General features: G+C 44.3%; 4 protein-coding genes across 15 annotated transcripts; 2 read left to right on the top strand and 2 right to left on the bottom strand.

Moving 5' to 3' along the window:
• Window positions 1-2034: 2034 nt before the first annotated feature.
• Window positions 2035-25138, bottom strand: Txnl4a (thioredoxin like 4A). 6 transcript variants are annotated; one of them, XM_004662628.2, is made up of 4 exons: window positions 25007-25132; window positions 19132-19319; window positions 3794-3897; window positions 2035-2386 (listed from the first exon to the last, which is right to left on the bottom strand). In XM_004662628.2, the coding sequence occupies exons 2-4, from the start codon at window positions 19282-19284 to the stop codon at window positions 2215-2217; spliced, it is 429 nt and encodes a 142-aa protein (XP_004662685.1). In that variant the 5' UTR covers window positions 19285-19319; window positions 25007-25132; the 3' UTR covers window positions 2035-2214. The 6 variants fall into 6 exon arrangements, with proteins under 6 accessions (XP_004662685.1, XP_044999412.1, XP_044999409.1 ...); XM_045143477.1 differs by lacking the exon at window positions 19132-19319 and adding an exon at window positions 14479-14547 and having other exon boundaries at window positions 25007-25073; XM_045143474.1 differs by lacking the exon at window positions 25007-25132 and adding an exon at window positions 19559-19659.
• On the bottom strand, window positions 11730-12948 carry LOC105944337 (N-alpha-acetyltransferase 11-like). The gene has a single exon (XM_012949676.2). It carries the CDS (start codon window positions 12946-12948, stop codon window positions 12316-12318), a length of 633 nt encoding a protein of 210 aa, XP_012805130.1. The 3' UTR covers window positions 11730-12315.
• Window positions 25139-25426: 288 nt separating the features above from the next.
• Rbfa (ribosome binding factor A) lies at window positions 25427-48854 on the top strand. The gene is made up of 6 exons (XM_004662589.2): window positions 25427-25608; window positions 31133-31352; window positions 32634-32746; window positions 40815-40899; window positions 47317-47390; window positions 48282-48854. Exons 1-6 carry the CDS (start codon window positions 25442-25444, stop codon window positions 48676-48678), a joined length of 1056 nt encoding a protein of 351 aa, XP_004662646.2. The 5' UTR covers window positions 25427-25441; the 3' UTR covers window positions 48679-48854.
• Window positions 48855-83750: 34896 nt separating this feature from the next.
• Window positions 83751-115869, top strand: Adnp2 (ADNP homeobox 2). 7 transcript variants are annotated; one of them, XM_045143352.1, is made up of 5 exons: window positions 83751-83813; window positions 93294-93414; window positions 101292-101345; window positions 103926-104015; window positions 111184-115869. In XM_045143352.1, the coding sequence occupies exons 2-5, from the start codon at window positions 93307-93309 to the stop codon at window positions 114475-114477; spliced, it is 3546 nt and encodes a 1181-aa protein (XP_044999287.1). In that variant the 5' UTR covers window positions 83751-83813; window positions 93294-93306; the 3' UTR covers window positions 114478-115869. The 7 variants fall into 7 exon arrangements, with proteins under 7 accessions (XP_044999287.1, XP_044999289.1, XP_044999288.1 ...); XM_045143353.1 differs by lacking the exon at window positions 83751-83813 and adding an exon at window positions 100257-100350 and having other exon boundaries at window positions 93326-93414; XM_045143356.1 differs by lacking the exon at window positions 83751-83813 and adding an exon at window positions 101448-101591 and having other exon boundaries at window positions 93334-93414.
• Window positions 115870-142737: the final 26868 nt, after the last annotated feature.

Raw genomic sequence — 142737 nt, 5'->3', positions numbered from 1 at the left:
CCTACCTGGGGAAAAAAAAAAAAATTAAGCCAGTCTGTTAGGCTTGCCTCAAAATAAATAAAGTTATTGGGTGTGAACCAAGAAATCACAACTTCTCTGTTACAGACTGTTTACATCCTACGCCTCTCCTCCAATTTGTACCCTAAACCCAGTATGGCTGTGTATGGAAAGGAGGCTTCAAAACAAATAATTAACCCAGGTGTGTTGGCACACACCTTTAATCCCAGCACTTGGGAGGCCAAAATAGGAGAGGATCCTCGTGAGTTTACCTTACCTCGTGAGGCCACCCTGAGACTACATAGTGAATTTGAGGTCAGTCTGGGTTAGAGTGAGACCCTACCTCAAAATAAATAAATAAATAAAAGAAAAGAAATAATTAAGGTTAAATAAGTCATTAGTTCCCTGTGTCATTAGGACACAGTGGGAGGGCTGCCCTCTGCAAGCTAGAGAGCCCTGATGCTAACCTTTCTTGACCTTGTACTTCTAGAACTGTGAGAAAATGTTTAAGCCACTCAGTATGGCTGTCCAAACAAGACTAATAACATGCAACACATTTATAACAGACATACAATAAACCCATGGATGTGGAAAGTAAATTGTTTGCTAATCTTTTTCTCCTAACAGCAGAAAAAGCTATTATCAATAATGTGTAACTTTCATTTCATACAATCCTCCCAATAATAGTATATACAGTTCCATGACTTTACATAGCAGGTTATGCAGCCATGATAATCAGTTTTGGAACACATTATCTCAGAGAAATCCTGTACCCCAGTTGCTAATACCTCCTTACTATCTTCCCCCCACCAGTCCTAAGCAACCACTGATCTACTTTGTTGGCATGGACTTGCCCATTCTACACATTTCATCCACTCATCTGGTGGACGTGTGGGTTTCTACATTTTGGCTGTTGTGAATGGTGCTGTGTACAAGTTTGTGTGGACATGTATGTGTTCAATCTTCTAGCACATACAACTAGGAGTAACATGGTTGTAACATACCACACATTAAGCTTTTTGAGTACCCTCCTGCCTATTTTCCAAAGTGGCTGTGTCATTTCACATTCCCATCAGCAGTGTATGGAGACTCCAGATTCCCCCCAATTCTCACAACACTTGTTATAGAACCTGAGTTTACGAGACTGGCTGCTGGGTGGGTGAGAATGGGCGGAATCTCACTGTGGTTGATTCCATGTCCTTCATGAGCGGAAATGGTATCTCTGCATGGTTTTTAAATTTTTCATTTTTATTTTATTTATCTGAGAAAGAGAGAGAGAAAGAAAGAGGGAGGGGGAAGAGAGAGATTATGGGACACCAGGGCCTTCAGCCACCACAAACAAAAGTGCCACCTTGTGCACCTGACTTACATGGGTCCTGGGTAATTGAACCTGGGTCGTTTGGCTTAGCAGGCAAGTGCCTTGACCACTAAGTCATCTCTCCCAGCCCCTCTCTGCATGTTTGTTTTCTGGCCATTTTCCCTTCTTTGGAGAAATGTCAGGAGTATAATATTAAGTGTCTATTGTATGCCAAATGCATGGCACCAGAAGACAGCTTGTAAAGACAGCAGCAAGGGTTAGGGTAAACTATGCGTAAATCAAAAATTGCCAGGCTGCCAGCGGCCTCCAGAGCCGAGAGGCCAGACACCTACACCTTAGGGTCTCACCTCCTGCCTACTGTGAAACGACAAATCCCTCTGTTGACGCCACCTAGTGTGTGGTACTTTGCTCAGTAACCTTCAGCTTCTGACCCTTTTTCCTCCACCTTTCAAGTGCTAGCGCTGCAGGCATGTGCAAACAGGCCTGACTTACTGGATGCAGTGCTGGGGATCAAACCCAGGGCTTCGTTGAAGCCTGGCAAGCACTCTACCAACTGAGCGAGATCCCCAGCCCACAGGATTACCATATTGTTGTTTTATTTCTTTGACACAGGGTATCTATCCCTTTAGCCCAGGCTAACCTGGGACTCAAGAGATTTTCCTACCTCAGCCTCCCGACCGTGCCTGGTAACAGCGGGTTTCTTAACAACCAATCGCCACTGTTCTTTCACCACACATTTATTTGCTTCAACTAGTTAAGGCCCCGTGACCCATCTCAAGGGCGCTCTAGCCCTGGAGCCCCACACTGATGCATATCCTTCCCAAAGGCTGTGAAGAGCTGAGTACTTCCACGTTGACAGTGGCTCCCAGGGTCCTCTGCACAGTCTGCAGGGGTCGTGCTCAGTATCTGTACTTTGTGGAGTAGTCCTTGGGAGACACTACCAGGCCCCGGCCTTTGCGGGCACCTCGGTACACAGTCTCTATGATGTCAACCATCTCCTGCTTGTCTTCCATGGCCCAGTTGATCTTATTGTTGTTGCCAGTGCCCAAGTCAATCATGATATGCTTGTTCCTGGAAGAGGAAAAGGCACGGATGCTCACATAAAGAATCCCACAAACGGGCTGGAGAGATGGCTTAGTGGTTAAGCACTTGCCTGTGAAGTCTAAGGACCCCGGTTCGAGGCTCGGTTCCCCAGGTCCCACGTTAGCCAGATGCACAAGGGGGCGCACGCGTCTGGAGTTCGTTTGCAGTGGCTGGAAGCCCTGGCGCGCCCATTCTCTCTCTCTCTCTCTCTGCCTCTTTCTCTCTCTGTCACTCTCAAATAAATAAAAATGAACAAAAAAAAATTAAAAAAAAAAAAAAAAAAAGAATCCCACAAACGTGCCCTGTTCTTCCTGCTGCCACCACTCCTGTTAACATCTCTGAAGGACACAGTTAGAAGAGACCACAAATTCAACGCAGTGGCAGTATTCCCCATGGGCAAATATGCTACACTGTGAAGGACAGAGGGCAGTTTTGTTACTTGGAAAGACAAATAAATGGTTTTCCAGAGGAATATACTAATTTTCCTAAAAAAAAAAAAAAAAAGCAATGTTTAAGTTTTCCATATTCCCTTAGACTCCTGTCACTGATTTTACTAACACTCAGCTGTGCTCTGAGAATGGCACTCTTGCACTGCTGTGATTTCTTAAGACATTTATTTTTTCAAGAAAAGGTGTGGGTTTTTTTCTCCCTAGGAATCCTTTTTAAAAATATTTTTGGTGGGGAGGGAGGGAATTACCATGGGATATATTTTATAATCATGGAAAATGTTAATAAAAATTAAAAAAAAATATTTTTTATTTTTATTTATTTATTTGACAGAGACAGAGAGAGAAGTAGACAGAGAATGGGCACTCCAGGGCCTCCAGCCACTGCAAACAAATTACTGAAGCATGCACCACAATGTGTACCTATCTTATGTGGTTCTGAGGAATCAAACCTAGATCCTTTAGGCTTCGCAGGCAAAAGCCTTAACTACCACTAAACCATCTATCCAGTCCTCCTCTTTTTTTTTTTTATTTTTGGTTTTTTTGAGGTAGGGTCTCACAATAGCCCAGACTGACCTAGAATTAACTATGTAGTCTCAGGGTGGCCTTGAACTCACAGCAATCCTGCCTCCCAAGTGCTGGGATGAAAGGTGCATGCCACCACACCGGGTCAATAGGTTATATTTGAAGGCACCTTAAATGTCAGTAAGGATACCCTTCATTTAACCATATTTCACCTATGTTTCTAGGTAGTATTTCACTTGTGAGTGAATGGCAAAACTAGAACGGCTACTTTGAAAATAACTTATAAGATTCACATTGAGTGCTTTGGGACACAAACTACCTTGTGGTAAGACTGCACGGATGCCTCCCTTCTGAATCACCTATCGCATTTACAGTGTCCAAGCCAACAGCATTCCATGTAAGTAACAATTTAAAGGTAACATACCTGAAGAAAAACATGACAGTACACGGGTCGTATAACTCATACATTTTGTTGAAGTCAGGCACTTCTGTAATATCCACAAGATAAATAACTGCAAAATTTTTAACCTAAAAGGAGATTAAAAAAAAACAACAACAAAGTAAAAAATCAATCTTGCTTCATTCCTTAGGAGCAAAGTAATACAAGAACTGTGTAACTGGAAAGCTGTTTCAAACCAGCTACCTAACATTTCCCACAGAACTAACAGGAAAAATGCTATGCTGCCAGGGTCCTAGCCAGTGGCTACTTACAACTTTCTCCAACATTTCTCTCTCTCTTTTTTGGGGGTGGGGGAGTTTCAAGGTGGGTCTTGCTCTAGCAGAGGATGACCTGGAAGTCACTATTCAGGGTGGCCTTGAACACACAGCAGCCCTCCTACCTCTGCCTCCTGAGCGCTGGGATTAAAAGGCATGTGTCATCATAACCAGGCTCTTCTCCAGCATTTCTGACACATTTAGTAACTAGCTAAGCTTGCCTCAAGCAACAAGTAGTAAACTCCTACAAAAAAACACCCACAAACATAACGTTCATGTTGATCTACCAATGAGTCCACGAACTGTGACAAGTATGATTTAACAAATGCTCAAAAGTATGCTTGTTGAATTCAACCTTCCGTTTTCTCCCCAACCGCAAACATTAATAGCTTGTACCCTGATAATGTGCAGATTTTCTGTACTTTTTAAAATGTGTACACATATGTGTGACACACACAGAGCCACAGCACGCATGTAGAGGTCAAAGGACAACCATAAATGCTCGTTCTCTCCTTCCACTTTTTTTTTTTTTTTTTTTTGAGTTAAGGTCTCACCCTAGCCCAGACTGACCTGGAATTCACTCTGTAGTCTCAGGGTGGCCTCTAACACACAGCTCCTAAGCTCAGCCTCTCAAGTGCTGAGATGAAGGCATATGTCACCACACCCAGCTCCCACCTTCTTTTTGAGACAGGGTCTCTTTGTTTTACCACTGCGTGTGTCCCAGTCTAGCTAGCCCGTAAGCTTCCAGGTACCCGTGGCTCTGCCACTCATTCACACAGGTACACTGGGACCAGAGACAGATGTGCCACTTTGCATCAGGCTTTACGTGGTTGATGGGCCATCTCCCCAGTCCTGAGATTATCTATAGTGTTTTGAAAAATTTATTTGCACATGTGTGTGTACATGCAAGGAGAGGATGGGTGTACCAGAGTCTCTTGTCACTGCAAATGAATGCCAGACACAAGGACCACTTTTTGTGTATGGCTTAACATGGATACTGGGGAAATGAATTCAGGCCAACAGGCTTTGCAAGCTCAGTGCCTTTAACAACTGAGCCATCTTCCCAGACTGATTTTAATTCTTGTTAAACATGAAATTCTTTCTTTTAAATATTTATTAGAGACAAAGAGAATGGGCATGCCAGGGAATCTAGCCACTGCAAACGAACTCCAGATGCATATGCCACCTTGTACATCTGGCTTACGTGGGACCTGGAGAATCAAACCTGGGTCCTTGAGGCTTCGCAAGCAAGTGCCTTAACTGCTAAGCCATCTCTCTAGCCCATACTTTTTATTTGACAGAAAGAGGGAGATAAAATGGGAGCAGCAGAGCCTCTAGCCACTGCAAACAATCTTTGGACCTTGTTCATTTGGCTTATGGGGGTACTGGAAAATCAAACCTAGGACTTCAGGGTTCACAGGAAAGTGCCTTAACTGCTAAGCCATTTCTCTAGGTTCTGATTTTAATTTTTAACTTCAAACTCATCAGTTTAGAGAAAAAAAAAAAAAAAAAAACAGGAAAATTTAAAGGCATTTATCCCAGCACTTGGTAGGAAGAGGCAGGATCACTGTGTGTTCGAGGCCAGCCTAAGCCTACAGAGTGAATTCTGGGACAGCCCGGGCTAAAACCAGATCCTACCTCAAAAAGAGGGGGGGCTGGAGAGACAGCTTAGTGGTTAAGGTACTTACCTGTGAAACCTATGAACTCAAGTTTGACCCCCCAGTACCTTTAAGTTAGATGCGTAAGGTGGAACATACATCTGGTGTTCATTTGCAGTGGCTAGAGGTCCTGGCATGCCCATTCTATCTGCCTCTCAAGTAAATACATAAATAAATAAAATTACCTTTAATCCCAGTCAGCAACTGTTAATATTTTTGCTATATTCTGTTCCATCTTTTTCTGTGTGTGTGCATGCGCACATGCATGCAGGTACATGTGAACCTGTGTGTGGAGTCCAAAGGACAGCCTTAGGTACAGACCACCTTTTCTGATCTCTCTCTGGCCTGGAACTCATCAATTATGCTAGAATGGTTGTCTGGTGAGCCCAAAGCTCACCTGTCTCTACCTTCCCAACTCTGGGATTACTAGTTAGTATACCACCACAGCCTATTTGTATGTGGTTCTGGGGATGGAACTCAGGTTATCATGCTTGCACAAGTTCTTCCCCTGCTCCTTTCTGGATATAAACTTGACACTTTCTCAAAAAGTGATCATAAAAAAAAAGATCACATTTCCAGGTGCGGTAATACACACCTTTGAACCCAGAACCCAGGAGGCATTGGTAGGGTGATAGCTGTGAGTCCAAGGCCAGTCTAGGACTACAGAGTGAATTCTAGAACAGCCTGGGTTAAAGTGAGAACCTACTTCGAAAAACCAAAATAAGTGGTCATACTGAATTTTATATCCTACGGATCCTACTATATGAGCATTCTCATGTAAATTTCAAGATAGGGTTTGTTTTTTTCTTTCAAATTATTTTTATTTATTTATTTATTTGAAAGAGAGAGGGAGAGTCAGATAGAGAGAATAGGTGCACCAGGACCTCCAGCCACTGCAAACGAACTCTAGACACTTGTGCCACCAGAGGTAGGATCGCTGGGAGCTCAAAGCATTGTAAATTCCCAGTCAGCCTGAGTAGAGTGAGACTCTATCTCAAAAAACCAAATGAGGCCGGGCGTGGTGGCGCACGCCTTTAATCCCAGCACTCGGGAGGCAGAGGTAGGATTGCCATGAGTTCAAGGCCACCCTGAGATGACAGAGTTAATTCCAGGTCAGCCTGGACCAGAATGAGACCCTACCTCGAAAAACCAAAAAAAAAAAAACAAAAAAAAAAACAAATGAGGGCTGGAGAAATGGCTTAGCAGTTAAGGCACTTGCCTGCGAAGCTTAAGGACACTGGTTTGATTCCTAGGACCCACATAAGCCAGATGTACAAGGGGGAGCATGCATCTGGAGCTCGTTAGCAGTGGCTGAAGGCCCTGGCACGTCCATTCTCTCTCTAATAAATAAAATATTACAAACACAAAACATATGAGCTGGGTGTGGTGGTACATGTCTTTAATCCCAGCACTTGGGAGGCAGAGGTGGGAGGATCACAAGTTCGAGGCCACCCTGAGACTACATAGTGACTTCCAGGTCAACCTGAGCTACAGTGAGACCCTACTTCAAAAAAAGAGAGTGAGCAAGTCACTGACTGGCTCAAGGTCACACGACAGTATATATCCAAGTCGGATTTTTCCACATTCTTTCCTAAGATCTCTGAGGTACCAATATTGCTGTGATTTTTATTCACTTTCCTAAACTGAAGCCTAAAGAAGTTAATCCTGAATAAAACCAGGGTTTCTTTGAATCCCTTGTTTTGGGTTGAGACAATATACAGAAGACTGGCTTCAAATTTGCTCTGTAGTCCAAGCTGACCTCAAAGCTTTGATCCTTCTACCCTTAGCCTCCTGAGTGCTGGGATTACAGGTATAGACTACTCACTCAGATAAGGACCCCTCGGGGTTTTTTTGTTTTTCCAGGTAGCATCTTGCCTTAACCCAGAGCTGACCTGGAAGTCACTATGTAGTCTCAGGCTGGCCTTGAAATCATAGGGATCCTCCTACCTCAGCCTCTTAGCACCGGGATTAAAGGAATGTGCCACCATGCCCAGCTGGTTTGTTCTTTTTGCAGCACTGTGGGGACTGAAGCCAGGGCCTCACACATGCTAAGCACGCATACTACCACCGTATAGCCCCAGCTTTGTTCATATTTTTTGAGGCAAAGTCTAATTGTTCAGATTGGCCTTGAACTTACTCTAACTCAAGCAGACCTGAATCTGTGATCCTCCTACCTCAGTCTTCCAAGTAGCTGGGATTACAGGCATGCACCACCAGATGCAGTTCTTAATATGACTAATACCCTAAGAACCCATGCAGAGCACTTGCTTAGCATGTGAAAGGACCTCAGTTTGATCCCCAGTACCACAAAACAACTTATTCTACCCCTCTCCCCTCAAACACACACTGAAACCCAATTTATAAACTTCACTATAATTTACAGGTGAATCACATGTCTGAGATCAGATTTAAATGCTGCAGCACAAAAATAGGTGTAAGACTGAAGGGATGGTTTAGCAGTTAAGGCACTTGCCTGCAAAGCCAAAAGACCTAGGTTTGATTCCCCAGGACCCATGTAAGCCAGATGCACAAGGTGGCACGTGTCTGGAGTTCATTTGCAGTGGCTAAAGGCACTGGCGTGCTCGTTTTCTCTATATATATATATATCTGCCTTTCTCTCAAATAAATAATAAAAATAGGTTTAGAGAACACAATACTGGCAAATATAAAAGTTGGATGACGTAACAGTTCAGTGCACTCTACCGGTGGGAATATTGTAAAAGAAAAAACTTACATCATGGCACATAACAAACGTGTACATCACCCCTACATGTCACAGAGCATAACGTCTGTATTCCTGTGTACACGCTATGCATCATAGTGTAAAATGTGTGCCTCACCATCTATGTATCCGTAACACCATGCCACCAGTCAAACCGCACGCTGTCCACTTGGCAGACCCCATGCTCAGTGAACATGCATTTCTGAAAATGGTTTCCCATAGTGCTCATGTTGAAAATGTGTTGACCAGGTCACCAGGAGAGTTTTCAAAGTAAACTAATATTCTAGGTTTTCTTGGGGGGAGGGCGCAAGGGGCAAGATTCACTCTAGTGCAGGCTGACCTGAAACTCATTCTGTAATTCCAAGCTAGCCTTGAACTCACAGTGATCCTCCTACCTCTGCCTCCCAAGTACTAAGATTAAAGGCATGCTCCACCAGGAAAAAGGCATGCTCCACCAGGCCAGGCTTCTAGTTTACTTAAAAGTAAGATAGGGGCTGGAGAGATTGCTTAGTGGTTAAGCGCTTGCCTATGAAGCTGAAGGACCCAGGTTCGAGGCTCTCTTCCCCAGGACCCACATTAGCCAGATGCACAAAGGGGCGCATGCATCTGGAGTTCGTTCGCAGTGGCTGGAGGCCCTGGAGCACCCATTCTCTCTCTGCCTCTTTCTCTGTCACTATCAAAAAACAAAAATAAAAGTAAAGATAGGGTAGGACGTGGTGGTGCACACCTTTAATCCCAGCACTCAGAGGCAGAGGTAGGAGGATCACCAGGAATTTGAGGCCAGCCTGAGACTCCATAGTGAATTCAAGGGTTGGAGATGGTTTAGCAGTTAAGGCACTTGCCTGTGAAGCCTAAGGAGTCCCAGTTAGACTCTCTAGTACCCATGTAAGCCAGATGCACAGTGGTGCATGCATCTGGAGTTCATTTGCAGTGGCTGGAGGCTCTGTCATGACCATTCTCTATCTGCCTCTCAAATAAAAAAATAATAAAGGGCTGGAGAGAGGGCTTTTCAGCTAAGGCACTTTGCAAAGCCCAAGAACCCATGTTCAATTCCCCAGTATCCATGTAAGCCAGATGCACAACTTGGCACGTGTCCGGAGTTCATTTGCAATGGCTGGAGGCCCTGGTGCACCCATTCTCTATCTGCCTCTCTCTCACACACAGACAAATAAATTAAAAGATTAAAAATAAATAGGGCTGGAAGGATGGCTTAGTGGCTAAGGTGTTTGCCTGTGAAGCCAAAGGACCCAGGTTAGATTCTCCAGGTCTCATGTAAGCCAGATGCACAAGGGGGTAAATGCATCTGGAGTTCCTTTGCAGTGGCTAGAGGCACTGGCGTGCCCATTCTCTCTGCATCTGTCTCCCCTTTCTCTCTCTCTGCAAATAAATGAAATAATTTTTAAAAATAAATAAATAATATAGGGATGGAGAGATGGCATGGTAAAGCACTTGCCTATGAAACCTAAAGACCCAGGACCCACATAAGCCATATGCACAAGGTGGCACATGCATTTGGAGTTCATCTGCAATGGTTGGAGGCCCTGGCATGACAATTCTCTCTCTCTCCTCCTCATAAAATAAATAAATAAAGATGGTGGGTTGAACCGGGCATGGTAGCACATGCCTGCCTTTAATCCCAGCACTTGGGAAGCAGAGGTAGGGGGATCACCATGAGTTCAAGGCCACCCTGGGACTCCATAGTGAATTCCAGGTCATCCTGGGCTATAGCAAGACCCTACCTCAAAAAAATAAACACCGGGCATCATGACTCATGCCTTTAATCCCAGCACTCGGGAAGCAGAGGTAGGGGGATCACCATGAGTTCAAGGCCACTCTGAGACTCCATAGTGAATTCCAGGTCAGCCTAGGCTAGAGTGAGACCCTACCTCGCCAAAAATAAATAAATAAATAAATAAATAAATAAAAAATCCCCCTCCAAAAAAAAGTAGGATTGCTGTGAGTTGCAGACCATGCTGAGACTATACAGTGAACTCCATGTCAGCCTGGGCCAGAGTGAAACTCTACCTCAAAAAAGAAAAAAAAAAAAAAAAAAGCTACAGAAGTTGAGACCACAGAATGGTCACAAGATTGGGAGAGTGGAGGCCATACTGCATTTTATCTTCAGTGCCTAGCTCAGAAACAAACACACACAATGTGTACAAAAAATTTTTAATTTGGAAGCTGGGCATGGTGGTGCACAGCTTTAATCCCAGCACTCGGAAGGCAGAGATAGGAGGATTGCCATGAGTTCAAGGGCACCCTGAGACTACATAGTGAATTCCAGGTCAGCCTGAGCTACAGTGAGACCCTACCTCAAAAAAACAAAATAAATAAATAAATTTGGAAGCATTTAGTAACTAGAGAAAACAACTGTTTGAACATCCAGTATGAAATAAGAAAGGGCTTGTGAGAGATGGAAAGAGACAACCTGAGCAGCTAATGGAGAGCAAGCAATTCCCAAGGTCCTGCAGGGCACTGAGATGACAGGGCATTCACACAACCAAGATCCACAACTTGTTGGTATAACATAATCTGCCAAGTTTTAAGGATCTACTGCACCATAATGTCACTAAGCAGAGATACTCTCTTCTATTGCTTCACATGCATTACAACAAAGATAATATCAACATTATTGAAAACCCAAGAAATAACTCCTCAGTGCCGGACATGGTGGCTCACGCCTTTAATCCCAGCACTAGAGAAGCAGAGGTAGGAGGATCACCATGAGTTGGAGGCCAGCCAGGAACTACAGTGAATTCCAGGTCAGCCTGGGCTAGAGACGCTACCTCAAGGGGGAAAAAAAAGCCACATTAACTACCAATCCAGTACAAGTCCAAAATGCCTGTCAAGAGTCAAGGGGAATTACTTAGGATTTAACCAACGAGTTCCAAGTTTCTCCAGTCCTAAATGCAAATAGAAACTAAAAACTCATATTCTCTCAAAATGGAAGATCTCACTTGTTTAAGGATAAATATTCCAACTTAATGATTCCAAAAACTTTTCACACTTAATGCGAGTTTTGAGCAAAACTTTTTAAGAAGGCCTGTTTCTCAGTTTACAGTGAATCAGGAAACTGTAGGTCCTCTGGAAGCCAGCCGTAACTGACGCCACAGTGCCTTTCTCTTCCTCTCTGTATTAGCTGCACCACCGCCCCTCAATCACAAGACCCTGAAGTTTCACAAAAGAATAATTTGTCATCTCCACTGAGGTGAACTACAGGCAAAACATATAGCAATAGGTACCTATGGAACAAGTAAAACAGCAAATGCATTTATCTTTTTATTATAGATCAATTTAACTACTGTATGTCTTTTTTCTTAAAATCTATATATTTTGCACATATAGTATATTTTTATCACCTTCTATGTGGAAAGGGAAAAATACCTCCAGAAGAAAGAACAACACAGGACACAGGGAGTTTTCAGAAAGAAAAGAAAAAAACAAGAAACAAGGAAGGGGACATGATCATCCTGATGAAAAACTCAGATAAAGGCAAAACCTGAAAGATGGGGAGCTTTAAGAGCTGTCCCTGCTTTCTGTTTGGCATTCTAGGAGACCCCTGCGGGACAACCACTGTCCAAAGTCAGACATGTGCCAACAGAACACAGTGGTATCATGGGATGAGGAGGCCAAGGAAGGTTCTCTCACGGCAGTCCTCAAGATTCCTTGGCTCATGCCCAGCAAGCTGTGTCCAGGCATTCCTTCATGACCACAGTAGGCTCTGTCAAAGTGGGTGCCGAGTCCAAAATGAGAAGCAATTCAGGTCACTGTGAGAAGACTTCAGAGCCGAGAGATGCTGTAGAGAAGACCGCAGTGCCTGAGCAACAGTGACCTGTGACGCTCAAGCAGGCTCTAGGAGGTGAAGTCCAAGTCTTCCGAGCTGTCCTGGGCATCGGCACCATCTTTGCCGTCACCCCCACGATCACTGCCAGCTAGGCTCTCCTGAGTCTCCTGGTTGTCCCTGGAACCCAGAACCACGTATTTGCCCTTCTTCAGCACCTGCTGCCGTCTCAGCTCATCCGCCATCTGGGAGAGATCCCGCTTCATGGCATACGCATCTTCCCCGTCTGCATAGTACTTGGGTTCCACTTCATGGACCTGGAAGTTGAGGGTATTAGAATAGAGGTGCAACGCTGCTCGGTTGCTCTTCCTGACATGCAGGGACACATATTTGGCGCTAAAGTTCTCAATCATGGCCCGTGAGGCCTGGTCCATCAGCTTCTGGGCCAAACCAAGGCGCCGGTGTGAGCGTTTCACAGCCAGGGAGGTGATATGTCCATGCGGGACATCATCAGGATCCTCCTCCATTTTGGCCAGGACATAGCCCACGATCTTGCCGTCCTCGTCCTCAGCTATGTAGGAGAGCTGGGGCCACGAGAGGCCGTGGTAGAAATAGTACTTCATCTGGTAGTTCTCAGGGAGGCAGAGGAGGTTGCAGTGCTGCATGTTCATCAGGTCTTCGGGCCGAGCACTGCGGATGTTCATGGCGGTGGCGGGAGGGAAGCCTGTCAGACTGCAGAGAACCAGAGAGGATGCCACGGAGCACAAGCCACACCAACACACCAACGTTTGCCTCGAGGAATTGACACAAATGTGCATTTCAAAACTCAAGAAATATAGTAGTGCCATCAAAAATGTATCTCTGGACAGTGTGGACTTAACAGATAATCTTGATTATATAACCTTAATATTACAACATAGTCTTTATTTCACTGTTCTAAGTTCTCAGGGCTTGGCAGTAGCTTACTTGGGAGGTTAGGTGAGAAAATGCTAGCACCCCTCTCCCACCAGCAGCTAACTCCTGAGGCTTCTTGGGTTCTTTCTAGAATAGCACTCGGCTGCCTTATACTTCCACATGGGATAACATACAGATATGGCAGCAGTTCCTCCTGAATATTCAATCCAGCTCAATTTTCAGGTACTAAACTGTAAGTTTTATACAAAGCTGAAGCTAAAGTAGATGTCCACTGCTTCTTTTCCAATTTAAAATGTTCATTTAAAAAGTATAAAATGGAAAAAAAACGCATTGCTTTGTATCTGCCAAGTATATTTATTTTATAGGAGTTATATAAGGTTAAGAACCATGAGGCACTATCTTATGTGTGTTCCTGACAAGCAATGAGACTGGACCAGGAAAACCTTTACTTTGCTCTCTAGAACACTCATCTATTGCTCTTATATGACCTCGAGAAACCTTTTTTCCACTAACCTGCTTATCCTACAACAGCTTTATCATCCTTCTTTCACTGACAAGTGACGCGGCCTGGGGACGAGCTGGAGGGGAAGGACAGTGTCTGGCGAAGGCTGGACGTTCCACCCATGCTAGTGCCAGCCCCTCACTCTGGCAATCACAGGGCCTTTGAGAGCCCGGGTGAAGGGCCGGGTGAGCAACAGAAGCACTCTCCTCATCCAGCTGAGGGCTGAGCTCACGGTTCAGCTGGGCAATCTTCAGGCAATGCATAAGACAGACTCCCTAATGTTAAAAGTTCCATGGAGAGCCGGGTGTGGTGGTGCACACCTTTACTCCCGGCACTTGGGAGGCAGAGGTAGGAGAACCACTGTGAGTTCCAGGCCACCCTGAAACTACATAGTGAATTTCAGGTTAGCCTGGGCTAGAGTGAAACCCTACCTTGAAAAACAAAACAAAACAAAAAGTTCCATGGACATATGTGCCTTGTAGATGATTCTATTTGGATACACTACTGTGTGTCAATGTATCTCGGAAGATAATTTTCCTGCACAATGAATAAAGAGCTCAAAGACACCTGAAATAGTCTCCTTCCAAAACTGCATGAAATCAGCTGACACACAGAGACCTTACTTAGTAGGCTCTGCACAGCTACAAAATCGGCAAGCTTATCTGTCTTCAGACTTCCTTCATTAAGTACTCAGCCTAAAACTAATCCAGCGTGTGGTGGGGGTGGCACTGCAGGAGTAGGGTGACGGCTGACACAAGATACTCCAGGAAAAACAGCTCATCCAAGTCCAGCCTGAGTATGTGGAACTTTTACTCACTTTAAAACAGCTGGGATATCCAAACAGGGCTCATAACAGATGAGGAAGATCTCCCACTATCTTCCATTTCTGTGGAGGGAGATTTAAATAGTTATACTGTTCTTTATACTAAAACCTTAAATTTCAAAAATTCTGTTGAACTTCTCCCCCAAAAATCTTCCAGAATTAGGAATTCATATTTTATCATTATACTAAGAAAATAAAACATTTTAACAGCCTTTTAATGCACTTTAAGTCTGTGTTTTTAATAACTATACTAAAATAGAGCACTAAATATATATATCAAAGGGAGGCTGGGTATACAACTCAGGGCACTTGCCTATCATACCAGTACTGTAAAAAAAAAAAATTACAGGGGTTAAGTAAAGTGGTAGGGGGCTTGTATACTATGTACAAAGCCCTAGTTTGACCCTTACCGTTACACACACACTCACACAGTTTATTAAGAATGTAATATAAAGCCAGGCATGGTGGCACACACCTTTAATCCCAGCACTCGGGAGGCAGAGGTGAGAGGATCACTGTGAGTTTGAGGCCACTCTGAGATATACATAGTGAATTCCAGGTCAGTCTGAGCTAGAGTGAGACCCTACCTCAAAACAAAACAAAAAAACATAATCCAGGGGCTACAGAGATAGTTTAGCAGTTAAAAGTGTTTGCCTACAAAGCCAAAGGATCCCGGTTTAATTCTCCAATACCCACGTAAGCTAGATACACAAGGAGCACATATATCTGGAGTTCATTTGCAGAGGAGGGAGGCCCTGGCATGCCCATTCTCTCTCATAAATTAATTAAATATTTTTAAAATAAAATGTAACCCAAATTTTTGGGCAAAACAACAAGTAGCTAAAAGATCAAGAAAATAATGCAGAGAGTTGATCTACACCTGACACGACAGAATGAGGAAAGAAAACAAGCTTGCCAAAATCCCTAAGCAATTACAGAAACACACATGGAACCTGTGTCCTTGGTATGAGCCGCCTGCTGAGGGAAGAGCCATAACCTCACATGTAGCCACTCGAATAGAGATAACAGAGGACCTAGCCACCATCTGTATCCCAGAACTTATATTCCAAATCGACTCAGGCTTAATATAGGGGCTCCTTGTTTTTCATGATGCTTCACTGAATCTCCGCAGTTTATGCCCTGGATGATCCCTAAAACTACCTCACTTGTTGCCTCCAGCCCTTGGTTGGCAAGATCCCAACACAGGCAAGTGCTGCCCCCACCCAGGTCCTCATTTACTGGAGCCTAAGAGGAGGCTGATGATGCACGGCTACTCCAGTGAGGAGTTCCCAAATTCCTGGCACAGCTTCTTTTAAAAAGCCTGTCCAAGCCTCACCCCAGACCAAGAGCACAATCCTCAAGACCTATTTCTTTCTTAGCCAGGTGTAATGGCCGCACCTTTAATCCGAGCACACAGGAGGCAGAGTAGGAGGATCGCTGCGAGTTTGAGGCCACCCTGAGATATGCATAGTGAATTCCAGGTCAGTCTGAGCCAGAGTGAGACCCTACTTCAAAAAACAAAACAAAACAAAAACTTATATTTATTTATTATTAGAAAGAGGCAGATAGAGAGAATGGGCACACCAGGGTCTCCAGCCATTGCAAACAAAATCTAGATGCATGTGCCACCTTGTGCATCTGGCTTACATGGGTACTGGGGAATCAAACCTGTGTCCTTAGGCTTTGCAGGCAAGTGCCATGACCACTAAGCCATCACTCCAGCCCAAGACCTATTCAAAACCTTATTTTCAAGAAATACCTTGGAGGACTGGAATTATCAGTAATGTTCAGCACTGCCCCTCTCCTAAATAAGACAGCAAATATTAATCAATGACAGGTTAGACAAGTGCTTCTCTTTCCTCCCTCCTTCCCAACCTCCTCTCTCCCTTCCTTTTCTGAGGTAGGGTCTCACTGTAGCCCAGGCTGACCTTGAATTCACTATATAGCCTCAGACTGGCCTTGACCTCATGGTGATTTTCCTACCTCTCCCTACCCAGTGCTGGCATTAAAGTTGTGGCCACCATGCCCAGCCTGTGTTTCCTTTTCTACATATAAATATATCCTTATGCCATACTCAAAAGATATTCTTGGCAGCCAGGAGTAGACACACCTTTAATTCCAGCACTTCGGATTCAGAGGTAGGAGGATCGCTGTTGAGTTTAAGCCAACCTGAGACACATAGCAAATTCCAAGTCAGCCTGGGCTAGAGGAAGAACCTACCTCAAAAAAATTTTTTCTTCCTTTCGGCCTAGGACTTAGCACTTGCCTAACATGCTAAAGCCTCCTCTTTTCATTTGAAGTACAGTAATGAATAGCTTATTGGAGAGACATTTGAAAGAAAAAGACTTTAACCCAACATTCATTAGCATCTGAGAGAAAAAAAAACAGCTTCAGTGTTTCTGTCACCTGTGGGATATTAATATGAAATACTTTATAAATTCTATCTTTGCCTTTGCCTCATAGTTAACTGCAGAAACCCAAAAAGTCAAAGGGTATTTACAAAACAGCAAGACCCCAAAGGAAGGAGAGGAGTGCTTTACAATACTATCTTCCAGACACAAAGGGACCGTGGTACCCATGACCTCACAGTAGCTGATGCTACCTATGTAATAAGGTAGTGGAAAAGAAGCTGAAAGCTGGACTGATAGACGAAGTCACTATTAAGAGTTAACTGCTGAGGAGCTGAACTTATCTCTGTCAGTAGCTGAACGAATCCCAAAGAGAACTGTCTAGGGGGAACCCAGAGGGACGATAAGAGGGAAGGATAGTTTAGACTAAAATAGAGTAAAACAGCTCATGGTTAGGGTGACCCAACTACATGATCCATATGCATGTTGATTCATAGGTATGTTTTGAATCATACAGACTGCACAAGCTAACTGTCGTGTCCTGCTTCTGTAAACAGCTGCCAGCTTGCTTGTCCCCCACCCCCAAGACTATGAACACTATAAAATGAAAGTAAAATCTCAGTTTAACACTGAAGTTATTTTGGGGCGCAATCCCAACTTTGGTTCCTGGGAAATAAACTCCTCTGCTTTCACTCATGCTGGTGTTGTAGTGATCTTTGCAGAAAAGTTCTGCAAAAATAGGAGAGGGTAAAATGATGAGACCAGACAGAAGAGACCAGTTGGAAAAAATATACTCGGTGGAGGGAAGACTCAGGAGTGGGAAAAGAAGAGTGGTGTAAGATGGCATGTCTAGAAGTATGGAGATTGTAAATAAAAAGCTTTAAAAAGTGTGTGGGGGGGGGCCACTGGAGAGAGAGCTCAGAAGTTAAGGCACTTGTCTGCAAAGCTTAATGGCCTGGGTTCAATTCCCAACAGTCACATAAAGCCAGATGCACAGAAGGGCATATGCACCTGGAGTCCATATGCAGCGGCTAGAGGCCCTGGCACCCACTCTCTGACTCTTTATCTCTCTCTCTGCTTCCAGGTAACTTTAAAACTCCTGGGGCTGGAGAGATGGCTTAGCGGTTAAGCGCTTGCCTGTGAAGCCTAAGGACCCCAGTTCGAGGCTCCGTTCCCCAGGACCCACGTTAGCCAGATGCACATGGAGGCGCATGCGTCCGGAGTTCGTCTGCAGTGGCTGGAGGCCCTGGCGCGTCCATTCTCTCTCTCTCTCTCTCTCTCTCGCTCTCAAATAAATAAATAAAAATGATTTAAATATCTAAAAAAAATTTTAACTCCTGGTCATACAACAGTGTCCTACAATTGCACTTCTATTGTCAGGAGATAAATGCCACAGCACATCCAGTACAGTAACATGGAAAATTAGTAAATTATCCCTAACAAAACATGATTCTACATTCTCCTAACATTTGCTGCACTGGAATCCTGAAAACCTACAAATCAAATGACTTACAAAGTGCATGGAATTACATGCCAGTAATCCCAGCACTTAAAGAGGTCGAGGCAGGTGCGTGAAAGCTTCAAGGCCAGTCTTTCCCACAACCCAAAGGGAAAAACATATACTATGGCATTAAACCCGAAGTTTTGCTTCGTAATTACAACAAATAAACAAGGTACCAAGAAAAGGAATCAAGCTATTAAAAATAAGCTATTTTAAGTCAGCTCCAACAATCCCAACAGTCTGCAAATGCATTCTGTTCACTACACAATAAATTCTTACAATTACATTGACAAGGGCTGGAGAGATGGCTTAGCGGTTAAGCGCTTGACTGTGAAGCCTAGGGACCCCGGTTTGGGGCTCGATTCCCCAGGACCCACGTTAGCCAGATGCACAAGGGGGCGCATGAGTCTGGAATTCGTTTGCAGTGGCTGGAAGACCTGGCGCGCCCATTCTCATTCTCTGCCTCCTTCTCGCTGTCTGTCGCTCTCAAATAAATAAATAAAAATAAACAAAAATAATTACACTGACAAGCCCCAGCATGCTTGTGCATACCTAGAACTCCGGGAAGCTGAGGCAGGAAAATTATGTGTTAAAAAAAAAATACCCTGCCACTTTAGTCACTTATTTTATAAGGATCTCATGAACCTCTTCAAAAGGAATGGGATCCTTTCACCGTCCCAGCTCATAAAACTTTCTCAGCGGGTCAGCACGACCATGAGGCCACTGGAAGATGGGAGCTTGCGGTCCCATCCCGCTGCCGGGGGACTCAGCAAGAGCCAACTTCCGCCCACGCACTACCTTTTCTGCGATGCTGTACAGAACCTCGTCCATCTTCATGCAGGTGGGGTCCCAGTCGTGCCCGAACCGAATGACGACCACGCGGTCCTCCTCGGAAAGAATGGCCTGGTCTACCTGCCAGCCATTGTGCAGATGCGGGAGCATGTACGACATCCTGCTCGGGCCTGCGCGGCTTAGCCGCGACCTACCTGCGCACGCAAGAGGCTGTGAGGTCCAGACCCCGTCCCACCCGGGGGGCCCGACCCACGGCCCAGAATCTCCGCCAGCCCGCACCCCTCCCCCACCCCATCTTCCCTCCACCTCCACGCAGGGCCAAGGGCCCGAGCCCGCACCCGGGCCTCCACCGCCACGGGGACTGCAACCTCACGACCCAGGGACTCTAGCCCCACCGGGACCTCACCCTGCACCCAACCCACGGGGTCCCAACCTCGTGCAGATCCCTGCGCCCCCTCGGCCGGGATCCCTCGGGCCGCAAAGTCTCGACCCGCACGGCGGAACCTCCGCGAACGTGCGCGCTACGCCTGCGAGCGGCACTGCGCACGCGCACTTCGCCGCACTCTACACGCAAGCGCAGTGAAGACAAAGCCGGCTCGCTTTTTCCGGTCGACTTCCCGCGCTGGCGGGCTGCAACCCGGGACAGCGGCGCCGGCGGAGTTGTGTTTACCGGTCGACTGCAGTGCGCTTAACCCCAAATAAGGATACCGATACTTTATTTATTTGAGAGACAATGGGCGCGCCAGGGCCTCTAGCCTCTGCAAACGAACTCCAGACGCATGCGCCATCTGATGCATCTGGCTTACGTGGGGGGGCTGGGAACGGGGGGGGGGTATTACTGGGGAATCGAACCTAGGTCCTTAGGCTATGCAGGCAACCGCCTTAACCTCTAAGCCATCTCTCCAGCCCCATTTTTTTTTTTTTTGTTTGTTTTCCTGGTGCGTCTTTTCTGTTTTTTCGAGGTAGGGTCTCACTCTAGCCCAGACTAACCTAAAATTCACTATGGAGTCTCAGGGTGGCCTCGAACTCATGATGATCCTCCTACCTCTGCCTCACGAGTGCTGGGATTAAAGGTGTGCGCCACCATGCCCGGCTTCCATTGTTCTATTTTTTGCATGTGTGTGACATGCTCAAGTATACGTGTGTATCTATGTTCATGTGTGCGCATGGGTGTAGAAACCAGAGGCCAACCTCCGGGAGTCAGGGTCTTCCTTAGGATGCACTCTACATTCTTTGAATCAGGGTGTCTCATTGGCGTGGAACTCATCAGTTACTCTTAGACTGGCTAGCTTCCAAGCCCCAGGATCCTCACTAGCACCAGGATTGCATGAGGACCAATACCCAGCATTTATACCTACTGGAAATCAAACTCATGTTAGGACCAAAATGTCTCCATCTTTGGATCTGTCATCTCATTGTAGCCCAAAGTGGCCCAAACACATTCCTGGAATGACCTGGACCACCCATCACCATTGTAACTTTCCTGGGGAGATGGCTTAGCAGTTGAAGGCACTTGCTCTTTGCTGCCTATTTTCACTTTCCCAGAACCCATGCAAAGCCACATGCAAAAAGTGGTGCATGCATCTGGGATCTGCCACTCAAGCCTGAGTACTCAAGTTCTATCCTTAAGCTTCCCACAAAAAGCCAAAAGGGGCTGGAGAGATGGCTGAGAGGGTAAGGCACTTGCATGTGAAGCCTAAGGATCCAGGTTTGAATCTCCAGGTCCCACATAAACCAGATGCACATGGTGGCACATGCGTCTGGAGTTTGGTTACAGTGGCTAGAGGTTCTGGCATGCCCATTCTCTCCCTCTCTCTGTGTCTAATGAATAAATTAATAAAAATAAAGCTCTTTTAAATTTTACTATTTTAATAATTTTTTAAAATATTTATTTTGGGCTGGAGAGATGGCTTAGCAGTTAAGTGCTTGCCTGTGAAGACTAAGGACCCCGGTTCAAGGCTTGATTCCCCAGTAGCTACCTAAGCCAGATGCACAAGGTGGCACATGCATCTGGAGTTTGTAGTGGCTGGAGGTCCTGGTGCACCCAGTCTCTCTCTCTTTCTCTCTGTCTCTTTCTCTCTGTGTCTGTTTTTCGCTCTCAAATAAATAAAAATAAACAAAAATTTTTTAAAAATAACTATTTGTTTATTTTATTTATCACACAGAGAGGCAGATAGAGAATGGGTGCATCAGGGCCTTCAGCCACTGCAAAGAGACTCCAGAAGCATGCGCCACCTTGTGCATCTGGTTTACATGGGTCCTGGAGAATTGAACCTGGGTCCTTTGGCTTTGCAGGCAGGCGCCTTAACTGCTAAGCCATCCCTCCAGCCCTAAAAATAAATCTTTTTTAAAAAGTTTTTAAGTCAGCCTGAGCCAGAGTGAGACCCTACCTCGAAAAACCAAAAAATAAAAAAAATAAAAAGTTTTTAAGCAGGGGGTGGTGTTGCATGCCTTTCATCCCAGCACTCGGGAAGCAGAAGTAGGAGGATCACCATGAGTATGAGGCCACCCTGAGACTACATAGTGAATTACAGGTCAGCCTGAGCTAGAGTGAGACCCTACCTCGAAAAACCAAAAAAAAAAAAAAAAAAAAAATTTTTTTTTTAAAAGCCAGAAGCCAGAGTTGGGAAGATGGTTCAGTGGTTAAAGGTGTTGGTATGCAAAGCCTGCCAGCCACTCTTTGACTTGCCTGTACCCATGTTAAAGCCAGACACACAAAGTGGCACATGCATTTGCAGCAGCAAGAGGCTCTGGCATGCTCATTCTTTCTCTCATGTGCAAATAAATTTATTTATTTATTTATTTATTTATTTATTTATTTGAGAGCGACAGACACAGAGAGAAAGAGGGAATGGGCGCGCCAGGGCTTCCAGCCTCTGCAAACGAACTCCAGACGCGTGCGCCCCCTTGTGCATCTGGCTAACGTGGGACCTGGGGAACCGAGCCTCGAACCAGGGTCCTTAGGCTTCACAGGCAAGCGCTTAACCGCTAAGCCATCTCTCCAGCCCCAAATAAATATTTTTAATAACTTATTTATTTGCAAGGAGAGAGATACAAACACAGAGTATATGGGCATGCCAGGGCCTCTAGCCCCTGCAAATGATCTCCAAATGCATGTGCCACTTTGTGCATCTGGCTTCTGTGAATACTGGGGAATCAAACCCAGATTGTTACGCTTTGAAGACAAGCTCCTTAACCACTGAGCCATCTCTCTATCCATATACATATGGTTTTTCAAGGTAAAGTCTCACTCTAGCTCAGGCTGACCTGGAGTTCACTATGTAGACTCAGGGTGGCCTTGAACTCATGGCAATCCTCCTACCTCTGCCTCCCAGTGCTGGGATTAAAGGCATGTGCCAGCACACCTGGATTTAAATAAATAAAATTTTTGTTCATTTTTATTTATTTATTTGAGAGTGATAGAGAGAGAAAAAGGCAGAGAGAGGGAGAGGGAGAGGGAGAGGGAGAGAGAGAGAGAGAGAGAGAGAATGGGAGTACCAGGGCCTCCAGCCACTGCAAATGAACTCCAGATGCATGCGCCCACTTGTGCATCTGGCTAACATAGGTCCTGGGGAATGGAGCCTCAAACGGGGGTCCTTAGGCTTCACAGGCAAACGCTTAACCGCTAAGCCATCTCTCCAGCCCTTAAATAAATAATTTTTTTCAGCCAGAAATCAGTACAATGCCAGGACTCTGACAGATAAATAAGCTTAGCAAAGAACAGCCACAGCAGAGTGAGAACGAAGAGCAAGAAACAGGGTCTCAAATGAGGTGGAATGGCAAAGGCTGACCTGAACACTGTCCTCTGACCTCCACGTGTGCAATGACACATGAATGCCCACACGCACACATACACAACCCCACAAACAGACTATGCTCACTTAAGTGCCACAATGTTTATGACCTTGAGTTTTACAGTATTAGCACTCTTCTCTTATTCCTAAATCTGTACCATGTACGGCAGAAAGATGATACTGGCTAGGGCACTGGGTTCGTTTTTCCTCTGCCAATCAAAGGAAAAACCAAAAAAGAAAAGAAAAGAAAAAGCAGGAAAGTATATAAAAGAATGAAGTTTTGCTGGGTGTGGTGGTGCACGCCTTTAATCCCAGCACTCAGGAGGCAGAGGTAGGGAGATGGCTGTGAGTTCAAGGCCACCCTGAAATTATATGGTGAAGTCCAGGTCAACCTGGGCTAGAATGGGATCCTACCTTGAAAAACCAAAAAATTTTTAAAAAGACGTTTTAAATTTTTTTTTAATTTATTTATGAGACAGTGAGAGAGGAGAGAGAGTGAGTGAGTGACAGAATCAACATGCCAGGGCCTTTGGCCACTGCAAACAAACACATAAGCCAGATGCATGCACGTGCCACCTTGTGCACATGCGTCACCATGTGCATCTGGCTTATGTGGGTTCTGGGGAGACAAACTTGGGTCCTTAGGCTTTGCAGATAAGCACCTTAACAGCGAAGCTCTCTCTCCAGTCCAAATGTATTTTATTTTATTTTTTTTTTTTTTTGTTTTTCAAGGCAGTATCTCACTCTAGCCCAGGCTGACCTGGAATCCACTATGTAGTCTCAGGGTGGCTTGTAACCCACGGGGATCTTCCTACTTCTGCCTCCTGAGTGCTGGGATTAAAAGTGTGTGCCACCATGCCCCACTTTTTAATTTAATTTAATTTTTTGGTGCAAAAACTTTATTTTGTTTTTCGAGGTAGGGTATTACTTTAGCCCAGGCTGGCCTGAAATTCACTATATAGTCTCAGAGTGGCCTCGAACTCACAGTGATCCTCCTACCTCTGCCTCCCAAGTGCTGGGATTAAAGGTATGTGCCACAAAACCTGATTTTTTTTTAATTTTTCTTTTTTTTTTTGAGACAGAGTCTCAACTCTATAGCCCAGAATGGCTTTGAACTCACAATGCTCCTCCTGCCTAAGCCTCCCAACTGCTGGGATTACAGCCATAAACCATCACATCTGGCTTTCCCTTATTTTTATCTGAATAAACTCGCTAACATTGCTTAGCTTTTCTGAGATTCTTTTGGGCTGTATCTCCCCACCACTGCTGACAGCACCTTTTTCTTTTTCTTTTCCAGAGAGAGAGAAAGAGACAAAGGGAGACACAGGGAGAGAGAGAAATTAGTGTGCCAGGGCCTCAGCCAATGCAATCAAACTCCAGACGCTTGTGCCACCTAGTGGGCATGTGTGACTATGCCCTTGCCTCACCTTTATGCATCAGGATTAGGTGAGATCTGCAGTTGTACATGAGTCCTTAGGCTTTGCAGGCAAGTGCCTTAACCACTAAACCATCTCTCTGGCCCCAACACCTTTTTTTGAAAACAAAAAATTGGGCTGGAGAGACCGCTTAGCGGTTAAGGCGTTTGGCTGCAAAGCCAAAGGATCCCGGTTTGATTCTCCAGTACCCACGTAAGCCAGATGCACAAGGGGGAGCATGTATTTGGAGTTGGTTTGCAGTGGCTGGAAGCCCTGGCATGCCCATTCTCTCTCTCTCTCTCCCCCCCACTTTCTGTCTCTCAAGTAAATAAATAAATATTTTTTAAGATATTTATTTACTTAAGAGAGGGATAATAGGCATGCCAAGTTCTCCAGTCACTGCAAACAAACTCCAGACACATGTGCCACCATGTGCATCTGGCTTTACGAGGGTACTAGGGAATCAAACCTGGTTCCTTTGGCTTGGCAGATAAGCACCTTAACCGCTAAGCCATCTCTCTAGCCTGACAGTATCTTGTCTTTCTTTCTTTTTTTTTTTGTTTTTTGTTTGTTTGGCTGTTTTTTCGAAGTAGGGTCTCACTCTAACTCAGGCTGACCTGGAATTCACGATATAGTCTTAGGATGGCCTCGAACTCTCGGCGATTCTCCTACCTTGGTGCTGAGATTCTGGGCGTGAGCCGCCACCCGCGCCCTCTTTTTTGCTTAGCTTTTCTGAGACCAATGCCTTTAGATGAGTCCAGCTCTGCGGTCCCTGCCAACCCCACAACCAGACCTGCGGTTCCTCCACCCACCTCCTCGCTCCGCCCACTTCCGGCGGAAGCCGCACCCACCGCCAGTCGCCGACCCGCCCACAACGCCCTGCAAGCTCCGCGCTGTGGTCCTGCCCGCGCACACACCCGTTAGCCCCGCCCTCGAGTCACGTCCTGGCCACGCCCACCCCGCACGTAACCCGTCCTCATTTCGTCATCAACCCGCGCCGCCGCCCCAGCTGTCTACGGCTAGCCCCGCCCCCGTCCCGTCGTCGCCCCGCCCACGCGTCCGTCATCCCGAGCCCACTCGCGCCCGCTGGCCGGGGCGCTCTGGGGCATGTGGGCTGCGGTCGTGGAGCTGTGGGGCCCTTTGGCTGGGCTGCGGGCTCTACGTGGCGGCCACACTGCGGCGCTCCTTCCTCCGGGCCATGCGCGGGCCCTGCACAGCTCCGCCGCTTCCTGCGGCAGCAAGAATTTACTCAAGAAATTCTCCTCAAAAACCAGGTATGGGGGCTGGAGATACGGCTTAGCAGTTAAGGCGCTTGCCGTCAAGGCCAAAGGACCCAGGTTCGATCCCCCAGGACCTACGTAAGCCAGATGCACGAGTTGTCGCCTACGACTAGAGGTCGTTTGCAGTGGCTGGAGGCCCTGGCGCGCCCACTGTCTTTTGCTTTCTCTCTCTCAAAATAAGTAATGGGAAATATATTTTTTAAAAAAGCAGATGTGCACGAGTGGAGTCAACGGGTCAACCGGGGACAGGTTCCTCAAAGGACAGGTGTCCGTGCGGAGGCGGGGTGGGTGGAGCTAATATCATGTTACATCAGAAGGTGAATATCGGCAGATCACCTTCCATCAACCCTCTGTCACGTTCTTTTTATACAATTTTAGGTTTTCTGAAACTTCACAATACATAAAAATTTACCATACTGAAGTGTTAAGTACTGTAGGACATTTTGACTTACTATCTTAAGGTCTAAGAAGTGTTATATAAATATATGTATGTATGTATGTATGTATGTATGTGTGTGTGTGTGTGTGTATATAGTTTTCTACTTTTTTTGAGGTAGGTTTTTGCTGTAGCCCAGGCTGACCTGGAATTCACTATGTAGTTTCAGGGTAGCCTTGAACTCATGGTGGTCCTCCTACCTCTGCCTCCTGAGTGTTGGGATTAAAGGTGTGTGCCACCACACCCGGCCTATGTTTGTCTTTTTTTTTTTTTTTTCGAGTTCGGATCTTGCTCTGGCTCAGGCTGACCTGGAAATCACTATGTAGTCTCAGGTTGGCCTGGAACTCAGGGAAATCTTCCTACCTCTGCCTCCCAAGTGCTGGGATTAAAGGTGTGTGCCATCACACCCGGTTTATGTTTGTCTTTTATGTGCTTGCCTTGGCTCTAAGAACTCATCCTTCCAGGGAGCTCCAAATACTGAAAAATAGTGTTGTAAACCATGGTCTATGAGCCACATGTATACACTTTGACTGGCATGTTGGTCTTTGTCAGCTGACAAAGCAAAAAGTGTGTGTAGACAGCACCTCTGTGTATTCACTTCCCTTGTGTTTGGAGTAGTCATCTAGCCCATTTGGCCTCTTTACCTTACCGTCCAGGAACTCCCCTTTCCAACAGTAAGTGAGGCACCCCTCTATTTCCTAACTTCAGTCATGGTGCCATAACCATCAACTGCCATCTCCACAGGAAACCATAGTCAACTAGGCATAATGGTTTACGTGCCACTTGGGAGATCCCTTTAAATATCCTTCCTCTACAGTCCTTGAACTGTGGATAGACTCAAGTCAGAACTATGGAATTGTGCTAAAACTGCCTTCTAGCCGGGCATAGTGGCATACTTCTTTAATCCCAGCACTCAGGAGGCAGAGGTAGGAGGATTGCTGCAAGTTCTAGGCCAGTGTGGTATTCTGAATAGATGGCTCCCAATATATTCAGTGTTTTATTAGTTTGTAGTTTGGATCTGCAGCCACCTGGCTAGAGAAAGTGTAGTGGTGGGTTTGAAGTTCCAATCTAAAGATGTGTAAAGTGCCTAGTTCACCTGGAGTTCCCTGAAGTATGCTTTGTGGCTTTTGGCTTATGGCTTCTTTCTCTTTCTTCTTGGACCTGTGAAATCAGGGCCAGCTTCTTTTGCCATTATGGAACTTCCTCTGGATTTGAAAGCTTTAGTAAATATCCCTTTCTCCATAACTGTGCCTGGTCTGGAAGTTCATCTCAGTGAACCTGAAGCTGTCTGCTACAGAAATTGGTACCAGAATGTGGGGTGAGATGAACCTGACCATGTGGATTTTGGCCTTTTGGAACTTTTGTTTTGGAGGAAGCAGCATGGACTTGGTACTTACAAACTCAAGACACCTCTGGAGCAGTAAGGACTATTCTGATGAGAGTTTGAGAATGCTAAGTGCAGACAGGATTGAACTTGGAGACTTGGCTTATGAGCTTTCTAAGGAGAAGAAAAGACTGCAGAGGACTTTGGAACTGGGCTACTGGCATAAGGATTGGCTGTGTTCTGCTACCCAGGCCCAGAGAGTCTGATCAAAGTTAAATTTGTTATGGACTGATATGCTTAGCTAAAGATAATGGACTGAGAGATTTAAGATTTTAACTTGGAAAACCTCATGTTAAAATAACAGGCACTGAGAATGGTTTTAGGTTAATGAAGCTGCTTGTCAACACATTAGCAATCTGAAGGAAGATGGCCCAACTGCTCTACATTGTTTAATGGATAGAGTGACTGAGGGCAGACTATGATAGAAATGCAAACTCTTTTGGGAAATAATTTACTGAAAATGGAACCTGCTTTTCAAGGTTATGATTTATTTCATCCTGAATTAAGAATACGGCTGTGTCCTGCATACCCGGTATTAGTTTTGGAAGCACGAAACATGCATGAAGAGGGTCAAGAAGTGCACACATGGTTCCAGGAGCTGTTGCTGAGGTGTGGCATGAGGCAGGGTATGATGACCCTAATAGGCTGGAAGAGCCTTTGGAATATGGACCATGGTTTTCATGGAGACCTGAAGACTTCTGGATATACCAGGACTGTGCAAGGGCTACCATGGAAGCTGTTAGCTAGGAATGGGAGTTTTCTCCGGCTACTCAGCCCAGGTGGAGGGGCAGAATTGGAAAATCCAGAGACTGCCAGTCACTGGACTTGAGCTGCAGAAATTTGATATTTGTTTGACAGTTGTTGAGTTTGCATTGATCTAGTCTGTCCTTGCTATGCCTTATACCAGTTGAAAATGTTTACTCTGTGCCTTTATATGGTGAAAGTATATAACTTGTTTGATTTTTACAGGACTTACAGCTAAGGGACAATCTTAAATCCAAGAGGAGACTTGGGACTTTGGAACTATCTTAAATTTGTCAAGACTATGGGGACCTTTGAAATTGGACTGAATACAGTTTACAATGTGTGATGGTTTTGAATATATTGGGGGCCAGGGGCAAAATGTGCTAGTTTGAATAGATGGTCCCAGTATATTCAGTGTGTTCCCCCGCCTATGCTGAGGTCCAAACCCAGGGCCTTGTGCTTGCTAGGCAAGTGCTCATCCATTGTGCTAAGTCCCCAGCTCAATGTTTTATTAGGTCATAGTTTGGATCTGCGGCCACCTAGCTGGAGGAGGTGTGGCAGTGGGTTTGAAATGCCAATCTAGCCGGGCCTGGTGACGCACACCTTTAATCCCAGCACTCGGGAGGCAGAGGTAGGAGGATTGCCGTCAAGGCCACCCTGAGATTCCATAGTGAATTCCAGGTCAGTCTGGACTAGAGTGAGACCCTACCTCAAAAAACCAAAAAAAAAAAAAAAAAAAGCCAATCTAAAGATATGAAAAGTGTCTAGTTCCACCTGGAATGTGCTGTGTGGTCTTTGGCTTGTGGCCTCCCTCTCCCCCCCCCCCCAATCTGTCTCTCTGTCTCTGTCTCTCTCCTTGGATCTGTGAAGGCAGGCCAGCTTCTTCTGCCATTATGGAACTTCCCCTGGATCTGTAAGCTTCAATAAATATCCCTTCCTCCATAACTGTGCCTGGTCTGGAAGTTCATCTCAGTGAACCTGAAGCTGTCTGCTGCAGCCAGCCTGAAACTACATAGTGAATTCCAGGTCAACCTGGGCTAGAGTGGAACCCTACCTCAGAAAAAAAAAAACAAAAAACAAAAAAAAAAAAACCTGTCTTCCATCTACCTCTATAGTCACTTTGTTTATAAAACTTCAAGGATTCCTTGGTTCCTACTAACATGCCTCTGTGTCCAAGGATAATGTCCCATCAGGTAGCTCACATAATTTTTCCTAATTTGTCATCATTATCCCACCTAGTTTTTGTTATTGTTGTTTTCAAGGTAGGGACTCATGGAGCCCAGGCTGACCTGGAACTCACTCTGTAGTCCCAGGCTAACCTCACATTCACAGTGATCCTTCTACCTCTGCCTCCCAAGTACTAGGATTAAAGGTGTGCACTACCATGCTCAGCTCTCACCTATATTTATTTATTTATTTTTATTTTTATTTAAATTGACGATTTCCATAATTGTAGATAATAACCCATGGAAATTCCCTCCCTCTCCCTCTTGCCCCTTTGATACTCCACTCTCCATCATATCCCCTCCCCCTCTTAGTCTCTATTTTATTTTGAAGTCATGATCTTTTACTCCTATTATGATGGTTTTATATAGGTACTGTGAGGTCATGGATATCCAGGCCATTTTGTGACTGGAGGAGCATGTTGTAAGGAGTCCTACCCTTCCTTTGGCTCTTACATTCTTTCCACCACCTCTTCTGCAATGGACCCTGAGCCTTGGAAGGTGTGATAGAGATATTTCAGTGCTGAGCACTCCTCTGTCACTTCTTCTCAGCACTATGTTGCCTTCTGAGTCATCCCAAAGTCATTGCCATCTGAAAAGAGAAGGTTCTCTAACCAAAATTGAGAGTAGCAGCCAGGCGTGGTGGTGCACGCCTTTAACCCAGCACTTGGGAGGCAGAGGTAGGAGGATTGCCATGAGTTTGAGGCCACCCTGAGACTACAGAGTGAATTCCAGGACAGCCTGAGCTAGAGTGAGACCCTACCTTTAAAAAAAAAGTGGGAGTAGCATTATTATGTGGGTATGAACATAAGGAGAAGTGTTTACTGGGCAGTTTGGTGAGCATAGTATATAGATTTAGCCAGGCAGCAGCAGACATTACACCCCTAGGGCTCATGACTATCCCTGTTGTAGGTTTTCCTTATCAGGCATGTATTCCCTTGTTGCAGTCCGGTTCGCATTGCTGGTAGAACTCACCCAACCAAGAGTAGCTTCTGGGAAAAAGAGGTTTATTTTAGCTCACAGGCTCGAGGGGAAGCTCCACGATAGCAGGGAAAAACGATGGCATGAGCAGAAGGTGGACATCACCCTCTGGCCAACATAAGATGGACAACAGCAACAGGAGGGTGTGCCAAACACTGGCATGGGGAAACTGGCTATAAAGCCCATAAGCCTGCCCCCAACAATACACTCCCTCCAGGAGGCCTTAATTCCCAAATCTCCATCAGCTGGGAAGCTAGCATTCAGAACACCTAAGTTTATGGGGGACACCTGAATCAAACCACCACATCCCTCCCGTGGAATACAGTCCAATTAGAAAGCATTTGGTTTCCCCCATAACAGTCATATCACTATTGCACCCGTTGGCTCATTTGGCCTAACTGGGCAAATTTATGGCTTGCAGTGTCCACTGTTGAGTATCTCCAATGGTGATTTCTCTCTCCCCCATTGAACTGCATGGAGCATAACTGTTTCCAGCTTTCTGTCAGCTGGTCTACACCGAGGAGGTTTTCAGCTCAGCTCCAGCAGTATTTCTCAGTGATCTTGCAGCCCAAGTATGTGGAGTCTTCAGCAGTTGGGTCTTACCATCTTTTCCTGGTGGGAAACCAAGGGCCTTGGCAATGGCCTATAATGTTTCAGGGGTATCAGTGACCTCTCTGGTCAACAACTCACTGTAAGGCATCCCATCCCAGGCACTGAAAATCACACCTAATTTTTGTTTTGTCCTCGTAGAAAGAAGTTTTGGTATGAAAGCCCTTCTCTGGGGTCTCACTTGACTCAGAAGCCATCCAAGTTTGAATTCCTCACAAAAAGCACCTCAAAGAAGACCAGGAAGGAAGATCATGTGCGTCTGAGGGCCCTGAATGGCCTCCTCTACAAAGCGCTGACAGATTTGCTGTGCACCCCTGAGGTGAGCCAGGAGGTCTACAACTTGAATGTGGAACTCTCCAAGGTAAGCACAGGGTGGGGTGAGGGCAAGCAGGCACGAGCTCAGGCAGTCTTACCTGACCTGCTCACACCCATGGTCTTGGTTTGGGCTACAGAGATAATTCAGTCTGATCATGTAAGCCTTAATAATACTCAGGCCGTATTGCAGGGTATTGGTTTCCCTCTGTCCCGGTGGAGACCTGTAAGCACAGGTCACCAGCCAGTGTGAGGAGATGAAGCACTAGAAGTCTAAAGATGTGCTGAGATGTCAATATTGGCTTCATCCCAGCTGAAAGACAAGGGGAGAGGGGTCCTCCAGCTCCCCTGGAAGGGGCTGGTCTACAGAGGGAGTGGGTGGCAATCAGCCGTTTCCAGTGAGCATCTGGGCTGATGGCTGTGCAGCAAGTTGCTGACCAGGTGGTTTGTGGTATTTGGAAAGAAGGGGGGGCGGGTGAGTTTGGGTTTCTGTGGGCCCTCTTTCTCACCAATGAATGCTGTGCTAGCACACTGTGGCCTCTGACTGGGCATCACCAAATGACTTATTTTCTTTAATTTTTTTTTTTTTTTTTTTTTTTTTTGGTTTTTCGAGGTAGGGTCTCACTCTGGTCCAGGCTGACCTGGAATAAACTCTGTAGTCTCAGGGTGGCCTTGAACTCAAGGCGATCCTCCTACCTCTGCCTCCCAAGTGCTGGGATTAAAGGCATGCGCCACCACGCCCGGCTCTTTCTTTAATTTTTAAAACCTTATTTTATTTGTTTGAGAGACAGAGAAAAAGAGGCAAATATACAGAGAATGGGCACACTGGGGCCTCCAGCCACTGAAAATGAACCCTAGATGCATGCTGCACCTTGTGCATCTGGCTTACATGGGTACTGGGAAATCAAACTTGGGTCCTTAGGCTACACAGGCAAGCACCTTAACCACTAAGCCATCTCTCTGGCCCTTTTAAAAAAATTTTAAATTTGGGCATGGTGGCACATGCCTTTAATCCCAGCCCTAGAGAGGCAGAGATAGGAGAATCACTGTGAGTTCGAGGCCACCCTGAGACTACCTAGTGAATTCCAGGTCAGCCTGGGCTAGAGTGAGACCTTACCTCGAAAAACCAAAAACCTAAAAATAAATTTTAAAAACTCATGGCGATCCTCCTACCTCTGCCTCCTGAGTGCTGGGATTAAAGGTGTGCACCACCATACCTGGCTTGGGAGAGGCAAAGAAGGCTTAGTTTTCATCTCAAGCATGATGCCTGTATGAAAACTCTATAAACTTTGCAAACTTATAGTGATGTGCAATTGTGGGTGGGGCTCAGGTCTCTCTGACTTCAGACTTCTCAGCCTGCCGCGTGTACTGGAAGACGAGTCTCTCCCAGGACCAGAACAAGCACACGGAGGCCATCCTGAAGAAGAGCGCCCCCTACATGAGGTGATGGTGTTTGCCTTCTATGAGTACTGCTTTCTGCCTGCACCCTAAGTTGCCTGGCGGTGTCTCTTGTAGATGCACTTTTTTTTTTAATTTTTTTTAGTTTATTTTTATTTATTTATTTGAGAGTGACAGACAGAGAATGAGGCAGAGAGAGAAAGAGAATGGTTACACCAGGGCTTCCAGCCACTGCAGATGAATTCCAGATGTGTGCGCCCCCTTGTGCATCTGATTAACGTGGGTCCTGGGGAATTGAGCCTTGAACCGGGGTCCTTAGGCTTCACAGGCAAGCACTTAACCGCTAAGCCATCTCTCCAGCCCTGTAGATGCACTTTTTAAATTTCCCATTATGGGTGTTTTGCTTGAAAGGAAAATCCTGGAAGTATATGGTTGAATAAAGTGTAATTTGTATTTTCCTATAAGATCTAATCTCACTTTTCTTAAAGTTTTGTAGGGCTCTAGAGCTCATAGAACTCATTTTATTTCAAGGCTTTGTGAGAACAGAGCCTCTTTTTCTTTTGGTTTTTCAAGTTAGGGTCTCATTCTAGCCCTGGAACTCACCATATAGTCTCAGGATGGCCTCAAACTCATAGTGATCCTCCTACCTGAGCCTCCCAAGTGCTGGGATTAAAGGCATGTGCCACCACCATGTCTGGCTGAGAATAGAACTATTTTTGCAGTTCTTTGCTAAGGCTAATGCCTTATTGCACACTTAATTATTACACACTTATTACACCACTCTCACCTAAAAGCATCCTGCTTGAACAAGCAAAAAATATTATATGAAATCTTTTTTCTTTTACTTTTTTAGTGTGTATATATTTGTGCAGTATGTATATGCATGCTTGCATGTGTGGGCACATGTGTGTGCATGCATGTAGAAGCCAGAGGTTGACATCAGGTGTCTTCCTCAATCTCTCTCCAACTTATCTTTTGAGATAGGTGTCTCACTGAACTGAGAACTCAGTGATTCAGCTAGACGTGCTAGCCAGGGAGCCCTAGGGGTCCTCCTAGCCCGCCTCAGTTTGGGGAGTGCAGGTGTGTGCCAGGGATCCCAACGTAGGTCCTCATGCTTGTGCAGCAAGCAGTTTGCCAACTAAGCAACCTCTCAGCCTCTGTAGTAATCTTGCCCCTTGAGTGCCTCCTGTGGTGGGTAGCACAAGCAGCTTGTTGCCATCTGCTGAAGCATGGTGCTCTGCCAGGGGGCTCTTTTTTAAGCTAAGAGCTCCGGGCATGGCAGTGCACACATTTAACCCCAGGGCTTGGGAGGCAGAGGTGGGAGATTACAGTGAATTCAAGGCCAGAGTGGGAGTACATAGTAAATTTCCAAGCCAGCTTGGGCTACAGTGAAACCCTACCTCAAAAAAACAAACGAGGGCTGGAGAGATGGCGTAGCGGTTAAGCACTTGCCTGTGAAGCCTATGGACCCTGGTTCAAGGCTCGGTTCCCCAGGTCCCACGTTAGCCAGATGCACAAGGGGGCGCACGCGTCTGGAGTTCGTTTGCAGAGGCTGGAAGCCCTGGCGCGCCCATTCTCTCTCTCTCCCTCTATCTGTCTTTCTCTCTGTGTCTGTCGCTCTCAAATAAATAAATAAAATTAACAAAAAAACAATTTTTGAAAAAAAAAAAAACAAACGAAACCAAAAAAAGTTAAGAGAGGGCTGGAGGGGTGGCTTAGCAGTTAAGGCATTTGCTTACAAAGCCAAAGGACCCAGGTTCAATTCCCCAGGACCCATGTTAGCCAAATGCGCAAGGGGCGCACACATCTGGAGTTCATTTGCAGTGGCTGGAGGCCCTGGCATGCCCATTCCGTCTCTCTCTCTGTCTCTCTCCCTCTTTCTCTGTTATATAAATAAATAAATAAAAGCTGAAAGAATGCTTATAGCTGTTCAGTGTGTCAAACAGTTTCTCAAAGATGCACAAAGTGGGGCTGGAAAGATGGCTCAGAGGTTATGGCACTTGCCTGCAAAGTCTAATGACTTGGGTTTGATTTCCTAGTACTCAGGTAAAGCCAGATGCACAAAGTGGCACATGCATCTAGAGTTCGTTTGCAGTGGCTAGAAGACCTGGTGTGCCATTCTTCTCATCTCTCTGTACTTAAATAGATGAATAAATAAAATTTTTAGCTGGGCGTGGTGTTACACACCTTTAACCCCAGCACTCAGGAGGTAGAGGTAGTATTGCCATGAGTTCGAGGCCATCCTGAGACTACATAGGGAATTCCAGGTTTAGCCTGGGCTAGAGTGAGACCCCACCTTGAAAAACAAAACAAACAAACAAAAAAGCACAAAGTGAACTTGCCAATAAAGAGCAGTCAGCCGGTCATACTCACTGCCAGTGATGAAATGTAGCTTTCCAGCAGGGCATGGTGGTGCGTGCCTTTCCCTAGCGCTCCTGAGGCAGAGGTGGGAGGAGTGCTGGGAGGTTGAGGCCAGCCTGCAACTACAGAGTGAGTTCCAAGTCAGCCTGCACTAGAGAGAGACCCTACTTTGGGGGAAAAAAAAGTAACTTCTAGAAACCAGAATTTTGGAAGCTGGTGTCCTTTGCTGTGAATTTGATATTGTATGAGAACTTGAAGCTGGTTCTGGCTCTGGCGGGATCAGTGACTTCACAGGTGCCGTGTGGTACTTACTGTGTAGGGTTTTGAGACCGAGACGCTGGCTGACTAGATGAGCGGCCGACAAGGTTGCAAAACCACATGTGATGGAAAGGTCCATGAACCTGCCAGAGAAAGTGACGCATCTCAGCGCTCAGCATTTAATTCGTCAGTTTTCATGGAGGATGAAATAAGATACACACCTTTTCTAAGGGCTGTTAATACATTTCTCCTTCTTAATTTTTTATCAGTGTGAATTCACAATTTCATATATTTCAACAAATATAACAGAATGCAGGTGCAGCCATGACAACTCCCACCAAGTTGGGCCTCTGAATGTGGAGGGACACAAGCAAGACCACTGTTCTCAATATGTCTCACCCTTTTTTTTTTTTTTTTTTCCTTTGAGGTAGGGTCTCACTCTAGCCCAGGATGACCTGGAAGTTACTCTGTAGTCCCAGGCTGGCTTCAAACTCACAATGATCCTTCTACCTACCTCTGCCTCCCCGAGTTCTGGGAATAAAGGTGTGTGCCACCATGTATGACTTTTTTTTTTTTTTTAATTTTCTCAAGTTAATTTTATTCACAAAAAGTGTAAGCTATTTTGGAAAAAAGTAAACTGAGTCACAGTATTCAGCAAGCCAAGGAAAAGTGGACAATAACCAACAAGTAAAACAAGCCTATGAGATACCACTCAATTTACATCCAGTCACTCATGCTTTTTCAATAGTCTCTTGGCCAACTTTCAGTGTAATTTTCACACACGTATAGCAGCTCAAACGCAAATGCGGGAGCACAGAGGTCAGGTTTGGCAACTACCTGGGGTTGGGCTAACTGGAGGCATGAAAGCAAGCCTTGCACATCATTTCACTTTAGTATGAGACACTGTGCAATGTGCATAAATATATATGTGTGTGTGTGTGTGTGTGTGTGTGTGTGTGTGTGTGTGTGTGTGTGTGTATTTTCAAGATAGGGTCTCATTCTAGCCCAGGATAACCTGGAACTCACTCTGTAGTGGTAGGCTCATCTCGGACTCACAGCAATCTTCCTACATCTGGAATTAAAGGCATGCCCTATCACGCCCAGTGCATAAATTTTTAAATGTACTGACAGTGAAATAAGTGTCTACCTAATGAAAATGAGGAGTTTTAGATTTGTTGCATTATAGTTGTACTGTACAAGGCAAATAGACGACAAACCTATATACGATCTTACGTGTGTCCACATGACCAGGAACACAAGCAATCCACACTGACATAACTCATTTTAAATTACACTTGTAAAGGTAATAGAGCAAAAGTATGCTAGCCCTTGAACAAGTAAGAAATAAACTTCAGCTTGTCACCAAAGATGACACTTAGCCTAATGTTAATTGAATTGTCCACAGCAAGTATCAATAGAACAGAATCTATTCCTAATTCTTTTTGTTGTTGTTTTTGTTTTTTCAAGGTAGGGTGTCACTCTAGCTCAGGCTGACCTGGAATTCACTATGTAATCTCAGGATGACCACAAACTCATAAGGATCCTCCTACCTCTGCCTCCCGACTGCTGGGATTAAAGGTGTGTGCCATGATGCCCATCCTCTAAGTAATTTTTTTTTGTTTGTTTGTTTTGTTTTGTTTTTCAAGGTAGGGTCTTGCTCTAGCCCTAACTGACCTGGAATTCACTGTGTAGTCTCAGGGTGGCCTCCAACTCACAGCACTCCTTCTACCTCTGCCTCCCAAGTGCTGGGAATAGAGGTGTGTGCCACCATGCACTGGCATCCTTAGTAATTTTTACGTTCACTAATATTCAAGCACTAATTAGATCATAAGCTAATTAAAACTCAAAACATCATTTAAACACAACCATGTATCTAGCTAAAGACAAAGAGCACTGAAGATGAACATGCTGCTGAGTGCATGCATTACCTCTAGGTACATTTCCGAGCACTTAATGGGTTTTCTGTTACCTGAGACCAACTGTTTCTTGTTCATGTACTAATTTGCTAAATTAATTGAACACTGCACTGTTATTTCATTACATTTTTAAAATTATTTTTATGTATTTGAGAGAGAGAAAGGCAGAAGAGTATAAGCATGCCAAGGTCTCTAGCCACTGCATGTAGACTCCAGACACATGTGCCACCTTGTCCTGGGGAATTGAACCTGAGTCCTTTGGCTTTGCAGGCAAGTTCCTTAACTGCTAAGCTACCTCTCCAGCCCAATATCTCTTTTTTAAAAAATGTATTTGTGTATGCCTGTGTGTGTGTATGTATGAGTGTGTCAATTTCTCTTGCTACTGCAAATGAACACCAGACACTTTTACCTTTTTTTGTCTAGCTTTATGTGGGTAGCTGGGAATTAAACCTGGGCTGGCAGGCTTTTCAAGCAAGTGTCTGTAACTACTGAGCCATCTTCCCAATCCCTGTTCTCAATACTTTTTAAGAAATGTAGTTTTTTGTTTTCATTAAAAGTGCTTATGTAGGGCTGGAGAGATGGCTTAGCTGTTAAGGTGCCTGCCTGCGAAGCCTAAGAACTCATGTTCAGATCTCTAGGACCAATGTAGCCAGACACAGTGACATAAGTGCGTAATGTTGCACAGGAGCTACAAAGGAGTGCATGTGTCTGGAATTCTTTCACAGCAGCTGAAGGTCCTGGTATGCCAATTATCTCTCTATATATCTGCCTCTTTCTTTCTGTCTCTCCCAAAAAGCGATTATGTCAAAATTAAAAGGCTTTTTCAAAATATGTTATAAATTTGCAAGGAGGGAGTAGGAGGCAGAGGTTAGGTGTGCCACGGCCTCTTCTTGCAAATGAACTCCAGATATACTCACCATTTTGTGCATCTGGCTTATGTGGGTACTGAGGAATTGACCTCAGGCTCTCAGGCTTTCAAGCAAGCACCTTTAACTGCGGAGCCATCTCTCTAGCCCTTGTTGTTGTTTTAAATGAGTTTGTTTTGTTTTGGTTTTTGGAGGTAGAGTCTCTTGCCCAAGCTGGCCTGTATTTCACTATGTATCTCAGGCTGGCCTCAAACTCATGGCAGTCCTCCTACCTCCATGAGAATTAAGGCATGCACCTCCACACCCGGCTTCTCAGTGACTTCTTAAGAGTGTAAGAGTGCTAGAGAGATGGCATAGCAGTTAAGGCGCTTGCCTGTGAAGCCTAAGGACCCACTCTGCATCTTTATCCAGATCCTAAGTAAACTAGAGGCACAAAGGTGAGGCAAGTGCAAGGTCGCACATGCCCACTAGGTGGCGCAAGTGTCTGGGGTTCAGAGGCTGAGGCTCTGGCATGCCAATTCCACCCTCCACCCCCCCCCCAAAAAAAAAAACTCATATATACATATATGGCAAACATTTTGAAAATTTTGCCGAGCCAGTTGGTCATAAACAGATTACTCGGTTTTCTCCTCAATTGCAAAAAAAAAAAAGTGGACCCCAGCTTGATGGCTCCTTCCTGCTCCTCCCTTCTTGCCCCACCATTCACACCTTCCTCCATCTCGGGAAGATGGTACTGAGGACCCAGAGCTTTATCCAGCATGGCTTCGTGTCTGCCCACGTGCTCTCCTGAGCTACTTTCTTGGGCCACTGACACCTGTGTGAGAGCACCCAGCGTGAAACAAAGAATGGGTCCGTTGCATCTTACACCGTTTAACAAAACCAAGAAAGGGCTGGAGAGATGGCTCAGCTGTTACAGCTGCTTGCCAAAGACTGACCACCAGGATTCAATCCTCCAGTACCCACGTAAAGCCAAGTGCATAATGTGGCATACGTGTCTGGAGTTTGTTTCAGCTCCTGGTGTGCCCACACTCATTCTCTTTTGTCTGCCTTCTTTCTCTCACTCTCTCTCAAGTAAGTAAATAAAAACAAGTAAGTAAATAAAAATATTTTTTTTAAAACCAAGAAAGAGGGCTGGAGAGATAGCTTAGCAGTTAAGGCACTTGCCTGCAAAGCCAAAGGACCCAGGTTTGATTCCCTAAGACCCACATAAGCCGGATGCACAAGGTGGCACATGTATCTGGAGTTTGTTTGCAGAGGCTGGAGGCCCTGATGCACCCTTTCTTTCTCTCTCTCTCTCTCTTAAAAAAAAGAAAAATTGGGCTGGAGAGATGGCTTAGTGGTTAAGTGCTTGCCTGTGAAGCCTAAAGACCCCGGTTCAAGGCTCGATTCCCCAGAACCCACGTTAACCAGATGCACAAGGGGGCCCACACATCTGGAGTTCGTTTGCAGTGGCTAGAGGCCCTGGCGCGCCCATTCTCTCTCTCTCTCTCTCTCTCTCTTGCTTTCAAATAAATAAATAAAAATAAAAAAATTTAAAAGGTGTGTGTGAAACAGCAGTGGTACTTTTTACTTTTTTTTTTTTCTTTTGGTTTTTCGAGGTAGGGTCTCACTCTAGCTCAGACTGACCTCGAATTCACTCTGTATTCTTAGGGTGGCCTCGAACTTACGGTGATCCTCCTACCTCTGCCTCCTGAGTGCTGTGATTAAAGGTGTGCGCCGCCATGACTGGTGTGTTTTTTTTAAACATTTTTATTTGTTTATGAGCAGAGAGATATAGAAAGAAGAGAGTAAGGGTAGGAGAGAGAAAGAATGAGTGGGCATACCAGAGCCTCAAGCCACTGCAAATGAACTCCAGATACATTGCGCATCTGGCTTTATGTGGGTTCTGGGAAGTTGAACCTGTGTCTTTAGGCTTTGCAGGCAAGTGCCTTAACTGCTAAGCCATCTCTCCAGTCCCAGCATTACTTTTTTTAAATTTTTTTTTTGTTTATTTTTATTTATTTATTTGAGAGTGACAGAGAGAGAGAAGGAGGGAGAGAGAGAGAGAAAGGATGGGCGTGCCAGGGCCTCCAGCCACTGCTAATGAACTCCAGATGTGTGCGCCCCCTTGTGCATCTGGCTAACATGGGCCCTGGGGAATCGAGCCTCCAACTGGAGTCCTTAGGCTTCACAGGCAAGTGCTTATCTGCTAAGCCATCTCTCCAGCCCCCAGTGTTGCTTTTTGATTTGTAGGCAATCAGAAAATTCAAGCTGAGCTGAATGTCCTTCTCCCAACTCATGGGGTCATCCAGGATTTGGTGTCAAAGTTTCAGGGGATGGTCAGTGCCTAGACCTCATTCAGCTGGTCTCATGTAACTGGAAGCAGAACCTTGGTCTCGAGCATGTGGGCATGAAGGGTGGAATCTTGCCAGGGAGTGTCTACTGAGCGCAGGATGTGCTGTTAAACCACAGTCATAGGCAGTGCCCCATGTTCAGACAGCTTGTTCATAGGGACATCAGTTGCTTTGGAAGAATTAACAGCCATGGTTATAGTGCATTCTGCATCCTTTTGTGAGCCTTTTGCAAAGCTTCAGAGTGTTGTTTTCTTCTCTGTCCTTTCCCTTGGCCTCCCCTCCCCATTCTTGTCTTCCTCTCTCCCTTAATGAGCAAAGCTGTCTTCCAAACTGTTGAACATCCAGACTCCCCACTAAATATTGTGTGTTTTCTCCTCAGGCACCTTTTGATGTCTCAGCAGACCGTAAGGAATGTCCCACCCATAGTGTTCATTCAAGACAGAAAAAACATACTTCTGGCTCAGGTGAGGCCTTCCCTACCTCCCATCCTCCAGGTAGGGTTTCACTTTAGCCCAGGCTGACCTGGAATGTGCCTCCTGAGTGCTGGGATTAAAGTCATGTGCCACCACACCTGGCTTCTGAGGTGAGATTTTTTTTTTTTAACTTATTTTATTTGCAAGCAGAGAGAGATAAAAGAGAGACAGATAGAGAATGGGCACACCATGACCTCAAGCCACTGCAAACGAACTCCAGATGCATGTGCCCCTTGTGCATCTGGCTAACAAGGGTCCTGGTCAATCAAACCTGGGTCTTTTAGCTTTGTAGGCAAATACCTTAACTACAATCTATCCATCCCCCATTCTTTCTTTTTTTAATATTCTTATTTATTTCTTTTCAAGCAGAGAGAGAAAGAGACAGAGACAGAAAGAGAATGGGCACACCAGGGTCTCCAGACACTGCAAACGAACTCCAGATGCATGCACCACTTTGTGCTTCTGTCTTTACATAGGTACTGGGGAATGGAACTCTAGTTGTTAGGCCCTTTTTTTGTTTGTTTTTTGTTTTTTGTTTTATTTTTGAGGCAGGGTCTCACTCTAGCTCAGGCTGACCTGGAATTCACTATGTAGTCTCAGGGTGGCCTCTAATTTACAGTGATCCTCCTACCTCTGCCTTCCAAGTGCTGGGATTAAAGGCGTGCGCCACCATGCCCAGCTGTTAGGCCCTTTTTTAAAACAACAGCAAAAAAAAAATATTTATTTATTTGAGAGAAAGAGGAGCAGAGAGAGAGCGAGAGAGAGAGAGAGAATAGGCATACCAGGCCTCTACCCCTGCAAACAAACTCCAGACATATGTGCCACCATGTGCATCTGGCTTACATGGGTCCTGGGGAATCGAGCCTGGGTCCTTAGACTTCACAGGCAAGTGCCTTAGCTATTAAGCCATTTCTCCAGCCCAATCCCCTCCCCTTTTCTTTCTTTTTTTTTTTTTTTTTTCATTTGAGGTAGAGTCTAGTCTCTAGCCCAGGCTGACCTGGAACTCACTCTGTAGTTCCAGGCTGGCCTCAAACTTACAGTGATCCTTCTAGTGCAGGGATTAAAGGCATATATCTGAGGTGAGGTTTTAAATCATTTGATCTTTAGGGTTTTTTTTCCTTTTTTTTTTTCTTTCTTTCTTTTTTTTTTTTTTTTTTTTAGGTAGGGTCTCACTCTAGCCCAGGCTGACCTGGAATTCACTATGTAGTCTCAGGATGTCCTTGAACTCATGGCAATGCTCCTACTTCTGCCTCCCAAGTGCTGGGTTTAAAGGCATGCACCAACATGCTTGGCTTTTTTGTAATTTTTTTAAGAGGGAGAGAGAATTGGCATACCAGGGCCTCTAGCAACTATATCCAAACACCAGAGGTATACGCCACCTTGTAGGGATGTGTAACTTTGTACTTGCCTCACCTTGTGTGTCTGGCTTATGTGGGATCTGTATAGTCAAGCATGGGTCCAGAAGTTAAGGCATGTGCCTTAACCAATAAGCCATCTCTTCAGCCCTTATGTTTATTTTTGAGATAGAGTCTCATGTCACCCAGGCTGGTCTTAAACCACTGTTCCTCTTGTCTCCATCTCCAAGTGCTGAGATTACAAATATGCACCACCATCCTGGCACATTTCAGTTGATTTTTAGTACTCAACAGCTCACTGGTTTTAAAGATCACTGTGAAAGGTTCAAGTGAATAGGGAGGTCCTCCTGCTCTCTGGTCTTCTATGGTTTTAGTGTTTATGTGTATGACTATAATTCTTTTTTAAGATATTTTATTTAGATGCACAAGTATCTGGATGTGTCTGGAGTTCGTTTGCAGTGGCTATAGGCCCTGGCGTGCCCATTCTCTCTTTCTTCCTATCTGCCTCTTTCTTAAATAAATAAAATATTTAAAAATATATTTTTTGCCGGGCGTGGTGGTGCACGCCTTTAATCCCAGCACTTGGGAGGCAGAGGTAGGAGGATCGCCATGAGTTCGAGGCTACCCTGAGACTACATAATGAATTCCAGGTCAGCCTGGGCTAGAGTGAGACCCTACCTCAAAAAAAATCAAAAAAAAAAAAAAAAAAAACTTATGAGAGAGAGAGAGAGAGAGAATGAATAGGTCTGTTAGGGCCTTCTGTCACTGCAAATGAACTCCAGATCCACCTTGTGACACCTTGTGCATCTGGCTTTACGTAGGTACTGGGGAATTGAACCTGCTTCCTTTGGCTTAAAAACTAAGGGCAGGGCTGGAGAGATGGCTTAACAGTTTAGCGCTTGCCTGTGAAGCTTAAGGACCCCGGTTCGAAGCTTGATTCCCCAGGACCCATGCTAGCCAGATGCACAAGGAGGTACACACATCTAGAGTTCGTTTGCAATGGCTGGAGGCACTGGCGCACCCATTTTCTTTCTCTATCTGCCTTTCTCTCTGTGTCTGTTGTTCTCAAGTAAATAAGTAAAAATAAAAAAATTTTTTTTAAATAAACAACAAAAAATTGAAAAAAAAAAAACCTAAGGGCAGGTGAGACCCTACCTCAAAAAAAAAACCTGAGGGCAACAGAGAGATGGCTCAGTGGTTAAGGGACTTGCTTGTGAAGCCTGATGGCCCAAGTTTGAATCCTCAATACCCCTGTAAAGCCAAATATACAAAGCAGCACATGCATCTGGAATTCCTTTGCAATAGCAGGAGGCCCTGGCACCCTCTTTCTAGCTCTCCCTGCTTGTATATAAATAATAAATCAATAAAAAAAAAAAACAGGTTAACCAGAGTCTGCCTCTGCACAGTGTAGGACTATAAGATTTAGATTCTGTCCTGTGACTGTTTTTGTTTGTTATTTTGGTTTTTTTAAGTATGGTCTCACTCTAGCCCAGGCTGACCTGGAATTCACTCTGTAGTCTCAGGATGTTCTTAAACTCATGGCAATCCTCCTACCTCTACTTCCCGAGTGCTGGGAATAAAGGCATGTGCCACCATGCCTGGCTCTGTGACTGTTTTAACCATCCTTTCCTTTCCTTAGGGGTAGGTTAGTTCTGAAGATTAAAAATACATGTACAAGTTTTTAATGCATGTGGTAGGTGTCTAGTACTTATTAAATTAGCCATCTCTCTAGGCCCTCAGGGTTTGTTTGTTTGTTTGTTTGTTTGTTTTGTTTTTCGAGGTAGGGTCTTACTCCAGCCCAGGCTGACCTGGAATTCACTATGGAGTCTCAGGCTGGCCTCGAACTCATGGCAATCCTCCTACCTCTGCCTCCCGAGTGCTGGGATTAAAGGCGTGCGCCACCACACCCGGCTGCCCTCAGTTTTTTTTTAATTATACCTTTGTAAGGTTTACCAAAAATCAAGCTGGTGTGGTGTCATATGCCTTTAATAATACCACTTGGGGAGGCTGATATAGAGGGCTAGCCTGGGGATAGATTACGATCCAGGTCAGCCTGGGTAAGAGTGAGATCCTGCCTCAAAAAGAAGAAAAACAGAAAAGTTTACCAAAAATGAGATAGCATTTACAACATAACAGGTAGGTAACTATTATTTTCTTTTTTTTAATATTTATTTTATTTTATTTTATTTGAGAGAGAGAGAGAGAGAGAATGGATGCACTAGGGCCTTCATCCACTGCAAAAGAACTCCAAAAACATGTGCCACCTTGTGTATCTGCCTTACGTGAGTCCTGGGAAATCAAACCTGGCTCCTTAGACTTCTCAGGCAAGTGCCTTAACAAGTAAGCCATCCCTGCAGCCCCGGTTACTATTATTTTCTATCTATTAAAGAATCAGATACAAATGAGCTGCACAAAGGAAAATATTGAACTTGGGCTGGAGAGATGGCTTAGCAGCTAAGGCTTGCCTGCAAAGTGTAAGGACTGATGTTTGACTCTGCAGATCCCACATAAGCCAGATGCACAAGGTCACACATGCAGCTAGGTGGTGTGCACATCTGAGGTTTGAGTGCAGTGGTTGGAGGCCCTGGCGTGCCACTTCTCTGTCCCTTTCTCTTATTTAAAAAAAAAAAAAAATTGGGGCTGGAGAGATGGCTCAGCAGTAAAGACACTTGCCTGCAAAGCCAAAGAACCCAGGTTCAGTTCCCCAGTACCCATGTAAAACCAAAGGCACAAGGTAGCGCATGCATCTGGAGTTCCTATGCAGTGGCTGAAGGGCGTGGTGCGCCCATTCTACCTCTCTCTCTATCTACCTCTTTCCCTCTCTCTCAAATGAATAAATAAATGAATAATTATTTTTAAAAATTAACTGGGTATGGTGGCACATGCCTTTAATCCCAGCACTTAGGAGGCAAAGGTGGGAGTATCATAGTGAGTTCAAGGCCACGCTGAGACTCCATCGTGAATTCCAGGTCAGCCTGGGCTAGAGTGAGACCCTACCTTGAAAAACCAAAACAAAACACTAATATTGGACTTTTTTATTTATTTTACCTTTTTAAAAAATTTTTTGCTTATTATTTTTATTTATTTATTTGAGAGTAATAGAGAGAGAAAGAGGCAGATAGAGAGAGAGAGAGAGAATGGGCGTGCCAGGGCCTCCAGCCACTGCAGACGAACTCCAGATGCGTGCGCCCCCTTGTGCATCTGGCTAACGTGGGTCCTGGGGAATCAAGCCTCGAACCGGGGTCCTTAGTCTTCACAAGCAAGCGCTTAACCGCTAAGCCATCTCTCCAGCCCTTATTTTACTTTTTTAAATATTTTATTTATTTGAGAGAGAAACAGAGACAGAAGCAGACCTGCGCCACTTTTTATATCTGGCTTTATGTGAATACTGGGAATTGAGCCCAGGCTGTCAGGCTAAGCACCTTTAACCATTGAGACATCCCTTTTGCCCTCAACTTGTATTATGTTGTTCATTGCACGGGTAACTCTGATAACACCTTGTGAGTAATGAGCCTGACAAGTGAGGCGGCTCAGCTGTGTGGTGCTGTGGGTCATCCTGTAGGGCTGCCCTAGGCATCTGGCCAAGCAATCCCCAGCCACGCTCTTGACTGTCCCTGTGGGGGAGGGAAGCCCCACAGGCCCTGCAGGTCCCTTCCTGCAGCACTCCTGGGTGAGGGAAGGCGACCCTGGGTCTGAAGTGGGCTGCCGTCCCAGGGGACCTGAGCGCAGGCCCCAGCTGGGGTAGCACAGGGTTAAAGAGGCTCAGAGTCCAGCGAGGCCTGTAGTGCTGCAGGGATGGGTGCAGCACTGCAGCCCTGCCTAGGCTCCTGCTGCTTTCAGCCCAGGCTGCTTTTCAGTCCAGGCTGCTTTCAGCCCAGGCCTTCCACCCAAGGAACTGGCTCCTGTGGCTATGATTAGGACCTTCTGTGGTAGTCTGAAGGTCCTCAGTGTATTCAGGATTTTATTACAGTTTGTAATTTTGATGGGCTGCCACCTGGCTAGAGGAGGCGTCCTGTGGGTGGATCCTAGGGTCCAGCCCGAAGGTGTGTGTGGTGGGGGGGGTGGATTTGGAATTCCAGTTTAAACATATGCAGAGTGCTTCAGCTCCGCCTGGAGTTCCTAAGTGTGCTTGCTTGTGCTGGTTTCTCTCTCTGTTCCCGCCTGTGAAAGCGGGCCAGCTTCTCCTGCCATCGTGAAACTTCCTCCATAACAGGGCCTGGTCTGGAAGTTCATGTCAGCGACCTGAAGCTGACTTCACTTTCCCACACCTGTCCTTGCCATGCTGGAAGCTTTCCTTCTGCACTCAAATTCTGTGGCAAGGGCCTGGAGAGATGACTCAGCAGTTAAGGTGCTTGCTTGTGAAGCCTAAGGACCCAGGTTAAATTCTCCAGGTCCCACATAAGCCAGGTTCACAAGGTGGCACATGTCTCTGGAGTTCATTTGCAAAGGCTAGAGGCCCTGGTGCACCCATTTTCTTTCTCTCTCTTCCTCTGTATCTCTAGTAAATAAATAAAACTAAAATATTTTTTTAAATTCTGTGGCAAAATGAAAACATTTTACAAAAACATCAAGAAGCCAGTAAATAGTAGTTATTTAAGCAGTGTTTAACTGCTTTCTTCAAAGATTTGTTCTCACATTTACAAGGTTTGTTTGTGCTTTTTTTATTTTTATTTTTGTTTGTTTGGTTGGTTTGGTTGGGTTTTTTTGTTTTTTCGAGGTGGGGTCTCACTCTAGCTCAGGCTGACCTGGAATTCACTCTGTAGTCTCAGGCTGGCCTCGAACTCTCAGTGATCCTCCTCCCTCTGCCTCCTGGGCTGGGATTAAAGGCGTGCACCACCACACCCGGCTCGTTCTACAAGTTTTAAAAGCCTCGTTGCCAGGGCAAGTGTAACAGGTCAAAATAGTAGCAAGGTGTGATGCGCATCCAAGCAGGTCCCCACGTGGGAAAACACCCACAGTGATGCTGACAGAGGCTGTGACCCTGAGCCCAAGGCTGTTGCACAGCAGCCGCAGGTAGGGGTGTGACCTGTTACCCTCTGTACTTCCTTTTCAGGTGGATCAATTATTGGCAGTGGCTGACTTTGGACCCCCAGATGAAAGGGATGACTCAGCACAAGATGGTTTGCGGTGAGGATTGTGGACATGTTTCTGTTCCCAGGGGTAGACATCTAGGTCACAGCAGCTACTTATCTGTACCCCCAAGAGCCCCCATTGTCCCCTTGGCACCTGCCCCTGGGTCCAGCACATGTCTTTATATAGTGCCCTGTAGTCATCAGGCCACAGGTGCATAGGCCCTGTGGTCCCTCCCTGTGTTTGGAGCTCATGCTGTGCTGTGGAGGGGACCGGCAGCAAGGACCGCCCATGCATGCATTGTTGTCTGGAGCAAAGGGGAATGAAGGCAGGATGGCTGGTGGAGCCTGTGAGCCTGGAGCACACAGGGCGTCTGGAGGGGACCTGGTTCCCGGCATGGGAAGAAATAGTGCCCATCTCTGGTGCCTGTCAAGACCTACAAGGCCCAACAGTAAGTCTGTGTTCACACAGCCTGCAGGTGCGAGAGCAGAGGCACCGTGCCTGGCTCATCCCAGACCAGTGGAGACCCAGTGTGCTGGGGGCAGAGGGCAGCGCAGGGGCCAAGTCAGGGCATCATACTGGGGGCTCTGAGATCTGGAGTTGAGTGTTGAAAGGTCAGAGGGTGACCTGACTGCCCTTCAGTGTAAGGTTTTGCCTCCCTAGTGTCTGTGGTGTGTTGATAAGCTGAGCACTGGGATTCACTCACCTGTGGTGCAGCCATGGGCAGATGAGGAAAGCCAGGGTGCCTGCAGTGGCCCTGCCGAGCAGCTGCCCTGACCCACGTTAGCCACTGGTTCTGATGCCCCAGAACTGAAACCAGAATACATCCCTGCCCTCGTCACCCTCAAACAAGTTCAGGAGTGTGCCCTGCATAGGCATTTTGGGTGATGGCACCATGGTTAGGACCTTGACTTGTGCTCTGTGTGAAGGGTCCTCTTATCCCCTCAGGAACCTTGATGTCCAGTCACTGCGTGACTGCGCAGAATCCACCACACGCTTGAGTCTGTGTGGGATCGATCATGAGGCCCTCAATAAACAAATAATGGAGTATAAACGGAGGAAGGAGAAAGGACTCCTGGGAGTGAGGCTGGACCCACGTTCAGGGCAGAAGCAAGTGACTGAGAAGACACAGCTGCTGAGAAGAAAAAAGAAGGCTCTGTCACACCGGGACCAGGATGTCTCCCCCAGGAGCTTCCTGTTGGGTGAAGAGAATGAGGCCGAGGAGGAGGACGACGACGGCACCACAGAGCTTGAATTCCAGGCCCAAGAGGCAGAAGATGGGTCAGATACAGAGGCTGGAGCCAGCAGGGCGCAGCCGGGCCCTGTGACAACAGGGCGGGGCTAGGGGAGAGGCCGCAGTAGCCTGTACTGCTGTCCATGGAGTGAGGAAGGACGTCTGCCGTCTACTGAGACAGTGGTGAAGGTGAGGCTCTGGGTGGCGGAGGCTTCCCAGCTGTCCAGTGTTCTGTACCTTCCACATATCTGTAACTAACAAATAAATTTATTTTTTATTTACTTGTTTATATTTTTTAACATTTTATTTATCTGAAAGAAAGGCACACATAGAGAGGATGGCACATCAGGGCCTCCAGGCACTGCAAAGAAACTCAGACATGCACCACCTTGTGTATGTGGCCTATGTGGGTACTAGGGAATCAAACCTGGGTCCTTTTTTTTTTTTTTTTTTTTTTGGTTTTCCTAGGTAGGGTCACACTCCTCTAGCTCATGCTGCATGCTGACCTAGATTTCACTATACAGTCAGTCTCAGGGTGGCCTCAAACTCTCGGCAATCCTCCTACCTCTGCCCCCCATGTACTGGGATTAAAGGCATGCACCACCATGCCTGGCAAACCCGGGTCCTTTGGCTTTGCAGGCAAGTGCCTTAACCACTAAGCCATCTCTCCAGCCCCTGTATTTTCTTTCTTTCTTTCTTTCCTTTTTTTTTTTGTATTTTCTTTTTATTTAATTAATTTATTTGAGAGAGAGAGAGAATAGGCACACCAGGCCACTGCATTTTAATTTATTTTTTAAATATTTATTTATTTGAGAGAATGAATGGGTCACTGCAAATGAAATCCAGACACCTGTGCCACTTTGTGCATTTATGCAGGCACTGGGGAATCCATCCCAGGCAAGCCAAGCAAGTGCCTTTGACTGCTGAGTTATCTCAACAGCCCTGAATGACATTTTATTTTTAAAAAATAAATAAGTAGATAGCTAGATAGACAGAGAGACAGACAGATCTATATCTTTTTTTGAGGTAGGGTTTTGCTCCAGCCCAAGCTGACCTGGAATTCACTATGTAGTCTCAGAGTGGCCTCAAACTCACAGCGATCCTCCTACCTCTGCCTCCCTAGAGCTGGGATTAAAGGTATGCACCACCATGCCCGGCTTTATTTTATTTTATTTCTAGATAGGGTCTTACTATAGCCCAGGCTGACCTGGAACTCTGTAGCTCCAGGCTGCCCTCAAACTCACAGCAATTCTCTTACCTCTGCCTCCCAAATGCTGGGATTAAAGGTGTGTACCACCATATCCAACCTCCTAAATGACCTTTTATCACTAAGATCCTCACAAAATCAACAGATCTTCTAGTCACTGTTAACCAGCAGCCGCACTACAGAGCCAGAGCCACCAGGTGGCAGAGGCAGTGGTAGCAGCGCTGAGCACGGAGCCCACACAGGCCAGCCTCGCAGGCCTCCTCAGCCAGTGCTCAGCGCTTGGTGTTTGGTCTCTCAATGGCTTTTTAAGCAGTTTTGTGCTGAGGCAGTGGCTGAGCAGGTTTAGAGGGGCTCCCGGGTGACCCTGGCCGTCACCCAGTTATCACTCCATAGTGACAGATTTTCTTTTCCCTGGATGCCTCTGCCTTCCTAGTGGTTTGTTTCTGTTAAAAAAAAAAAAAAAAATACAGGGCTAGAGGGATTGCAAAGTTAAAGGACCCAGGTTCGATTCCCCAGGATGCACAAAAGTCAGATGCCTAAGATAGCACATGCTTCTGGAGTTTGTTTGCAGAAGCTGAAGGCCCTGGTGTGCCCATTCTCTCTCTATCTCTCTTTGCCTCTTTCTTTCTCTAGCTGCCTTTCCCCCTCTCAAATATAAATATAAATAAAATATTAAAATAATTTTTAAAATACAGCTGGGCATGATATTGCACACCTTTAATCCCAGCACCCAGGAGGTGGATGTGGGAGGATCACTGTATTCAAGGCCAGCCTGGGCTAGAACGAGACCCTACCTCCCCCCAAAAAAAAGAAAAAAAAGAAAGATGGAAAAAGAATGTATGTGGAATTTCTTGCTATCACAAACAAATACTATTGTTTGTGTCACTTGTTTTTTTCCAAAGTAGGGTCTCAACACTACCCCAGGCTGGCCTTGAGCTCATGGCAATCCTCCTACTTCAGACTCCCAGAGTCCTGGCATTAAAGGCATGTGCCCCTATGCCCAACTCTTGTGTCACTTTTTGCGTCCATCCAGCTTTACACGGGTGGCTGGAGAATTGAGCTCAGGCTGGCAGGCTTTGCAAGCAAGCACCTTTAGCCACGACACCATCTCCCCAGCCTCTGTGTATATGTTTGTATCTGCGCCTTTCTCACAGGGCAGCGCATTGTACTGAGCCTTGCCTCGTCCACTCAGTACTGCATCCCAGGCCCAGCACCTTCCTGGGGAGCATCCTCCAGGGAGGGAGGGAGCCAGTGCAGTTACACTGCAGCCCTGTATATCTTCACTGTCACCCACGACCCTGCACTGTTCCTGCCAAGCAGGTCTTCTGACAACTTCACAATTTCGCAGCATGGTTGGCACATCTTCCTTTTGTCTACCGGCATTCCTTATCCCTTTAAACATACTTATCATGGCTCTTTGCGTTGCGTCCCACTTACAGTCAGTCGTCTCACAGGAAGTTGTTGCCTGCATTTGTCTGGTATGTCGGTCACACTTCCCTATTTACATATAATGCAGTTTGTTTTGCAATACTGGGTTTGACCATGTAATGTTTTTGTTTTTGTTTTGTTTTGTTTTTCCAAGAACCTGAAATTCACTATGTAGTCTCAGGGTGGCCTCGAACTCATGGTGATCCTCCTACCTCTGCCTCCCAAGTGCTGGGATTAAAGGCGTGCCTTACTCTAAGACCATGCCTTACACTAAGACTTTTTCTTGTACGGATGTTCTTCAGACAAAAGCAAGGACATTGCCCAGGAATCTTTTCCTTCCCTTGGCCACAGTGGGTTCTTCCACTTCTGATGGGGCTGCATTTATGCAGGGAACACCATGATCTGTGGCACACTCCCTGGAGATGGAATCACTACAAGCCTAAACAGAGGTTCGGGGCACAGTAATAGCAACATGAAAGATTTTCTTCATTGTCAGACTGGCCCACAACCATGGTTGTTTCCCTTGGAAGACTTTATATGTCATGTAGGACTTTATAGGACTTACAAGTTGTGTGAAATAATTTTGGCTTTAAAGTTTAGGAAACCCTACCATGTTTTATCGATCATCTGATGACAGACAGGATTTTACAGATAAGCCTGACTGGTCATCTACAATAGCAGCTCAGTGTACACAAAGGCACTGAGCACATAATTGTGACTTCGCTAGGCTTTGCAGGAACAAAGATGAAATTATCATTTCCTGGGATATATTCACTACTTTACTAAAGGGTTTGAGAAAAGTGGGAATTAATAGAAACCAACCATTTGAATTTCCCCATTTTTTTATCCTGAGAGCTTCTTATATATTATAAAAATCTATAATAAAGTGTGTGTGTGTGTGTGTGTGTGTGTATTATATATGTATATATAATATGTATTGTATATATATGTAACAGCTGGTCATGGTGGCACACACCTTTAATCCTAGCACTTGGGAGGCAGAGATAAAAGGGTTGCTGTGAGTTCAAGGCCAGACTGAGAATACATGTTATCTTGGGCTGGAGCAAGACTACCTCAACAAACAAAAAACTACACACACACACATATTCTAAAATAATTTTGGAGGGGGGTTACCAGGTAAAGTCTCACTCTAGTTCAGTCTGACCTGGAATTCACTATGTATTCTCAGGGTGGCCTTGAACTCATGGTGATCCTCCTACCTTTGCCTCCCGAGTGCTGAGATTAAAGGTGTGCACTACCATGCCCAGCTAAAATAATTTATTTTTAATACTTTATTTATATTTATTTTATGACAGATACAGAGAGAGAATGGGTACACCAGGGCTTCTAGCTACTGCAAACAAACTCCAGACATCTGCTGCACCATGTGCATCTGGCTTACATGGATTCTAGGGAATCAAACCTGGGTCCTTAGGCTTCACAGCAAATACCTTAATGGTTAAATCATCTCTCCAGCCCCAAATAACCTTACTTATTTAAGAGAAAGAGAGTGGCTGGGTGTGGTGGCACACGCCTTTAATCCCAGCACTCAGGAGGCAGAGGTAGGAGGATTGCCTTGAGTTCAAGGCCATCCTGAGACTACAGAGTGAATTCCAGGTCAGCCTAGACTAGGGTGGGACCCTACCTGGGGGGGGGGGGGGAGAGTAAAAGAGAGTATGGGCATGCCATGGCTTCCTACCATTGCAAACAGATTCCAGATGCATATACCACTTTGTACTCTGGCTTTACATAGATATTGGGGAATTCAGGCCATCAGACTTTGCAAATAGGTTCTTTTAACCATTGAGCCATCTCTCCAGCTGAAGATGTATATTTTATTTTCTTCTAATGATAAAATATAGCAAAATAACATGTAAACTTTTCCCATTCTTCCCCACTATTAGCTCCTTGCATCAGTTCATGATTTCATTGTGTTAATTTTCTAGAAGAGCAAAACTTTTATTTAAAGTTTTAGAATACAGGCTGGAGAGTTGGCTTAGTGGTTAAGGCACTTGCCTGCAAAACCAAAGGCCCCAGATTTGATTCTTTAGTACCCATGCAAGCCAGATGCACAAGGTGGCACATGCATCTGGAGTTCGTTTGCAGTGACTAGAAGCCCTGGCGTGCCCATTCTCTTTCTCTCTCTCTCTCTCTCTCTCTCTCTCTCTCTCTCTCTCACACACACACACACACACACACACACGCACGCACGCACACACACATGAAAGTTCTAGAATACTATCAAGCACTATAAATACCAAGAAATAATATAGTTTACATAGATAGTAGTTACTAGAAGATCCAAATTAGATTCAGAGAAGGCAAATCACATTAAGTTTACCCACGCAAAATGTCTTGGTACATTAATGATTATTTCAGACACTCATAAGCCTCTGGTAAGGATGGTCCAGAAATCTGAGGATGACTAGCAAGTATGTCCCCTTCTGCTTGTCAGAGTTTTCTCAGGCTCAGAGCCATCAGAATACAAACGGGTGAGACAAAACTCCTTCCTATAGCATTGAACCATACACACACACACACACATTCTTTTTAAGTAGGGTCTTGCTGTAGCCCAGGCTGACCTGGAATTCACTATGTAGTCTCAAGGTGGCCTCAAACTCACAGTGTTCCTCCTACCTCTGCCTTCCAGTGCTGGGATTAAAGGTGTGTGCCACCATGTTAGAATGTTTTTGTTGTTCCTAAATGTTTTTCTCAGGAACAAGGAAAAAAGCCCTACATACAGATGGCAATGAAACACCACACTGCCTCACAGGTTTCTCTCTTGGGCTTCTAGAATAGTGCCCACTCCCAGAGAGACCATAACTGCTGCCTCCTGTGACTTCATTTTGCCTGAAGAAGTTAGAGCAGTCTGTGCTATGTTCCCTGTAACAGCAATTAGAGTTTTTTTTTTTCTCCGGATGGGGGAACGAAGGAAAAATGGGAAAAAGCTAGCTTCTTTTAAGCAGTTTCAGTTAGAAATTGAGGCCCAGAGAGAACCAGGAGATGCCACTCCACATGCCAAACCTCCTTGGCAGGAATGAAATTCATATCTTGTGCCAAGACCCCCTGGTCACCCAGGAGCCACCCAGAAGAAGCCGAGACACTCGAATGTAAAAGCAGCAGGTTTCTTTATTGTAAGCCTAGGCCTGGGTTCCGTCCACACAATCAGCGGTAGTGAGGTTGAGAGCCCCGACCCTCAGAGGGAAGGGATTTATAAAGGAAAAAGACCGCCGAGGTTACATCATATTACAACTTTTAAAATGATTGGTTGTAAGAGGGCACATGTGGGAAATTCAGAGAGGATGCACGCGGGAACTCCAGCCTGCTTATCTTTGGTCAGTAACTTGTTTTTTTTTTTTTGGTTTTTTGTTTTTTTTTTTTTGGTTTTTCAAGGGAGGGTCTCACTCTGGCCCAGACTGACCTGGAATTCACTATGGAGTCTCAGGGTGGCCTTGAACTCATGGCGATCCTCCTACCTCTGCCTCTCGAGTGCTGGGATTAAAGGTGTGCGCCACCTGTTATGAGCATGTAAGGACCAGCATATGGTCCAGGGACAGTTTAGATAAGTAAGTTTTTTTTCTTTGTGTGTGAGAGTAAAAATGCAAAGTCAAACTTTGTAAGCAAAAACTAAGAGTAAGCTGAGTACAACGACATAGTAAGAGATTAGCAGAAGGTGTGTGTGGAACCCTAGATAAGTAGTGGAAAATATAAAAACCCCAGCTGCTCAGCAGCCATTGTCCCAGTCCTCCCAACACTATGACTGACTGAACGGCTGCTCAGCAGTCCGGACTGAGACCTCCGTGAGACGCATCACTGATCCGAATTCATCTGCCCGACACACTGTCCGAACAACCGAGACTCGCCTTGAAACACCGCGAACCGAGAGAAAAGTCGGAGCACGGACCCGCGCCACCAGGTTGTAAAGCGTCAGAAATCTCGCAGACCGAGTCTCGCGTTGCGACCGAGTCTCGCGTTACTGCGTCCCAAGTCTCGCGTTATCAGGTTGTATACATGTTAGACTCGTTAGAAATATTCTTGTGTTAGTAGTGATGAATATAGTTTGGTTATATATTATATTAGCTATAATATTAGTTGTGATAGTTTGGACTTGCTTGTGTGTGACTTTCATCCCAGTAAACTCCTTTGCGAGTACACCAGTGTCTGAGTATTATTGACCTTCGTGGGCGGAATCCTCTCAACCAATCATCTTTGAGAGTGCTCGCGACAGCCACCACGCCCGGCTGGTCAGTAACTTGTTTGCAGAACCTATCTTTTGCAAGAGGCCGGGGCCTCCATGGCCAGGTATCTCTGGAATGTCCTTGGGTGGAGGCTTCCCAGAAATCGGGTGGGGGGTGGGGGGGAGGAGCTATAGCTAAGCAAGCATGGATACAGAAGCAAAAATATCACATTAGTCAGCTAGTTCATCATCTGAGCTGGGCCTGGGCTCTTTATTTACTCAAAATGGCTGTCTGATTTAAAATGGAAGCACCACTGTCTAGCCACTAAGCGAGGTCACAGAAGCCAGATGCAGCAGGTTACTTCTCCTTGGTCTCTCAATCTGATCAAGACTCAGTGACAGCACCCCCTGCTGTCCACAGTCTAGCATGCCACAGCCTTCACTACCCAGGTAAGGCTGGTCCTAGAACCTGCCCCTTCAAATCTACAAGCCAATGGGGTCTTCTCTTTTACATACCTGAATCTGAGGAAAGAATACATTTCAACCAACTATAAAGACTACTCCAGCTCCTCCTTTGTTCTCTCTGGGTTCTCTCTCTCTCTGCCTCTCTTTGCTCTGGGATACACGTGAGACTGGCCAGGCTGTGGGGGAAGCACAATACTGTTTCTTAGTATATGTGCTGCTGAAGTGAGCACATAGTACTGTTTCTTAGTCAGGGGAAGCTTTCCTGCTTGCCTCTGTTTTATAGTTTAGGTTAACTTCTCACTTTAATTACATGTATGGGGGCTAGAGAGATGGCTAAGCAGTTAAGGTGCTTGCCTGCAAAACCTAAGGACCCAGGTTCAATTCCCCAGTACCCATGTAAAGCCAGATGCACAAGAAGTCGCATACATCTGGAGTTCATCTGCAGTGGCTGGAGACCCTAGCACTCCCATTCTCTCCCTCCCTCCCTCCTTCTCTCTCTCTCTCTGCCTCTTTCACTCTCTCTTAAACAAATAAAATATTTTTTCTGATTTTATTTTTATTTATTTATTAGAGACCGAGAGAAGGACAGAAAGAGAGAGAGAGTGAGAATGGGTTCACCAGAGCCTCTAGCCACTGCAAATGAACTCCAGACACATGCACCACCATGTGCGTCTGGCTTATGTGGGACCTGGAGAATCAAACCTGGCTCTTTAGGCTTTGCAGGCAAGCACCTTAACTACTAAGCCATCTCTCCAGCTCAAATAAAATATTTTCAATATTTTATTTTTAATTTTTTTTGTTTATTTTTATGTATTTATTTAATAGTGACAGACAGAGAGAGAAAGAGGCAGAGAGAGAGAGAGGGAGAGAGAGAATGGGCGCGCCAGGGCCTCCAGCCACTGCAAATGTGCTCCAGACGCATGCGCCCCCTTGTGCATCTGGCTAACGTGGGTCATGGGGAATCGAGCCTTGAACCGGGGTCCTTAGGCTTCACAGGCAAGCACTTAACCGCTAAGCCATCTCTCCAGCCCAATATTTTATTTTTATTTATTTATTTGACAGAGAATGGGCACACCAGGGCCTGCAGCCACTGCAAACAAACTCTATACACATGCACCCCTTTGTGCATCAGGCTAACATGGGTCCTGGGGAATCAAATCTGGGTCCTTTGGCTTAGCAGGCAAATGCTTTAACTGCTAAGCCATGCCTTCAGCCCCCAAATAAAATATATTTTTTTAAAAAACTGAGTTATTTAATTGCATGTATTATTTTCCTCTGGTCTTTATGTTAGGACGGAATGGGCTCCCAAAATGGAGTCATCAAGGACAGCAGTATGGTGACAAAGGTGTAAGGAAATGGATTATCCACATTCCTCAAGAAATTGCCCAGCCATTATCTCTTCCTTGCCTAACAATGCCCCCAGGTCATGGTTTTCTGCCCCTTTATCTCACAAGTCACCTGGTCACTATTGTCTCACAAGCTGGCTATCTTAGATCTCCCCTATGAAACCTTTTTTTTTTTTTTTTTTTTTTCAACTTTTCCCTTCCTCACCTTCCCACAACTGAAGAAGCCCTAAAAACCCATTATCTGAAAACTCAGGTTGGCCATGCTCCACTCTTGAGAGTCAGCCCTGGCAGCTCTGGCTTTTCCCCGAATAAAAGCTTTCATCTTTGCCTCAGAGTGGCTTACGTGGTCTGGGTCACTCCTGAACCTTACACTCTAAATCTACCACTTGTGTCATTCCCCTTACATTCCAGAAATACCATGTGGATGCTTTCACTAACTCTAGGCCTGTTACCTGTGTAACTTCTCTAAACTCAGGGTAGCCGTGAATTCAACTCTTTACTACTAATTTCTCATCTGAATTTCTTGGTCACTGCTTTGATATTTTCCCTGTGTTATTGTTCCTTAGGTTCTCACTGTGTGCTCTCTTAACTTCCTTCCACAGGGAAGCACAAGACAGATGCTATGTGTGTTCCTTCTAAATCTCCCTACACAAGTTCGTAGGTTTTATCACCTATGTACTTGTGGCTCCACTCCAGTCTTTCCTTAAAAACCTCAATTTCTCTCAAATGAACCTTATGAACTATGCAGTGTTTTCCACATGAGTGTGTATTTTCTACTTCCCACGTGTTTATGACTACTCTAGCTTTCTTCTCAGATCCTTGTAGCCTTTAAATAAACCCCACAATTACTAATTCATAATTTATCCTTCTTGCCTGGTGTGGTGGTACACACCTTTAATCCCAGAATTCAGGAGGGTGAGGTATGAGGATTCTGAGTTCAAAGCCAGTTTGAGGGGCTGGAGAGATGGCTTAGCAGTTAAGGTGCTTGCCTGCAAAGCCAAAGGACTCAGGTTTGATTTTCCAGGAGCCATGTAAGCCAGATGTACAAGGTGGCACGTGCATCTGGAATTTGTTTGCAGTGGCTGGAGGCCCTGGCGTACCCATTCTCACTGTCTCTTTCCCTCTTTCTCTGTTTTTCTTGCTCCCAAATAACTAAATAAAAAATTAAAATAAAATAAAATAGGGCTAGATGGATGGCTTAGTGGTTAAGGTGTTTGCCTGCAAAGCCAAAGGACCCAGGTTCGAATCCCCAGGACTCATGTTAGCCAGATACACAAGGTGGTTCATTCTCTCTCTCTCTTTCTGTCCTTCTCTCGGTCTCTAATAAATAAATAAAAATAAAATCAGAAAAAATATTTTATTTGAGTTCATTTGCAATGGCTGGAGGTCCTGGCGTGCCCATTCTCTCTCTCTCTCCCTCTCTGTCTCTCTCTGTCTCTCTCTCTCTCTCTATCTGCCTCTCCAAAATTTTTTTTTCTTTTTGGTTTTTCAAGGTAGGGTTTCACTCTAGTCCAGGCTGACCTGGAATTCACTATGTAGTCTCAGGGTGGCCTCAAACTCAATGGTGATCCTCCTACCTCTGCCTCCCAAGTGTTGGAATTAAAGGCATATGTCACCATGCCCAGCTTTTCTCTCCAGTAATTTTCGTTTTGTTTTGTTTTGTTTTTCGGTAGGGTCTCACTCTAGCCCAGGCTGACCTGGAATTCACTATGTAGTCTCAGGGTAGCCTCACACTCATGGTGATCCTCCTACCTCTGCCTCCCGAGTGCTGAAAGGCATGTGCCACCATGTCTGGCTAAAATATTTTTAAAAGAAAAAGGAAAAAAAAAAAAAAAACCTTAAAAAATAATAAAAGATATAGAACCGAGAAATTTTGAGATTAAAAGTTGAAAAGCTTCAAGCAAGTTTAAAATTAGGCACTAAGAGTGGTTGCTGTGGCTGCTGTTGTCAAATACATTATCATTTGGAAGGAAGATGGCCAATGCAAAGGGCGCCTGAGGAGGCCCCAGCCAGGAAAGATTAATGATAGAGATGCAAACTCTTTTGTAAGGAAGGAACCTGTTCTTCAGAGTCACTGATTCATTTTGTCCCTGAATTAAGAATATGGCTGTCAAGCGCCACATGTTCTCTCTCATATGTGGATCCTACCTACAGATGATTGGGCTTCTGCGTGAGAAGGAAAATACTTAGTAGCAGAGGCCAGTAAGTTAAAAAGGAGATATAAAGGGTAGAGAAAGGAAGGGAGGAGGATACTTAATAGGTTGATATTGTATATATGTAAGTACAATGATTGAGATGGGGAGGGGATATGATGAAGAAAGGAATTTCAAAGGGGAAAATGTCGGGGGGAGGGAGGGGATTACCATGGGATTTTTTTTTTTATAATCATGGAAAATGTTAATAAAAATTTAAATTTTTTTTAAAAAATTACTGTAAAAGGCACACAAGGGCTAGAGAGAGGGCTTAGTGGTTAAGGTGTTTGCTTGCAAAGTCAAAAGGACCTCCGTTTGATTCCCCAGGACCCATATAAACCAGATACACAAGGGGACACGTGTCTGGAGTTCGTTTGCAAGGGTTGGAGGCCCAGGAGTGCCCATTCTCTCTCCCCCTCTCTCTGCTTGTTCCTCTCTCTCTCTTAACTAAATAAATTAATAAAATACAATAAAATAAAAAGAATATGGTTGTGAGGCTGGAGAGAAGGCTTAGTGGTTAAGGAGTTTGCCTGTGAAGCCAAAGGACCCAGGTTTGATTCCCCAGGACCCACATAAGCCAGATGCACAAGGTGGCACCTGTATCTGGAGTTCATTTACAGTGGCTGAAGGCCCCAGTGTGCCCATTCATTCTCTCTGTCTCTCTCAAATAAATAAGATTTTATATATGTGTGTATGTATGTATGTGTGTGTGTGTATGTATGTGTATATGCATATATATATATATATATATATATATATATATATATATATATATATATACACACATGTATATATGAGAGAATATGCCTGTGTCTTGAGCACCTGATACTGATTTTGGAAGCATGAAAATTCATGTGGCGGGTCATGAAACGCATACAGTTCCAGGAGCCACTGCTGAGATGCGGCATATAGATAAGGCGTGATGAGCCTGATGAAGAGCCTGGTGAAGCCATTGGAAGATGGACTGTGGTTTGCAGTAGAGACTGGAAGATGTTTTGAATATACCAAGACTGTGCAAGGGCTACCATGGAGTGCTGGTGGTTTGGGAGGGACATTTTCCCTGGCTGTTCAGCCCAGCTGGAGGGGTATAATTACAGAATCCGGAGACTGTCAGTCACTGGTTATGATATCACACTTGAACTGTAGATGTTTGATGTTTGCTTGGTGGTTATTGAGTTTGCATTGGTCCAGTCTCTCCTTGTTATACCCCATAGCAGTTGGAAATGTTTACTCTGTGCCATTATATGTTGGGATTGTGTAACTTGTTTGATTTTACAGGACTCTCAGCTAAGAAACAATCTTTTCATGTGTGTGTGAGAGAGAGAAACCCGGTGTGCCAGAGCCTCCACCCATTGCAACTGAAGTCCAGACACGAGTGCCAACCTTGCTGCATGCATCACGTTGTGCATCTGGCTTATGTGGGATCTGGGGAGTCAAACATGGGTCCTTAGGCTTGTCAGGCAAGCATCTTAACCACTAAGCAATCTCTCTAGCCCTAAGAGACAATATTAAATCTCAGATGAGACTTGGGACTTTGAAACTATCTTAAGTTAGTAAAGACTATGGGAACCTTTCTAGTTGTACTGAATATAATTTATAATGGGAGATGATTATAAATCCATTGGGAGTCAGGGGTGGAATGTGGTAGTTTGGATGGATGACCCCCATAGACTCAATTTTATTAAAGCTTTTTGGATCTCCAGCCTCCTGGTTGGAGGTGGTATCAATGTGGGCATATCTTGGTGTCCAGACCTAAGGTGTTTGTTACTGGGGGTGGATCTGAATTCCACCCCAAGATATGCAAAGTACCTGAGTTTTGCCTGAGGCTCCTGGAGTGTGCTTGCTTATAGTGGTGGCTGTTTTTCCTCTCTGACTGGATCTGTGAAAGGGGGCCAACTTCTTCCCTAATGATGGAACTTCCCCTGGATCTGTAATCTTCAAATAAATTCCCTTCCTCCCATAGCTGGTGCCTGGTTTGGAATTCCATCCCAGCAATCTGAAATTGGCTATGGCTATTTATTTATTTATGAGAGAGAGACAGAGAATGGGCATGCCAGGGCCTCTAGCAAACAAACTCCAGACACATGCACCATCGTGGGCATCTGGCTTATATAGGTACTAGAGAATTGAATCTGGGTTTCTCAGGCAAGTGCTTTATCCACTAAGCGAACTCTCCAACTCTGCTGTCACATTTTTAGTTTAATCTATTTTGTGTGGTATTGATATAACTACCACTAGTTCTTTTAGCTACTATTTCATGAGATGATTTTTTTCCTTTTTTAAAAAAATTTATTTATTTATGAAAAAGAGCTAGTGAATGGGCACACCAGGGCCCCTAGCCACTGCAGATCAACTCCAGATACATGCACCACCATGTACATCTGGCTTACAAGGGTACTGGGGAATTGAACCTGAGTCCTTAGGCTTTGCAGGCAAGCACTTTAACCACTAAGCCAACTCTCCAGCCCTCTTTTTTAGTTTTTTTTTTTAATTTTGTTTATTTTTATTTATTTGTTTATTTGAGAGCAGCAGAGAATAAATGAATAAATTTTTTTAATTTAAAAAATAAAAAAGAATATCTCTAGCAGTAACAATTATATATGTGTATGTGTATATATAATATATACATTACTTTTTAAATTTACTTTCAATTAGAGAGAGAATGGACACACCAGGGCCTCTATCCACTGCAAGGGAATTTCAGACCTTTGTGCCACCTTATGCACCTGGCTTTTTGTGGGTACTGGGGAATTAAACTTGGGTCCTTTGACTTTATTGGCAAGTGTCTTAACTGCTAAACCATCTCTCCAGCACCTACATTTTTATTTGTTTGTTTAATTACTTTTTTTTTAAGGTAGGGTTTCTCTTTAGCCCAGGCTGACCTGGAATTCAGTATGTAGTCTCACAGTGGCCTTGAACTCACAGTGATCCTCCTACCTCTGCCTCCCCAGTACTGGGATTAAAGGCATGTGCCACTATGCCTGGATTCCAAAAATATTCTTTAAAAATTACACCCAGAGGGCTGAAGAGATGACTTAGCAGTTAAGGCGCTTGCCTGTGAAGTCTAAGGACCCAGGTCTGATTCTCCAGGTCCCATGTAAGCCAGATGTACATGGTGGCACATGCATCTGGAGTTCATTTGCAGTGGCTAGAGGCCCTGGTGTGCTCATTCTCTCTCTCTCTCTCTCTCTCTGTCTCTAATAAATAAATAAACTATAAATAAAGTTTTAAAAGTTATGCCCAGAGATAGATGTAGAGGAGAAGAGCAGACCCCAGGGAACTTTGAACAGCTGCCTCTGTATCTGGTCCTGTTACTGGTGATTTCTGGGCGTATCCATGTTCTCTGTGTCAGAGCATTGAAGGAAAGAGCTCATAACTAGTTCAACAGGAGGAAACTTTACTAAGAGCAAAGTGATAGTAAATGTTGGAATACAGTGCCAAAGGGGAGAATGGAAAATGCACACAGGCACCAGGAAGTGGTCTTGAGCCACCCCTTTCTCATCAATCACATATAGACCCTCCACTTCCCCCACCCACCACTTTTTCACATCCCTCCATCACCATCACACTTTGCATATGAATATGTCACGTCTGAGGGCCATTATAGCCACTGTCACTGCACCCTCATTCACATTGAACCTCGCATGTCACCAAGTCACCAATCACACCTTATCCATCATCACTGCCCATTCTCACCACTTTGCGCCTCAGCAGTAGCCATCAGACTACACACATCACCATCGCCATGGTAGCCCCTGTCACCATCACACGCTCCCTGTGATCACCACACTCTACCAGGCGCCCCCAGCACATTCCTCTGCATCATCATCACAGCCCCTGCCACCCTCGCACTTCCACCATCACCATTGAATGGCTGAGTAGTCATTCTTTTTGTTTGTTTGTTTGTTTGTTTGTTTTTGAGGTAGGGTCTCACTCTAGCCCAGGCTGACCTGGAATTCACTATGGAGTCTCAGGGTGGCCTTGAACTCATGGCGATCCTCCTACCTCTGCCTCCCAAGGGCTGGGATTAAAGGCGTGCGCCACCACGCCCGGCTTGCATAGTCATTCTTACAACCTGCTTGTCACCATTAGGAGCATGGAAGCCAACATTTTACAACCTGGCCTCACAAGGGACAGTGGCATAGGAGTGGTGGCCATATGGCCTTAAGTTAGCAAAACCTGACATGGAAGCACAATCATTTCAAGGAAGTGTGAAATACATGCATGCGTACGTACATGTGCAGAGGTCAAATGTTCTCTTCTATTGCTTCCTGTCTTATTTCCCGGAAACAGAATCTCTTCACCCAACCTGGAGCTTGCTGTTCCGTTAGAATGGCTTACCAGAGAGCCACAGTGATCTCTCACCTCCACCCCCTTCAGCCCCTGGGTTATAGTCAATACATGGCCATGCCCAAGTTTTCACATGGATGCTGGGGTTTGAACTCAGGTCCTCATGCTTGCACGGCTAGCACTTAGACCCTCTGAGCTATCTCCCTACCTCCCTGCCCAAGGTTTAATTTTAATTTAAAATAAAAATTTATAGCCAGGCGTGGTGGCACACGTCTTTAATTCCAGCACTTGGGAGGCAGAGGTAAGCAGATTGGCATGAGTTCAAGGCCAGCCTGGGACTACAGAATGAGTGCCAGGTCAGCCTGGGCTAGAGTGAGACCATACTTCAAAAAAGCAACAACAACAAAAAATATTAGGGGTTGGAAAGGTGGCTTAGTGGTTAAGGTGCTTACCTGCAAAGCTAAAGAACCTTATTTTGATGCCCTAGGACCCACGTAAGCCAGATGCGCAAGGTGGTACATGTGTCTGGAGTTTTTTGCAGTGGCTGGAAGCCCTGGCATGCCCATTTCTCTCTCTCTCTCTCTCTCTCTCTCTCTCTCTCTCTCTCTCTCTCACTCTGCCTATTTCCCTCTTTCAAATATATAAATAACAATAAAATATTTTTAAAAATTTACAAGCTAGGGGTAGGCAAATGGCTAAGCAGTTTAGGCACTTGCCTGCGAAGCCTTAAGAAGGCATGTTCAAAGCTCCAGGTCCCATGTAGCCAGATGTACAGTGATGCAAGCATGCAATGTTGCACATGCGCCACAAGGGGGCGCACACATCAGGAGTTCATTCACAGCAGCTGAAAGGCCCTGGCACTCCCATGTTCTCTCTCAGCCGGCTCTCGCTCTCCCTCTTTCTCTCTGTCTCCGTCTCTCTCAAAAATAAAACAATAGGGCTGGAGAGATGGCTTAGCGGTTAAGCGCTTGCCTGTGAAGCCTAAGGACCCCGGTTCGCGGCTCGGTTCCCCAGGTCCCACGTTAGCCAGATGCACAAGGGGGCGCACGCGTCTGGAGTTCGTTTGCAGAGGCTGGAAGCCCTGGCGCGCCCATTCTCTCTCTCCCCCTCTATCTGTCTTTCTCTCTGTGTCTGTCGCTCTCAAATAAATAAATAATAAAAATAAAATAAAATAAAATAAAACAATAATAACAAAGTTACAAGCTAACCAGCCTGGTGGTGCCAATCTATAATTCTAGTTGCTCTGGAGGGAGAGGCAGGTGTGTTCAAATTTAAGGCACACCTGAACTACAAAGTGAGATCCTGCCTCAAAATAAAAAGCAAAAAAAAAAAAAAAAAAAAAAAGGGAGAGAGGGCCTGAGGATGTGACTCAGTGACAGAACCCTTTCCTAGCATGTACAAGATCTAGGTTCAACACCAGTAACATATACAAAATAATAACAATAATGATAAGAAATAATAGTCAGCTTACAGTTTGATCTTTCCAAAAATGACAACACACTGCAAGCATCTCTTAATTTTTTTTTTGTTTTTTCCTTGAGGTAGGATCTTTTTGTAAATTTTTAAATATATTTTATTTAGTTATTTGAGAGAGAAGGTGGGGATGGGAGAGAGAATGGGCGCTCCAGGGCCTCCAGCCTCTGCAAAGGAACTTCAAATGCATGCCCCCCTAGTGCATCTGGCTTACGTGGGTCCTGGAGAACTTGGATCCTTTGGCTTTGCAGGCCAGCGCCTTAACGGCTAAGCCATCTCTGCAGCCCCGGAAGTAGGATCTTGCTCTAGCCCAGCCTAACCTGCGATTCACTATGTAGTCTCAGGGTGTCCTTGAACTCACAGCAAGTGTCCTAACCTCTGCTTCCCAAGTGCTGGGATTAAAGGTATGTTCCACTACGCCTGGCTTAATATAAATAAATATATATATATTTATAATATATAAATTTATATTTAATATATGTATTATGTGTTTATATGTATATAAATATATATATTATATACATAAATACATAAATGAAAAACAGGTATGGCTGTGGCTGGAGCCAAGACTGTGACAGACATCAGACATTATCCACCAGTGCTGAAGAAACAAAATCGCCCATTATATTTAAAACATGTAAGCAAATATAAATGCATTTCTTTAACTGGTGCTGAATTCTAACAGCTCAGATGATATTCACACACACACAAACATGGCACCTGGGTGCTTGCAGCAAACTTTTGTAGCATCCGCCTCATTTCTTGTTTGCTAAGCCTTAACTACTACTTCTTCAAGTTGTACTTTCTTTCTTTTTTTTTTTTTTAAATTAGCACACACATTTTTTTTTTAATTTTTTTTTTTTTTTTTTAATTTGAGAGTGACAGACACAGAAAGACAGATAGAGGGAGAGAGAGAGAATGGGCGCGCCAGGGCTTCCAGCCTCTGCAAACGAACTCCAGACGCGTGCGCCCCCTTGTGCATCTGGCTAACGTGGGACCTGGGGAACCGAGCCTCGAACCGGGGTCCTTAGGCTTCATAGGCAAGCACTTAACCGCTAAGCCATCTCTCCAGCCCTACTTTCTGTTCTTGGATTTGTGTTGCCTCTTAGAATCTCTTTCCAACTAGGACTCAGTTTTATTTACCTCTGTTTTGGAGACTTCAATGGTAACTGATGAGCCAACTGTTCCTTTCATTACTTTGCTTCCACCACCAGCCATTGTACCAGACAGCTCTATGTGGCTTAACTTTAAAATATATATATATATATAATATTTTATTTTTATTGGAGAGAGAAAGAAGCAGAAAGAGAACGGGAGGATGGGTGTGCAAGGGCCTCCAGCCTCTGCAAATAAACACCAGTTGCATGCATTACCTTGTGCACTTGGCTTACATGGGTTCTGGGGAATCGAACCTTGGTCCTTTGGCTTTGTAGGCAAGTGCCTTAACCATTAAGCCATCTCTCCAGCCCTTAAAAAATATTTTTATTAAGCCAGGTGTGGTGCCACACACCTTTAATCCCAGCAAAGGTAGGAAGATACCCATGAGTTCAAGGCCACCCTGAGACTACAAAGTGAATTCCAGGTCAGCCTGGGCTAGAGTGAAACCCTACCTTGAAAAACCAAAGAAAAAAATTTTTAATTTATTTTTATCTATTTGAGACAGAAAGAGAAAGACAAAAAGAGGGGGAGAAAGAGAGAGAGAATGGATGGCATGCCAGGGCCTCTAGCTACCACAAATAAGGTCCAGATACATGAGCCACCTTGTGTATCTGGCTTATTTGGGTCTTGGGGAATCAAACCTGTATCCTTATGCTTTGCAGGCAAGTGCCTTAACTGCTAAGCCAGGGCTGGATAGATAGGTTAGCAGTTAAGGCACTTGCCTATGAAACCTAAGGACCCATGTTTGACTCTCCAGATCCCACTAAAGCCAGATGCACAAACGTGAGGAAAGCACAAGGTGGCACATGCCCACTAGGTGGTGGAAGCATCTGGAGTTCCATTCCAGTGGCTGAGGCCCTGGCATGCCAATTCTCTCTATAAAATAATAATAAAATAAAATAATTTATTTGCAAGCAGAGAGAGAGAGAAGAGAAACAGACAGAATGGACACACCAGGGCCTGCAGGCATTTCAAACATTCATGCACCTCTTTGTGCATTTGGCTTAACCAGGGTACTGGGCAATTGAATCTGGGTTCTTAGGCTTTGCAGGCAAGCATCTTAACCACTGAGCCATCTCTCCAGCCTAAAATCTGCTAATTTGTTTTCTTTGAGCTTTTTGGAGGTAGGGTCTCACTCTGACCTAGACTGACCTGGTATTCACTATTTAGTCTCAGAGTGCCCTTGAACTCACAGCGACCCTCCTACCTCTGCCTCCCAAATGCAGGGATTAAAGGCATGTGCTCTCATACCTGGCCCTTGTTAATATTTTTATTAACACACACACACACACACACACACACACACACACACACACACATACACACACACATTGTTTTTGTTGTGTTTTTGAGGTAGGGTCTCACTCTAGCCTCAGCTGATTTAGAATTCACTATGTAGTTTCAGGCTGGCCTTGAACTCACAGCAATCCTACCTCTGCCTTCCAAGTGCTGGGATTAAAGGTGTGCACCACCATGCCTAACTATTAGCATATATTCACTGTATATAATAAGGGGTCTCATTGTGATATTTCATATATGCCGGGCTCCTCCTCTGGGGGTAGGTAGTGCTGAGGAGGGACCAGGCCCGCTGGTTCCTCCCAAGGGGTTGAGGAAGAAGGGATGAACGTGAGACGACTCAGAACCTCTCCTAGTCTCCGGAGAAAAACCACACTGAGTCTGGAGTCTTGTCGAAGCAGGAACTCGCTTTATTGTTACAAGCAATTGCCTATATAATGTTGGGAATGAAGGTGGGGATTCTAGGATTGGGGGAAAGGTAAGGGCCAATAGTAAACTGTGACTATTGATAATTCCAACTCCTGCGCAGAAGCAGCAGGCCATAAGCCATTAGGCATCTTGCTGAGTCCGAGGCAGATCACCAAACTTTAGCTAGGCTCAGGAAGTTCCACTAGGCCTCAGGCCCGGGCCTCTCAAGGCCCAACACACATACATCTATAAAGTACTATGATCATATTCATCCTACCATTCCATTTTCCCCCCACTTCTGATCCTCTTCACTTTTCCTAATAGTCCTTTTTTTTTTTTTTTTTTTTTTGGTTTTTCAAGGTAGGGTCTCACTCTGGCTCAGGCTGACCTGAAATTCACTCTGTAGTCTCAGGGTGGGCTCGAACTCTCAGTGATCCTCCTACCTCTGCCTCCTGAATGCTGGGACTAGAGGCGTGCGCCACCACGCCCGGCTCTAATAGTCCTTCTATTCCCATGCCATGCCTCCCACCCCCAGATTACATATGTGAGAGAAAACACCTGACAGCTTTTCCATCTTGTTTCACTTCACATGATAATCTCTAGCTTCCTCCACTTTCCTGCAAATGGCATTGTTCCATTGTTGTTCATGGCTGACTAATACATTAAGATATACACATCACATTTCTTCATTCATTCTTTTATTTTGCTGCAAATGAAATCCAGGTGCATGTGCCACTTTTTTCTCAATTTTTTTTTTATTAACAACTTCCATGATTATAAAAATATCCCATGGTAATGCCCTCCCTTCCCCCACTTTCCCCTTTGAAACTCCATTCTCCCCATCTCAATCAGTCTCTCTTTTATTTTGATGTCATGATCTTTTCCTCCTATTATAATGGGCTTGTGTAGGTAGTATCAGGCACTGTGAGGTCATGGATATCCAGGCCATTGTGGGTCTGGAGGGAGCATGTTGTAAGGAGTCCTACCCTTCCTTTGGGTCTTACATTCTTTCCGCTACCTCTTCTGCAATAGACCCTGAGCCTTAGAAGGTGTGATAGAGATATTGCAGTGCTGAGCACTCCTGTCACTTCTTTCCAGCACCATGATGCTTTCTGAGTCATCCCAAGGTCACTGCCATCTGAAAAGAGAAGATTCTCTACCAAAAGTGAGAGTAGCATTAATATAAGGGTGTGAACATTAAGAGAAGTGCTTACTGGGAAGTTTGATATGCATAGTATATACATTTAGCCGGACAGCAGCAGATGTTACACCCCTAGGGCTCATGACTACCCTGTTGTATGTTTTCAGTATCAGGGATGTATTCCCTACCATGGAGCGGGAAAATGCCACTTTTTGCCTCTAGCTTTGTGTGGATACTGGGGCATTGAACCTGGGCTAGCAAATTGTGCAAGCATGCACCTTTAATTGCTGAGCCCTCTTCCCAGTCCTCAATGTAATTTTATTTTTAAAATTTTATTTACAAGGAGAGAGAGAGAGAGTGCAATGGGTGTGCCAGGGCATCTAGTCACTGAAAAGAAATTCCAAATGCATGCACCACTTTAAAAAATATATTTTTATTTATTTATTTGAGAAAGGGAAAGAGGGAGAGAGAGAGAGAGAGAGAGAATGAGCACGCCAGGGCTTCCAGTCCACTGCAAATGAACTCCAGATGCATGCGCCACCTTGTGCATCTGGCTTACGTGGGTCCTGGGGAATCAAACGAGGTCCTTGGCCTTTGCAGGCGAGCGCCTTAATTGCTAAGCCACCCCTCCAGCCCCTCAGTGTAGTTTTGATTCGCATTTCACTGATAGCGAAAGAAAGTAAACATTTTTCATGTATTTATTGGCCATTTGTATTTTACAAGTCTTTATTTATTTATGTGGTGTGTGTGTGCACATGTGTGTTTGTGGGTGCAAGTATGTGCCAACATCTGCAGTTCGGGGTCACAGGGCAACTTTTGGCTTGGTTCTTGCTTTCCACGTTGTTTGAGACAGAGCCCTTCATTTACTTCTCATTTCATGAGCTTCTGAGACACTCTGTGTCTTCCTCTCTTCTCATCATAGGCACACTGGGATTACAGAAGCCAGCCACAGCTTCTGGAGTTTACATGGGCCTGGGATTCTGAGCTCAGGTACTCAGAGTTGTGAAGCAAGTGTTATATCCACGAAGTTATTTCCTCAGCTCCATATATATATTTGGTTTTTTGAGATAGGGTCTCACTCTGGCCCAGGCTGACCTGGAATTCACTCTGTAGTTTCAGGGTGGCCTCAAACTCACGGCAATCCTCCTACCTCTGCCTCCAGAATGCTGGGATTAAAGGCGTGCGCCACCACGCCTGGCTCCCACTTATATTTCTTTTGAGAATTATCTATAAGTTCAGTGCATAGCTATCAAAGGTTTTTCTGTAGTTCTGTATCCTGTCTCTTAACTATGGTAATTGTTTTCTTTACTGTGCAGAAGTATTTTAGTTACATCTGCTCCTAATAGTCAGTTATTGCTGTTATTTACTGCATTGTTGGGATCCTTTCATAATGTTGTCACATAGGCTAACACTTGAAGTGTGTTTGTTCCCTGTCTCTAGCAGTTTCAAAGGTTCTTAGATTAAAGTGTCTCATCCATTTTTAGTTGTGTTTTATGCAGGGTGAGAGGTAGGGGTTTAGTTTCAGTCTTTTCCAGGTAGTTATCCAGTTTTCCCAACACTCTTTGTTTAAGAGGGCTAGAATCTTAGACTGAATAAAAGGGAGAAAGTGGGCCTGAGAGATTTCTCAGTGGTTAAGACCCTTGCCTGCAAAGCCTAATGACCCGCAGTTTGATTCTCCAGTACCTACATAAAAGTCAGATGCAAAAGGTGGTGCATGCATCTAGAGTTCATTTACAATGGTTGGAGGCCCTGGCACTTCCATTCTCACTCTTGTCTGTCTTCTCTCTGTCTTTCTGCTTGCACATTAAAAAAGGAGGGCTGGGCTGGAGAGATGGCTCAGCAGTTAAGCGCTTGTCTGTGAAGCCTAAGGACCCAGGTTTGAGGCTTGATTCCCCAGGACCCACGTCAGCCAGATGCACAAGACGGTGCACACGTCTGGAGTTCGTTTGCAGTGGCTGGAAGCCCTGGCGCATCCATTCTCTCTCTCTATTTGCCTCTTTCTCTCTCTGTCCATCGCTCTCAAATGAATAAACCAAAAAAAAGTGGGGGGGGGGCTGGGGAGATTGTTTAGTAGCTAAGGCACTTGCCTGGGAAGCCTAAGGAGCCAGGTTTGACTCCCCAGAACCCACGTAAGCCAGATGCACAAGGTGAGGCATGTGCACAGGTGGCGCATGCACAGAAGGTGGCACATACTTCTGAGTTCTTTTTCAGTAGCTAAGGCCCTGGCACACCAGTTCTCTCTCTCTTTCTATGCCTCTCTGTCTCTATTTCTTGTTCTCTCACTGTCTGTCTCATAAAACTGGGGGGTAAAAAGGAGAAATTGCCAGGCATGGTGGTGCATGCTTTCATTATTATTATTTTTATTTTAGAGAGAGCAAGAGAGAGACAGAGAGAGAATTGGTTGTGTCAGGGCCTCAGCCACTGTGCCACCTAGTGGGCATGTGTGACCTTGTGTTTGCCTCACCTTTGTGCATTTGGCTTAGGTAGGATCTGGAGAGAGATTAAACATGGGTCCTTAGGCTTTTCAGGCAAGTGCTTTAACCGCTAAGCCAGCTCTCTAGCTCCAATGTCTGCCTTTAATCCCAGTACTCAATATGCAGAGTAGGAGGATTTCTGTGACTTCCTGGCCAGCCTGAGACTACATAATGAATTCCACGTCGGCCTGGACTACAGCAAGACCCTACCTCACACAAAAAAGGGGGTGCTGGAGAGATGGCTTAGCTGTTAAGGAATTTGCCTGCAAAGCCAAAGGACCCAGGTTCAACTCCCCAGGCCCCACGTAAGCCAGATGCACAAAGGGGTGCATGCATCTGGAGTTCATTTGCAGTGGCTGGAGGTCCCCAAGTGCCCATTCTCTATCTGCCTCTTTCTCCTTTCTCTCTCTCAAATAAATGAAATAAATAAAAATATTTTTTTTCCAAGATCAATGTTTTATTTTTTCTAGCTCCAGAGTTAACAACTGTAGCAGCATCAAATGTTCCCACACATGAACACATACTGCTCCCCATTTTCAAAGAGCTGGCAGCAAACACAAGTCAAAAAAAAATTTTTTTTGAGTTACAAGCATTTAACACATCTGGGAAGTAACACTTACTCACCCTAATCTCATACACTGTGCAAGCGGCAGGTGAGAAGCCACCGTCTCTGTGGTTCACAGACAGTCATCCTCAAATAAAGTTAAATAAAACCTCATTGACATATCAATGTCCTGGAGATCCAGCCTTGGGGCAACAGTGGAGGATGGTGCTTGGAAAAAGAGGAGTGGGGTAGAGAAAAATATTTTTAAAAATCAACTGGGCATGGTGGTGCACGCCTTTAATCCCAGCTCTAGGGAGGCATATTGCCATGAGTTCCAGGCCACACCCTGAGACTACACAGTGAATTCCAGGTCAGCCTGAGCTAGAGTGAGACTCTACCTCGAAAAACCAAAATAAATAAATAAATAAATAAATAAAAATAATAATAAAAGCCAGGGTGGTACATGCCTTTAATCCCAGCACTTCCAGGTAGAAGCAGGAGGATTGCCATGAGTTCAAGGCCACCCTGAGACTACACAGTGAATTCCAGGTCAGCCTGGACTACAGTGAGACCCTACCTTGAAAAACCAAATACTAATAATAATGAAAATAAAAATAAAAAACAATACTACTCATTTAATTATAATAGCAAAACTGACATAACTTGTAAATTTATTGTTATTTAATAAATTCTGATATTGTAGAAAAACAAAATTGTCCACCTATGTTTCTGACGTGTCGTACTTATGGTGTATTAGCGTTGGAATTTTTCTGCTTATACAGATTGAGCACAACTTTAGTAGGCTTCCACATCTGAGCACACCGTGGTTAATTATCAAATACCACAGGTCTATACAAGCTTTTCAGAAATGTTCAAAAGTATTATATACAGAATCCCTAAATTCCTGGCTTCTTACAGGCAGTGTTATGGTTTGAGTGTAAAATGTTCCCAATAGGGGGTTGGAGAGATGGCTTAGTGGCTAAGGCTCTTGCCTGTGACACCTAAGGACCCAGGTTCCATTTCCCAGCACTCATGTAAGCCAGATGCACTAGGGGTGCATGCACCTGAAGTTCATTTGAAGTGGCTAGAGGCCTTGGCACACCTACTTCCTTTCTCCCCTTCTCTCTCTCTTTCTCTCTCTCATAAATAAATAGATAAATATATGAGCCAGGTGTGGTGGCACAAACCTTTAATCCCAGCAAGGTAAGTACATTTGATATTGCTGGTTTACCACTTTTATGTGTTACTTTCTCATTGCTATAAACAATACCTGACCAGAAGCAACTGAATGAAGGAAAGCGTTTAATTCAGATTACATTCCATTATGGTGGGAAAGGATTGGTGGCAGGAGCAGGGAGCCAGCTCGTCACATTTTAGCCAGGAAGCAGGGACTGTGAAACCTCAAGGTTTGCCTCCAAGTGACACAAGTCCTCCAGCAAGGCTCTACCTCCTAAAGGTTCCATAACCTTCTCAAATGCCATCACCAACTGGGGACCAAGTGTTCAAACACATGAGACTATGGGGAACAGTTGTCTGTCCTCTCCACACCCCCCCATCCCCCCCAGGTAAGGTCTCACTGTAGCCCAGGCTGACCTGGAATTCACTATGTAGTCTCAGGGTGGCCTTGAACTCACAGCAATTCTCTTACCTCTGCCTCCCAAATGCTGGGATTAAAGGCATGCGCCACCATGCACAGTGGCTTTTTAAAATATATATATATTATTTACTTATTTGACAGAGGGGGGGGGCAGGCAGAGAGAGCAAGTGAATGGGCACACCACGGCCTCCAACCACTGCAAACAAACTCCAGATGCATGCCGCCCCTTGTGCATCTGGCTTACTTGGGTCCTGGAGAATAGAACCAGGATCCTCTGGCCTTGCAGGCAAATGCCTGAACTGCTAAGCCATCTCTCCAGGCCCCACCCCTTTTTTAATGTAAGGTCTCACACTAGCCCAGGCTGACCTGTCACTCACTATATAGTTCCAGGCTAGCCTACAATTCACAACAGTCCTCCTACCTCTGTCCCCCCCCCCCCAAGTGCTGGGATCAAAGGCATGTGCCACCATGTCTGGCGTATAGTTTACACCGTGGATTTTTACTGTTTTCCATTGTGCTAGAGGATTCTTTAGCAATTTTACGTGTAGTCCACTTGATGAGCCAGCCATTGTATATATCATCAAGCCCATTAGAGAAACTCACCCTTATCATTCTATTTCTCTAGAGCCACTCCTGGTACCAAAATTTGTACATGGCAGGATTCTTTGAGAAACAGAGCTAAGGTGGTTCTGTTGCATTGACCTTGTTGTTGATGAGAAACAGAACTAATAATATGCATGTATACATATCAAATAAAAGAGAAACTATAGACTGGGGTGATGGCTCAGCAGTTAAATTCACTTCCTTGCAAAGCTTAATGGCCTGGGTTCAATTCCCAGTACCTATGTAAAGCCACACACACAAAGTATTGCATGTGTTTGGAGTTGGTTGCAGTGGCAAGGGGTCCTCGCTTCTCTTTATTACAAATAAATAAACAATTTTTTAATTTTTTTTTTGAGAGAGAGAGACAGAGTTGGCATACCAGGGCCTTCAGCCGCTGCAAACGAACTCCAGACACCTGCACCCTCTTGTGGCGCATGCGCAAGATTACGCACTGCGCGTCACTGCATCGGCCTATGTGGGATCTGGGTATGTGGAAACTTAATGGTTAAAGCACTCCCCTGTGAAGTTTGTTCTTAAATATGCCTTTCAATAGAGCATGCTCAGGAACGTGCCTCCCCTACCGCCCTTTTCTATGTGAATATATACAGGCTTTCCAACTAAAATCCCCCATGCCTCTTTTGTCCAGGGAGGGCACTGCTTTGGAAGTGAATTGCATGCTCCTATTATCTGCTGCGGGTACTGTCTTTCTCTTTCATGTCTTCTGTTTTTATTTTTTAATTAATTAATTAATTAATTTTTTGTTTGTTTGTTTGTTTTTGTTTTTCGAGGTAGGGTCTCACTCTTGCCCAGGCTGACATGGAATTCACTATGGAGTCTCAGGGTGGCCTCGAACTCATGGTGATCCTCCTACCTCTGCCTCCCGAGCGCTGGGATTGAAGGTGTGCACCAACACGCCCGGCTTTATTTAAAAATTTTATGTTTATTTATTTGTGAGAGAGAGAAAAGAAGTTGACGCTCCAGTGCCTCCATCCCCTGCAAATGAACTCTAGACACATGAGTCACCTTGTGCGTCTGGCTTATGTGGATCCTGGGGAATTGAACCTGGGTCCTTTAGCTTTGCAGGCAAGCACCTTAACTGTTAATCTATCTCTCCAGCCCCTTTTTTATTTAATTTAATTTAATTTTTTTTCTGAGGTAGGGTCTCACTTTAGCCCAGGTTGACCTGGAACTTACTCTGTAATCCTGGGCTGACCTTGAATTTACAGCAATCCTACCTCTGCCTCCCAAGCGCTGGGATTAAATGTGTACGCCACCATGCCCTGCCATTCTTTTATGTCTTGATGTTGCTGTTTTTGGCTATCCACTTACCAGATATAAACCATCTCATTTAGACACCAGATTGTCCTGTTTTGCTAAAGGAAATCATAAGTGTGCTCTAAGCAAGAGGTACCCACCCTTCTGTCTTACTCTTCTTTTAAAAAATATTTTATTTGGGCTGGAGAGATGGCTTAGCGGTTAAGCGCTTGCCTGTGAAGCCTAAGGACCCAGGTTCGAGGCTCGGTTCCCCAGGTCCCACGTTAGCCAGATGCACAAGGGGGCGCATGCGTCTGGAGTTCGTTTGCAGAGGCTGGAAGCCCTGGCGCGCCCATTCTCTCTCTCCCTCTATCTGTCTTTCTCTCTGTGTCTGTCGCTCTCAAATAAATAAATAAAAAAAAATTATAAAAAAAATATATTTTATTTATTTATTTATTGGAGAGAGAGAGAAAGATGGAGGGAGACAGGCAGATAGAGGCTCTAGCCATTGCAAGCAAACTCCAGATGCATGTGTCACCTTATGCATCTATCTGGCTTATGTGAGTACTGGCGTGTTGAACCCTGGTTTTTAGGCTTCCCAGGGAAGTGCTTTATCCATTAAGCCATCTCTCCAGCCCCCTTCTGTCTTACTGTTAATACTCAAGGATGATTAGCATCACTGAAGGTGATGGTCAACCCCATCAATTTCTGGTAGTCACATCTCTCTTCCTCCATTAAACACTATCACCTTGGCCAACTCTTTCCCCAGTGAGCATGCCACATAGGTGATAAGTTATTGCAAGCAGCCCACACACAGACATTTCCTATCCTGCAGTGTTTGGTGTAACTCTTATTCCCTTAACTGGAAATCTGCCTTGTGATGCTGGTATGTGTTGTCTCCTTGAATGAATTTGGATGAAACACACAGAGGATACAATGTGGAAGACAGAGGTCATTACAGAACAATATGAGACATTCTCAAGAGTAAGATGCAGGAATAGGAGCTCAGCCCTGTGTGGACCTGGCAGCAGATGATGAACTGGTCCAATTGAGGAAGGATAGGACAATAGGAGAATTACAATGTAAAATTATGAAATTATAAGAAGATGGGAAGAAGTGCATGAGTTAGAGAGAAGGCTGTGTTTCCAGGATATGATCTTTATTTTATTTATTTTATTTTATTTCAAGGTAGAGTTTCACTCTGGCCCAGGCTGACCTGGAACTCACTTTGTAGTCCCAGGCTGGTCTTGAACTCACAGTTATCCTCCAAGTTCTGGAATGAAAGGCATGCACCATCAAAAAACATCCAGTCTTTTTTACTCTTCGAAAAGGCAGGAAACTTCAGATCCACTAATAAGCCAAAGGCCATCCCAAATGTATGTTTCCTTAAGCTAAGTTGCTAAAAACAAGAATTAAACTGTGACTACTGAGAGCCAAAAGGACCTCTAGCCTTAAAAATCTTAGCATTCCCCTCTGTGGTGTTTGCATTAGGTATCCCCCATAAACTTGGTGTTTATTTAAAATAATATTTCATTTACTTATTTGCAAACAAGGGAGAGAGGGAGAGGGAGAGAGAAAAAGAGAGGGAAAAACGAGAATGAGTGCACCAGGGCTTCCTGGCACTATAAACAAATTCCAGATGCATACATCACTTTGTGCCTCTGGCTTTACATGGATGCTGGGGAATTGAACCCAGGACATCAGGCTTTACAAGAAAGTACCTTTAAGGGCTGAGCCATCTCTCCAGCCCAACTCATGTGTTTTAAATGCTTCCTCCCCAGCTGATGGGAATTTAGGAGATGGAGCCTTGCTAGAGGAGGTGTGTCACTGAAGGTGGACCTTGAGGGTTACTAGTCCCGGTTTGTCAGTGGTAGTCAGCTCACTCTCCAGCTGCTGTTTTCCACTTGTGTGGCAGAGGTGATGTCCAGCCTCTGCTCATGGCATCTTTTCCCTATCATCATGGAGCTTCCCTTCAAGGCTATAAGTCAAAATAAATACTTTCTTCTCATAAACTGCTTTTGGTTGGGTGTTTCCTCCCAGGAATGAGATGGTAACTGCAATACCCACTCTTGGATATAGAAAGCACCCCTAATAAATCCACCCTACAACTTTGTTCTTAACTTTTGTTGTTTCTAAGATTGGGTCTCCTGTAGCCTAGGCTGACCTGGCATGCTGTCTGTAGTCCCAGGCTGGTTTTGAACTCAGCAATCCTTCTGCCTCTGCCTCCTGAGTGCTGGGATTAAAGGTATGCTTTTAGTCTTGTTACAAATTACACTCTTTAGACATCTTTTATTTTATTTTATTTTTGAGGTAGGGTCTCACTCTTGCCCAGGCTGACCTGGAATTCACTTAGTAGTCTCAGGGTGGCCTCGAACTCACCATGATCCTCCTACCTCTGCCTCCCGAGGACTGGGATTAAAGGCGTACACCGCCATGCCTGGCTTGTTAGACATTTTTTTTCGGGGGGGGGGAGGTGTTTCTTATCAACTTTTAGAGAAGCAATTTGAAAAGACACAAGAATTTAATATATCCATCATAAAGAAAGAAAAATAAGACTTTCTCTTCAGAAGCCCATGCCTGTTATACTAGGTACACATTTCTTCCCCTTGGAACACCTTTCTTACTTTCAATAAGTCTATCTTTGCTTCACATTTGCCTGGTCGTGAAATTTATTTCAGTACCAAAGTCACATACCTTGGTTTCACATGGGTGTTGGTGGTCTCTGTTTTCTAGAGGAACAGGACAGATAGCATGACTATGCATTGGATGGAAGCTGGATGGCAAGCATCAGGGAAGAGGTCCGCAAGGCTGCATGCCTCCGCAGTCCCAATCTGGCGCTGAAAGCCTGGACGTTCCTGGAGAGCTGCTGGTCTGCAGCCTGTGATGGAAGGCTGCTGGAACTCAGTTCCAGTGTCCACAAAGGAAAGCTGAAATTGGATAGCTGCACCCATGATGAGTAGCCGGGCCAGCCAGGTAGAAAGCACGCACCAGTGAACAGGACAGGCAGCGAAGACCTTTATACGTAGTCAGTCCACCACCAGAAGGGCTGCCCACCCAGAGAAAGGGCTTCCTCCCTCAGTTAGTCTTTCCTGGAAACAACCTCACAGAGCTGCCCTCCCGAGAGATGTGTTCCTTACTTGATTCCTAATCAGATTAGTCTCTAGGAAGGGAACCCCTCAGGATGCTTTGGGGAGGTGGGGGATGGAGTGGACCACTGTCTCCATCCCAACCACTGACAGCCAATTCCTGTGATCCTCTCCCTTCATACAATCTTTTTGGTTTTTAGTTTTATATTTATTTATTTAGAGAGAGAGAATGGGCACATGAGGACCTCTAGCCACCGCAAACAGATTCCAGATGCATGTGCCACCATGCACATCTGGCTTATGTGGGTTCTGGGAAATTGAACCTGAGTCTTTAGGCTTCACAGGCAAGTGCCTTAACCTCTCAAGCCATCTCTCCAGGCCTCTTCACACAATCTTTGCCAGCACTCCTAGGGTCATTCATTGCTGCCCATCAACAAAAGGAAGACTCCTGACTCCCACCTCCGTTAGGGAACTTTCTGTGTCTTGCCTAGAGTTAGAATAACTGATTGAGGATGCGGAGGTAAGGTCACTTGTTGGTGATTCAGAGCTCAATTTGAACTCACAGGTCACCAGATAGGATGTGCTGTGCCTCACTTAAGCTCTGCCAGGATGCGTCTCTGCTGGAGGTAAAATCTCCCACAAGACAGTACTTGTCAGAGCTGCCCCACGAGTCACAACAGAGTAAACAAATTCACTTGACTCAGTGATATTGCCAGAGATATTTGGTCTTCATCATCTCAGGTCACACCCGTCCTACAACCCTTGGAATCTTCAAAATGCTAAATATCTTTTTGTTGTGCTAATGAGCAACTGAGGCTAGCAGCCCCCAGGTAGCTTCTGGGTGGGGACTGGTCCCTGAAAGGACAAACCAGTATTATTCAGTGCCATCTCCCTGAAGTTGAGATGATCATTAATGCCACTAAGTTTTTGAAAAAAAAAATATTTATTTGCAAGCAAAGAGAGAGATAGAGATAGAGAAGAGAAACAGAATGGGTGCACCAGGGCCTCCAGCCACTGCAAATGGGCTCCAGATTTGAGGGCCTCTTTGTGCATCTGGTTTTATGTGGGCACTGGGGAATTGAACTCTGGTCATTAGGCTCTGCAGGTAAGCACCTTAACTGATGAGCCATCTCTCCAGCCCCTGTGCCAATGACTTTTAAATATTTATTTATTTATTTGCATGTGTGTGCCAGGGTCTCTTGCCCTATTCAGCTTTATATGGGAATTGAACCCAGGCTGAGCCATCTTCCTAGTCCCCAGTGTCAATGATTTATTTAATCTATCACAAATACACAATGATGCCTCCACAAAAATCTAAAGCAATGGTTCAGGGAGCTTCCTAATGGCTGAACATGTAGAGGTTGCCAGAGGCTATGGTGCTCCTGCAGGAATGGCATTCTTCCTTTCCCACATGCCTCACCCAAGGCATCTCTTCTATCTAGTATTCACTAGCATCCTCTGTAATATCCTTTGTAACAAACCACTAACCCTATTTCCCAGAGTTCTTGAAGCCACACTCTTCCAACCCAAGGAGAGGGATGCAGGAACTCTGATGGGTAGCTGGACAGTCAGAAGTGGAAGGGACATGAAGGCTGCAGTTGGAAGTAAGGGGCTGTCTCACAGCCCTCAACCTGAATCTGCAGGATCAGCAGTCTCTGGGTGGACAGCAGCAGAATTTGGCTTACAGGATGCTCAGTTGGAGTCCACTGTGGAACTAGTGGTTGTTAGGGAGAAGTTTCCCCACATTGTGTGGTGTCCAGAGGTTAAGGACATCTGTGTAGATTGTTGAATGAGAAAATAGATTAGAAAAAAAAGACAACCCCAACACTTTGATTCCCTGCACCCCTTGTATTGTCAGGACATGATTTTTGGGACACACTGAAAGCAGATGGAATTTCTCACTTCTACTTTCTCTCTTCCCTAGTGGGCAAGTTGAGAAGCCTCAACTGCACTTGCAGTCACAAAGGTTGGAACCTGTGCAAGAAATAGGCTGAAAATAGAAGGAGGTAATCAACATGCAGACCAGTTTTACAAAGTTTGTAATCACAACTAAACTCCTGAAGAACGGATCCTCTCAGGGAGTCCCAGAGGTCAATGCAGGACATCAAGCTTTAGCCCTGGTTTTGAGTAGGAAGAAGGGAGTTTGCCAATCTCCCAGTCAATCTCCGACACTTTCAAAAGGCTGCTTGGTGACACCAGGTGGTGTCAGTGCCTCTTATCTACATCACAATGAAACAGCTTCTAAAGACTGGCTATGGCTGGGGCAGGTGGTGCATGGCTTTAATCCCAGCACTCTGGGGAGCCTGAGGATAGGCACCAAGAGTTCAAGGCCAGCCTGGACTACAATGAGACTGGTCTCAAAAACAATCCAAGAGCCCGGTGTAGTCTTGAACTGACCTCAAACTCAGCAATCCTCCTGCCTCTGCCTACCAAGTGCTGGGACTAAAGGCATGCTCCACCACACCCAGCTTCCCCTTGTAGTCTTAATCTCAGAAGGTGAGCCCTGGCCTTATTTCCTACTGTCAGATGCTTCCTTCTATTTGTCCCCCTTCCTTGAAGCTGGGGGCCAGAAGTGCACGACATGATCCAGTGGATATTTTCTTTTTGATACAATCTTAAAATGGCTGGCTAGAGGATGTATTTTATTATTTATTTATTTAGTTAGTTTTTTTTTTTTTTTGAGGAAGGGTTTCACTATGGTCCAGGCTGACCTGGAATTAACTCTGTAGTCTCTGGATGGCCTTGAACTCATGGCGATCCTCCTACCTCTGCCTCCTGAGTGCTGGTCTTAAAGGCGTGCGCCGCCATGCCTGGCTCTTATTTTTCTCCTTTTTTTGAGACAAGATCTCACTATGTTACCTAGGTTGGCCATGATTTTACAATCCTCTACCTCCTGAGTGCTAGGATTACAGACTGGCCCCATCGCATATGGCAAGATAATGGTTTGAAACTGAAATAATGAAGTTTGAATGTGTGGTTGAGATTAACAGGGGATAATATACAGAAAAGGAAAGAAAGAAATGGCTTTCCCAATACCCAGCATTGTGCCTGGTACAGGAAGTGGGTGGTGACCGCGTGTTGCATGATGACAGAAAGCGGGAAGAATCTACAAACGCTGGCATCAGTGCTGAGTAAGGTGTGGGAACAGAGAGACTGGAGAAAACTGAAGGGCAAATGTGGCGCATGGTCTGGGTTCTAGGAAGGAGAGTTCCTACGGTGGATACAGAGGAAAGAGAGGGCCAGGAAGACGAGGCTTAAAATCGGTTGGATTCCACAACTAAGACATAACCAGTGAGCAAAGCATTTCTTCAGAGTGATGGTGTGCAGGAGGCAAATTGTGTGGCCGAGGAGCCAAAGAAAGGTGAGAAGAGGGACATAGAAACTGGAGAAACGGGAAAAATAAGATGGGGTAGTTGAAAGCATCTCAATTTGGATGACGGGATATTGGAAGAAGGAAAGCTTTAGTTAACCTTTCATCCCGTCCACCATTTTTCAAGGAAGATGCCTAATGACATCATGCCTACTTACTGGTGAAATTTCATAATCAAATTAAATTATAACCCAGGAGCAAATAGAAAAAAAGGCCAGCTCGCTTTCAATTATGACTTGGCTTCTCGTAGGAAATTAAGTTGTGGTCCGGTAACATCAGACCAGCATTGGGCACACTGTAAGAATTGATGTGGACATTTATCGAGTGCTTAGTGTTTCTGGTCACTGGGCTGAATTGAACAGAAAGCGGCAAGAGACCGTTGTAATTGTGGGAATGTGAAGGCTGCACAAGGAGGTTCCAAAAGGGGAAATGCAAACTCAATGCAAGCGTTCAGCCTGGGCAGAATCTAGACAAAAGGGATGGTTGTTGAGTAGACAGGTGTGCGTATGGCGCTGGTCCCCAAAGTCTTGGGTTGGTTTACTGAAAGATATGGCCTTCTTTGAAAATAGAGGGTGGGTCAGGATTGATGTCAGACTGGGAAATCTCTGGATGGGAAGAGGCAGGGCTAGGACAGGTGCTTGTTAAAAGCATTTTAGCCGGGCATGGGGGTGTGGTGGCATGGTGGCACACTCCTTTAATCCCAGCAGAGGTAGGAGGATCACCCTGAGTTCCAGGCCACCCTGCGACTACATAGTGAATTCCAGGTCAGCCTGAGCTAGCGTGGGAAAAAAAAAGCATTTTAGGTGTAATGGTTTGAACTCTTCAAAGCTTCCTACTTGGCCCCCTTTCGCCAATAGAGTGGAGAGGCTTTCTTCAGGAGAGTTGGTGTCTCAATAGATGTAGACCGAGAGACACTTGGGAAGTTCCTACTCATTGTACACTCAATTTAGGAAATATTCTATTATGCAAATACATGCAATCAACCTTCTTACACATCATGCTGTAGATGTAACTTCAAAGGGAAAATTTTTAAGGAAAGATATGACATAATTTTTTTAAAAAACAAGAATGATGAGGCAGGGGATCCTACCCCATTGGCTCACCAAGATATGTCAATCATGAACACATTGGTCCAAGTTGTTGGAGTTGAAGTCCTACCTTCCAATAGCAAGGCAGTATCCTCAGAGCTGGCTTCCTATTGGCTATTAGTCATGGGCGGAGCCACCCACTGGTTTACTAGCTCCGCCCCCCATCCCGTGCAAACGAAGTCAGAACTAAGCTAAACCCATGTGATTGGTCACGTGGTTGATGACGCACTCGCCCCACCCCTCCAATGACGTCATCAGCAAGTCAAACTCTCTCGAGAGTTTGTCCAGAGGTGGTGAGAAGCAGACAGGACGTCCCCTGGGCCAGGAGTAGACCCAGTGGGGGAAGGGGCGGCTGCAGGCCCCACCCCCCCCTTCCAGAGCTTCGAAGCCCGCGAGGTCCAGGGGCCCTAAGGGGCCCGTGGGAAGCGCCCAGGGGTCCCCAGGCACACTCTGCTCCCATTGGCTGGCCGCGCCGGCATGCAAATGAGGCTGCGTCACTTCCTGAGGCAGCTGAGCGCCATCTTCTCTTTCTGGCGCGCGGGAGGAGGGACGGGCGCGGGGCGGGCGCGGGCGGGGGGTCCCGCCGCGTGGGCGGAGGACGCGGCAGCGCTGCGACGGCGGCGGGACGCGGCGCTCCTCGCGCCCAGCGGTAGGTACGGCCCGGTCGGGCCCGCGCCGCCCCCCCACCCCCAACTCCCTGGACCGTCCTCCGCGGCCCTCCGGTCCGCTGTCCCACTCCCTGGTCCGCCCCGACGTCCCCACGGCCGCCCGCGTCCCCACGGCCGTCCGCCGTCACTGTCACCCGCGGTGCCTCGGGAATCCGGGACGTTCGCAGTGCGTGGCTCGGGGGCTCCCGACGCGTCCTCCCGCGGGTCACGTGGGAGCGGGGCCGCCCCGGGGGAGGGGGAGGGGCGGGGACAGGAGACGGGGAGGACGTGGGTGAGGATTAGGCGAGGGGAAGAAAAAAAAGGAAGAAAACGGGCCGGGCGGAGCAGGGAACCCCTCGGGAGGGAGGGACGGGGACCCTCGCGGTGGGTAGCGGGAATGCCAGGCGAGAGAAAGTCTGGGCTCCGGGCAGGGCGCCCCTCCGCGGCGACCTCGGGAACCAGCCGAAGCCCTGGATCCGCCCGCCAGCGCGATCAGCTCTGGGGCGGCGCCGCCGGGCTCGGCGGGATGCTGGAGATGGAGATGCGGGCCAGGGTTGTGGTTCTCCCTGCTGCGCCCCGTTTCCCCAGAGGAAAGGCCTATGGAAAGGACAGCCGAGCGCAAACGCTGTCTTTTTTCTTTTTCACCCTTGGTTATTGATGTGAAATGCCTGTGACACGAAAGCATAGGCTGAATTTAAATTTCAACGTTGCATCTTGCCATTTGGAGTACCTTGAGCTAGTTTGCCTCCGGGCAAAAATTTCTATAGACGTTTAGCCCAAGAGCATTAAAAAGAAAGAAAGAGAAAGAAAGAGGAAGGAAGGAGACTGAATTCAAGTGTTGTATGGTTCTAGGGTAATACATAATTATTTTAAAAGTATGCTTGATTTTGAACCCAAGACTTAACCTGAATGCTAAATGTTAAAGTCCACAGGACTCAACAGGTGAACACTCCTTGTGGTCTTGTTGAGCTGCATGAGGGTTAGAAGCTGATACATGGGTGACATGCAATGCACGTTGGTATTGATGGAGTCTTAGCTGAAGGGTGTTGGACGCACACATACATCAAGTCGGGACTTGGGGAAAGAGAAGCGCATGTAAAATAGTGGTGGAAAGTGTGTGCTTGGTTGGAAGTCATGCACATACAACTTGCGTAGAGACACTGTTGCAGAGAGTTGGTCACATGACCTGGGTATTAGTGTTTCCGGTTAGGTAGGGGCATAGCTAAGAAGACTGGACTGAGCCAATAGTCTTTAAACATGGATGTGACAGATTAGAGTTTAAAAAGGATGGACAAGAAGTGAAGTCAAGGGCTGGAGAGATGGCTTAGCGGTTAAGCGCTTGCGTGTGAAGCCTAAGGACCCCCGTTTGAGGCTCGATTCCCCAGGACCCACGTTATCCAGATGCACAAGGTTGCGCACGCATCTGGAGTTTGCAGTGGCTGGAGGCCCAATCGCACCCATTCTCTCTGCCTCTTTTTCTCTCTATTGCTCTCAAATAAATAAAAATAAACAAATTTTAAAAAATGAAGTCAAGTTACAGATCTAGTTGAGGAGAAAGAGGCCTTGGTGAGGACTTAATCATTGGTTTTAAGGATGACAACTGATTTTTTTTTTTTAGCTGAAGATATCTTGGGATTTTGAGGAACACCTTTTAAATTTAAAGCCAAGTTTGCACTACTCTAGTGGCGAAATTGTGATTGCGCACACTCTGGGAGACAAATGTAGCTTTCTACCATACTCCCAACCCTTTGGCTGTCACTAACCTGCTAGTTAGGTCAGTGTGACAATAGGAGAACGTGGCTAGGAATAGTCCCCCTCCCATTTGAATTCAGATCTGAATCTTGATGTATGGAAGTTGCTCTAAAACAAAAAGTCCTGTGGCCTGGTAGTTGGAACATTTCACTTGGGTTTTGAGTTAGAGACTAGTAAACTCAATTGCTGGTGTGCAAAGCGCTTTACATGTGTTGCCATTCATCCTGACAGCTGCCCCCGAAGGAGGTTGCTCTGTTGCCCAGGTGGAGGTAACAGGCCCAGGGAGACTAGAACACATATTTAATTAGTGGTGGAGCTGATTTCACTCAGGCGGAAGCTCCAGAACCTGTGCTGGTTGGTGACCACTGTACTGTGCTGCCTCTCGAGAGAAATCCTTTTAAAGCCTTGCATAGGAACAACGAATAGGTTCCTGTCTTAAAAAGTATTGTCACAAGCATACGTACTTTCCTCTAATGACCTATCTTTAAAAGGTCAGGACATCAAAAGCAACAAAAGAAAACCTTTGGGAAGTGTTGCTTTGTGCAAAACTGGTGTTTCAAAGTCCGCCACAAACTGAGCTTAAGTTACTATGCACAAGCTTGTTCAGAACCCTAGATGGTTGTACCAGCTGCTGTTTCCAGTAATATAGAACAGAATCTATAGATGGGAAAACAGCAGATCATTTCTGAGTATTCTGGATAGGCTCTTGTATCTTTGGGTGGATCAGAAATTGAGGGTAGGAATCAGCTTACTCTCCCCAAAATGATTATCAGCCAAAGACCAGAGAGTTGGGAAGAGTTACTAGAGGGTATGCAGCCTTTGTAATTGACTCCTTTATATTTTGTTATCCTGAGTTGGTTTCTCTAAAGCAGGTAGTTCACTCTTAGAAAAGGGAACTTTGGGGCTGGAGAGATGGCATAGCTGTTAAGCGCTTGCCTATGAAGCCTAAGGAGCCCGGTTTGAGACTGGATTCCCCAGGACCCACGTTAGCCAGATGCACAAGAGGGTGCGTGCGTCTGGAGTTCGTTTGCAGTGGCTGGAAGCCGTGGCGAGCCCATTCTCTCTATGCGCCTCTTTTTCTGTTGCTCTTGAATAAGTAAATAAAAATAAACAAAAAATTAAAAAAAGAAAAAGAAAAGGGAACTTTGGGCTGGAGAGATGGCTTAGCAGTTAAGGCACTTTCCTGAGAAGCCTAAGGACCCGGGTTTGGTTCTCTGGGTCCCACGTAAGCTAGATGCACAAGGTGGCACATGCGTCTTGAACTTATTTGCAGTGGCTAGTAGCCCTAGCACGCCCATTCTTAAAAAAAGGGGGGGCTGGAAGGTTAGCTTAGCGGTTAAGGCATTTGCCTGCAAAGCCGTAGGACCCAGGTTCAATTCCCCAGGACCCACGTTAGCTGGATGCACAAGGGGGCGCATGCGTTCCTTTGCATTGTTGGAGGTCCTGGCGTGCCCATTCTCTCTCCCTCCCTCTTTCTCTGTGAAATAAATAAATGAAAATAAAATATTCTTTAAAAGTTCTTTTTTTTTTTTAAAGGGAAACTTTGCTGGGGGCGTAGTAGCACATACCTTTGTTTTTTTTCTTTTTTAGTTTTTTCTCCCAGGTATAGAGAGACCCTTGCCTCGAAAAAACAAAAAAAAAAAAAAGAAGAAAAAAAGGAAAACTTTGTTCTTTTTTTTTTTCATTATTTTTATTTATTTATGGGAGGGGGGAGAGAGAATGGTTGCATCAGGGCCTCCATCCACTGCAAATGAACTGTAGATGCATATACCACATTATAAACCTGGCTTATATGGGGCCTAGAGAATCAAACCTGGGTTTTTAGACTTTGCAGGCAAGTACTTTAATTGCGAATCCATCTCTCCAGTTCAACTTTATTCTTTTTTAAGAGATGTTTTTGTTGGGCATAGTGGCACACACCTTTAATCCCAGCACTTAAGAGGCAAAGGTAGGAGGATCACTGAGTTCAAGGCCACCCTGAGACTACAGATTGAGTTCAGGTCAGCCTGGGCTAGAATGAGACCCTACCTTTATTTTTTTTTAAAAAGATATTTTTATTATATTTACTTGAGAGAAAAAGGGAATGAATACCATGCCAGGACCTCTAGTTGCTGCAAACTCCAGATGCATGTGCACTCTGTGAATCTGGCTTTACATGGGTACTGGAGAATGCAAACCCAACCCAACAGACTTTGCAAGCGTTTTTAACCACTGAGCCATTTCCTTAGCCCACTTTTTTCTTTAAAATAAGGGATTTATTGGGTGTGGTGGTGCAAGCCTTTAATTCTAGCAGTCTGGAGGCAGATGTAGGAGGGTTGCTGTAAGTTTGAGGCCAGCCTGGGAATACAGAGTGAGTTCTAGGTCAGCATGGGCTACAATGAGACCCTACTTAAAAAAAAAAAAAAAAAAAGGCAGGGACCTGCTTGTTTAATTTTTGGAAGGTGAGATTAACAATGGTTGGGGCACTTAACATCTTGAGAGCACCGAATCTTAACTACTAGGGAACCAGGGAATACCAAGGCATTTATTAACCTTTGGGAATGAAAAGTTCTTCAAATTAAAGGAGAAAAGACTGACACTTTGTGGCTCTGACTCCAAGCCAACTGTCCATAGAACCTGCCTAAATCTTGTCAGGTCACTTAACAGCCTCCTCTGTGCTTAGGAGAGTCATGCCGTCCCCAAACACGTGTGCTTCTGAAAGTGCCCCAGTTCTTAGTTCCTGCTTCTCAGATCTAGCATTGGCAGCTCTTACAGTATGACTTGAGACTCTTCTTGCAAATAATTAATTTAGCTTCGCTGTTGAGTTGGATGGATGAAGTGGAGCAGCCAGCTTTTGAAGAAAGAACCAACCCCAGGGGATTAAAAGGAGTGGGACTTGAAGGGGGAATAGAAACAAGTGAGAGTGAGCAGACTTATCATCGAAAGGGATCACATTTTTATGGTACCTTGCTCTGGACTAGAAAGTGACTTTCTGAGTGGTGTTTTGAAATCCATCATTGAGGTTTTGGACAGCTCTTCTGGTAAAGTATGGCCTTTGAAGACTGGAACTCAAATCAGTGTATTTTAAAGTTTTGTTTTTTGCTTCATTTTCTGTAGTGTGATTCCTAAAGCTCGAAGATACACTTTTCACCCAGGTCTGAAGAGAACTTACCCGTTCTAAATTGACCCTCAGAAACAGTAGTTTCTTGTTGCCTCCAAAAATTTCCCTCCTGTTAATCCTCTTTTCCTCTTCCTTCCCCTGATCCCAGTCAGCCTTTTTGATTTTAAGTTGTTAAATACATTAAGATGGTCTGTCCTTTACTCTAATCATCTTGTAAAAATAATTGTGTTTATTTATTTACATGCATGTGTGTGTGCATTGTGGATGCACAAGACTCTCTTGCTTTGCTGCAAACCAAAGCCACATGCTTGTATGACTTTGCATCTGGCTTTATGTGGATGCTAAGAATCCAATCTGGGCTAGGCTGGGCACTCGGAAGGTAAAGGTAGGAGGATTGTCATGAGTTTGAGGCCACCCTGAGACTACATAATGAATTCCAGGTCAGCCCAGGTTAGTGTGAGACCCTGCCTCTTAAAAAAAAAAGGAAAATTAAAATAATCTGGGCAGGTAAGCCCTACAAGTAAGGGCCTTTAACCATTGAGCCATCTTCCAAGCTCTGTACTTCAATCATTCATTTCTTTTTGTTTGTTTCTTTTTTGTTTTCGAGGTAGTGTCTCTAGTTCAGGCTGATCTGGAATTCACTCTAGTCTCAGGCTGGCCTTGAACTTGCAGTGATCTTACCTCTGCATCCTAAATGCATGTGCCAGCATGTCCGGCTCATTCTTTTTTTTTTTTTAAATACTTTATTTATTGGAGGGAGGGAGAGGGAGAGAATGGGTGCACCAGGGCTTCCAGCCACTGCAAACAAACTCTAGACACATGCACCATGTTGTGTAGCTGGTTTACGTGGGTACTGGGGAATCAAGTGAGGTTCTTTGGCTTTGCAGGCAAGCACCTTAACCACTAAGCCATCTCTCCAGCTCAGTCATTCTTTTTGATGTGGTCTGTTTGCCTAGGATGTGTTGGGCCCCAATGTGTAGCCCCCCACAGCCACTTGAGCCTATGTACATAGCTCTGACTATGTTTATTTCTTGGTCAGCAAATAGCATTTGTGGTATATTATGACATGATTTATGCTCTGAGTAGCATTCTGTTAGGGAAACAGCTAAGTAGGTGACTGCAACACGGTCCGGGGAGCTAGTAAAGGTTGTATCTCTCTGGTGTTCTGCTTAGTCCTAGGAGCTCACAGCCAGCCCTCCATAGGGGCTAAAAGGATGTGGGGAGATTGCTGACCCAGACACTGCCCTTGACATTTGGGAGATACTGCCAAATTGTCTCTAAATATACGAAATTTGACATTTTTCTGCTATTCTCACCACTGCCATTATCTTTAAATGATTAAAAAATTGACCTTTTGTATGTCATTGCTTTAATTATGAAGTTGAATAATCAGTATGTTTACTGATGTTGACAACATTTTTTTTTTTTGGCAGTAGGGTTTCACTGTAGTCCAGGCTGACTTGGAATTCACTTTGTAGTCTAAGGGTGGTGTTGAACTCCTGGTGCTCCTCCTGCCTCTGCCTCCCAAGTGTTGGGATTAACAGCATGCACCACCATGTCCGGTGACAACATACTTTTTAAAGTTATACAATTAAAATATTTTTAAAATAGTTGCAGATTTTCAGGAAAGTTACATTGCAAGAACATTTTTTCTTCCTGAATCACTTGAGTAAACTGCTAAGCAAGATACAACATCCACTGCAAATACTGTTTCCTAGAAGCAAGGGCATCCTCTCAATAGCCACAGCTAAGTCATCAGCACCGAGGAAGCAGTATGCTCCACCACCAAATCTTAAACGCTTTGAAAAGTTGCCAGTCATTTCAGTGACATCATTTGTAGAAAAGGGGGCTTCCTATCTTTCCAGTGATGTCACTTCTAGAAGCAGGATCCACCTTACAGTTGCACATTGGATTCTTTACCCATCAGTCTGGAGTAGTTCCTTGTTTTCATATTGCTGATAAGTATATAAGATGTTTACAATCATCACCACAGCCAAATATCGGGACATTTCCCAGAACCCTCTTTCCAAAACCTGTCCATTTAATTTCCCAGCTCCTCACTATCAGCCACTAATCTGCTCGTATTCCAGGGGATTTGTCTTCTCTGCATATATCACTTAAATGGATTCACACAGGTGAGGAGCTTTTGCACCTGGTTTCTTTCACTGTTGTGTTTTATTAGCACCTCCTTTTTTATTGCCAACAGTATTCCATGGTAGAGACATTCCACATTTTTTTATCCATGTATCATCTTGAAACTTACAGGAGAACTTACTTATTTATTAGAGACACAGAGCGAAGAGAGATAGAGGGAGAATGGGACACCAAGGCCTCTAGCCGTTGCAAACACACTCCAGAGACATGCACCACCATGTACATCTGGCTTACCTGGAACCTGGAGAATTGATCTAGGTCTTTAGGCTTCACAGGTGTGTGCCTTAACCATTAAGTCATCTCTCCAGCCCTTTTTTTTTTTTAAAAAAAGAAGGTTCCTTTAGGGCTGGAGAGAGAGCTTAGCAGTTAAAGTGTCTGTTTGCAAAGCCAAAGGATGCAGGTTTGATTCCTTAGAACCTATGTGAGCCAGTTACACAAGGTGGCACATGTGTTGAGTTCATTTGCAGTGGCTGAAGGCCCTAGCACACCCATTTTCTCTCTTTATCTGTCCCCTCCCCTACCCTCAAGTAAATAAAGTAAAATAAAAAGGTTCCTTTAGACACTGGAGGGATGGCTTAGCTGTTAAGGCATTTGCCTGCAAAGCCAAATGATCCAGGCTTGGCTTTCCAGGACCCACATAAGCCAGATGCACAAGGTGATACATAAGTCTAGAGTTTGTTTACAGTGGTTGGTGGCCCTGGCGTGCCCATTCCCTCTCTCTCAAATACTACTACTACTACTACTACTACTAAAGGTTCCATTAGGGCTAGAGAGATAGCTCAGCAGTTAAAGCACTTGCCTGCAAAGCCTAATGACTGGTGTTTGATTCTCAGAACCCACGTAAAGCCAGATGCACAAAGAGGCACTTGTGTCTGGAATTGGTTTGGAGGCCCTAGTGTGCCCATTCTCTCTGTCTTCTCTGTCTCTGTCTGCTTACAAATAAGTTTTAAAAAATTTTTTTTAAGGTTCTGTTAGAAATGGAGAAGGGAGTTGGGTGTGTCTTTTGCAATGTGGGCAGTCTGAGAGTGGTAACTAAGCATCTGGGGCTAGAATTTTCTAGAGGTTCCTTACTCTGTGCTGTGTGTGTGTGTGTGTGTGTGTGTGTGTGTGTGTGTGTGTGTGTGTGTTGGGTGTATATGTACAAACATGACTGGATTCTACAAGTGCTGAGAGTGAAATGTATGTTTTTTTATTGTTTGTTTTTGTTTCTCTTTTTCTCCCCTATTCCCCCTCCCCCCATAGGGTCTACCTCTAGCCAGACGAACCTCTCTACTTCTAGGCAGGCCTGGAACTCCTGCTGATCCACCCACCTGAGTTCTGGGATTTAAGGCATGTGCTGCCACATCTAGTTATTTGCAAAAGAAAACACCTAGCTAGTGACTTAGGCTCAACTCTGTCAACATACCAGCAGCCATTGAACTTTTAAATTCTAGATATGTAAATTCTATTTCTGAAATATAATTTGAAGACCCCCTCAATTTGGTGGAACTTTTGCTGGCTGTTTGTTTTAATGAGAGAGGGAGGAGAGAATAGGCCCATCTCAGGCTAGTGGTTTAACTGCTAAGTCATCTCTCCAGCCTTAACTTTTGCTTTTTCATTATTTTTATTTGAGAGAAAGAAAGGGAAAGAACATGGACACACCACGGCCTCCTACCACTGCAAACAGACTCCAGAAACATGCCACTGGCTTTACATGGGTATTGGGGTAATTGAACCCAGGCCAACAGGTACCTTTAGCTGCTAAGCCATCTCCCCCCCCCCCCCCCACCAAGGTAGGGTCTCATTCTAGCTCAGGCTGACCTGACATTCTGTAGTCCCAGGGTGGTCTTGAACTCATCTTGATCCTCCTATCTCTGCTGTCCAAGTGCTGGGATTGAAGAGATACATCACAATGCCTGACTCTTGCTTTTTTGTTCTTTTTTTCTTTTGGTTTTTCTTTTTTTTTTCTTTCTTTCTTTTCTTTTTTTTTTTGAGGGAGGGTCTTGCTGTAGCCCAGGCTGACCTGGAATTCACTGTGTAGTCTCAGGGTGGCCTTGAACCCTCGGTGATCCTCTACCTCTGCCTCCCAAGTGCTGAGATTAAAGGTGTGTGTCACCATGCCTGGCTACTTGTGCTTTTTGGATGGTGACATTGGGGACATTAAAGTTTTTTATTTCATTAAAGTTCACCTTAGAACATTTTTTTTCTTTGTTTGTGAGTGCTTTTTAGTATCACATATAAGAGGCTATTCCCAAATCCAAAGCCATGAAGATTTATGCCTGTGTTTTCATTTAAGGGTCTGTAATAGGTTAACTCATGTTTACATGTAAGGTGTGAGAGCCTCATTTCTTAGGTAAGGAAGGAGTGCTTGGGGCAGTCCTGTTTCTCCAGCACCTCTTCTGGAAAAGGATATTCTAGTCCTGTATTATTGGCCTTGATACAAAGTATATTTGCCTGTATACATGGTTACAGAATTTTGTTTTGTTTTTCTTTTAAGGAAAATTTCAAAAATGTTTCAAATTCCTGTGGAGAATCTTGACAACATCAGAAAGGTGCGGAAAAGAGTAAAAGGCATTCTTGTAGATATTGGACTTGACAGTTGCAAGGAGTTGTTGAAGGTAAGTTGATACAAATAATAGATAAAGATGGCAGCAATATTTACAATTCTCAGATTGGCTTTGGAGGTGAGATTAGAAGAGTTTTTGAAGAATGGACTTGTGTCTTTCTAAGTGAGCTATATAGACTATAAATTTTCTTACTATGTACCTTAGTCTCGCCTTTAATGCTCTAACCTTTCTGTTTATTTATTTGAGAAAGGCAGACCCAAAGATAGAGTGTGGGTGTGCCAGACCTGCCACTTCAGAAACTTGACACGTGTCACTTTGTGTATCTGACTTTACTGGGTACTAAAGAATCATATCTGGGCCATCAAGCTTTGCTAGCCAGCGCCTTTACTGCTAAGCCATCTCTCTAGCCCCTCTTGAATAATAAGTCATAAAAATATGTTTTTGTTGGATGTGGTGGCACATGCCTTTACTCCCAGCACTTGGGAGGCTGAGGTAGGAGGATCGTAAGTTCAAGGCTAGCCTGAGATTACATAATGAATTATATAGGTCAATCTGGGCTACAGGGGAACCTACCTTGAAAAACCAAAAAGAAAAAGAAAAGTTTGGGCTGGGGAGATGGTTCAATAGTTAAAGATACTTGTTTGCAAATCTTGACTGCCTGGATTTGATTCCCCAATATCCATAGTAGGCTAGATGCACAAAGTGGTGCACATGTCTGGAGTTTGCAGTGGCAAGAAGCCCTGGTGCTTGTGTGCTGTCTCTCTGTCTCTCTTTCCTCTCCCATATAAATAAATGAAATATATATATTTTTAAAAAATTTATTTATTTATTTATTTGAGAGCAACAGGCACAGAGAGAAAGACAGATAGAGGGGGAGAGAGAGAATGGGCGCGCCAGGGCTTCCAGCCTCTGCAAACAAACTCCAGACGCGTGCGCCCCCTTGTGCATCTGGCTAACGTGGGACCTGGGGAACCGAGCCTCGAACCGGGGTCCTTAGGCTTCACAGGCAAGCGCTTAACCGCTAAGCCATCTCTCCAGCCCTAAATAAAATATTTTTTAAGGGCTGGATAGATGGCTTAGCGGTTAAGGCGTTTGCCTGCAAAGCCAAAGGACCTCGTTTCAATTTTCCAGAACCCATGTAAGCCAGATGCACAAGGTGGCACATGCATCTGGAGTTTGTTTGCAGTGGCTGGAGGTCCTGGTGACCCCATTCTCTCTCCACCTCCCTTTTTCTCTGACTCTCTCAAATAAATAAGTAAATAAAATATTTTTTAAGCCTGGCATAGTGGTGTGTGCCTTTAATCCCATCACTTAGGAGGCAGAGATAGGAGGATCACCGTGAGTTTGAGGCCAGCCTGGGACTACAGAGAGACCCTGCTTCAAAAAAACCCTAAAATATTTTTTAAAAATTTTGAAAGTGGGCTGGAGAGATGGCTTAGCGGTTAAGCGCTTGCCTCTGAAGCCTAAGGACCCCGGTTTGAGGCTTGATTCCCCAGGACCCATGTTAGCCAGATGCACAAGGGGGCTCATGTGTCTGGAGTTCATTTGCAGTGGCTGGAGGCCCTGGCATGCCCATTCTCTCTCTATCTGCCTCTTTCTCTCTCTGCCGCTCTAAATAAATTTAAAAAATTTTTTTTGAAAGTTACTGTGTGTTTTTAGTCACTGATAATTTTGTACAAATTTTATTCCTGGCTGTAGAAATAGGAAGATTGGTTGGGCATGGTGTCGCATGCCTTTAATCCCAGCACTCGACTACAGGTGAATTCCAGGTCAGCCTGGGCTACAGTGAAACCCTACCTCGAAATATCAAAAATAAATAAATAGGAAGATTGCTTTGAAATTTTTTTCTTTTTTCTTCTTTAATATTTATTTATTTGAGGGGGTGGGAGAGACAAAGAGACAAGCAGAGAGAGTGAGTGTGGGTGCTCCAGGACATCCTGCCACTACATATGAGCTCCAGATGCATCTGCCATTTTGTGCATTTGGCACTGGGGTAGTAGACATGAATGGCCATGTCCAGTTTTTCACATGGCTGCTGGGGATTGAACTTGGATTCTAATGCTTGCTAAGCAAGTACTCTTATTTACCCCCTGAGCCCAGAAGATTTTTCTATGTTTGCGTGTGTGCTGGGTCCTCGTTGTTGCTGTTCCATCACAGAAGTAAATTGCTGGTTGTTCAGATGCTTAGACACTAAGGCTGGGTTGTGGCTATTGTGAATATGGTTCTTATTTCTTTTGGGAGAGGGTGGTTTTAGGGATTCAACCCTGAGGGTTTTGTGCATGTGAGCCAAGGGTTCTACAACTGAACTCCAGCCCTATGTATCCTCATAAAAGTCTCTTTATGGCTGGGCGCAGTGGCGCACGCCTTTAATCCCAGCCCTCAGGAGGCAGAGGTGGGAGGGTTGCTGTGAGTTCAAAGCTACCCTGAGACTACATAGTGAATTCTAGGTCAGCCTGGACTAGAGTGAGACTCTACCTTGAAAAACCAAAAGAAAAGTCTATGCCTAATTTTTATTTATTTTGGGAAACAACTGTATAGAATGATAAAGTTGTAAGGTTTCTGTTATCAGGAGTGGCTGAATGTTTGAAGCAGTGGAAGGGTTTTATGTCAAACAGTGCATTGATCTGCATTCTTACTCATGTTCAGTGTGGTTGCATTTTAATATTTTGCTGGTCCTCTCCCATGAATGTGTGCACATATATGTGCAGATACATGTCTAACACTTCCCAGGATACTTTATTATAGATTATATTTATTTCTTTCAATTTCTTTAAATTTACTTTTATTTATTTGAGAGAAAGAGGCAGGGAGTGAAAGAGAATAGGCATACCAGGGCCTCTACCACTGTTAATGAACTCCAGATACATGAGCCACCTTGTGCATCTGGCTTATGTGGGTCCTGGGGAATTGAACCTGGGTCCTTTGGTTTTGCAGGCAAGTGCCTTAACTGCCAAACCATCTCTCCAGTCCTCTTTCAAAATTTTCTGTAAATGATGTTGCGTACATCATTCTGTGTATCTGGCTTTACATGGGCACTGGGGGAACTAAACCTGGGTCATTAGGCTTTGTAAGCAAGTGCTTTAACCACTGAGCCAATGTAGGTACTAGGGAATTGAACCTGGGTCCTTTGGCTTTGCAGGCAAATGACTTAACCATTAAGCCATCTTTCCAGCCCCTCTTTTTGTAAAATGTTTGTATTTATTTATGTGTGAGAGAGAAAAAGAGGCAAACAGAAAGTGAGTATGGGCGTGCCAGGGCCTACTGCCTCTGCAAACCACCTCCATATGCATGTACTCCTATGTATGTCTGGCTTTACATGGGTACTGGGGAATCAACTCCAAGCCGTTAGGCTTTGTAAGCCAGTGCCTTTAATTGCTGAGCTATCTCTCCAGCCCAGTCATTTCCTTTCTACTTTTCTTTTCACTGCCCCTTCCTCTTCCTTCTCTCTTTCCTCTCCCTTCTCTTCCCTCTCTGTTTCTGCTTCTGGTATTTTTTTTTGACAGGATCTGGATATGTAGCCTAAGATGGTCTCAAGCTTGTCTGCTTCAGCTCCTGTTTTTTTTTTTGTTTGTTTGTTTTTTGTTTTTGAGTAGGGTCTCTAGTCCAGGCTGACCTCAAATTCACTATGTGATTAAAGGCATGTGCTACCACATCCAGCTTGCATTAGCTTCTTAAATGATGGGATTATATATGTGCCACCAGGATTTGACTATAGGTCTCTTAATTTAAGTATTAGACAGTGGGCAGATAATGGCCTGTGGGCCAAGTGTATCTATCTCTGCCTGTTTGCTTTTTTTTCCCTGCCTGGTTTTTGTGTTTCTTATTGAAATAATAGCCATTGATCTGGTCCTGTCAGAATTTGACAACCTCAGTTATTGAATGTGATTATAGTTATGGTTGTATTTAAATCTCTCATCTTGAAATTTGACTTACCTGTCTCACCTTTTAACTATTTGACTCCCGTGATAGTTTGAATGTGATAATGTAAATGTATGGCCTTATAGACTCAAATGTTGTATTAAAATTGAGTTTGTGGAGGGCTGGGCGTGGTGGCACACGCCATTAATCCCAGCACTGGGGAGGCAGAGGTAGGAGAATTGCTGTGAGTTTGAAGCTACCCTGAGACTTCAAGTGAATTCCAGGTCAGCCTGGGCGAGAGTGAGACCCTACCTCCAAAAACAAAAAAAACAAAATTGAGTTTGTGGGACTGGAGAGATGGCTTAACGGTTAAAGTGCTTGCTGGCACCCAGGTTTGGTTCCCCAGTACCCACATAAAGCTGGAAGTACAAGGTGGCTCATGAGGCTGGAGGCCCTGGTATGCCCATTCTCTCTTTCTCTCTACCAAATAAATTTTTAAAAATTTAAAAAATTTTGAAAGAGCTGAATATAACATAAGGTATGTATTTTTGTGCTCATATGTCTGTATGTATAGAGTATTATGGAATGTGATATATGCTTATTTGTATATTCCTTGAGGTGGGGTTCTTTCCCTCAATCCAGAGCTGCTGTCTGTCAGCCAGCCCCAGTTACTTTCTGGTCTCTGTAGATTAAAGTTACCTACATAGCCATATCCAGATTCCTTTTTAAAGAGCGAATTGGTACACCAGGGCCTCAGCCACTGCAGTTGAACTCCAGATGTGCCACCTAGTGGGCATGTGCCACCTTGTGCTTGCTTCACCTTTGTGCATTTGGCTTAAGTGGGATCTGGAGAGTTGAATATGGGTCCTTATGCTTCACAGCAAGCTTACCACTAAACCATCTCTCCAAGCTCCACATCTGGCTTTTATCTGAGTTCTGGGAGCTTGTATGGCCATGCCCACTTTTATGTAAGTTCTGTAGAGTTGAACTTGGCAGTCTTACCAAGCGCTCTGAACCGCTGAACCAAAGCCCCAGCCTTGTTTCGCTCTTTCTGCTTTCTCCCCCCCACTCTCCACTCCACCCTCAGAATTCACTGTATAGTCTCAGTGTGGCCTGGAACTCATGGTGATCCTTCTACCTCTGCCTCTGAGTGCTGGGATTAAAGGTGTGCTCCACCATGCTCGGCTCCTTGTTTCTTCTTTTCTTTTCCTGCAATAGGTCAGGCTGGCCCCAAAGTCCTTGCAGTTTTGCCTCAGCTTCCTGTGCTGGGATTAGAGGTGTGCACTACCGTGCCCAACTGTTTTCTTGCTTGCTTGTTTAATTTCTTTTAAAATTTTTGTGTTTTTTAAGGCAGGGCTTCACTTTATCAAAGACTGGCCAGGAACTCACTCTGGAGCTCCATGCTGGCCTCAAACTCCCAATGATCCTCCTACCTCAGTCTCCTGAGTCCTAGGACTAAAAAGCAGGCACCACCACACCTGGCCAGACTTTTTTTTTTAATTTTTGGTTTTTTGAGGTAGGGTCTCACTCTAGCTCAGGTTGACCTGGAATTCACTATGTAGTCTCAGGCTGGCCTCAAATTCACAGCGATTCGCCTACCTTTGCCTCCCAGGTGCTGGGATTAAAGGTGTGCACAACCACACCTGGCTTTTTCTTTTTTCTTTTTTTTTTTTTTTTGAGGTAGGGTCTCACTGTAGCTCAGGCTGACTTGGAATTCACTAAGGAGTCTTAGGGTGGCCTCGAACGCATGTCTATCCTCCTACCTCTGCCTCCCGAGTGCTGGGATTAAAGGTGTGCGCCACCATACCTGACTTTTTAAAATTTATTATTATTAAATGTTTTTATGTATTTGCAAGGAGAAAGAGAATATGAATATGAATGGCTGCTTCAGGGCCTCCTGCTTCTGCAGGTAAACTCCAGATGCATATTCCACTTTGTGCATATACTTGGATACTTGGAAATCAAACCCCAGCTTATAAGTAAGCCACTTTAACTACTGATCTACTTTTCCAGCCCTGAATTTAGATTTTTTTTTCCCGCCTGAGGTAAGTAAGGTCTTTTTCTAGCCCAGGCTGACCTGGAATTCACTTTGTAGTCTCAGGCTGGCCTCAGATGCATAGTGATCCTCCTGCTTCTGCCTCTCGAATACTGGGGTTAAAAATGTGCACCACCATGCTTGACTGAACTGTTTTTCATGACTATTTTTACCTTCATTATTGGCTCATCACCTCTGCTTCATTCCTGTTCAGTCTGTATTATGCTCCTCTTGGGCATGTCATCATACTTTCTACACTTTCCCTCCTGCCAGTTATAAAGCTTACAATGCATTGTTACTTTATTTTCAATATAAAGGCACAGTTTATGTTTTTCTCACTTGAAGTTTCTGAAACTCTTCATTCCTTTATGTGAACATGAATTTCCCTCTTGAATCATTTCCTTCTTCCTGAAGGATTTTCTCTGTGCTTTCTCTCTGAACAGTGTTGTATCTTTTGGTAGGTAGACACTTTTTTTTCCTCCCGCGGTAGGATCTCCCTTTGCCCAAGCTGACTTGGAATTTACTGTGTAGTCTTAGGGTGACCTTGTACTCTCTGTGATTCTCCTTCCTCTACCTCTGCCTCCTGTATATTGGGATTAAGTGCATGCACCACCCTGCCCAGCTAGATAGACACTTTTGCTAGGTATAGAATTCTGATTTTTTTTTTTTTTTTTTTCCTCATCACTAGTTGAAAGATTCTCTTCTGTACTTTCTTTTCTGGCATCTTCTCCCTGTTTCCAGCATTGGGAATTCAGAGTACAGTGGTATTGCTTTGTCTTTGTCTAGATCTGCTGAACTTCTTGGAATTGAGAATTTATAGTTTCATTGAGTTTGGAGAATGTTGTGCCACCAGAAGTACAAGTTCCTAGGTTTCTCTTCTGTAGTGTGAAATCTATTGTTAATTCCATATTGTGCATTTTTCATTATATAGTGTATTTTTCACTCATAGATGTTATTTGGCTCATTTTAAAAAATGATTTCTATTTCTTTTCTTATTCAGGTCCGTTTTTGTCTGTCCTGTAGAGCTGATGTCAAACCCAGGCTTTCACACATGCTCACACACTGGTTTTGGTCTTCTTAGTCTGCTGCTTTGGGTAACTGACAATTAAAAAAATATATATTTTATTTATTTATTTATTGGAGAGAAAGAGAGAAAATGAATAAATGGCTGCACCAGGGCCTCCAGCCACTGCAAACAAACTCCAGACACATGTCCCTCTTGTGCATCCTCGAGAATTGAACCAGGATCCTTTGGCTTTGCAGGCAAATGCCTTAACCACTGAGCCATCTCTCCAGCCCCAGTTGGCAGATTTTAATTATATGTTGGGTGTTATAAATGCTATGATTGTGTGATTTTTATGGATTTGACATGTTTAAAGCTGTGGGATCTTTTAAAACTCTTTGAAATCCTTCCTTTCCTTCTTTCTCTCTCTCCCTCTCTCCCTTACCCAGAGAGAGAGAAATTGGCAGGCCAGGGCCTCAGTCACTGAAATCAAACTCCAGACGCTTGTGCCACTTAGTGAGCCTGTGCAACTTTGTGCTTGCCTCATCTTTGTGTGTCGGGCTTAATGTGGGATCTGGAGAATCAAATTGGGTCATTAGGCTTCACAAGCAAGCACCTTAACCGCTAAGCCATCTCTCCAGCCTGAATTTTTTTTCTTGGAGTGTTATATAGTATGTGCATGTGTGTGTGCCAGTGTGCTAGCATGTATGCAAAGGCCAGAGGAGAATATCAGGTGTCCTTCCTGACTGTTGCTTATCCACATATTTCCTTGAGGTAGTCTCTCTTTCTGAATGCAGAGCTGTGGTTTTCCTGAGCCTCAGCAATTCTCTGCTCCCCTCAGGACTGGGGTTACAGGCATGAAGCTGCTTCTTACTTGTTTGTGGACACAGCATAGCTTTGTCCACTGTGGTCAACTCTGCTTCTGTCTCAGTGCCCAGCATTGTGTACCTTCCCAGTGGACTCCAGTGTCTCAGTAGTGGTGCTGCTTTTGACTTCTGCTGGCTCTGGGTCACTGTTTCCTTGTACTCATAGGAACATCAGAGCCTAACGGAGAAGTTTTGCAAGCTTATCACTCAGCTAGTATTGGTAAGTGGTGTGGTTTGAATATGAAATGCTCCTTGGGCTGGTGTGTTTGAATTCCCGGTTCCCAGCTGATGGCACTGTTTGGGATGGTTGTGAACCCTTTAGGAAGTGTGCAGCCTTGCTGGATGAAGTGGGTCACTGGGACAGGCTTGAGGTTTCTAGCCTGACCCTACATCCTATCCTGTTTCCTGACTGTGGATCCAGTGTGACCAGATGCCTCATGCCCCTGCTGTCATGCCATAATGGACTGTAAGCCAAACCAACCCTTCCTTCCTTAAGCTGCTTCTTGTCAGGTATTTGGCCACAATAACAAGAAAGTAACTAATATAAGTTTTACTTTTTAAAATTATAATTACTAACTCATTGATTGTGCAAATTCATGAACATCACTATCAGTTCCATATTGTGATTTGATTGACTCCACCTTTTCCAATGTCCTTTCTTGCTTTCCCCTCCCCCCTCCCCTGCCCCTTTCTTTCTCTAATTGTCTTTTACTTTTTATGTCTCAATTTTATATATAAGGCATATGATACCTGTTTATCCAACTGTTGCTATTTTTACTTACAGTGTCTTTTAGTTCCATCTATTTTTTAAAAAAATTTATTTGCAAGCAGAGACAAGAGAACATGGGAACATCAGTTATCCAGATACATAGTTACTTCATGCATCTGGTTTTATGTGGGTACTTGGGAATCAAACCTGCATCATTAGGCTTTGGAGGCAAGCACTTTAACCGCAGCACCATCTCTCCAGCCTATCTATTTTCTTGAAAATGACATGCTTGCAGTCTTTAGGCTGAATAATATTTCTTTGTATATATACATATATATATATATATATATATATATATATATATACATATATATACACATATATATGTAATTTCTAGATCTATTTGTTGATAGCATGTAGGGTGATTCCTTTTCTTGATAATTCTAAATATTATTGCAATAAACATGGATGTGCAAGTATTTTTATTTTTGAGAGAGAATGGGCACACCAGGGCCTTCTCAGCCGCTGTGAATGAACTCTAGACACGTGCGCCTCCTTCTGTGCATATGTACCTTGCATGCTTGCGTCACTTTGTATCTGGCTATGTGAGACCTGGAGATTTGAACATGTGTTCTTAGGCTTTGCAGGCAAGTGCCTTAACCACTAAGTTATTTCTCCACCCCTATTTTTTTTTAAATTTTTTTTTTTTTAAATATTTGAGTGAGAGGGAGGGAGAAGAGGTATGTGTCAGGGCCTTATGCCACTGCAGACAAACTCCAGACACCTGTGCCACTTTGTACATCTAGCCTTACATGGGTACTAGGGCATTGAACCTGGGCCGTCAGGCTTTGCAAACAAGGGCTTTTAACTGCTGAGCCATCTCTCTAGCCCACAATTATCTTATATTCTGACTTTATTTCTTTTCAGTAAATCCCCAGGAGTGACATAGCTGTATCATGTGGTAGTTCATTGTTTAGTTTTTGAGGAATTTCCATGATTGTTTTCCATAATGGCTGAGTGAATTTACATTTCTGCTGCCACCCATATTGGCATTTATTGGTTTTTGTTTAGGAGTCCCTTTTTTAAAAAAAAATTTTTCCAAATCAACTCCAGATGTATGTGTCACTTTGTGCATCCAACTTTATGTGGGTACTGGGGAATTGATCCTTGGTTGTCAGGCTTTGCAGACATGTGCTTAACCACTGAGCAATCTCCAGCCCTGAAAGGGTGGTTCTTTGTTTGTTTGTTTTGAGGTAGGCTTTCACAGTAGCCTAGGCTGACCTGCAATTCATCTAGTCTCAAGGTGGCCTTGAACTCACAGCAGTCTTCCTACCTGTGTCCTGAGTGCTGGGATTAAAGGTGTGTGCCACCATGCCTGGCCTTTTTTTTTTTAATTGTAGTTTTTAACTTGGATCATTTAGGTCTTTTCCTTGACTCTTATACTTTAGTGAGTACTGTGTCAATTTTTTTTTTTGTTTTGTTTTAATTTACAAGCAGAGAGAGGGAGACCATTTCTCTTTGCTCATGTAGGTTTCTTAGTTACCAAGTTAGCTCATCATGTTTTACTAATTTTTACCTTATTTTATTTTACCTTTATTTTACTTTACTATTTTATTTTAATAGGAAGGGATTCAACACAAGACCTTACACATACTAGGCAAGCATTGTAGCACTGATACATATATTTGAACCTTTGAAAATATTTTATTTGCAAACACACACAGTGAGAGAGAGAGAGAGAGAGAATATGAGAATGGGCATGCCAAGCCTTCCAGCCACTGTAAACCAACTGCAGATACATGGGCCACTTTGTGTATCTGACTTTATGTAGGTACTGGGGGATCAAATCTGGGTCAACAGGCTTTGCAGGTGTGCACCTTAACTGCTGAGCCATCTTCCCAGCCCATGACCCTTTTTAATTCTGAAATGTTTTGCTGAGTTGCCCAAACTGACTTCAGATTTTAGGATCCTCCTGTTTTAGTCTCCTAGGTAGTTGAGAGTTCAGGCATTTAGCATCACACTCAGGTATAAATATTTCTGTTAATCTTTGAATTTACATAATGGTCTTTTTTTCTTCATTTTTTTTTAAAGGACCTTAAAGGCTTTGATCCAGGAGAGAAGTATTTTTGTAACACATCATGGGGAGATGTTTCTCCTTGGGAACCTTCTGGAAAGAAAGTGGTATGTATTTTTATATTTGGTTTTCATTAGAAGCAAGTGAACTAAGTCTCAGGAACATCATGGTTTTGTGGCTCCTGGAAAGAGCCACTCAGGGAGGTAGGAAGAAAGCAGAGCCCAGAGTTAGTTATTATAGGACTGTTGGTGTTCACAGAGCTTTCTGCATGTTGATGCAGTGAAGTTTTGTCCTTGATTATAAGAGGTCACTATTTAAAAAAGGACCATTGAAAGCTGGGCGTGGTGGCGCATGCCTTTAATCCCAGCCCTGGGGAGGCAGAGATAGGAGGATCCTTTAGTGTGAAACCCTACCTTGAAGAACAAAAAAAATGGACCATTGATTTAATAATTTTTCAGAATCAAGTGCCATAATATTAAGTGCTTAGTCATGTATTTAAATGATACTTCAGTCAGTAGGAGACCACATGAACATGGGTGATTCTTTGGAGATTATAATGAAACTGTAAATGCCTATTGTCTGATGCTGTAGTCATCAAAAGGCCTTAGGGTGTTGTATTATTCACTTCTTTGTGGTAATGTTGGTATAAACAAATCTGTGCAGCCAGCCATGTAAGTACTACATACAATTATGTATAGTAAACAGCAGTTGATGATAATGACTATTGCTGGTTTATATAGTCCTGCATTATTGAATGATGGGGATGTGTTCTAAGAAATGTGTCCTCAGTTAATTTCACTGCTATGAGAAATTCAGAGGGTATCCAGACCTTCGTGGTACAGCCTACCACACTCAGCAGCAGTAAACATGTAAGCATGCTACTGAGCAATGCTGGCCGCTCTAACACCATGTGGTAAGGTATTGGCATCTGAACATGTCTGTGCTTAGAGAAAATACAAGGAAAATACTGTTTCAAAGACATGAAATGCTAGATTTGTGTAGGACCCTTATCAGGCATGGAACTGGCAGGTCTGGAAGTTTTTGTGGATGAGGTAGTATGGAGGCATAGTACACACTGTGGCCTCTACCAGTTTTATGAGCTTGACACACTTTGGCTACACTGCATTTTTCTTTCCTTAATAGTAAATTACCTTTAGCAATGAGTCCCCTACTCTGTGGCTCCTTTCCCACCCATTTTCATGGGTGCTTTTCTGCATTTAATAAAGTCTGCTATTTCTGATTCCTGTACAGTAAAGCCTGCTACATTCTTCTCTCAAAAAATAAAAATAAGTGCTGGAGAGATGGCTTAGAGGTTAGGTGTTTGCCTGCGAAGCCAAAGGACCTCGGTTCAATTCCCCAGGATCCACAATTGTTTTCTTTTTGACTTTCCAAGTCCCACGTAAGCCAGACACATAGTGATGCAAGTGCATAATGTTTCACATGTGCCCAAGAGGACGCACATGTCTAGAGTTCGATTGCAGTGGCTAGAGGCCCTGGCATAGTAGTTGTGTCTCCCTCCCTGCATCTGGCTTTACTTGGGTACTGGGGAAATCAAACCTGGGTCCTTTGGCTTTGCAGGCAAGCGTCTTAAATAAACACTAAGCCATCTCTCCAGCCCTTGAAGGTTTTTTTTTTTTTTAATTTAAATTTTTAAAAAATAAATGCACTGTTGTAACTTAAGTGTGTCAAGTTCAGAAAGCTGACAGAGCCCACACTATGCCAAGCCTCCACACTGTCTCATCCACAAAACCTTCCAGCTCTGCAAGCTCGATGCCTCACAGATCTAGCCCTTATTATCTTTTATACACTATTTTCATTATACCTTTTTTCCAAGTGAATATGTATTCAGATGCATGTACTTAGGATGGTGTTACAGCTGTTCTGTAGCATACTGTAAATATCTGCAGTTAGGTATGTGGTAGGTTTGGGTAAGTATGCTCTGTGATGGTTGCACTTTCTACTTCATGAAGCTAAAATGAAACTGTAGGCCACTGAATTAAGAGCACTATTTCTAGTAGTTTGAAACCATGTACTTTAAAGTTAAAGCATGTGGGTGCTATTAAATTATTTCTAACCTATTAACTGGAAAATGCCACCAGTCACTGGTACTGTTGTCATGATCAGTTCAGCTGGTCCCAGATTTCACTTGGCTGTCCTTTCCAGAGCTCCAACTTCAAAGTCACATGGATTATGAGAATTTTGGCTTTAAAAAAATATTTGCATGATTATTCATTTCATTGTTGTTTTCTTTCTTCAATCATAAATTATCCTTAGCTTATTCTAATATTTTCACTGTAGTATAGTATTATAAGTTTTCTTCACAAATGTTTCTGTTGCCCATCTATACTAAATTTTACTTTTTAGTCTCTTACCTACCTCTAAGGAATTTCTCTCATTAGTCTTGATCCCTTGAGACCATTGTGATTTAATCATATTGCTTAGCTCAGCTTATAAATTTCTAATATGGCTTGTTTTGAATATCTGGAATTTATGAATTTCAGACTGTAGTTTATTTTTACATCTAAAAATGATCCATAGCCTCATGTATTTGTGATTAAGCCTCATACTTAGTACCCAGAATCTTTGGGAGGTGGAGCCTTGCACGGAGGAGGTATGTCTCTGGAGTGCTAATCCTTTGAAAGAAGGGGGCCTGAAGTAAGAATGTTGAAGGAGTTTTTATTCTTCCTGGATTAGCAGATTGGGGGCAGGTCATCACATGGCACTTATTTTGAATGTATTAAAATGTAAGAAATTGCAGAGCGTGGTGGCGCACGCCTTTAATCCCAGCACTCGGAGGCAGAGGTAGGAGGATCACCATGAGTTCCAGGCACCCTGAGGCTAGATAGTGAATACCAGGTTAGCTTGGGCTAGTAGGAAAGTCTTACCTCAAAAAAAAAAAAAAAAAAAAAAAAAAGAAAGAAAGAAAGAAAGAAAAGAAAAGAAAAGAAATTGAGGGTCTTGATGTACATCTTGCTCTGAGGTTGGCCACTAGACCATGTAAAGCATGGGAGCCATGGTGTCAAGTTATGAAGATGAGCTGTGGGTTTCAGGATGACAGGCCTATGGGATGGCTGCCAAGGAAAGCTGCTGGCTCAGAATAGATTCCGCCCAGGAAGCAAGTAGCATAGGTGAAAGGGCAGAGTTTTCTAAGCATTTTGGAGTCCAGAGGATTTCATCATGAGTTGTAGATGCTGGATTTAATGTTTGCCCTGCTGGGTTCCATTGTCCACTGGTCTAATTTTTCCTTCCTATGCCCCCATTCCTCCTTTTAGGAATGGGAATGTTTACTATATGCCATTATGTGTTAGATGTGTGAAACTGACGTTTTGATTTTTACAGGACTCACAGTTAGTAGACTATATTGAGTCTCAGATGGGACATTGGGCTCTTGAACAGTTTTGAGACTGGTAAAGACTATGGGGACTTTAAAAAATTGGACTAAATGAATTTTGCATTGAGATAGCCATGAGTCTGGGGCTAGGGGTGGAATGTGGTGGTTTGAATGTAAAATGTTTGTGATAAAACCTCAAGGGGTTAGTTCCCAGCTGGTGAAATCTTTGGGAAATGGAATCTTACTGTAAGAGGGAGAAGTATCATGGTGGGCAGGTCTTGAGGGTTTTGTATTCGTTTTTTAATTTTTTTGTTTAATTTTTTTTTGGTTCATTTTTTATTACTTGAGAGTGACAGAGAGAAAAAAAGAGACAGAGAGATTGAGAACGGGCGCACCAGGGCTTCCAGCCTCTGCAGACGAACTCCAGATGCGTGCGCCCCCTTGTGCATCTGGCTAACATGGGTCTTGGGGAACTGAGCCTTGAACTGGGGTCCTTAGGCTTCACAGGCAAGCACCTAACCGCTAAGCTCTCCAGCCCTGTTTTTTAATTTTTTAACAACTTCTATAATTATAGAAATAAACCATGATAATCCCCTCCCCTCTCTTACTTTCCCCTTCACAAATCCACCCTCTATCATATATCCTTCCCTCCCAGTTACTCTCTTTTCTTTTGATGTCATCATGTTTTCTTCCTATTATGAGGGTCTTTGGTAGGTGTACCAGGCACTGAGGTCATGAATATCCAGGCCATTTTGGTTCTGGAAGAGTGTGTTGTGATATCAGTACTGAACTTCTCTGTCACTTCTTAGCACTATGGAGCTAATTTTTTTCTTTCTTTTTTTTGTTTTTATTTTTCAAGGTAAAGTTTTACTATAGCCTAGGCTGACCTGGCATTCACCATGTAGTCTCAGAATGGCCTTAAACTCATGGCAGTCCTCTTGCCTCTACCTCCCAAGTGCTGGGATTAAAAGTGTATACCACTATGCATGGCTTCTGTGGTGCCTTTTGAGTCTTCCCAGTAGTCACCATCATCTGAAAAGAGAAACTTCCCTAACCAAAAGTGAGAGTAGCATTAATATATATGGGAATGAACATAAGAAAAGTGCTTATAGGGTGGTTTGGTATGCATAACATATGCATGTAGCCAGACAACAGCAGGCATTGTGTTATTTATTTGCAAGCAGAGAGAATAGGAAGACGAGATGGAGTGAATAGACATGCTAGGGCCTCTAGCCACTGCAAATTAACTCCAGATGCATGTGCCACTTTGTGCATCTGGCTTACATGAGTCCTGGGGAATTGAACCTGGGTCTTTTGACTTTGCAAGCAAGTGCCTTAACTGCTAAGCTGTCTTTCCAGCCCATCTAATCCAATTTTTAAAATATTTTGTGTGTGTGTGTGTGTGTGTGTTTACGCCATAGTCTATTGCTGTTACAAATGAACACTAGATGCTTATGCCACTTTCTGTGTCTGCCTTGGGATTGAACCCAGGCCACCAGGCTTGGTAGGTAAGGACCTTTAACTGCTGAGCTGTCTCCAAGCTTGAGGCCCCACTGGGTGTTCAGGAGCTCATTTTCTTTCCTCTCTGCTGTTATATGATGATGTAAGCCAGCTAGCTGTCTGCTTTTGTGTGCTTTCTCAGCCCTGATGAAACTTCCCCTTAAAAGTGAAAGCCAGGGGCTGGAGAGATGGCTTAGCGGTTAAGCGCTTGCCTGTGAAGCCTAAGGACCGCAGTTCAAGGCTTGATTCTCCAGGACCCCCGTTAGCCAGATGCACAAGGGGGCGCACACATTTGGAGTTCGTTTGCAGTGGCTGGAAACCCTGGCGTGCCCATTCTCTCTCTGTCTCTCTATCTGCCCCCCCCCCCCCCGTCGTTCTCAAATAAGTAAATAAAGATGAACCAAAAAAAATTTTTTTTAAAAAAAAGTGAAAGCCAGGCCAGGTGTGGTGACACGCCTTTAATCCCAGCATTTGGGAGACAGAGATAAAAGGATCTCTGTATGTTTTGAGGCCAGCCTGGAACTACAGAGTGAGTTCCAGGTCATCCTGAGCTAGAATGAGACCCTACCTCCCTCGACTAGCAAATAAAAGGGAAACATGAAACTGTAAGTCAAAATAAACCCTTTTTTTCCATAAGCCACTTCTGGTCATCTGTCTTGTTGACCATTTTTATTTTATATTTATTTATTTGAGAGAGAGACCTATAGGAAGAGGAAGAGGCTGTGGGGATAGTGTCCTGCTGGGTGGTTTTGGGGGAGGGAGCTACACTTAAGGGGCCTTGAGGCTCGCGTGAATTCAGTGTGGAGAAGGTGCCAGCTTGCAGCTTTTCTGGCAATTGTGACTCCGCTGTGGCCAGGTTGATGAATTCTCTGTTCTGATGTCTCACGTTGGCTTCTTGCCCACTGTCTGGTCTGTCACATGTAGGATTTATGGACATAGGCATTAATTTCCCTTAGGTGGGTGCCTTGGCCTAGATTGCTAGGCTATGTAGCAAGTCCCCATTCCCCTGTCCAGCCTTGTGCAGGATGTTTTCCACAGTGGCCATCCATTGTGATCATGATACCATGACTTCAGAGAGGACTGGTATTAGCCCTGGGTTGCTAACTGCCACAGCCTACATTAGCCTCTTGGAAATCATCCAGGTTCTTTTGTGGAACAAGGGACAGTGTTGTGGTTTACATGCCCTGGATCGTCATGAGACTGAGACTCTCATGTGCTTTCCAGTCATCCTGAACCGCATGCAAGTCTCAGTGCAGTAAGGGTTATGAATGTTCTTGGGCCCTCACAGAGGGCCGTGCACATGCTAGGCAAATGCCCCACAACTTAGCTGCAGTTCTACCTTCAGAGGAGTTTTACTCAGTTGCCCAGGCTGGCCTTGAGCTTTCGATCCTCCTGCCTCACTCCTTTTAGCATCTGGGATTTATATACTTGCCTCTTAATGTATTTTATGTAGACTTCCATATAGTCAGTGCTGTGTTGTGGATCTGAACCTTGCCGTAAGCACAAGTTAAAGCAGCATTGCCCTCAGAGTTCACTGGGTCTCTGTGCTGAGCACAATCTGTTTATCTTTAGGAATGGGGAAATAAAAAGACAGGAAAATGAGGTTTACAAATTTAAAGCCAGGGAAGTTGTAAGTGAATTTCAATAGTTTGAGAATTTGTACTGCAAATAACATGAACTTGCTGAGTGAGAACGTAAGGGAAAGAAAATAACTTTCTTGCAGAAATAAGAGCATATTTCCACTGATGCAGTTAATTCAAAGTATAGTACAGTATGCAATTCTAAGATTTGTTGTTTTAGGGTTTAGCTTAGGGGCCCATAAGCCATGAATTTAGGGACAAATCCATTTTTTTGCATAGTGCAGAAGCTAAGATTAGTTGTTAGATTTTCCTCTCCCCCCCTTTTTTTTTCTTCCTTGAGATAGGGTTTTGCTCTAGCCCAGGCTGACCTGGAATTTACAATATAATCTCAGAGTGGCCTCAAACTCATGGCGATCCTTCTGCCTCCCAAGTGCTGGGGTTAAAGGCATGTGCCTCCACGCCTAGCCCTAGATTTTCAAATGTTAAGGAAAAAGGAACCAAAGGAATACTGTTTTGAGACTTGTGGCTATTACATGAAATTGTAGTAAGTACCAAACAGTTTTGTTGGGTTATAGCTGTGCCTAGGCACTTCTTGTTACTCCTGGGGTCTTGTTCACCCATCAATGGTTCTCCCTATTGGGAAATGGCCCCTTTGTGGGCAGTCCCTGAGGGCCAGGTGGTGGTGCTGAGGATAAGCTGTACTCCGTCCAGGGACTGTGCCATTGCCCCATCAGCGTGAAGCATGAGGTTTGCAGAGCGCCTTGCTCCTTGGGGTTGTAGTGTCAGTTCTGTGCACAATGGAGGGAGAGCACAGAAGAGAAGATTCTGGAATACTCTTTGCCTAAAACTTTTTTCTTTTGACAGAGATACCGAACAAAGCCTTACTGTTGTAGCCTCTGCAAGTACTCGACAAAGGTGCTCACTTCACTCAAAAACCATTTGCATCGGAACCATGAAGATGAAGCTGATCAGGAGCTGCTGATATCTTGCCCTAACTGCCCATTTGCCTCACAGCCCAGGGTGGTGGGCAAGCACTTCAGGATGTTCCATGCCCCTTCCCGGAAAGTCCAAAACTACACGGTGAACATTCTGGGTGAGGCCAAGACATCAAGGAGCGACGTAATAAGCTTCACGTGTTTAAAATGTAACTTTTCTAACACTTTGTACTACAGCATGAAGAAGCATGTGCTGGTGGCCCATTTTCATTATTTAATTAACTCCTATTTTGGTCTGCGAACTGAAGAAACGGGGGAGCAACCAAAAGTGGGTGATACTCTATCTATGGATAAGACTGCACCACCTGACAAATACTACTGTAAAAAATGCAGCGCCAGTGCTAGCAGCCAGGATGCTCTGATGTATCACATTTTGACATCGGATGTACACAGGGACTTAGAGAACAAACTGAGGTCTGTGATTTCAGAACACATCAAGAGGGCTGGCCTTCTGAAGCAAATGCATATTGCTCCAAAACCAGCGGCCCGCATGGCCTTACCGCCAACTAGCAGTGCTCCGGGCATTGCAGCGCCGCCACCTTGCTTTCATCTTACCTTGCCGCAGAACAGCCAAAGCCCAGCCATGGGGCAGCCAGTGACTGCGGCCCAAGGTACTTCTGGGAGCCTTACTCATTCTCCACCTACCACAGCCCAGTCTCATGTAACCCTGGTCTCCAGCCCTCTGCCTGTGTGCCAGAGTAACCTCACTCTTCAGCCCTCAGCTCCCCCACCTGTCTTTCTCTCCCACAGTGTTCCGCTTAATCAGACTGTGAATGCTCCTGTACTGCCTCTGACTCAGCCAGTTGGACCTGCCAGTAAGTCTGTTGGAACGAACATCCTTCCCATGAATCAAGCCATCCGCCCCATGAATCAAGCTGTTCGCCCTGGAGTTTTATCCCTCACACGGCCAACAGGGCCCATCAGTAGGCCCGTGGGTCCTGGTGTCCTGCCTGCAGGTCCCTCTGTGAACCCTGGGGTTCTGCAGACTGCCACTCCAGGAGTGATTTCTATGGGTCGGGCAGTCCCATCAGGCGTCCTTCCTGCAGGCCAGGTGACACCTGCTGGGGTGATCCCTGGGCAGACAGCAACGTCTGGGGTCCTGCCCACTGGCCAAGTAGTCCAATCAGCTGTTCTCCCTGTTGGCCAGACAGCCCCTTCACGGGTTCTCCCCCCTGGCCAAACAGTGCCCCTGAGGGTTCTCCCTGCAGGCCAAGTGGTACCGCCTGGACTTCTGTCCCCCAACCAGCCAGTCCCGTCAGGTGTTGTGCCTGTGAACCAGGGTGTGGGTTCTGGTGTTCTTCAGCTCAGTCAGCCTGTCACATCAGGAGTCCTTCCTGTGGGACCACCAGTGAGGCCTGGTATGCTTCAGCTTAGTCAATCTGTTGGCACCAGCATCCTGCCTGTGAACCAGCCGGTGAGACCTGGAACTTCTCAGAACACTACCTTTCTCACTTCAGGCTCTATTCTCAGACAGCTCATCCCCACGGGGAAACAGGTGAACGGAATCCCCACCTACACTCTGGCCCCCGTGTCTGTCACTCTGCCTGTGCCCTCTGCTGGAGGCCTTGCCACTGTTGCGCCACCCCAGGTCCCTGTTCAGTTCTTGCCCTCAGGCTCTAGCACTCAGATGACCAGCTCCCTACCCAGCCTGCCCTCCCCGCAGGTGCTAGTGAGCGCAGCCCCAAGTGTGTTTGTTCAGGCCACCTCTCCCGTGGGAGATGCGAACCAGGCACTCAAGCAGGCCAAGCAGTGGAAAACCTGTCGGGTTTGCAATGAGCTGTTCCCTTCCAACGTCTACCAGGTCCACATGGAAGTAGCTCACAAGCAGAGTGAGTCTCAGCTCTGCCGAGTTTGCAATGAGCTGTTCCCTGCCAACGTCTACCAGGTCCACATGGAAGTAGCTCACAAGCAGAGTGAATCCAAGCCTAGTGAGAAACTTGAGCCTGAAAAGTTGGCAGCATGTGCCCCGTTTCTGAAGTGGATGAGGGAGAAGACAGTGCGCTGCCTGTCCTGCAAGTGCCTGGTCTCCCAGGAGGAGCTGATGCACCACTTGCTCATGCATGGCTTGGGGTGCCTGTTTTGTCCATGCACTTTCCACGATGTCCGGGGCCTCGTGGAGCACAGCAGGACTAAGCACCTGGGCAAGAAGAGGCTGTCTATGGATTATAGTAACAGAGGTTTCCAGCTGGACCTGGATGCTAACGGCAACCTACTCTTTCCCCATCTTGATTTCATCACCATACTGCCACGGGAGAAGCTTGGGGAGCGAGAGGTCTACCTGGCCATCCTTGCTGGAATACACTCCAAGTCACTGGTGCCAGTGTATGTGAAGGTGAGGCCCCAGCCTGAGGTTGTGCCCAAGATGCCCAGCAAACAGAAGCTGACCTGCCCTTTTTGTTTCTTCACATTCATGATGGCTGATGCTTATGAGCTGCATCTGAAGGAGAGGCACCATGTCATGCCTACTGTCCACACGATGCTTAGGTCTCCGGCCTTCAAGTGCATCCACTGCTGTGGGGTCTACACTGGAAATATGACCCTGGCAGCCATTGCTGTTCATCTGCTGCGGTGTAGAAGTGCTCCCAAGGACAGCAGTTCAGACCTACAAGTCCAGCCAGGTTTTATTGAAAGCAGTGAATTGCTATTGGTCAATGGGGAGGTGATGCCTGAGTCTGCCTTTGCTGTAAAGAGAAAGCTGCCAGATGGTCATTTGGGGCCAGGAGAGCAGAAGGACGGGGAAGAGCCTTCACTTGCCCTAAATGCTGATGCAGCACCGGGTCCAGATAAAGGGTCTAGTGCTGTGCCTTTGAAGAGACAGAGGAATGAAGGCAGGACAGAGGGACCAGGGGCCAGTGATGACACTCTCCAGGTGTTAGCATTAGATCCCAGTAAGTATGAAGGCCGTTCGTATGAAGAAAAAAAGCAGTTTCTTAGGGATTATTTCCATAAGAGACCATACCCTAGTAGAAAAGAAATGGAACTGTTGTCTTCACTGTTATGGGTATGGAAAATTGATGTGGCTTCATTTTTTGGAAAAAGAAGGTATATTTGCATGAAAGCAATAAAAACCCACAAGCCCTCTGTGCTTCTAGGCTTTGATATGTCTGAACTTAAAAATGTTAAACACAGACTGAATTTTGAGTATGAGTCGCAAAGCCTGTGAAAAAGTTAAACTAGGCAGTGGTTTCCAGCTGACTGACTTTGGGTGCCCTCGTCACTTTGTCCTCAGTCTCTGAGGCCCTTCAGGGTGATCCAGGTGCTCAGAAAGACTCCTGTTAAGGAGACAGATAATTCCTCAGATGTACTGTTTCTTGCAGTTTGATTTGTAATGGTTACTGTCAGCTTTTTTTTTCCTGTCATGTAAATTAGATATTTTGGTATTCTGTGCACGCCTTGTTTTCCTAGGAGTGTCAGTATCAAATGATAAGAAACTGAAATCTTCAAATACTTATGTATTTTTTTAAAGGAAAATTTGCTTGTTTGAGAATACTTGATTATTAAACATTTAAAGCATTGCTTATCCCCATCTTTGCAGACAGCAGCTAAAGGACGTTACATGTTTAGAGCAGTGAGTACTGTGATACATATATGGCTCCCCGAGAACACACTTTTTAAGCATTAACTTCTGCTGAATCTATGAACGCTGTTTGCTTATGAGATTATAATTTTGATTTACATTTTTTCAGGTTTCTCCTGGCACTGTTTTTTTAAAAATATAATTCATAGAAAACCAGATGTTTTTCATTTATTAAAAATACTTTTAGCCTGAGGTCTGGTGTGCCACTGATAATCAAATGTTGCTCTCTAAATAAAGTCTCCAGGAGTGGAAGTGCTTTCCAGTGCAGACTTTCTTCTGATGTGGTGACAGCTCATTTTTCCATTCAAAGGTTCTTTAGTGCCTTTAGGATAAACTGAAAACATCAAGAACTCTTCCTTGCCCTTGCTGAAGCTGCTCACAAGCCAGCAGGAGGGAAGGACAGGACGCACAGGGAGCCCCTGCTGCTCCTGCATTTGAGCTCTGAATGAGGTGGAGAGCAGGTTTCAGGCACAAGGTGAAGGGCAGACCAGGAGCTCCGCTGGTTGGAATAGCTCAGGATATGTGTGTTAGAGTTGGAGATGTGGGTTCTCCTCTAGCCCAGGTATCCAGATCAACAGGATGAATCTCTACTGTCCTCTGGATGCCAAACCTTGTTTTTGTTTTTGTTTTTGTTTTTCTATCAATATAACTAACTTAAAGCGCCAAAGCTGGCAACAAGGACCAGCTGATATCCAAGGCATCCCTCCGTTAGTGGTTAGTGCACAGCAGAGAGCCTGCCCACCTTTGGGTAGAGGATCTGGAGGTGTGATGGCCTCTGGGAAATCTGGCAGTGTTGCTACATGGGTTTTTTAACTATAACACTTGCATGTAATTACTGTAATGTGCACTTCAAGGCAGTTGTGAAACTGGTCTGTGACTATTGGTGTACTCTTGTAAATTCAGAGCTTGTTGGACTTTATTTTTTTTTATTGTTTTCAGAGTGTCTATTTTGAATTAAAATTTGTTACACCACTGCAAGTGGAACTGTTTAATTCTTGCAACAGAAAACATTGCTATGAGGCATGTAGTGGATGCCTGTTACACCAAACTGCCCTGAAGTTGAGGCAGGGGAGTATTTGCTTGAGGCCAAAAGTTCAAGGCCAACCTGAGTAACATAAAACATGTTTAAAAAAAAAAAAAAAGCTGCAGGGCATTCAGAATGTAGTTCAACAGGGAGAGTACTTTCCTAGCATGCTTGAAGCCCTAGGTTTGATTCCTGGCACCACATAAACTCAAGAGCACTCAGTAGTTGGAAGCAGGAAGATCAGAAGTTCAAGGCCATCCTTGGAAACAGCAAATTTGAGGCCAGCCTGGATACATGGGACCTTGTCATGAGAATCTAAACATAGATGTAGATGTTTTGTTTAATTCCTAAGGACCATTTACTTGTTACTGAGTGAAGATAAAGCATAACCAAAAGGCTAATCACCAATCAGAAGAGAGCAGGGATTTGTGTTAGTTGATTTCTGTTGTGTTGTGTTATCATAACAAAACAGTTGAAAAGGAAGAGTTATTTTGATTCATGGTTCTGGAGATCCAAGGGGCCTGCTGGATGACACTTTCTTGCTGGCAGTGTCCTGAGGCAGTTCGGGCCATTACATGACATGGAACAGGTGTGTCTTTGGATGTCTTTTGCAAAGCCGCTGGTTTGTCAGTTCCACCCTATGACCTTACCTAACTTCAAGTCACCTCCCAAAAACCTTGTCTTTAAACACCGTAGTCAGGTGCACTTTGTACCCTTGTGAAGCCTCACAGGGGTTGAAGTTTCAATAAGGCGCCTTTGGGGGACAGATCATGTAGAGACCGCTGTTTCTGTAACTAGCTAGAAAAGAAGTGTCAGTGTATATAATTAAATGCCCTTGTCATAAGGTTTGCATTGCTATGGCCATTCTGTTAGTGCTGATGTGGCAGAGGCCATGTTTGTGGATGTTGGTAAAGACAGTCTGCTGTCTGGCGTGGCTTAATCCTTGCCTGTCTGCTGTCGGGCATGCCAGGGCATCTCAGTCACTGCATCTAAGGCCCTTGGCCAGGTGGTTCTTTGCCGTGTGTGGGGGGTGGCACAACAGTCCTGTGCACCCACAAGATGACCCCAAAAATGTCACTGCCAAGTGGCCCCAAGTAGGCCAGAAAGCCTGAAGAACCATTTTGATGGAGGCATTCTGATTCTGGTTTCTGTATTTTAATTATGGCATAACTTTGACGCCAGATCTTTGCTATGGTTGCTGGTTACGAAATAGTTTTTAGGTGTTTGGATCGAAATTTGACAAATGCTGAGCTTTAGAAGGCACTTGTGTGCAGCAATCTTGCCAACTTAAGCAAATTGTTGAAAAATAAATGGACGATTTTGAGGTCTTACTGGTTAAATATTATCTATGGCTTAGTATTTGCTAGCTAGGACCTGAGCTGAGCACTAAGTTGTTCTTGGGACTTAACACTGCATGTGTGGTGGGGAAGCTCAAGGTCAGCTGCTGATGTCCCTACTCCAACATAAAACTCTGGTTTCTTTAAATTTTTTATTTGAGAGAGGGAAAGAAGGAGAGAGAGAGAGAATGGGCGCGCCAGGGCCTCCAGCCACTGCAAAGGAACTCCAGACACATGTGCCACCTTGTGCATGGTTTACTTGGGTCTTGGGAACCGAGGTCCTTTAGCTTTGCAGTCAAGTGCCTTAACCACCAAGGCATCTATTTAGCCCAAACTCTGGTTTCTTAATGAAGGCCTGGTAGGCAGGTGGGTGAAAAGGCAGCTGAGGATTTTCATTATGTTAGTTCTAAGGCCAGCCCTCTGGCTAAGTCCGTTTTGTCTGTTAGAAAATAGCCTAGCCGGGCGTGGTGGTGCACGCCTTTAATCCCAGCACTTGGGAGGCAGAGGTAGGAGGATTGCCATGAGTTTGAGGCCACCCTGAGACTCCATAGTGAATTCCAGGTCAGCCTGGGCTAGAGTGAGACCCTACCTTGAAGAACCAAAAAAAAAAAAAAAGAAAGAAAGAAAGAAAGAAGAAAATAGCCTCGTCTGAATTCTGTGCTGCAGGTACAGTTGGCACAGCCCACCTGAACTGCTGATGCACTGGTTTGGTCGTAGTCATGGAGACCAGCTTTGTCTAATAGGCTGCACATTTATGTGTCTTTGGTTTTTCAAGGTAGAATCTCATTCTCACCCATACTAACCTGGAACTCACTATGTAATCCCAGGCTGGACTCGAACTCACCGATCCTCCTACCTTGACCTCCTGAGTGCTAGGATTAAAGGTATTTGCCACCACGCCCGGTTTATGTGTTTGTTTGTTTGTTTATTTATTTATTTATTTATTTATTTCAGGTAGGGTCTTGCTCTAGCCCAGGCTGACCTGGAATTTACTATGTCGTCACAGGGTGCTCTCAAACTCATGGTGATGCTCCTACCTCTGCCTCCCAAGTACTGTGATTAAAGGTGTGCACCATCATACCTGGCTCTAAGTTGTTTATTTTTTTAAGTGAAGAAAAAAATAAAAGACCAACTTGAGGTCCAATGAAGCAAGAATTACTTCAACTGTTGGCTATAGTGAAGAAAAAGTAAGGAGTGTACCTCCTTGTGCATTTATCCTATTAACCTGAGTATTTGCTCATGACACAAACCTTTCTATACATTGCCTCATTTCAGTGGTTTTAGCTGGTTTACAAAGTACGAGTGATTGCAAACTGAAGCCTGCAGAAGGGTACGGTTATAACAAGTTATGTTATGCGCTACATTGTGCATCTGGCTTTATGTGGGTACTGGGGGTTCAAACCTGGGTTGTTAGGCTTTACAGGCAAGTGCTTTAACCGCTGAACCATTTCTCCAGCGCAAGAATTTTTTTTCTTTTTGAGGTAGTCGAACTGTTGCCCAGGCTGACTTGGAAATAAGTATGTATTCTTAGGGCAGCCTTGAACTCACAACAGTTTACTTACCTCTGCTTCCCAAGTGCTCAGATTAAAGGCGCAGGTGTGCACCTCCATGCCCTGATAATTTTTATTTTTAATTTCTTTTTTTGTTTTTTTGAGGTAGGGTCTCACACTAGCCAAGATTGACCTGAAATTCACTTTGTATTCTCAGGCAGCCTTGAACTCATGGTGTTCTCTCTCTGCCTCCCGAGTGCTGGGATTAAAAGCATGTGCCACCACACCCGATTTTTTTTTTTCCAGTTTTTTTAAAAAGTATTAGCCAGTCGTGGTGGTGCATGCCTTTAATCCTAGCAGTTGGGAGGCAGAGGTAGGAGAACCACCTTGAGTTTGAGGCCATCCTGAGACTACAGAGTGAATTTCAAGTCAGCCTGGACTACAGTGAAACCCTACCTCGGGGGAAAAATTTATTTATTTATTTATTTATTTATTTATTTATTTATTTATTTATTTATTTATTGGAGAAAGAATGGGCACACCAGGGCCTCCTGCCATTACGAATGAACTCCAGACACATGGGCCACCTTGTGTGTCTGGTTTAAGTGAGTACTGGGGAATTAGACCTGGATCCTTAAGCTTTATAGGCAAGTGACCTGCTATGCCATCTCTCCAGCCTTGTTTTTTTTTCTTTTAACTATTTTTTTTTAATTTGGAAGGAGAATTAGAATATATCTACCAAGGTCTCCTACCACTGCAAACAAACTCCAGACACGTGCCAGTTTGGGTGTCTGGCTTTAGGTGGGTTCTGGGGAATCAAACCTGAGCTGACAGGCTTTGCAAACAAGTACCTTTAACCATTGAGCTATTTCTTCAGCCCAGGAATAATGTTTTTAACTTGATAATTTGAAAAACCCAAACTAAACAGGTCTATGTAGTTAGTCTAATGTCTTGACATTACATTCAAGTATATGGCCCTGCTCTTTTTTTTTTTTTTTTTTTTGATCAGTTATATTAGCTGATTCTCTTATCCTTGCCCTGCTCAGTGCTTGACTAATTTACATGGGTGCTTGCGGTAGTTTGATTCAGATGTCCCCATAAACTGAATGCTAGGTCCCCAGCTGGGGCAGTTTGGGAAATTGGATTCTCCTGGAGGCGGTGTTAGAGCTAGCTTCCCCTTGCCCAGTGTTTGGCACTATTCTGCTGATGTTGACCAGGAGGCGATGTCCACCCTCTGTTCATGCCACCGTTCTCCCTGCCATCACCGAGCTTCCCCTTGAGTCTATAAGCCAAAGTAAACCCTCCCACAAGCTGCTGCTTTTCAGGTTCTTCGTGCAGCCCGCCGAGCACGAGGGCCATCCCTATGTAGGCTCCCATCATTATGTGTATCCTCCATCCGTGTGTGTAGTAGTCGGGTTTATGTTCGTGACCCTCTCTCATTTTATACTTTATCTTGGTCTGTTTCTCCTTTGACTTTACATGGTGGGTTTCCTGGATATAGCAATACTGGTTGGCAGTTATTTTATTCTGGTCTTGAGATGTCTTTTTAATTCTTTATAGCATTTCATCCACTTCCATATCTTTGTAATCAAGGGCTAAATAAATGTTCCAAAGATCATGTTTTATTTTTTTAAGGATTAATCATATTTTGTAAATATAACATAATTTTTTTTATTTTTATTAACTTCTATGATTATAAACAAGATCCCATGGTAATACCCTCCCTCCCCCCCCCACCTTCCTCTTTGAAACTCCATTCTCCATTATATCCCCTCCCCCTCTCAATCAGTCTCTTATTTTGATGTCATCTTTTCCTCCTCTTACGATGATGTTGTGTAGGTAGTATCAGGTACTGTGAGGTCATGGATATCCAGGCCATTTTGTGTCTGGGGGGAGCACATTATAAGGAGCCCTACCCTTCCTTTGGATCTTACATTCTTTCCACCACCTCTTCCACATTAGACCCTGAGCCTTAGAAGATGTGCTAGAGGTACTGCAGTGCTGAGCACTCCTGTCCCTTCTTTCCAGCACCATGATGCCTTCTGAGACATTCCAAGGTCACTGCCATCTGAAAAGAGAAGATTCCCTACCAAAAGTGAGAGTAGCATTAATATAAGGGTATGAACATTAAGAGAAGTGCTTACTGGGCACGTTGTTAAGCATAGTATATACTTTTAGCCAGACAACAGCAGACATTATACCCCTAGGGATCATGACTACCCCTGTTTTAAGTTTTTAGTATCAGGGATATAGTCCCTCCCGTGGAATGGGCCTCCAGTCCAATTAGAGAGCAGTTGGTTTCCACCATGACAAATGTGCCAGTATTGCACCCGTTGGCTTATTTGCCGGGCTGGCTAAATACAAGGCTTGCAGTGTCCACTGTTGGGTATTGTCATTGGTGATTTCTCTCTCCCCCATTGAACTGCATGCAGAATGGCTTCTTCCAGCTGTCAGCTGGTCTACATGGAGGAGGTTATCAACTCGGTTCCAGCAGGATTTCTAAGTATGTGGAGTCTTCAGCAATAGGGTCTTACTGTCTATTCCTGGTGGGAAACCAAGGGCCTTGGCAATGGCCTATAATGTTTTGGGGACATCAGGGACCTACCTTCCTGGCCAACAACTCATTGGAAGGTATCCCATCTCTGGCACTGAGAATTCTCTAGCAATAATCTATGGCTCCTGAGTGTTCTATTGTCCATAAAAGTAGGTTTCCATATGATTTATTTCTATCCTTTTAGAATTTGATTAGCCCTCCTTCCACCTTTCCTTTACTCAATCTCTTCCCCTGACCTCATTTGGGCCTTTTCACCCCCATTAATCTATTATTCTACTTACATATATACAATACTATTCTATTCAGTACCCCCCCTCCCTTCCTTTTCTTCCCTTTTTCTTTTTCTAGCTTACTGGCCTTTGCTACTGAGTTTTCTTCCTACTCACACAGCTGTCCAATCATCTGTAGCTAGGATCCACATATGAGAGAGAACATGCGATGCTTGGCTTTCTGGGCCTGGGTTACCTCAATTGGTATAATCCTTTCCAGATCCATCCGTTTTCCTGCAAATTTCATAACTTCATTTTTCTTTTTTTTTTCTGTTACTATTATTTTAATTTAAATTTTATTGACATTTTCCATGATTGTAAAAAAAATCCCATGGTAATACCCTCCCCCCTCCCACTTTCCCTGTTGAAATTCCATTCTCCATCATATTACCTCCCCATCTCAATCATTGTACTTACATATATACAATATCAACCTATTAAGTACTCTCCCCCCATCCTTTCTCTTCCCTTTATATCTCCTTTTTAACTTACTGGCCTCTGCTACTAAGTATTTTCCTTCTCATGCAGAAGCCCTATCATCTGTAGCTAGGATCCACATATGAGAGAGAACATGTGGCGCTTGGCTTTCTAGGCCTGGGTTGTTACCTCACTTAGTATAATCCTTTCCACATCCATCCATTTTTCTGCAAATTTCGTAACTTCATTTTTCTTTACCGCAGAGTAGAACTCCACTCATAAGTTGAGGGACATCTAGGCTGGTTCCATTTCCCAGCTATTGTGAATTGAGCGGCAATAAGCGTGATTGAGCAAGTATCTCCAAGGTAATGAGATGAGTCCTTACAATATTTGCCTAGGAGTGCTATAGCTGGGTCATATGGTAGATCTATTTTTAGCTGTCTTAGGAACCTCCACACTGATTTCCACAATGGCTGGGCCAGATTGCATTCCCACCAGCAGTGTCAAAGGGTTCCTCTTTCCACATCCTCACCAGCATTTATGGTCATTTGTTTTCAGATTTTAATCTGATGGGAGTAAGATGAAATCTCAATGTAATTTTAATCTGCATTTCCCTGATGACTAGGGATGTAGAACTTCTTTTTAGATGTTTATATGCCATCTGTATTTCTTCTTTTGAGAACTGTATTTAGTTCTACAGCCCATTGTTTAATTGGCTTGTTTGATTTCTTATTATTTAATTTTTTTTTTAATTTTTATTAACATTTTCCATGATTATAAAATATATCCCATGGTAATTCCCTCCCTCCCCACCCCCACACTTTCCCGTTTGAAATTCCATTCTCAATCATATTACCTCCCCATTACAATCATTGTAATTACATATATACAATATCAACCTATTAAGTATCCTCCTCCCTTCCTTTCTCCACCCTTTATGTCTCCTTTTTAACTTACTGGCCTCTGCTACTAAGTATTTTCACTGTCACACAGAAGCCCAGTCATCTGTAGCTAGGATCCCCATATGAGAGAGAACATGTGGCGCTTGGCTTTCTGGGCCTGGGTTACCTCACTTAGTATAATACTTTCCAGGTCCATCCATTTTTCTGCAAATTTCATAACTTCATTTTTCTTTTCCGCTGAGTAGAACTCCATTGTATAAATGTACCACACCTTCATTATCCACTCATCTGTTGAGGGACATCTAGGCTGGTTCCATTTCCCAGCTATTATAAATTGAGCAGCAATAAACATGGTTGAGCATGTACTTCTAAGGAAATGAGATGAGTCCTTTGGATATATGCCTAGGAGTGCTATAGCTGGGTCATATGGTAGATCAATCTCTAACTGCTTTAGGAACCTCCACACTGTTTTCCACAATGGCTGGACCAGATTGCATTCCCACCAGCAGTGCAGAAGGGTTCCTTTTTTTCCACATCCCCGCCAACATTTATGATCATTTGCTTTCATGATGGTGGCCAATCTGACAGGAGTGAGATGGAATCTCAATGTAGTTTTAATCTGCATTTCCCTGATGACTAGTGACGTAGAACATTTTTTTAGATGCTTATATGCCATTCGTATTTCTTCCTTTGAGAACTCTCTATTTAGCTCCTTAGCCCATTTTTTGATTGGCTTGTTTGATTCCTTATTGGTTAACTTTTTGAGTTCTTTGTATATCCTAGATATTAATCCTCTATCAGATATATAGCTGGCGAAGGTTTTTTCCCATTCTGTAGGATGCCTCTTTGCTTTTTTCACTGTGTCCTTTGCGGTGCAAAATCTTTGTAATTTCATTAGGTCCCAGTGGTTAATCTGTGGTTTTATTGCCTGAGCAATTGGGGTTGTATTCAGAAAGTCTTTGCCAAGACCAATATGTTGAAGGGTTTCCCCTACTTTTTCCTCTAGCAGTTTCAAAGTTTCCGGTCTGATGTTAAGGTCTTTAATCCATTTGGACTTAATTCTTGTGCATGGCGAGAGAGAAGAATCTATTTTCATCCTTCTGCAGATATTTATCCAGTTTTCAAAACACCATTTGCTGAAGAGGCTGTCTCTTCTCCAATGAGTATTTTTGGCATTTTTATCGAATATCAGGTGGCTATAGCTACTTGGGCTTACATCTGGGTCCTCTATTCTGTTCCACTGATCTACATGTCTGTTTTTGTGCCAGTACCATGCTGTTTTTGTTACTATGGCTCTGTAGTATAGGTTAAAATCAGGTATGGTGATACCACCAGCCTCTTTTTTGTTGCTCAGTATTATTTTAGATATTCGAGGTTTTTTGTGATTCCAAATGAATTTTTGGATTGTTTTTTCTATTTCCATGAAGAAAGCCTTTGGAATTTTGATAGGGATTGCATTAAATGTGTAGATTGCTTTAGGTAAGATTGCCATTTTCACGATATTGATTCTTCCAAGCCAGGAACAAGGGATGTTTCTCCACTTTCTAGTGTCTTCTGCAATTTCTCGCTTGAGTGTTTTAAAGTTCTCATTGTATAGATTCTTTACTTCCTTGGTTAGGTTTATTCCAAGGTATTTTATTTTTTTTGATGCAATTGTGAATGGGAGTGATTCTCTGATTTCATCCTCTGTGTGTTTGTTGTTAGCATATACGAAGGCTACTGATTTCTGTGTATTTATTTTGTATCCTGCTACATTGCTGTAGGTTTTGATCAGCTCTAACAGCTTGCTAGTAGAGTCTTTAGGGTCCTTTATGTATAGAATCATGTCATCTGCAAATAATGATAACTTGATTTCTTCCTTTCCAATTTGTATCCCTTTTATGTGTGTCTCTTGCCTTATTGCTATGGCTAAGACTTCCAAAACTATATTAAATAGAAGTGGAGACAGTGGACACCCTTGTCTTGTTCCTGATTTTAGTGGAAAAGCTTCCAGTTTTTCCCCATTTAGTAATATGTTGGCTGTAGGCTTGTCATAAATAGCCTTTATTATATTGAGATATGTTCCTTCTATTCCCAGTCTCTGTAGGACTTTTATCATGAAGGGATGTTGGATTTTGTCAAATGCTTTCTCTGCATCTAATGAGATGATCATGTGATTTTTGTCCTTCAACCCATTTATGTAATGTATTACATTTATAGATTTGCGTATGTTGAACCATCCCTGCATCTCTGGGATAAAGCCTACTTGGTCAGGGTGAATGATCTTTTTGATATACTCTTGTATTCTGTTTGCCAATATTTTGTTGAGAATTTTTGCATCTATGTTCATGAGGGAGATTGGTCTGTAATTTTCTTTTTTTGTTCTATCTTTGCCTGGTTTTGGTATCAGGGTGATGCTGGCCTCATAGAAGGAGTTTGGTAGGATTCCTTCTTTTTCTATTTCCTGGAAAAGCTTGAGAAGCAATGGTGTTAGCTCTTCCTTAAAAGTCTGGTAAAATTCAGCAGTGAATCCATCCGGGCCTGGGCTTTTTTTAGTTGGGAGATTATTGATAACTGCTCGGATCTCCATGTTTGTTATAGGTGTATTTAAGTGATTAATCTCATTTTGATTTAATTTAGGTAGGTCATATAGATCAAGGAAATCATCCATTTCTTTCAGATTTTCATACTTTGTGGAGTATATGCTTTTATAGTATGTCCCTAAAATTTTTTGAATTTCTCTGGAATCTGTTGTAATGTTACCTTGTTCATCTCTGATTTTATTAATTTGTGTCTCTTCTCTCTTTCTTTTGGTCAGATTTGCTAAGGGTTTATCAATCTTGTTTATCCTTTCAAAGAACCAACTCTTTGTTTCATTAATTCTTTGGATTGTTCTTTTTGTTTCTATTTCATTAATTTCTGCCCTAATCTTTATTATTTCTTCCCGTCTACTACTTTTTGGTTTGCCTTGTTCTTCGTTTTCCAAGGCTTTAAGGCGAAGCATTAGGTCGTTTACTTGCGACCTTTCTAATTTCTTAATAAAGGCACTTAAGGCTATAAATTTACCTCTTAGGACTGCCTTCATTGTGTCCCAGAGATTTTGGTATGTTGTGTTCTCATTATCATTTTACTCTATAAATTTTTTGATTTCCTTTTTGATTTCTTCATTGACCCACTCATCATTTAGTAGTGTATTGTTTAGTTTCCATGCTTTTGTGTATGCTCTATAGCCTTTCTTGCTACTGATTTGTAGTTTAATTCCATTGTGGTCAGATAGAATGCAAGGAATTATTTCAATTTTCCTGAATTTGTTAAGATTTGCTTTGTGTCCTAATATATGGTCTATTTTAGAGAATGTTCCATGTGCTGCTGAAAAGAATGTATATTCTGCAGCCTTTGGATGAAATGTCCTGTATATATCTGTTAGGTCCATTCCTTCTATGACCTCATTTAGTCCAGATGCCTCTCTGTTTATTCTTTCCCTGGATGACCTGTCAATTGATGAGAGTGGGGTGTTAAAGTCACCCACCACCACTGTGTTTGGCGTTATCTGTGACCTTAGTTCTAATAGTGTTTGATGAATTTGGGAGCCCCCATGTTAGGTGCATATATGTTTAGGATTGTAATGTCCTCCTGTTGGAGTGTGCCCTTAATCAATATAAAGTGACCTTCCTTATCTTTTTTGACTAACGTCGGACTAAAGTCTACCCTGTCTGATATTAGGATAGCAACCCCTGCTTGTTTTCTAGGCCCATTTGCTTGAAACACCGTCTTCCAACCTTTCACCCTAAGATAATGTCTATCCTTTGTAGAAAGGTGAGTTTCTTGGAGACAACAAATTGTAGGATCCTGCTTTTTAACCCAGTCTGCAAATCTATGTCTTTCGTTGGGGCATTGAGACCGTTGATATTAAGAGATATTATTGAAAGGTGTGTATTTATGTTTGCCATTTGTGTGTGTGTGTGTGTGTGTATGTTACTTGTTCTACCTGTGCTGTCTTCTGTTAACTGGTATTTGAGTATAGCTGGTTTTTTCTAGGTTCCTTATATGTGTGCTTTTCCTTTTGTTCAGCATGGAGGATTCTATCAAGTATTTTCTGTAGAGCTGGTTTTGTCTTCAGATACTCCTTTAACCTGCTTTTGTCATGGAATGTCTTTATTTCTCCATCTATTTGGATGGATAACTTTGCAGGATAAAGTAACCTTGGTTGACAGTTGTTATCTTTCAGAACTTGGAATATATCACTCCAAGCCCTTCTGGCTTTAAAAGTTTGTGTTGAATAATCTGCTGTAATCCTGATGGGCTTGCTTTTGTAGGTAACTTGATTTTTCTCTCTAACTGCTTTCAATATTTTTTCTTTGGTTTGTGTGTTTGGAAGTTTGAGTATAATGTGGCGAGGAGAGTTTCTTTCTGGGTTTTGTCTGGCTGGGGTTCTAAAGGCTTCCTGTATCTGTATTGGCACCTCTTTCCCAATTTGGGGAAAATTTTCCTCTATGATTTTGTTGAAGATGCCTACTATGCCTCTGGAGTGGAGTTCTTCTCCTTCTACTATGCCCTGAATTCTTATATTGGATCTTTTCATAGCGTCCCGAATATCTTGAAATTCCCACTCATACTTTTCTATAAGTTTGTCTTTCTCTTTGTTGGACTGCATTAGGTCTGCCACCTGATCTTCTAGCTTAGATATTCTGTCCTCTCCCTCATCCATCCTACTGGTGAGATTTTCTACAGAGTTTTTTATTTCATTAACTGTGTTCTTCATTGCTAGTAATTCTGACTGGTTTTTCTTTATTATTTCTATTTCCCTATTTATGTCTTGTATTGCCTTCTTTATTTCATTAAATTGGTGTCCTGCCTCTTCTTTGATTCCTTTGATTTCCTCTTTGATTTCCTCTTTGATTTCTTCTTTGATTGTTTTCATGTGTTCTTTGACCTCTTTGAACATATTTATAATTATTCTTTTGAACTCTTTCTCAGGCATTTCCTCTAACTCTTTCTCACTGGAGGACATTTCTGATGCATTAATACTTTTAGGTGGATTTATATCGTCTTGCTTTTTAGTGTTTCTTGTGTTATAATGTATATATTTTTTGCATCTTGGATTAAGTTAATGCTTGGATTTTCTAGCTAGCTGTGTATTCTTAGCTGTATCAATTGATTTGATGTAATATATTTTCAGGGTAGGACCTTAAGGTATTAGGTGTGGCTCTTAAGACTCTCAGAGTATCTACAAAGATGTTCTTAGGGGTTGAGTTTCCCTGCTATAGGAGTATTCAAGCAGGCTGAGTGGAATAAAATACTAGTAGATTCTAAAATTTAACTAAACACTGTACATATTCAATCAAAAACAGCCCCGAGTATGTATGCAAGAGTAGTTATTATAATGACCAGATCCTCTATCAACAAAGAGGTTTAGATTTCTGGTCTGTTGAGGTATCCAAGTCAGCTTGTGACCAAGTGAGACCCTTCCCTGGTGCAATCCCAGTTACCTTGGGTGATTGTGGTCTCAGTCAAGTTGCTGCCTGGGTCGTCGGGCTGCTGTTCTGATTTCTGGAGCTGGGCACTTGCTTTTCCTACGGGGCAAACTGAGCCGCTGCTGCTGCCTCTGCTGCTGTTGTAGCTGCCACCACCGGAGCCACCACCACTGCTGAAGCTGCCGCCCGTGACCACCGCCGCTGCTCCCCCCGAAGCCGCTGCTGCGGGATCTGCCGCTGCTGCCGCTCCTGGGTCCGCTGCTGCTGGGGCCGCTGGTACCGGTGCTGGAGCCGCTGAAGTTGCTGCCGAAGTCTGCTCCTGCTTGGGTCCTGCTGTCAGCCCAAGTTGGCGTGGCCGGGTCCCGGGCCGCTGCTGTGTTCGCTGGAGCTGGGTTCAGGTGGTGGGGGAGGGGAGGGAGCCGCGGCTGCTCTGGTTGTATCGCTGTTCCACGTGTGCTTCTACCTCGCGGTCTGCTCTTCCCTCCGTTGCTCGCTGCCGCTCTCCCCTCACGTTTCCCGAGTTGCGGAGAGCGCGGTGTGAGGGGAAAATCCCGCACCTGGCTTGTCCTGCGGCTCGAGCCGAGAGTCCGGTGGCTTTTTGCCGCTCCGTGGCTGCGGCGGGTGGCCGAGCCGCCCCGGAGCCGCTGTTCCCGCCTGTGCAGGCTCTGGATGCTCTGGAACTCTTCTACTTCTCCGCTGCCGCCTCAATTTCCTATACACCTCACTTTTTAGTAAAAGTGTGTATTTTGCTGAGTTTTTTTGGTCTTTTTCCCCCCTAGGCTGCTTTGGCGTGGTACCTACGCCGCCATCTTAACCGGAAGTCCACTATTTAATTTTTTGAGTTGTTTGTATATCCTAGATGTTAAATCTCTATCAGATGTATAACTGGCAAAGATTTTTTCCCATTCTGTAGGTTGCCTCTTTGCTTTATTCAGTGTCCTTTGCTATACAAAATCTGCGTAACTTCGTGAGGTCGTAGTACTTAATCTGTGTTTTTATTGCCTGAGCAATTGGGGTTATATTCAGAAAGTCTTTGCCAAGATCAATGTGGCCAAGGATTTCTCCTACTTTTTCCTCTAGCAGTTTCAGAGTTTCAGGTCTGATGTTAAGGTCTTTGATCTATTTAGACTTAATTCTTGTGCATGGAGAGAGACAAGAATCTGTTTTCATCATTCTACAGATACATATCCAGTTTTCCCAGCACCATTTACTAAAGAGGCTGTCTTTTCTCCAATGAGTATTTTTGGAATTTTTTTTTTTTTTTTTTAAAGGCGTGCGCCACCACGCCCGGCTTAAACACCCAGCCTTTTTTTTTTTTAAATTTATTTATTTATTTATTTATTTGAGAGCGACAGACACAGAGAGAAAGACAGATAGAGGGAGAGAGAGAGAATGGGTGCGCCAGGGCTTCCAGCCTCTGCAAACGAACTCCAGACACGTGCGCCCCCTTGTGCATCTGGCTAACGTGGGACCTGGGGAACCGAGCCTTGAACCGGGGTCCTTAGGCTTCACAGGCAAACGCTTAACCGCTAAGCCAGCTCTCCAGCCCTATTTTTGGAATTTTTATTGAATATCAGGTGGCTATAGCTACTTGGGCTTACATCTGGATCCTCTGTTCTGTTCCATTGATCTATATGTCTGCTTTTCTGCCAGTACCATGCTGGTTTTGTTACTATGGCTCTGTAGTATAGGTTAAAATCAGGTTTGGTGATACCACCAGTCTTATTTTTGTTGCTCAGTATTCTAGAAATTCGAGATTTTTTTGTGATTCCAAATGAATTTTTGGGTTGTTTTTTTCTAATTCCGTGAAGAATGCTGTTGGAATTTTGATAGGGATTACATTAGAAGTGTAGATTGTTTTTGGTAAGATTGCTATTTTCACAATATTGATTCTTCTGATCCAGGAACAACGGTTTTCCCATTTCTTAGTGTCTTCTGCAGTTTCTCACTTGAGAGTTTTATTTTCATTGTAGAGATCCTTAACTTCCTTGGTGATATATATATTCCAAGGTCCTTTATTTTTCTTGATGCAGTTGTGAATGGGAGTGTTTCTCTGATTTCATCCTCTGCGTGTTTGTTGTTAGCATATAGGAAGGCTACTAATGTCTGTGTATTTAGTTTGTATCCTGCCACATGGCTATAGGTATTTATCAGCTCTAACAGTTTACTGGTAGAATCTTTAGGACCCTTTATATATAGAATCATCATCTGCAAATAATGATAACTTGATCTCTTCCTTTCCAATTTGTATCCCTTTTATGTGTGTCTCTTGCCTTATTGCTATGGCTAAGACTTCCAGTACTATATTAAATAAAAGTGGGGACAGTTGGGCACCCTTGTCTTCTTCCTGATTTTAATGGAAAATCTTCCAGTTTTTCCCCATTTAGTAATATGTTGGCTGTTGGCTTATCACAAATAGCCTTTATTATATTGAGATATGTTCCTTCTATTCCCAGTCTCTGTAGGACTTTATCATGAAGGGATGTTGGATTTTGTCAAATGCTTTTCCTGCATCTAATGAGATCATGTGATTTTTGTCCTTCAGACCACTTATACAATGTATTACATTTATCGATTTGTGTATGTTGAAATATCCCTGCATCTCTGGGATAAAGCCTACTTGGTTGGGGTGAATGATCTTTCTGATATATTCATGTATTCTGTTTGCCAATATTTTGTTGAGAATTTTTGTATCTGTGTTCATGAGGGAGGTTGATCTTGTAATTTTCCTTTTTTGTTCAATCTTTGCCTGGTTTTGGTATCAGGCTGATGCTGGCTTTGTAGGAGTTTGGTAGGATTCCTTCTTTTTCTATTTTATGGAAAAGCTTAAGAAGCAATGGTGTTAGTTCTTCCCTGAAGGTCTGGTAAAACTCAGCAGTGAATCCATCTGGGCCTGGACTTTTTTTAGTTGGGAGATTTTTGATAACTGCTTGGATCTCCATACTTATTATAGGTCTATCTAAGTGATTAATCTCATCTTGATTTAATTTAGGTCGGTCATATAAATAAGGAAATCATCCATTTCTTTCAGATTTTCATACTTAGTGGAGTATATGCTTTTATAGTATGTCCCTATGATATTTTGAATTTCTCTGGTATCTGTTGTGATGTTACCTTTTTCATCTCTAATTTTATTAATTTGTGTCTCTTCTCTCTTTTGGTCAGATTTGTTAAGGGTTTATCAATCTTGTTTATCCTTTCAAAGAACCAACTCTTTGTTTCATTGATTCTTTGGATTGTTTTTTGTTGTTGTTGTTTTTATTTCATTTATTTCTGCCCTAATCTTTATTATTTCTTCCCGCCTACTGATTTTTGGTTTGTCTTGTTCTTTTCCAAGTCTTTAAGGTAAAGCAGTAGGTCGTTTACTTGCAACTTTATAATTTCTTAGTATAGGCACTTAAAGCTATAAATTTACCTCTTAGGACTGCCTTCATTGTGTCCCAGAGATTTTGGTATGTTGTGTTCTCATTATCATTTGACTCCATGAATTTTTTGATTTCCTTCTTGATTTCTTCATTGACCCGTTCATCATTTAGTAGTGTATTGTTTAGTTTCCATGATTTTGTGTATGCTCTATAGCCTTTCTTGCTATTGATTTGTAGTTTAATTCCATTGTGGTCAGATAGAATGCAAGGGATTATTTCAATTTTCCTGAATTTGTTAAGATTTGCTTTGTGTCCTAATATATGGTCTATTTTAGAGAATGTTCCATGTGCTGCTGAAAAGAATGTATATTCCGCAGCATGTGGATGAAATGTCCTGTATATATCTTTTAGGACCATTCCTCCTATGACCTCATTTAGTCCAGATCCCTCTCTGTTTATTTTTTCCTGGGATGACCTGTCAATGGAGAGTGGCGTGTTGAAGTCACCCACTACCATTGTGTTTGGTGTTATCTATGACTTTAGTTCTAATAGCATATGTTTGATGAAGTTGGAAACCCCCATGTTAGGTGCATATATGCTTAGGATTACAATGTCCTGTTGGAGTGTGCCTTTAATCAATATAAAGTGACCTTCCTTATGTTTCTTAACTGATGTTGGACTGTAGTCTACCTTGTCAGATATTAGGATAGCAACCCCTGCTTGTTTTCTAGGCCCATTTGCTTGAAACACCATTTTCCAACCTTTCACCCTAAGATGGTGTCCATCCTTTGTAGAAAGGTGAGTTTCTTGGAGGCAGCAAATTGAAGGATCCTGCTTTTTAACCTAGTCTGCAAACCTATGTCTTTTGGTTGGGGCATTGAGGCCATTATATTAACAGAGATTATTGAAAGGCGTGTATTTATTTTTGCCATTTTTTTTAAGTCTTCTGGTTTTACCTTTGTTCTTTTGTGTTAACTAGTATTTGAGTATTGCTTGTTTTTTTCCAGGTTCCTTATATGTGTGCTTTTCTTTCTCTTCAGCATGGAGGATACTTTTAATATTTTCTGTAGAGCTGGTTTTGTCTTCAAATACTCCTTTAGTGTGCTCTTGTTGTGGAATGTCCTCATTTCTCTGTCCATTTGAATGGACAGCTTTGCAGGATAAAGTAACCTTGGTTAACAGTTGTTACTTTTCAGAACTTGGAATATACTTCTGGCTTTTAAAGTTTATATTGAGTAATCTGCTATGATCCTGATTGGCTTGTCTTTGTAGGGAACTTGATTTTTCTCTCTTAATTGCTTTCAGTATTTTTTCTTTGGTTTGTATGTTTGGTAGTTTAATTATAATATGGTGAGGAGAGGTTCTTTCCAGGTTTTGTCTGGTTGGTGTTCTGAAGGATTCCTGTATCTGCATTGGCATCTCTTTCGCAATTTTGGGGATGTTTTCTTCTGTGATTTTGTTGAAAACACCTACTATGCCTTGGGAGTGAAATTCTCCTTCTGCTATACCCTGAATTCTTATGTTTGATCTTCTCATAGTGTCCCGGATATCTTGAAATTCCCATTCATACTTTCCTATTAGTTTGTCTTTCTCTTTGTTGGACTGCATTAGATCGTCCACCTGGTCTTCTTGTTTAGATATTCTGTCCTCTCCTTCATCCATTCTACTGGTGAGTTTTCTACAGAGTTTTTTATTTCACTGGCTGTGTTTTTCATTGCTAGTAATTCTGACTGTTTTTTTATTATTTCTATTTACTTATTTATGTCTCGTATTGACCTCTTTATTTCATTAAATTGGTTTCTTGTGTCTTCTTTGATCCCTTTGATATCCTCTTTTATTTCATTGATTCCCTCTTTGACTTCTTTGAACATATTTATATTCCTTTTGAAATCTTTCTCAGGCATTTCCTCTAACTTATCTCACCGGAGGTCATTTTTGATGCATTAATACTTTTTGGTGGATTTATATTGTCTTGATTTTTGGTGTTTCTTCTGTTATAATGTATATATTTTTGCATCTTGGATTAATTTAATGCTTTGATTTTCTAGTTATCTGCAGTATTATTAGATGTATCAATCAATCTGATGTTATGTATCTTCACAGTAGGAGCTTAACGTGCTACATGTGGCTTTTAAGACTCTTGGAGTATCTATAACAGTGACCCTAGGTGTTGGGTTTACCAGGTATGAGAGTATTCAAAAGAGCTGAGTGGAACAAAGTACAGGCAGATTCTAAAATTGAACTAAACAATGTAGACATTCAATGAAAAAAAAAAAGCACAGAGTATTTATGCAAGTGTAGGTATTGTGATAACCAGATCCTCTAACAAAGTCACTGTACCTTAGGGTGTGTGGTGCCCCACACCCTTTAATCCTGTCACCTAGTAGGTTAAGATTTCTGGTCTGTTGAGTGTTCCAAGTCAGCTTGTGATCAAGTGAGAACCTTCCCTAATGTACAACAGATGAGGAAACAAAGCCACTGTAAACTAGAAGCAACAAATAACAAGCCCAAAATACAGCTTACTTAAGAATGGCAAATCTGGGCTGGAGAGATGGCTTAGCGGTTAAGCGCTTGCCTGTGAAGCCTAAGGACCCCAGTTCGAGGCTCGGCTCCCCAGGACCCACATTAGCCAGATGCACAAGGGGGCGCACGTGTCTGGAGTTCCTTTGCAATGGCTGGAAGCCCTGCCATGCCCATTCTCTCTGTCTCACTCTCTGCCTCTTTCTCTCTCTGTCTGTCACTGTCAAGTAAATAAATAAAAATAAACATTTTAAAAAAAAAAAGAATGGCAAATCTGACCATCAGATTTGACATATAATTTATCCTGATACGGAAGGTGCAATTAGCACTTCTGGTTCAGGTCTATTTACCAGGCTCCCGCTTGGGTCCCTCTTTGGTGCACTGTGGGTTCAAGTAGGCTGGCTGGGTCGTTGGATCGCTGTCCTGGTCGCTGGTGCTGGGTGCTGTGAGCTCCCTTCCCCTGGTCTCTGGTGCTTGCTGCCACTTGTGCTGGCGGTGGTGGAGGGAAGGCTGTGGATGGTGCCTCTAGTTCTCCTTCTGGTCCATGTTATCCTCTACTTCGTGATCTGCTCCTCCGTTGTTTGCTGCGGTTCTGCCTTCACGTTTCTTGAGTTGGGGAAGAACTCTGGTGTGAGTGGAAAATCCCCTCACCTGGCTTTTCCTGTGGCTCAAGCTGAGCCTTGCAGCTGTGACCCTGTGGACCTGGTGCTGCCGCTGCTGGAGCCGCTTCTGTCTGCCTGTGTGGACTCTGGATGCTTGGGATCTCTCCTACTTCTCTGCTGCCATTGGTAATTTCTTATAAACCTTACTTTTTAGTAGAAGAGTGTATTTTGCTTTTTTTTTTGTTTTTGTTGTTGTTTTGGCTTTTTCTCCCCTAGGCTGCTTTGGTGTGGCTCCTACGCCCCCATCATAACCAGAAGACCTCATATGTTTTTTTTTATTGTTCATATTTTGCTTTCTTCCGTCCCTTCCTTTCTCTCATTTCTTTCTTGTCTCCCCTTCCCTTCTCTCTCTCTGTTTTGAAAACAAGAGATTTAACCAATGTATCACATTGGGAAAAACACATGAAGGGGTCCAGTGATCTCCAAGTCCATATTCAGGGTACTGATTTGAAGTTCTGGTTTATGTAGCGAGAACCCTGGAACCTGCATTCATAATTAAGCAGTCTGTGGCCAAGGTGAGGCTTTGCTTGATCATTCCTCAGCTTGTGTTCTACACAGCGGCCCAGGACGTCTTTGTCTCTGGCATCACTTGAGTGAATCCATCTGTTTCATACAAGATGATCACATCTGGGACTGGGGAGATGGCTCAGTGGTTAAAGCACTTGCCTGAAAAACCTAATGACCCATGTTCAATTCCCCAATACTCACACAAAGCCAGATGCACAAAGTGTTGCATATATCCGGAGTTCTTTTGCAGTGGCTGGATGTCCTGGCACACTCATTCTCTGTCTACTTGTAAATAAATAAAAATATTTTGTTTTAAAAAACTTGATTACATCTGTTCCAGAATGCCACCTTGCCATCACGGATAATCAGCCTTACTGAGTGAGGGGTGATCCGTCCTCTGAAGCTTTGCCTTTCCAGGGCTCCCAGGTGGCTGGAGGTTTAGGACAATGACACCTCTGTGCCTTTGGTCTTGTGCCACCCACATGGAATCTGATTTTTATAAAAGCAGTCTCTAGCAACGCGTGGTGGCGCATGCCTTTAATCCCAACACTTGGGAGGCAGAGCTACAAGGATCACCATGAGTTGGAGGCCACCCTGAGACTACAGAGAGTGAGACCCTACCTTGAAAAACCAAAAAAAAAAAGAAAAGAAAAAAGAAAAAGAAAAAAGTTTCTGAGTACCTATGTAGCCTTTAAATCCTTCACACTTTGCTGGACATAAACAACGGCATAGTCAGGAGGGGAAGGTCTCTGGTGGAGGTTCTTTGGATTGAAGTGTAAAGGTATGCCTGTTCCTCAGGATTTGCTCCCCCTCTTCTCCTCACCGAAAGCCATGCTGGTACCAGGGACCAGCAAAGTTCCAAGATGAGGAATCTGTGCGTGTCAGAGAGGAGGAGGAGGAGGCAGCAGCACACTGATTTCTGCTCTGGATGGGGAGAGCTGAGAGACATGAGTAGTCTATCTGGGTTTAAGCGCTATCAGATCCTGTCTACTGCCGGGAGGGAGCTTTAGAAAGGGAGTGATCTGGTTTGGAGAAATAGCTTAATGGTTAAGGTGCTTGCCTGCGAAGCCTAAGGACCCATGTTTGACTTTCCAGATCCCATGTAAGCCGGATGCACAGAGGTGACGCAGGCACAAGGTCGCACGTGCCTCCTAGGTGACGCAAGCGTCTGGGGTTTGATTGCAGTGGCTGTGGCCATGGTGTGCCAATTCTCTTTCTCTCTCTCTCTGTCTCTCTCTGTTTCTCTCTTGTTCTCTCTAAAATTAAAAAAAAAAAAAAAAAAAAGAGTGTGGGGGGTGATCTATAACTTCAGTCCCCATAGTAACCCGAGGTGGTAGGGCTCTGCCAGCCACCACACCCTCCACAGCTTGAGCTTCCTGCCTAAATTTCTCAGCAGGTCCATGTCTATGATTGCCACCCGGACACAATGGCAAGGTGTTACCAGCCCCCCTGACACTTGTGATTGCTCCTTGTTTACTGTCAGAGCAATGGAGTCTCAAATAGGCCCCACCTCAAGAGAGCCCTTGGCTGTAGCACTCTGAGATAGGTGGTGTCTCCAGTAATTGTCTATTCCATGGGAGGAGTCATTGCCCCACAAACCCCTGCACTGGGTGTACAGCTGGCAAGGACTGTGGGGTTTCCAAGGCCAAGGCTGCCAATCTACGGTCATCACTACCTACTTTGACTCCCACTGGAGCGCTGTGGTTGGAGGTGTGCGTACATCCTTCCCTACTTTTCTCTGCCTCCCCTTTGTTTCCCTGTGTTTGTTAACTGTCCAGTCCCCTTGATGCCTGGAGCACTGAGCTTGGAGCTGTTTCTCCTTTGTTAGACTCTTCCACAGTCACTCAGAGGAAACTTCTGCCATCTTACTAGGGAATCTAGGATGCTTATGCTTTAAGATGACAGAGATTATTAAACAGAGGACATTAATGCAATCCACATGTTTTCCATCAATGGCTTAGCGGCTAAGTTGCTTGCCTGTGAAGCCAAACAACCCAGGTGTGATTCCCCAGTGCCCAAGAAAGCCAGATGCACAAAGTGGCACATTTGTCTGTAGTTCATTTGCAGCAGCTAAAGGCCCTGGCGTGCCCATTCTGTTTGCCTCTCTCTCAAGTAAATAAATTTAAAAATATTAAAAAAAAAAATTCAATGCAGGGCTGGAGAAATGTCTTAGCAGTTAAGGTGCTTGCCTGCAAAGTCAAAGGACCATGGTTCAATTCCCCTGGACCCACATAAGCCAGATGTGCAAGGTGATACATGTATCTGGAGTTTGTTTGCAGTGGCTGGAGGCCCTAGTGTGCCCATTCTCTCATTCTTTCTATGTGTCCCTCTCTTTCTCTCTTTTTTTTTTTTAAAGTTTTTTTTTTTTAAATTATTTATTTATTTGAGAGTGACAGACACAGAGAGAAAGACAGATAGAGGGAGAGAGAGAGAATGGGCGCGCCAGGGCTTCCAGCCTCTGCAAACGAACTCCAGACGCATGTGCCCCCTTGTGCATCTGGCTAATGTGGGACCTGAGGAACCGAGCCTCGAACCGGGGTCCTTAGGCTTCACAGGCAAGCGCTTAACCGCTAAGCCATCTCTCCAGCCCCCTCTCTTTCTCTTGAATAAATAAATCAATAAATAATATTTTAAAAAAATCAGTGCAATATTTCTTCAGTAAGAAATTGGTAGCTGGGCATGGTGGTGCATGTCTTCAGTACCACCAGCACTTGGGAGGCAGAGGTAGGAGGCTCCCTGTTGAGTTCAAGGCCACCTTTAGACTACATAGTGAATTCCAAGTCAGCTTTGGACTTGAGTTGTAAAGTGAGCAAATGTTATATGTTTCTCTACATTTCTTTATACTTGGCTTAGAGGAAAAATAGAAGTCACTTCCTTTAGGAGCTCATAAAAGAACTTGTTTAAGCAGATGGGGATGGTAGATAAACAGGAGGCTCTGCGGGTCCAAATAGCATTACCGGGTGCCTGCAATGTTGAGCAAACTCCTCAAGGGCAGATAAGCAGGAGACTCCTGGTCTACCTCACAACCCCAGAGGCTTCCTGTAACTGACCAACAGACCTGTTTACAGGTTCCTTTTTTTTTTTCTTTCTTTCTTCCCTATCATCTTCTAGGATGCACTGAATTCTCCACTTTGTTTAAAATTACTTTTATGGCTGCAACTGTCACATGTGAATTGTGATTTATGGCTTAACTCCCATCCTGGTTTTTTTTTTTTTTTTCTCTTTTTCTATAAACATCATGTGGTTATTTCCAATAAAAGCTGACACTCTGAACCCTTCGGGGCTGCACTGTAAGATTCCGACCTCTGGGGTGAAGACCTGATATACCAGACTTCTTTTTTTTCTTTCTTTTTTTACTCAATAAAACTTTGCCTCACATTTCATGAGTTGATGGTCTTGCATGACACCAGACCCCATAACAAGTGAAACCCTACCTTGAAAAACACAAACAAAAAAAGACACTGGTAAACTGAATTATTTTTTAAAATACTGCTTTAGAAGAGGTTTTTTATTGCCACAAGAAAGCTCATATATGAGAAAGTAAAGTTGTAACTAATCTTATCTTAGCTTTGACAGCTTTTAAAGCAGCAGGAAAACCCATATCTGGAAGATTCACTGTTGGGCTTTTCTTCTTTGATCATTTGATACTTTAAAGTTTTCCAAAATGAACATATGATGTTTTCACTGTAAGCAAAAAATGAAGGTTAACACAAACCCCACATGCATGCACACACACAAAGCCCTTGTTTGAGAAACTTTCAAACGTTCCAAAAGGAGGCAAGCTTCCTGCTATGGTGCAGCTATGGTGCGGCTATGGTGCCTCTCCATGGGCTCATGTGCGGGATGGAGGCTTGGCCCCAGTGTGGTCCTGTGGAGAGGTGGTAGGCCCAGATCATCTCAAACCAATTTGATACTGGCTTTGTGATCCTAAAGGATGGCAAGACTTATTGGGAAGGTGTCCTTCGTGCTGGGGTGATTCAGGGGAGCTGTTTTGGAGACATGGTGGAGGCAAACCCTGAAGCTGAGTGGCAGGAGATGACTGAGGTGGGGATGCTGGAAGAGACCCCTGCCTTTCCGTGGCAGGACACAAATGGGGAATCTTGCTGCCTGTTAGTCACCCAGTTCAGTTGTCCTTGCTGTAGAGCCTGTCAGCAGCACAGGGAAGGGGATTTCAAAAGTGTACCTTGGGCCCACTCCTCTGGCCAATGGGCAGACTTGGAGATGTCATATAATTTACCTTTGGCAGGAAGATAGGGGAGGTATAATAGTTCCCCAAACCCAAGGGACAGTAGCAGAGACGGGAGCCCCTCTTACGGATGCTGAAGGATCTGTCCTTCTGTCTAGTGGCTGTCCCCTCTCTTAGCACTTGCTCAGCTCTTTGGAAATGCACTGCTGTATGAGTTGCCACTTGCATGCAGGAGGGGCTCTGGTGTGGAAGACTGAAGCAGAGAATTTCTCTGAAAGCATTCCTCCACACACACCTCCCTCCCTCCCTCCTTCCCTCTCTCCTTCCCTCTCTCTCTCTCTCTCTCTCTCTCTCTCTTTCTCTTTGAGTTAGGGTCTCACTCTAGCCCAGGCTGACCTGGGATTCACTAAGGTATGACCCGTGGAGACTGTATGCTACCTGTATACCTACCAAGTAAAACAACAGATGAATGTCAGAAAGAGCAGACCAGCCTCTGCATAAAGAGCTCATGCTGTAGAGGAAGGAAAACATGTGAAACCGAGGTGGCAGACAGGCAATGACAGCTGCGTGGGGAAGCAGGTTTTGAATACTGACATCCTGATCCTTTTCTTTCTGTGACTGGGCCTCTTGGGTCTTTTTTTTCCTTTTTATTATAATTAATATATTTTTTATTAACCATGACTGTAAACAATATCCCATGGTAATGCCCTCCCTCCCCCTCTCACTTTCCCCTTTGAAACTCCATTCTCCATCCTATCTCTTCCTCCTCTCAATCAGTATCTTTTTTATTTTGATGTCATGATCTTTTCCTCCTATTATGATGGTATTGTGTAGGTAAGTCAAGCACTGTGAGGTCATGGATATCCAGGCCATTTTGTGTCTGGAGGAGCACATTATAAGGAGTCCTACCCTTCCTTAGGCTCTTAACATTCTTACACCTCTTTGGCATTGGACCCTGAGCATTGGAAGTTGTGTTTTTTATCTTGCTTTTTTTTTTTTTAATTTGCAAGGAGAGAGTATGCCAGGGCCTCTAGCCACTGTAAATGAATTCTAGCACATGCGCCACTTTGTGCGTCTGGCTTTAAGCAGGTGGGGAATTGATTCCAGCTGTCAGGCTTTGCAGGCAAGCACCTTAACCTCTGAGCCATCTCCCCAGCCCCTCTTGGTTCTTGGTGTGTGACAGGATTTGAGGGACTCTGATCATCTCACTTCTGTCACTGGCAGTTTCTGAAGTTTGGGTGTCACAGATAGATGGGGGACTCTGGTTGCTCTTGCCAACAGCTACACCCATGCTAAGGACATGTGTTTTCTTTGTGAGGCACCCACTGTTGGAGTGCTGAGGACAGTGCTGGGTCACTTTGTCCTTTATAATAGCATATTAAGTTTAGGCTTCTGGGGGAGGGTGCTGGCTCAACAGTTAAGGTGCTTGCTTTCAAAGCCTGACGACCTGGGTTAACATGATTAGCTGTATGTATTTCTTATACCAAGGATGTAGTTGAGAGAGCAAAACTTGAAATAATCCCAATTAAGGGTGTAATACCTAAAATTAAAGTTGCTACAAATCTTTTGGGGCATGTGAGCAGAAATGTAACTCTATGGAGAGCTTCAATTCCAGGATTAGAAAACCAATTTTCAAGTAATATTTACTGGCAGCATAACATATGGAGGTTGACGTAAAATCTAGAAAACATCCTCAGAAGTGTCAGTGATACAATTAGAGAGAATACAATTAGAACAAAAAACATGAAATATCCCATGAGAACTTTGTTGCAAATAACAGTGTCCCTCCATTCCAGGATGAATAATGGAGAAAGGGGCAGCCACACAAGCAGTCACGGGGGCAGAGGTTTGTGTAACTGTCCCCCGGGGTCTGATTATAGTGACTTTATGGGTGGCTGAAAACAGTCTAAAAAGATCCAATTGTACCGGGAAGTCCTTTTTTTCCCCAGTGTTTGAGGATGAAATGAGGGTGCAACCCAACCTGGACCAAACCAAGCACTTGTCCTAACAGTAGGCATAGTATTGTCTCCTCGTATATATTTTGCTTGTTTTAAAGTCTGTGTATACCCGGGCGTGGTGGCGCACGCCTTTAATCCCAGCACTCGGGAGGCAGAGGTAGGAGGATCGCCATGAGTTCGAGGCCACCCTGAGACTACGTAGTGAATTCCAGGTCAGCCTGAGCCAGAGTGAGACCCTACCTCAAAAAAAAAAAACCCCAATAAATAAATAAATAAATAAAGTCTGTGTATAGTCATGGTCAGGGCTACTGACTGACCCATCCAACAAAAGAGAGGAATTAAAAAGAGAATATTTAACAGTTTTAGTAGGAAAACCATTTTGGGTACCCTGAAGGTGGTATTTTTTCCCAAATGAATCTAAATCTGTACTGTTTTGACAAGCAGGTAATTTTTTGGGCAAGGCCATAGTCTCTATCTCATAAGCAGAAGCATTATACTTTTGGGGGAGATATAACTTAAGGAATCATAATCTCGTTGCTCCTGTCTATCATCCCTTTGGGTATTAGTAAGAGTAGTAGGGGAGTCGGCAGTTAATTGATGTTCAGCCAAAGTAACGCAGCCAGACATGTCCTTATTAATAGAGAAGCAAACAGGAAGAATGTCTGACATGCCCGTATAGCTAAAATTGTACTCAGTCTTTTGTGTCAAATAAGAATTACTTCTTCCTCCCAATAAATTGATGTTATTAGTGGTGACCTTAATAGGTCTAAAGTCCCAAGTAGCAGGATGAAACACTGGAGGGTCTGGAAGATAGGCCCAATGGGACATATCTGCAGCAACAACAGGAAAGAGCGAGAGCTACCATACCTCAGCAGCCAAAAGTGAAAGCATAGCAACAAACAGATTCAGCGCAGCAGGCGATAGATGAGCTGCAGCCACCAAGGAGTGAGCTCCTTCAGCCAGCGCCTTGAGTTGTCCCCAGGATGGCATCACACTGCTGCGAGTTGCTGCTGATCTAGGAACACACAGCAGCTGTCAAGGTGAAAGCTGAAGGCGGATGAAAGCTGTAGTCAAAGTACTTTCTTCACCTCCTCCGTGGAAGCTGGAGCCGGAGCTGATGCTGTGGTTTCAGTTTGACGAATTGGTGCTACAGGAAGGCGCCATGGATGGTGGCGCAGTCTGCTCTTTCTTTTTTATTTATT

This window comes from Jaculus jaculus, chromosome 2 (genome assembly GCF_020740685.1).
Source record: "Jaculus jaculus isolate mJacJac1 chromosome 2, mJacJac1.mat.Y.cur, whole genome shotgun sequence".
In the NCBI taxonomy this organism is placed as follows: Eukaryota; Metazoa; Chordata; class Mammalia; order Rodentia; family Dipodidae; genus Jaculus; species Jaculus jaculus.
The sequence above is the reverse complement of the archived record's forward strand: the minus strand, read 5'-3'. Positions and strand labels throughout refer to the sequence as shown.

Coding starts and splice junctions, on each gene's coding strand:
- LOC105944337 (XM_012949676.2), bottom strand. CDS start 12,948: ATGAACATCCGCAGTGCTCGGCCCGAAGACCTGATGAACATGCAGCAC.
- Txnl4a (XM_004662628.2), bottom strand. CDS start 19,284: ATGTCGTACATGCTCCCGCATCTGCACAATGGCTGGCAGGTAGACCAG. Junction 3,898..19,131: donor TGTACAGCATCGCAGAAAAG/GTAGTGCGTGGG, acceptor ATCTCCTTTTAG/GTTAAAAATTTTGCAGTTAT. Junction 2,387..3,793: donor ACTGTCATGTTTTTCTTCAG/GTATGTTACCTT, acceptor TTCCTCTTCCAG/GAACAAGCATATCATGATTG.
- Rbfa (XM_004662589.2), top strand. CDS start 25,442: ATGTGGGCTGCGGTCGTGGAGCTGTGGGGCCCTTTGGCTGGGCTGCGG. Junction 32,747..40,814: donor AAGAGCGCCCCCTACATGAG/GTGATGGTGTTT, acceptor TTTTCTCCTCAG/GCACCTTTTGATGTCTCAGC. Junction 40,900..47,316: donor AAAACATACTTCTGGCTCAG/GTGAGGCCTTCC, acceptor CTTCCTTTTCAG/GTGGATCAATTATTGGCAGT.
- Adnp2 (XM_045143352.1), top strand. CDS start 93,307: ATGTTTCAAATTCCTGTGGAGAATCTTGACAACATCAGAAAGGTGCGG. Junction 93,415..101,291: donor GTTGCAAGGAGTTGTTGAAG/GTAAGTTGATAC, acceptor TTGTACTCATAG/GAACATCAGAGCCTAACGGA. Junction 104,016..111,183: donor AACCTTCTGGAAAGAAAGTG/GTATGTATTTTT, acceptor TTCTTTTGACAG/AGATACCGAACAAAGCCTTA.